Source organism: Erythrolamprus reginae, chromosome 1 (assembly GCF_031021105.1).
Source record: "Erythrolamprus reginae isolate rEryReg1 chromosome 1, rEryReg1.hap1, whole genome shotgun sequence".
Classification (NCBI taxonomy): domain Eukaryota; kingdom Metazoa; phylum Chordata; class Lepidosauria; order Squamata; family Dipsadidae; genus Erythrolamprus; species Erythrolamprus reginae.
The window spans coordinates 21281882-21426060 of record NC_091950.1 but is presented as its reverse complement, the minus strand read 5'-3'; the positions used below and the strand labels follow the sequence as shown (position 1 = coordinate 21426060).

The 144179-nt window shown below is 43.0% G+C and overlaps 3 protein-coding genes across 4 annotated transcripts in view; 1 reads left to right on the top strand and 2 right to left on the bottom strand.

Annotated features, from left to right (window-relative positions):
- CSNK1G2 (casein kinase 1 gamma 2) overlaps positions 1-23381 on the top strand; it is a 166192-nt gene extending 142811 nt beyond the window's left edge. For both annotated transcript variants that reach the window (XM_070747001.1, XM_070747008.1), the window contains 3 exons: positions 3690-3773; positions 15533-15639; positions 21753-23381. In XM_070747001.1, coding sequence (XP_070603102.1) covers positions 3690-3773; positions 15533-15639; positions 21753-21807 — 246 coding nt within the window. In that variant the 3' untranslated portion in view covers positions 21808-23381. The remainder of the gene's footprint in view (positions 1-3689; positions 3774-15532; positions 15640-21752) is intronic.
- A 4523-nt stretch (positions 23382-27904) lies between these two features.
- BTBD2 (BTB domain containing 2) lies at positions 27905-54917 on the bottom strand. Its single transcript, XM_070746851.1, has 9 exons — positions 54091-54917; positions 48712-48831; positions 45981-46137; positions 43671-43776; positions 42019-42216; positions 38805-38997; positions 35851-35938; positions 33565-33711; positions 27905-31407 (listed from the first exon to the last, which is right to left on the bottom strand). Exons 1-9 carry the CDS (start codon positions 54900-54902, stop codon positions 31246-31248), a joined length of 1983 nt encoding a protein of 660 aa, XP_070602952.1. The 5' UTR covers positions 54903-54917; the 3' UTR covers positions 27905-31245.
- Positions 54918-69623: 14706 nt separating this feature from the next.
- MKNK2 (MAPK interacting serine/threonine kinase 2) lies at positions 69624-143819 on the bottom strand. Its single transcript, XM_070746837.1, has 14 exons — positions 143470-143819; positions 141531-141702; positions 122571-122652; positions 113704-113805; positions 107577-107674; positions 97600-97679; positions 96787-96860; positions 96352-96456; positions 92207-92262; positions 91529-91624; positions 78769-78963; positions 76689-76853; positions 74317-74360; positions 69624-70527 (listed from the first exon to the last, which is right to left on the bottom strand). Exons 2-14 carry the CDS (start codon positions 141576-141578, stop codon positions 70275-70277), a joined length of 1398 nt encoding a protein of 465 aa, XP_070602938.1. The 5' UTR covers positions 141579-141702; positions 143470-143819; the 3' UTR covers positions 69624-70274.
- Positions 143820-144179: the final 360 nt, after the last annotated feature.

The window sequence follows — 144179 nt, the reverse complement described above, 5'->3', positions numbered from 1 at the left end:
GGTGGACCAGCCACAACACACATGTGCATTCATCCTTCAGTTGTGCAGGCAGCAAGCGACTGTGGGCATCATAGTTCCCTCTAAGCTGAGCAGTGAGCAATCGCTCACTTAAAAATCATCATCAACTCAGAGTTTTCCAAACCTGCCCAGAAGCCGAGAGGGAAAGAGTGAGAGGGAAGGAGAGAGAGAGGAAGAGAGGAAAAGAGAGAAACAGATAGAAAAAAGAGAGGAAGGAAAAGAGAAAGAAAAAGAATGGGAGTAAGGAAGAGAGAAAGAAAATCAAAATCTAGTTTGAAACTAGCTGAACTATTTAAGTGGCATTTTGATATTGATAGAGTTGCCCTATTATGAGCTCATTGTTATAGACACACAGTACAGTATTTTATTTTGAAATTCTCTGAGGCAAAACAGGGTGGGTTTTTTGTTTGTTTGTTTGTTTGTTTATTTATTTATTCATTTATTTATTTATGTGCCGCCCAGTCCCGAAGGGACTGCCGCTCAGACACTATACTTTTCCGCCCACCATAGTTCCCTCTAAGCTGAGCAGTGAGCAATTGCTCACTTAAAAATCATCATCAACTCGGAGTTTTCCAAACCTGCCCAGAAGCCGAGAGGGAAAGAGTGAGAGGGAAGGAGAGAGAGAGGAAGAGAGAGAAACAGATAGAAAAAAGAGAGGAAGGAAAAGAGAAAGAAAAAGAATGGGAGTAAGGAAGAGAGAAAGAAAATCAAAATCTAGTTTGAAACTAGCTGAACTATTTAAGTGGCATTTTGATATTGATAGAGTTGCCCTATTATGAGCTCACTGTTATAGACACACAGTACAGTATTTTATTTTGAAATTCTTTGAGGCAAAACAGGGTGGGTTTTTTATTTGTTTGTTTGTTTGTTTATTATTTCTTTGCCGCCCAGTCCCGAAGGGACTCCCGCTCAGACACTATACTTTTCTGCCCACCCCAAAAAAAAATTAGAGGGAACACTGATGGGCATGCTCCAGTTTTGTGAGTGGCATGTGCTCCGCAACCAAACAATACAAACCCAGACCTCAACTGAGAATTGCAGAAAAAACAAATCGCTACCAACCTGCTTTCCATTGGAGACCTGTTAAGCGAATCGTTCAGTCTTCAAACTTATCTGGCTTCCCTCATTGACTTTGCTTGCCAGAAGCAGGCTGGGAAAGCTACTAATGGTGATCACAACGTCCCCCAGACAATGAACCTGTCCTTTTTAAAAAAAAATATTTTTTATTAAGTTATATACAGTAATACCTTGTCTTACGCACTTAATTGGTTCCGGGACGAGGTTCGTAAGGTGAAAAGTTTGTAAGACAAAACAATGTTTCCCATAGGAATCAGTGGAAAAGCGATTAATGCGTGCAAGCCCAAAACTCACCCCTTTTGCCAGCCGAAGCACCCGTTTTTGCGTTGCTGGGCTTCCCCTGAGGCTCCCCTCCATGGGAAACCCCACCTCCGGACTTCTGTTGCCAGCAAAGCGCCCGTTTTTGCACTGATGGGATTCCCCTGCTGGGATTCCCCTGCAGCATCGCAAAAACACGGAAGTCTGGAGGTGGGGTTTCCCATGGAGGGGAGCCTCGGGGGAATCCCAGCAGCGCAAAAACTTCGCTGGCAACAGAAGTCCGGAGGTGGGGTTTCCCATCGAGGGGAGCCTTCGGCTGGCAACGGAAGTCCAGAGGCAGGGCATCCCAGCGGTGGCGGCTTGGGTTCGTAAGGTGAAAATAGTTCAGAAGAAGAGGCAAAAAAACCTTAAACCCCAGGTTCGTATCTCAAAAAGTTCGTATGACGAGGGGTTCATAATCACTGTACTTTAAAACAAACAATACAAAAGAAGCAAAACAAAATAAGAACAAAACAACAAAAAACACATAGAAATTATAAAAATATTACATCATTAATTAATATATCAATATTTTACACTTTACCCCATAGGTTTTCTTATGGCTATTCCTATCGACATTTCGATTACTTTGGTTATTTATATTATACGTACTGTCGTTTTGCTTTTTTCCACCTTTCTGTTGTCATTTTCAAAGTAATTCAATTAATACAAATCATATATTCTATTAAATATCATTTAAAAAAAAAAACATTCTTTAGACAAAGTTAGTTTCTTTACTTTTATAGTTATTTCGCTAATGTACTCTAGTTTTGTTTTGTTTTTCTTATTTCTAACCATTCATAAATATGTTCCAAATTTTATAGTATTCCAAGTCTTCTCTGTGGTTCAATTTCATTCAGACAATGCACCGGCAATAAATACATTCCAGTTGCTAAGTGTCCAAATTTCAATCATATGGATGCTGCAATGGTCATAAATGTGAAAAATTGACATAAGTTACTTTTTTAAATGCTGTTGTAAGCTCAAACGAATAATTGGTTGTAATTTGAGGACTACCTGTATTGGGATGTGTGTTTCTTTTAACTATCTTGGGCATTTGATTTTAGAAAGACAGAATAAACAAATGACCTATTTTGGGACATTTGATTCTCTTTTCTGGGGGAGAGAAGCATTTGTTCCTCTAGAACAGTGTTTCCCAACCTTTTTTCAGCCGCGGCACATTATTCACATTTACAAAATCCTGGGGAACGGTGAGCCGGGGAGGGGGGGGCGCTAAACAAAGTTTGGACAAAACCCCCCTCTTTTCCTTCCTTTCGCCCTATTTCTCTCTCTCTCCCTCTTTCTTTCCCCTTCTCTCTCCATCCCTCTTTCTTTCTTCCTTCCTCTCTATTTTGCTCTTTCTCCCTCCTTTCCTCTTTCTTTCTTGCTTTCTCTCTCTCTCTTTCTGTCTCTCTTGCTATCTCTCTTTTATTCTCTCTTTCTCACTCTTGCTTTCTCTCTCTCTCTCTTGCTTTCCTTCTCTCTTTCTCTCTTACTCTCCTCCTTTTTCTCTCTTTCTCTCTCGTGCACCACGCCGGCAACAGAGAGAGAAAGAGAGAGGGAGAGCGGAGAGTGAGTGGAGGGCGGCTTGCCGGTCCGCGGCCCCCTGGATCAGCGTCCCTGTATGGCCCCAGCGCAGACTCCGCCATCGCCTTCGCCTCCGCCTAAGAGGCAGCAGCCACATTCACCCCTTCGCCCTCCCAGGTGTCCATGGAGCTCAGCGCCTGGCCACGCGCCGCCTCCGCCTCCCGGTAGTGCGCCAGACATCTACCTGAGGAACAGGTGGTTGGGCACCACGAAGGGCGGCGCTTGAAGGCCACCATGGCGCCGTTGTTGTCATCACAGCGCAAAGGCAGGCAGTCCCGGATCGCTCACTTCTCCGGCAGCAAGCCGGCTGCCTGGGAAAGCAGCGCGTTTTTTAAACACGCGCTTTTCAAATGCGGTGCTTTCCTGGGCAGCCGACTTTGCTGGCCGGAGAAGGGAGCGATTCAGGACTGCGTGGCTTTGTGCCACTTCAAAAATTTCTGCCGGGGGAGGGGGTTCCTAATGGCTGTGCGGGCACACAGTGGCCGGCGCCCTCCCACTGGGCCCCAAAAGCTCACTTGCCATCACCGCCAGGGAAGCTCCAGCCGGGCCGGGCTTGCGGCACACCTGACCATGCCGCGGCACACTGGGTGGGAAACACTGCTCTAGAAGACCCTTAACATGGGTTAAAGCCCATTTTAAAGCCCAAATGTCTGAATTGGTGGAGATTGTTCTTGAAAACTCTGAATTTTGAACTTTGCCTGTTTTTGCAGCCAACCCCTATTGGCACAATCCAGAGTGACGTACAAGTCCAGCCTCCAAACAGGGAGAAAGCACAGCAGTACATCAAACAGCAGGTAACTAGTCTTTGATTCAATGATCTATTGATCTGTTTCCTAAGGTTGGAATGTGTTTAGGTGAATATAACTAAAATGAGAGTCGCATCATAGCTTTTAATTTGTGCAGCAAAAATGTAAGTCAAGGGTTCCCAATCTTGGCAATTTTAAGACGTGTGGACTTCAACTCCCAGAATTTCCCAGCTAGAAATTATTATTATTATTATTATTATTATTATTATTATTATTATTATTATTATTATTATTATTATTATTATTATTATTTAGATTTGTATGCCGCCCCTCTCCATAGACTCGGGGCGGCTCACAACAGTGATAAAAACGGTACATAATGACAAACCTAATAATTAAAATCTAAAATAGCAATTATACATATAAAAAAATCTAAAAGAAAAACCCCAGTAAATAAAAACATACATATAGTCATGTTGTGCACAGAAACTACATAGGCAAGGGGAAGATGTCTCAGTTCCCCCAAGTTTGATGACAAAGATGGGTTTTGAGGAGTTTACGAAAGGCAAGGGAGGGTGGGGGCAGTCCTAATCTCTGGGGGGAGCTGATTCCAGAGGGTTGGGGCCACCACAGAGAAGGCTGTCCCCCTGGGTCCCGCCAGACGGCATTGTTTAGTCGACGGGACCCGGAGAAGACCAACTCTGTGGGACCTAACTGGTCGCTGGGATTCATGCGGCAGAAGGCGGTCTCGTAGGTATTCTGGTCTGGTGCCATGAAGGGCTTTGTAGGTCATAACCAACACTTTGAATTGTGACCGGAAACTGATCGGCAACCAATGCAGACTGCGGAGTGTTGGTGAAACATGGGCATACTTAGGGAAGCCCATGATTGCTCTCGCAGCTGCATTCTGCACGATCTGGAGTTTCCGAACGCTTTTCAAAGGTAGCCCCATGTAGAGAGCGTTACAGTAGTCGAGCCTCGAGGTGATGAGGGCATGAGTGACTGTGAGCAGTGACTCCCGGTCCAAATAGGGCCGCAACTGGTGCACCAGGCGAACCTGTGCAAACGCCCCCCTCGCCACAGCTGAAAAATGCCAAGCTGGCTGGGGAATTCTGGGAGTTGAAGTCCACACAACTTAAAGTTGCCAAGAATGGGAAGCTCTGGTATAAGGTGCTCTTGACAAGGGAGGCCCAACCTGGAAATGGAGGCTTGGTGCCACCTAGTGGACAGAGCCAGAAATACTTTGTCTCCAGGAAAGTGTGGCTAAAACATGGCTTGATATGAAGACACCTGTTCTTGATCCAAAGCAGGGGTGGGGCTGCTAGCCAGAATGCTAAATTGGGCTTGCCGCCACGGCTCGTGAATGCTAGTGGGGCCAGCACGATTTTGCTTTTGCACCTGTGGAGGTAGCAAAATCGTGCACGGAGCCACAGGTGCGCCCATGTTTCAGTAAAAAAACCTCATCGAAACACCGGCGCACCTGCGGCTTCGTGTGCGATTTTGCTACCTCAGAAGCAAAATCGCACTGGCCCCGCTAGCACTCATGAGCCGCCACGGCGAGCCCAATTTAGCGTTCTGGCTAGCAGCCCACCCCTGATCCGAAGTAATGGTTTTTCATAATGATAATGGTTAGGATAGATGAGTGTTTCCCAACCTTGGCAACTTGAAGATATTTGGACTTCAACTCCCAGAATTCCCCAGCCAGCAAATGCTGGCTGGGGAATTCTGGGAGTTGAAGTCCAGATATCTTCAAGTTGCCAAGTTTGGGAAACACTGGGATAGATGATCCAGTTCTCGATCCTTAGGTTTTGGACTTCAATTTCCACGAGTGAGCCAGTTTGGCGTAGTGGTTAAAGCACCAGGTTAAAAGATTGTGAGTTCAAGTCCAACTGTAGCCATGAAAACCAGTTGGACTAGTCACCCTTTCTGCCCACAGGGTTGTTATTGTGGGGGAAATAGATAGGAAGAAAGACTGCTGCTTTTCTCTATTGATCTAATTGTGTAGCTTTGACTGGCAAATCACAGTAGTAATAATAATAATAATTTAATAATTTATTAGATTTGTATGCCGCCCCTCTCCGCAAACTTGGGGCGGCTCACAACAATAATAATAACAATACGACAATGTAACAAATCTAATATTTAAAAAACATCTAAAAAACCCGTCATTAAAACCATACAAGACAAGCATACCATACATAAAACTATATAAACCTGGGGGAGGTAACAGTGGACTATAGTAACAGTGTCTGAGCCACCATTTTGGAAATACGGAGTTGTCCCCCTCCCTATCAATTCTTCTAGTCCTCAGTGATGGCTCCTATCTAGGAAAATATTAGCAGGACTTGATTATGTCTAAATCCCTTCACAATTGGCTGGTGGGTTAATGGCTTGCTTGTGACAAGTTCCAGCATTTGGAAAACAGCTTCTATGACTTCCAAAGCGCAATAGTGAATCTATAATGAAGGATCCTTACTTGGTTGAGGGGGTTTTTTTCAGCCACTCTGCATCACCAACTCTTTTTCTTGGAGGACCTACTAGGGTGGTCTTCGACATGGTCTCAGAATTAGCACAGTGTGGCTAATAAGCAGAATATAGTTTAACCCACAATTAACCAAATGCTGTTTTAAACTAAAGCTGCTACATTCTCATCCTGGTATTGATTGTATTCTATAGACTTCAACTCCCAAATTTCAGGAATTTGAGGTTGAAAAACACAGGGTTATATTAAAATACACTGCTCAAAAAAATAAAAGGAACACTTAAACAACACACTATGACTCCAAGTTAATCAAACTTCTGTGAAATCAAACTGTCCACTTAGGAAGCAACACTGATTGACAATCAATTCCATTTTGTTGTCAGCACATTCAGCTTTGTACAGAACAAAGTATTCAATAAGAATATTGAGTGTTCCCTTTATTTATTTATTTATTTTGAACAGTATATAATAAAACAACAGGTCTTTTGGCTGTAAATTGAATTGAATTTGTCAAAGCGTTCAACACACTAAGCTAGCTAATCAAGGCAGCTCAAGGCCATCAAATGCTCTGATGTAGATCTATGGTTCATCTGCATTTGGTATTATGCAAAGTTCTGGTCACACTAAGAGAAAATAGCGCGGGATAAAGTTTGCGCGAGAGAAATCCTGGGCTTCCCTAAGTATGCCTCTTCTTGGTGCTGCAGTTGCCTCTTCGTAGGTGCTGCAGAACCGTCTAGTTGGCTTCCGTGGTGAACAAAACGCTGAGGCTTGACCTGACCCAGCAGGTAGTTCCTTAGGCTGTTCTGTGGTTTCTTCTTTTAGAACAGAAATCTGAAGCAAATACAGTGATACCTTGTCTTACAAACTTAATTGGTTCCGGGACGAGGTTCTTAAGGTGAAAAGTTTGTAAGATGAAACATTGTTTCCCATAGGAATCAATGGAAAAGCGATTAATGCGTGCAAGCCCAAAATTCACCAATTTTGCCAGCTGAAGCGCTCATTTTTGCACTGCTGGGATTCCCCTGAGGCTCCCCTCCATGGGAAACACCACTTCCGGACTTCTGTGTTTTTGTGATGCTGCAGGGGAATCCCAGCAGGGGAATCACAGGATTGCAAAAACGAGTGCTTCGCTGACAATGGAAGTCCGGAGGTGGGGTTACTCAGCGAAGGGAGCATCAGTGAAATCGCAGCATCGCAAAAACACCAAAGTCCTCGAAACCCCACCTCCAGACCTCTGAATTTTTGCGATGCTGCGATTTCACTGAGGCTCCCCTCGCTGGGAAACCCCACCTCCGGACTTCCGTTGCCAGCAAAGCACCCATTTTTGTGCTGCTGGGATTCCCCTGCAGCATCACAAAAACACGGAAGTCCGGAGGTGGGGTTTCCCATGGAGGGGAGCCTCAGTGAAATCCCAGCAGCGCAAAAATGGGTGCCTTGCTGGCAACGGAAGTCCGGAGGCGGGGCATCCCAGCGTCAGCAGTGGGTTTGTAAGGTGAAAATAGTTTGTAAGAAGAATCAAAAAAATCTTAAACCCCGGGTTTGCATCTCGAAAAGTTTGTATCACGAGGCGTTTGTAAGACGAGGTATCACTGTATCTTTAAAAAAAAAACCCTAAGGATTTGCGATAAGATAAAAACAGGCATTGTGTAAACACTGAGACTATTTTCCATACTGTGTATCACTCCCTATGTGTGCTGCATGAGAAACGCATAGGTAGAAAATCCTCCCTATCTGGTGACAGTGGTTCCAATTCTGATGGGACCCCCCTTGGATCCTAAAGGGTTTGTGTGTGTTGCTGAAATGACCCTCCTCAACTACACAGCAGCAAAGGGGGGAGGGGGGCTTCTTGCTTTCTACACTTGTGCACTGCGACCACACTGGAAAAAATCTCTCTCCCCCCCAACCCAGGTAGCAGTTGACATAGGTTGTGCAAACGGAGCCATTGTAAATCGAGGGAGGGAGGGAAGGAAGGAAGGAAAGGAAAGAAGGATGGATGGAAGGAAAGGAAGGAAAGGAAGGATGGATGGATGGAAGGAAAGGAAGGAAGGAATGGAAGGAAGGAAAGGAAGGAAGGATGGATGGAAGGGAAGGATGGATGGAAGGAAAGGAAGGAAGAATGGAAGGAAGGATGGATGGATGGAAGGAAAGGAAGGAAGGAAGGAAGAATGGAAGGAAGGAAGGATAGAAAGGAAGGAAGGATGGATGGATGGATGGAAGGAAGGAAGGATGGAAGGAAGGAAAGGAAGGATGGATGGAAGGAAAGGAAGAATGGAAGGAAGGATGGATGGAAGGAAAGGAAGGAAGAATGGAAGGAAGGATGGATGGAAGGAAAGGAAGGAAGGAAGAATGGAAGGAAGGAAAGGAAGGATGGGTGGAAGGGATGGATGGATGGAAGGGAAGGAAGGAAGAATGGAAGGATGGATGGATGGACGGAAAGGAAGGAAGAATGGAAGGAAGGAAGGATAGAAAGGATGGATGGATGGAAGGAAGGAAGGATGGATGGAAGGAAGGAAGGAAGGAAAATAAAGCTGTAATGCTTTTGGACACTGAATATTTATGCAAATGTATTGAGGAACCATAGATTGGAGGAACTGTGGGATATGTCAGCAAATACAACTTACACTGTCAAACTCAAAGAGATTTCGGAGGCTGTAGGGAACGATGATCGGCACTCCCAAAATAAACCGTGCCCATTTACCTGGTAATGCTGATGCCATTTGATGGATGCTCTACTGATTTGCGTTCTAGCTTGTTTCAAATTCTTTCTTTGCTTTTGCATGTTGTTTTTCTCCCCCTTCCTTTCTTTCACCCATGTTCCCCTTCCCTTTGCCCTGAACCCCCCCCCCCCATCTTTTCAGTCTCCCTAACCCCCCCTTTAAAAAAAAAACCAACTATTACTACGATTTCCCCCCTTTGATTCCTGCCTCCGTCATTCGCAGTCACCCGAGGGGACGGAGTTATGGGATCCCCAGGCTGGCCAGCAGCCTGCTGAGGACACTCTAGGAGCCCCCTTGGCGTCCAGCAGGCTTGGGGGATCCGTCCAGGTACACGAGACGGGATGGGGTGGGAGGGTGGGTGGGTGAACCCACCTGCTGCTGTTGCTGTTGGACCCCAGCCCTGCCGTGGAAGTTTCCTGAGCTGTCCTCCCTTCTATGACCCTCTGTATGTCCAGTCATCGTGGCACCGATTTGCTTTTTCAGTCCTGTTTCGATGGCACCGGGACCATCTCGGAAACAACTGAAATGAAAGTTTGTCCTGCTTTGAAATACAGTGTTCCCTCGATTTTCGCGGGTTCGAACTTCACGAATAGCCTATACCACGGTTTTTCAAAAAATATTAATAAAAAAATACTTCGTGGTTTTCCCCCCTATACCACGGTTTTTCCCACCCAATGACGTCATATGTCATCGCCAAACTAATAATTTTTGCAAATAAATAACAAAAATAATTATTATTATTAATAAATAATTATGTTTATAAATATCAGGATCACTAAGTGTCTTATTCAATGGTGAGTACCAGTAATAATGGTGAGTAAATGGTTGTTAAGGGAATGGGAAATGGTAATTTAGGGGTTGAAAGTGTGAAGGGAAGGCTTGTGATACTGTTCATAGCCAAAAATAGTGTATTTACTTCCGCATCTCTACTTCGCGGAAATTCGACTTTCGCGGGTGGTCTCGGAACGCATCCCCCGCGGAAATCAAGGGAACACTGTACACTGCTCTAAAAAATAAAAGGGAACACTGAAATAAAACATCCTAGATCTGAATGAATTGAAATATTCCCATTGATTTCTTCGTTCTGTACAAAGTCGAATGTGCACAACAGCAGGTGAAATTGATTGTCAATCCGTGTTGCTTCCTAAGTGGACAGTTTGATTTCACAGAAGTTTGATTTACTTGGAGTTATGTTGTGTTAAGTGTTCCCTTTATTTTTTGGAGCAGCGTAGTTTACCTTTCTCCGCGTTGTTCATTCTGCTTGGCTCCCCCCAAAAATTCGCGTGAGAAGAAAATTCCTTTCTTCATAACGATTCTTGTAAGAAATCAGGTTTGTTTGGCCTCAGGAGGTGAACTTTCACATTTTTAATGATAGAAGCAAAAAAAATAGGGAGGAGGAGGAAAGAAGCAGGGGGGGGAGAAGCTATCACCCTTAAAGCCCTACATGGTTTAGGGCCAGATTATATACGGAACTGTCTTCTGCCACATACTTTCCAGCGACCGCTAAGGGCCCACAGAGGGTCCCGTTGGCTAGACAATGGCAGCTGGTGGGGCTGCGTGGGAGGGCCTTCTCTGTGGCGGCCCCGGCCCTCTGGAACCAACTTCTCCTGGAGATTTGCATGATCCCCACCCTCCTGGCCTTCTGAAAGGCCGTGAAAATGTGGGTCTGCTAGCAGGCCCGGGGCCGGTGATCTATGCCATCTAGCCCCAGCTGAGTGGATAGAAATATTAGTATTTATTAATATTATTAAAAATATCTTTATTGAATATTTACATATAAAAGAACAAAAACACAGTAACATAACAAGAAAAGTGAAAAGAAGAAGGAAAAAACCACAAAAACATACAAATATACAAAATGCGTATTACTTTTGTATCAGAACTTAAGCATTTAACGATTATGATATTTTATTAAGGAATTTTAAAATAGTTTTTATATTGTTTTTTAATTGTACGCCACCCACAGTCCGCAAGGAGTTGGGGACCATGAATGAATGAATAAACAATTAAATAAATTACATAAACAAACAAACAAACAAACCATTTGGAAATTTAAATAGATAAACACATTTGCAAACTTAAGAAAATGTTAAAACCATATTTGGTAGGTCAAATGTCTGCAAAACCCACTTGTAGAAATTAAGAGAATCTTACTAGCAAAATCTTGTTAATGTAGGCAGGAATAGAAACCATGCTTAAAGCTGAGGTGTGTTCCTGTATTTTTGCTGTGTGATACTATGTGTGTGCGCGCATGCACCACTTCAATGCAAGAGCAGATTCTAGTTCAACCATAAGAGAATCTAGAAAAAAAATGTTTATGTAGAGTCTGCATTCCTGTGTGTTTTTCTGTTCTGCCTGTCGTTGGTCTGTAAGCCCCATCTGCTTTTGGAGGTGCAAAATACAGTGGTACCTCTACTTAAGAACGCCTCTACTTAAGAACTTTTCTAGATAAGAACTGTATGTTCAAGATTTTTTTGCCTCTTCTTAAGAACCTGAGCCCGGAAAACTTTCCCAGGAAATTTGAGAGCGGCACAAAGGCCTGGCCAGTTTCCTGCCATTCCCCCTTTAATCCCGGCCATCTCGGGGTTTTCTGGGCTGCCAAACGAGCCTTTCGGTGGTGCTTAAGGAGACTTTGGCAGTCCAGAGCAAACGAAGCATTTTCCTTTCTCTGGGCGCTTGGAGAGGGAATAAACCTCTGCCAGCGCCCAGAGAAAAGAAACGCTCCCTTCACTCTGGGCAGCGACTGTCCTCCTCCTCTTCCTCCTCCGCCTCCTCCCACCCAAATCCCGAGCTTTTATTTCTTTCCTAAGGGGTTGGCACGCATTATTTGCTTTTACATTGATTCCTATGGGAAAAATTGCTTCTGCCTACAAACCTTTCTACTTAAGAACCTGGTCACGGAACAAATTAAGTTCTTAAGAAGAGGTACCACTGTATCCCCACCAGGACAAGGAAAGAAGCCCAAATTCCTGGATTTGCAGATGTTCATCGCTTTCATTTGGATTTTGTTGAGTTTCATTTGGATTTTGTTGAGCCAAAAATCTTCCATGCTAAGGTCCACGCTAAGAGACTAGATTTCTACAACCTGGCAATCTCATCTGGCTACCGAATTAAAATTTTGTTTTAATCCGATTTGCACTTTGATGTCCAAAGTTTGTTCATAGCAAGGTCTAATGTGTGCTACCTCTGGTAAAGCTTTTCGGCAAACAATACTAACATTTAAATGTTGGGGCAAGAGAGGAAAAAACAGTGGCCAAAATGGTGGGTACAGCTATCCTTCATGTTCATAAACTTGCTTGCCGGGCTGTTCTACCTCCACAAGGACTAGACACATTAAAATAATAACCATTATACAATCGTAATCGTAATAATAATAAGGTAAAGATGACAGAATCAAAATAGTTGATGTAAAAATAACAACAATATTTTACAACGGATGAATTTTGCAAGGTGGGATTCTCATGTGGGCAGCCTTTATATCAGTAGTTCTCAATCTGGGGGTCGGGACCCCTTTGGGGGTTGAACGACCGTTTCACAGGGGTCACTTAAGACTACGGGAAAAGACAAATTTCCCCTGGTGTTAGGAGCTAAAGCTATTATTCTGGCGCCTTGGGGCATATTCTTACAATCCGACCAATCAGCTTAAAGCTCTGTTGGGAGAATTGCTGCTTGACTTATGGTTGGGGGTCACCACAACATTGAGGAACTGTATGAAGGGGTCGCAGCATTAGAAAGGTTGAGAACCACCGCAATATGGTAGATTTAGCTAATTAATAACATCTGTGCTGGATTTCTAGCTCTCGCGGCCAAGTATGTTGCTTAAAGTGCCACTCTGTGTCTTAAAGTGTCTTTTCTGTGCCTTCGTCCATGGTTGCCTCTTCCGCCTTGGCCCCTCTCGAGCTTTCCCATCTGATGCACATCTGTTTACCAGCACCAACCCTTGCTTAGAGCAAGAGTCTAAAACAGTGTTTCCCAACCTTTTTTGAGCCACGGCACATTATTCACATTTACAAAATCCTGGGGAACATTGAGCTCCAGACGTGTTGCTAGACGCCATACATGCTGGCATTGCGCTGGGCATGGGCGTGGGGCTGGAGCCTCCGTCCCGATCCAGCCAGCAGGCAAGTGCCAGCCATGCAATGCCAGCATGTACGGCGTACAGCAACACGTCCAGCCGCCGCCGTCGGTGCCTCTGTCCTGGAGTTCTGGCTCGCAGCCAACCACCCTGCTGCCACCCCACGGCTACTGACCGGTGCCGCTGCTGCCGCCACCCTCCCACCAGGCCCCAAAGCTCACTTGCTGCCGCCGCCAGGGAAGCTCCAGCCGGGCGGGGCGCTGCAGCTGCCGGAAAACTTGGAAGGCGCAAAGAAGGAAGCTCAGCTTCCGGTCTCACAACTTTTTGCTCTTTGCACTCTCAGCAAAAAGTTGCAAGACCAGAAGCTGAGCTTCCTTCTTTGCGGCACACCTGACCATGTCTCGCGGCACACTAGTGTGCCACGGCACACTGGTTGGGAAACACTGGTCTAAAACCTTCATAAGGCAGGAACTGAAACCATAAGTTAAACTGGGCCTGCAATCCCAGTACTGGATGTAACTGGTTTGCATGGGTGCAGCTGTTAAGAAAGACCTTGGTTTGGGCCGGGGGAAAAGGAAGCCTTATTTCTGAATCTGCTGAATATGAAATGACATTGTGCAGGAAACCGGCTTTAGCCCACTAAAACTTTTCAAAAATTAAGGAACTCTCTGTCTGCTTGAGAACGATGCTGAATCTCCATACAAATACAAATGCATTCCTTTACATAAGCACGGGGGTCCTTGACTTATGACTGTAATTGAGTCTGGTAATTAACGATTGTAAGTCATGACGGTTGGAGAGTGGATCAGGATGACCGACCCGGTTTTACATCCCTTGTTTTGCAGCGGTCGTTAACACCATGGTTGTTAAGCAAACTCATTGTTCTCTATGAGCCAGGCTTTTTGCCAATACAGTGGTACCTCTACCTAAGAACGTCTATACTTATGAACTTTTCTAGATAAGAACCGGGTGTTCCAAGATTTTTTTGCCTCTTCTCAAGAACCGTTTTCCACTTACAAAGCCGAGCCTCCGAAACTGTAACCGGAAAAGGCAGAGAGAAGCCTCCGTGGTGCCTCTCTAGGAATCTCCTGGGAGGAAACAGGGGCCGGAAAAGGCAGGGAGAGCCTCCATGGGGCCTCTCCAGGAATCTCCTGGGAGGGAAAAGGGCTGGAAAAGGCGGGGAGAAGCCTCTGTGGGGTCTCTCTAGGAATCTCCTGGGAGGAAACAGGGCCGGAGAAAGCAGGGAGAAGCCTCTATGGGGCCTCTCTAGGAATCTCCTGGGAGGGAAAAGGGCCGGAAAAGGTGGGTAGAAGCCTCCATGGGACCTCTATAGGAATCTCCTGGGAGGAAACAGGGCCTCCACCCTCGCTATGGTTTCCCTAAGCGCATGCATTATTTGCTTTTACATTGATTCCTATGGGAAAAATTGCTTCTTCTTACAAACTTTTCTACTTAAGAACCTGGTCACGGAACGAATTAAGTAAGTAGAGGTACCACTGTAGCAGGAAGTAAATGCTGGTTTCCAATAAAAAATGTTATAAATCACGGCCAGACGAACTGGCCATCAATGCAGGCCATCTACCCAGCGTCCAAATGCAGTCACAGGACAATGGGGAGAAGCTGGCTATCATAACTTCAGAACTGGGTCATTGTTAGCTTTTGAAATGACAGTCATAACTTCGAACAGCCGTTAAGCGAACAGTTGTAAGTCGAGGACTACCTGAATTATTTTCATTTGGGGGAAGGTTTCTGTTGGATGGAATGTCACATCGAAAGGTTAGCCCCCTTTGCTTTGAAAGCTTGGCTGGATGCAAGCAGTGTACGGATATACAGTACAGAGCTACGCAACAGGACTTGACAAGATACCAGAATTTATATTGTGGCAATTTAGGAACCAGCGCAGCGAAATAACAAAGACACTTTTGTAGAAAAATAGTAGTAAACAGTTTTACTCTTCATTCAGCACAAGCAAAATATCTTCAATCTTAGTCTTCTATTTACAGGAACAAAATTTACTCTATCTATATGCAGTAAAGCTTACTTACCCGTAGATACTAAACCAATCCAGATTTCTCCGTATCAACACTACAGCTCTAACTCAATATCTTAACTCAAACTTAAACTGCCCCAGCTAGCCAACTAACAATATCACCACCAACTACAGACGACAGCTAACAGCTAATCATTGTAAAGTTGTTTTGCATTTTATAAGGCTCTGGCCCAATCAGATTGCAGTTTACACCCAATAACGCCCTGGCCCAATCCGATTGCAGTTTACACCTAGGATTGAACTAATCCTTGCCAAGGAAGACCCCCTTTCTTCCTATGGCGGCCACCTTATGGAGCAGAGACAAACTGAAGCTTAAGGAGCAAAGTTTCTGATTTGTACCGTAGTAGCATGAGGCCAGGGTGCCCGGAGGCCTGCTTTGTCTCTCCTGTTCATTTCCCCTCTTTGTGACGTTGCAAAGATGCTAGGCTCTGTCTGAAGCCCTGCCCGATATTCTTGGCTCTTCACCCGCTTGCTCTCTTTCAGGTCATGAGTTCTACCAATGGGGAGTTGAACACGGATGACCCCACTGCCGGCCACTCAAATGCCCCCATCACCGCACCTGCCGAGGTGGAGGTGGCAGACGACACAAAGTGAGTAGCAATGGCACTTAGACTTATATACCGCTTCGCAGTGTTTTACAGTACAGTGGTACCTCGACATACGAGTTTAATTCGTGCCAGACCGGAGCTCATAAGTCGATCAACTCGCATCTCGAGCGAATGTCTTTAGACTTTGCTTCTCGTGCCGAGATAACTGGAAACATGGAATTCTTGCGCCACCTAGTGGACGCTCAGCTCGTATCCCAAATTTGAGCTCGGGTGTCAAACAGAAATTTTGCTCTTATCTCGGCTCGTAACTTGGAATACAGTGATCCCTCGATCATCGCGAGGGTTCCGTTCCAGGACCCCTCGCGATCGATTTGTCGCGAAGTAGCGGTGCGGAAGTAAAAACACCATCTGCGCATGCGCAGATGGTGTTTTTATTTCCACAGCAGCAGCGAGGAGCCGAAGATTGGGTTTCCCCGCCGCCTCGCTGCTGCTGCTTGTCCGCGCGCGTGCCGCCCGCCCCCCGCGCTGTTGCTGGGGCCGCTTCTCAGCTGAGAAGCGGCCCTGGGGTTTCCCCCGCGCGCGCGCGCGTGCTGCCCGCCCCCCGCGCTGTTGCTGGGGCCGCTTCTCAGCTGAGAAGCGGCCCTGGGGTTTCCTCCGCGCGCGCGCGTGCTGCCCGCCCCCCGCGCTGTTGCTGGGGCCGCTTCTCAGCTGAGAAGCGGCCCTGGGGTTTCCTCCGCGCGCGCGCGCGTGCTGCCCGCCCCCCGCGCTGTTGCTGGGGCCGCTTCTCAGCTGAGAAGCGGCCCTGGGGTTTCCTCCGCGCGCGCGCGTGCTGCCCGCCCCCCGCGCTGTTGCTGGGGCCGCTTCTCAGCTGAGAAGCGGCCCTGGGGTTTCCTCCGCGCGCGCGCGTGCTGCCCGCCCCCCGCGCTGTTGCTGGGGCCGCTTCTCAGCTGAGAAGCGGCCCTGGGGTTTCCTCCGCGCGCGCGCGTGCTGCCCGCCCCCCGCGCTGTTGCTGGGGCCGCTTCTCAGCTGAGAAGCGGCCCTGGGGTTTCCTCCGCGCGCGCGCGTGCTGCCCACCCCCCGCGCTGTTGCTGGGGCCGCTTCTCAGCTGAGAAGCGGCCCTGGGGTTTCCCCGCGCGTGTGCCGCCCACCCGCCCACGCCGTTGCTCGCGCCTTACCGGGGCAAGAGGGGGAAGACCCAGGGAAGCCTCTGCCCGGCGGGGAAACTCCACCATCTACGCATGCGTGGAAGGGCACGCATGCGCAGATGGTGGAGTTTACTTCCGGGTTGAAAACTCGCGATATAGCGTTTAGCGAACATCGAGATCGCGAAACTCGAGGGATCACTGTACTCGCATGTGGAGCAGCTCATATCTAGAGGTACTACTGTACTCTCTTTTTATTTTTTTTATTTTTTATTTTTAGAAAAAAAAATTACAATTACAAATACAGAAAGAAAGAAAAAAGACAATACAAAAACACAACACATTAAAAACACATAATAAAATGTAGGCGAGTACAAGACCAGTCTATGTATTCTTCCAAAACTGTGTATATTTTCCTTAGCCCAGTTATAGTTATTGTCAGAAATCAATTTATCTCTTTTAGATAACACAAAAAAATAGAAGCAAAACATATAAGTAACATGGAAAACAAATAATAGTCTAACTTGATAGTTCATAACTTTATCTTATTTGCTCTATTGAGCTTTCATCAGGTATAATTTTTTTACATACTTAAGTGTTCACAATGTACTTAGCGAGATTTTTTCTATTTTAGAATAGAATAGAATAGAATTTTTATTGGCCAGGTGTGATTGGACACACAAGGAATTTGTCTTGGTGCATATGCTCTCAGCGTATATAAAATAAAATATGCATTTGTCAAGAATCATGTGGTACAACACTTAATGATTGTCATAGGGGTCAAATAAGCAATGAGGAAGCAATATTAATAAAAATCTTAGGATATAAGCAACAAGTTACAGTCATACAGTCAACATGGGAGGAAATGGGTGATAGGAATGATGAGAAAAACTAGTAGAATAGAAGGGCAGATTTAGTAGAAAGTCTGACAGTGTTGAGGGAATTATTTGTTCAGTAGAGTGATGGTAGATGTTAGAGTAAATTCCAACAATCATAAAATTGTGATTCTTCTTTGCCTTTGATTTTAAGGGTCAATTTAGACATTTCTGCACATTGAGTAATTTTTTCTAAAACTAACTCTTCTTGTGGGATTTATTCTTTTTTCCACGTTTGGGCAAAAGCTAGTCTTGCCGCAGTGGTGATATGAATAATCAGATAAATGTAATTTTGATTAAACTGTTGGTGAATAATCCTTAATAAGAAGCATTGTGGAGTTTTTTCGAGATTTATCTCTAAAATTTCATCAATCCACGTCCCAATTTTTTTCCAGAAAATCTGGGCTTTTCCACACTGCCACTATGTGTGGTAGTATGATCCGTATTCTTTTTGACACTTCTAGCAAAGGGGTGATGATTTTTTATTGATTTTTGCTAGTTTAGCTGGCGTAATGTACTGTACTCTCTTAAGTGGTTTACAGACTCAGATATTGCCCCCAACAACTTAGGTCAGTGATGGCGAACCTTTTTTTACTCAGGTGCTAAAAGAGCATGCGCGTGTGCTATCACGCGTGTGTGAGTGACCACATTCATAATTCAGTGCCTGGGGAGAGTGAAAACAGCTTCCCCTACGCCCTGGAGCCCCTCTGGAGACCAGAAATGGTCTGTTTCCCAACTTCTCGTGGGCCCAGTAATCTTGTATTTCACCCTCCCCAGGCTCCAAAGGCTTCCCTATGACCGGGGAAGGGTAAAAACACCCTCCCCCATTCTCCCAGAGGCTCTCTGGAAGCCAAAAACGCCCTTCCAAAGCCGCTGTGCGAGTCAAAAATCAGCTGGACAGCACACACATGTACGTTGGAGCTAAGCTAGGGCAACAGCTTGTGTGCCAGCAGATATGGCTCCACGTACCACCAGGGACACCCGTGCCATAGGTTCGCCATCACTGACTTAGGTCCTCATTTCACCCACCTTGGAAGGATGGAAAGCTGAGTCAAATTTAAGCCTGGTGAGATTCGAACTGCCAAATTGCTGGCGGGCAGCAGTTAGCAGAAGTAGCCTGTAGTACTGCACTCTAAGCACTGCGCCACTGTGGCTCATCAGTGACTCGTTCACCTGGCCTAGTTCTGCCAGGACCCTGTGTGGCTCGGATTAAACTCTGTAAAACGGAAGATGATGATGGAGACGAACGGGGCGGATTCCACTTGCCGCCGCTAGCGGTGCACTTCCTGTGGAGCTCTGCAACCCCGGCACCCGCCTACACGTCAGAGCAAGATTTGCTTCCTGTGCATGCAGGAAGAGGAACCTCACAAGAGGACACGCGGGCATGCGAGATTTCGGCAGTTTTTGTTGATATTTTGGCTACCACGCATGCGCGGATGCAAAAAATCGGTGAAAACCCACCAAAATCTCACACGCTCATGCGTCCTCGCGTGAGATTTGGCTTCATGCGCAGGAAGCAAATCTCGCTCCAACACTCACGCCCGCCCGCTGGTCAGCTGGAACTGCCCACGCAGCTCCGTTTGCGCTATCGGAACGGCGCCCCCCCTCACCCTGCGCATGTAACAACCCAATACTGGGAAGGTGTGTCAGGATTTCCTTGGGATTATACACCCAGCTAGAAGCTATCATGGCTCTAATACAGAGTTTCTCAAGCTTGGCAGTTTGAAGATGTGTGGACTTCAACTCCCAGAATTCCCCAGCCAGCGTTGCCTGGCTGGGGAATTCTGGGAGTTGAAGTCCACGCATCTTCAAACCGCCAAGGTTGAGAAACACTGCTCTAATATTTATTTATTTATCTGTTTGTTTGTTTTTTGTTTATTTTTTATTTATTTATTTATTATTTATTTATTATTTATTTATTTATTTTTATTTATTTATTTATTTATTTATTTGTTTATTATTCATTCATTCATTCATTTATTTATTTATTAGATTTGTATGCCGCCCCTCTCCATAGACTCGGGGCGGCTCACAGCAATAACAAAACAACGAATGACATATCTAATATTTAAGTAACTAAAAACCCCTTATTAAAAAAGCAAAGCACACACACAAACATACCATGCATAAATTGTATAGACCTAGGGGGAAGGGGATATCTCAATTCCCCCATGCCTGACGACAGAGGTGGGTTTTAAGGAGCTTGCGAAAGGCAAGGAGGGTGGGGGCAATTCTGATCTCCGGGGGGGGGGAGCTGGTTCCAGAGGGTCGGGGCCGCCACAGAGAAGGCTCTTCCCCTGGGTCCCGCCAGACGACATTGTTTAGTCGACCGGACCCGGAAAAGGCCAACTCTGTGGCACCTAACTGGTCGCTGGGATTCGTGCGGCAGATATAGCAGTTCATGAGCAGAAACAGCCTCACTTCTCCTGCCCATCACTTACTACCTGAAATATTTTGACCTAAAATTGCTCAGGAAACCACATTCTCGGTTACCTGTCAAAAGGTCACTTTCTCCATTATCTCGAGAGGGTCATAGGCTGTCTTTTAATGAGTTGATTAATAACTTGGTTGCAAACTAAGCAAATTGCCCCACTCAATTAGCTGACAAGATATTGGCTTGGACCCCTGTCTGATTTGGGGCTAATTTCCCCTGGTCAGCTAATCCTTTTGTTCTTTGAACTAATGACTTGAGGATTATCGGGATAGAACCGAAGCCCATGAAAAATATAATTACCCAAACCAGAACTATTCCTCCCAGGTATCTTTAAACAAAAAATCCCACAAGAAGATAGATATCTTATTATACAAATATTAACAGCAGCCAGAATTACATATGCCCAGTTTTGGAAAGAAGAAAAAAATCTGCCTTCTGCCGCACGAATTCCAGCGACCGGTTAGGTCCCACAGAGTTGGCCTTCTCCGGATCCCGTCGACTAAACAATGTCGTTGGGCGGGACCCAGGGGAAGAGCCTTCTCTGTGGCGGCCCCGACCCTCTGGAACCAGCTCCCCCCGGAGATTAGAACTGCACCCACCCTCCTTGCCTTTCATAAACTTCTTAAGACCCACCTCTGCCGTCAGGCATGGGGGAACTGAGACATCTCCCCGGGGCCTATACAGTTTATACATGGTATGTTTGTGTGTATGTTTGCTTTTAATAATGGGGTTTTTAGCGTTTTTTAAATTATTAAATTGTTATTGCTGTGAGCCGCCCTGAGTCTACGGAGAAGGGCGGCATACAAATCTAATAAATAATAATAATAATAATAATAATAATAATAATAATAATCCCAAATACATTAGATACTAGTATAAAAATTATGGAATGTGCTGAGATGTCTAAAATTACAATGGAAATTCAAAATAAAAAGGAATCATATTTCTACAAGGTATGGGCCACTCACGCTGCTTCAGTGCAACCCACCTCACACGATCGTTGTGTGTAGTAAACAGGAGGAAGGAATATTAGATGATTTGTCAAGAATCATGATTCTTGACAAATGCATGTTTTCTTTTATGTACACTGAGCATTTGCACCAAAGACAAATTCCTAGTGTGTCCAATCACATTTGGCCAATAAAGAATTCTGTTCTGTTCTATTCCTGTCCTGTTCTATTCTATTCTATTCTATATTCCATTCCATTATTTCTATTCTATTCTATATTCTATTTTATATTACATTCCATTCCACTATTTCTATTCTATTCTTATTCTACATTCCATTCCATTCTATTATTTCTATTCTATTCTATTCTATATTCTATTCTATATTCTATTCTATACAGTATTCTATTCTATATTCTATTCTATATTCCATTCCATTCCACTATTTATATTCTATTCTTATTCTTATTCTATATTCCATTCCATTGCATTATTTCTATTCTATTCTTATTCTATATTCCATTCCATTACATTCCATTATTTCTATTCTATTCTATTCTATTCTGGATACATTTGGCCCCTTATAAAAAGTATAAAACTGTTATAAAAATCAAATAAATCACCTTTTTCAACTTTAAACGTTTTACAAACTGAGAATATCATCTCCTTCCATTTAAATGGGATTTGGCGGCATACAAGTCAATTATTAAATAACAATACAAAGTGATGGTAACGCGGATCTCTTTTCTCCCTTAGGTGCTGCTGTTTCTTTAAGAGGAGGAAGAGGAAAACTATCCAGCGCCACAAGTGAAATATCCCTGTTGGCCGAAGCCAGGATCCTACTAGGACTGCGTTGTTTCCCCCCGCCCTCCTTTGACTTCCTGGCTGAGGATGATGGGTCTTGATGGAATGGGAGGGGGGGCACCGTTCCCCCCACCTGCTCTCCCACTCCAGTTGGGTAGGGACACAGGCGGCTTTGACTGTCTTAGCAGGCACATTGGGGGGGGGGGGGGGTTAGGGGCTCCCCCCCCCCCCCGTGTTATTTTCTTTCCCCTTCTTCCCAAGAGATGCAAGCGGAGGGGTGGGGCAGGCGCTGGCAGAAAAAAAGCACGTTGGACTTCTTGCTCGAGTATCTTCCTCCTCTTCCTCCTGTTCCACAGAGAGAGAGAAAGAAAAAGAAACAAACACAGCATTAATATTTATGCAGTTCTCCTTCCCTTCCGTTTTGTCAGTTCATTTGTCCTCCGACCCCTTTTTTGGAGCTCCTCAAATAGCTTTTGGAACAAAACAAACAAAAATAATGGGAATCAATTCTACTTGTTTACCTTTAGAAGAAGCAAAGAGATGATTCTGAGAACAGCCCTGCACGTATTTCTTCTTCTTCTTCTCTGTCGTTTGTTTCAGTCTCTCTTAAGTTAATTTAAAAATGGTGGGGGGTTTGGCCTTTGGCCCCAGCATCAACCCCAACCTTTCCTATCATGGCGATGCAAATGGTTTTGCTTTTTTTTGGTTCTGCTTTGAGTTTTAAGAATGTCCCCCTTGACCCCTCCACAATGTGTCCCTGATTCTCCCCCCTTTTTTTATAATTTTGTTTATTTTTCCCCAGCCCTGCCAAATTACTCTTTGGTGACCTCCTTTAGGGAAGTTTTGGTCCCCAAACTCCAAATATAACAGGAGAGGCAAAAAAAAAAATGTATCGTGCAGGATAAGGAGGGAGAGGCTGGGGAATAATTTACACACACCCTCATTTCTCAGTGCACTTTTTTTTTTGTAGCAATACCAGCAAGATCTGTGTCTTGAAAAACGATCCGATGTTAGGTATATATATTTTTTAAAAATAAAACGTTGAAATTTTAAGTTCTACCCGCTCCCAGGTGGGAGAGAATTTAAGGGCAAAAAAGTCTTGGATCTCAGGAACGGCAAGCCTGCCAAACTATAAACCCCAAAGCCAACAACCGTGGAGACGAAGGGGACCGTTTTCATGACCAAAGTGAAACCTACATGGACAGGGTCACTAGGTGAGATTGTTCCGTGGTGGTGGCCCTCATAGCACCTGGGTGCGCTTGCCAGTTTGAAATTTAAAAATAGGTGGCAGCAAACTTCTATTCGGGCGGAGAGAAGGAGCCCCACTGACGAAGCCTTGTGCAAGGACAATCCATTCTTGGGGGTCTTTTTGGTCTGTTCTTTCTCAAAAACCCAACGGCCGCTTGCTGTATTCCCATCTGGGTGATATAGGCTTGGAATCGGCGCCTGCAGAACCACCGATGTGACTGTTATTAGTGCGGAGATTTGCAGGCCTGTCGCGCAAAATCATCCAAGCCGAGCCAAAATCTACCTTGCCAGGGAAGTGAGACGGCTTTCGAATAAAGGCCTGCATCCAACTTTCATGCTTTTATCCCTTCGTATTCCGTCACTAGCTTAACACGTCTACCCCGGCCTTAGACATAGTCGTGCCTGGATACACTGCGGCCCGTACGCCTGGATCGAACGTCACACGCGTCTCCCTTCCGAGTCAAAACAAACAAAAACCCAACAACAGCTGGTCTGCGGCCATCAAAGCTACACCTGGCCGAGCTGCTTTCAAGCATTGTGACAATAGCAGTGCAGCTTCGTTACGTCTTTAGATATATTTTTATACCAAGGGAATAAGACAAGTTGGCCCTGTGTTGCTCCGAAAATATTTTGTCTTTCACGCCGTGTGGTAAATTATTTGGCACTTGGAATGTCGGGATGCGGCCTACTAGTGGGAGGGAAATGGCGGCAGCGTTAGTTACTAGGGTTGGGGTGGGTGGGGAGTAAATACTTTGGTCTCTGCTGAACTAAAGAGCACTCTTGGGCTGTGGGGTGGGTTACTGCTACAGACCAAAGGGGTGCCACGTTGACATTCGCCACACACCTCATAGTTTAGTGCTAAATCATGTCTATCGGACTTCATTCACCCCCTCCGGATTATGAGAGGGTTACTGCCTCCTCACCTTATAGCCTTGAAGTTGTTCACTTTTTAGAACTAGATTTAAACCTACCGCCCCCACCACCAACACCCCATGTGGGTTTTAAGGGTTGGAAAACCCCTCCCCCTCCTTTCAGGGTTGTGTAAATCGATAGCAATCCCACAGAGGACTCTGAAGGGAATGGAGTGGGTGCGGATCCTCCCACCCCAACCATTTTATTTCAAAAGCTGGCACTTAAAATTTGTCGTGCTTTTTTCCCGCCCCCCCCCCGAGGTGGATATGAATTTCTTTGCCCTATCCGAATATATGTTGCTTTTTTTCTCTCTTTTGGGTGGCCATTTGAAATAAGATTTTGAAAAATAAAAGCAGGGACTACAACTCAGAACATGATCTCCCTTTATTGATTCTTCAGTTTATAAACTTTGTTAACAGCAGTGCCTCTGCCATGCTAGAATCACAAGGATGCAGGAGGTCCTAGGGAAAATTATCTTGATTTGGGCCACTTCCATTAAAATAGGATTGCTTAGCTATGTGCAGCGTTTGAGTTCGTTTCCCAAACAATGCAAAGAGAAAAACAGAACACAGCCTTAAGCATTGTGCTGGAAAAAAATAAACCCTATATAGTTCCAATCCCAGGAAGGTGTAAAAGAAATTTTAAAAAAATATTAAAATGTTTATGTAAAGAGTGCATGAGTGTGCTTGGACTACCAGTTTTCAATGTGGATTATTCCTTCTTTTTTTTTCTTTTGAATGTGACAAAGTTTTAAGGGATAACACAATTGACAGAAAACAAAAATCGACCGGGGCTTCCAAGCTCTCTGGTTTTATCAGGTGTATGTTTTGGCCCATGTCGTCTGATTTGCATCAAAATTTTGCAGACTTGTGTGGTTGTTTTGTTTTTATAATTATGTAACAAAAAGAAAACGGTGATTTCAAGTCTGAATAGAAACGAGAGTTGTACTGGTGTAGCTCCAAAGCAGAAGAGAGATTGTGGCATTGCAAATTTAGTTACTGCTTTAAAAAAAAAAAGTGTACACAGGTTATGGTGTATAAGTTTCTCTTGAAGCTTCTTTGAAGCCATAGAAGTTAGGGCTTTTTAAAAAAATACAAAATAAAAGCAGAAAAAAAAATCCTGAAAAAACTAAAAATTAAAAAAAAACCTTAAAAAATAAATTCTGCAAAAAATGCTTCCTGGTGTTTTGATTTAAAATAAGAGCTGTTTTTGTCTTCAAGAGCGGAAGTCATTTTTAGTGATGTCTTTTGGAAAAGCAAACTGCTCTGCAGGTAGTCCTCAGGTTACGACTGTAATGGAGCCTGTCAGTCATAAAGTAGGTTTATGTTGGGAGTGAACCGATTTTATGAACTATTTTGTGATGGTCCTTTAAGACAGGGGTCTCCAACTTACAGCTGGCTGGGGAATTCTGGGAGTTGAAGTCCGCCAGGCTTAAAGTGCCCAAGGTTGGAGACCCCTGCTTTAAGAGAACCCCTAAAACACTGCAAACAACTGTAAAGGTGCACTAAGTTGCCGAACGCCTTTATGTGACCAAGAGGTGGAAATGACCATCTGAACTTTATATCTGGGTCATAAATTCCTTCCCCCCCCCCCCTCCACAGGTAGGTCCATTTTAACCTCAAATAATTTCTAAGTAACTGAAAGTCAGTGTCTCCCTAAAATAGTGCAGAGAGAAAGCCTCTAGTCCAGTGATGGCAATCCTTTAGTTCACATGCCACAAAGGGTGTTTGGGGGTGTGTGTTAGCATGTGTGCACATGCCCATCCTCTTCCCTCCCACGAATGTGCACAGGTGTTTCTGAAGCCTGGTAGGTGGGGAAAAAAATCCCCAAATTGACAAACTTAATGAAAGACTTCATGAACTCCATCTGTATAGTCTGTAGGACAGAAGGGAAAGGGGGGACATGAGTAAAACATTTAAATATGTGAAAGGGTTAAATAAGGTTCAGGAGGGAAGTGTTTTTAATAGGAAAGTGAACACAAGAACAAGGGGGCACAATCTGAGGTTAGTTGGGGGAAAGATTAGAAGTAACCTGAGAAAATATTTTACTGAAAGAGTAGTAGATGCTTGCAACAAACTTCCAGCAGACGTGGTTGGTAAATCCACAGTAACTGAATTTAAACATGCCTGGGATAAACATCTATCCATCCGAAGATAAAATACAGGAAATAGTATAAGGGCAAACTAGATGGACCATGAGGTCTTTTTCTGCCATCAATCTTCTATGTTTCTAACTCGGAAGTTTGGAAAACGCACTTCCGGTTTGCCCATTGTGCTGTTTTTTGCACTCCGGAGGGTTCAGGGAAGTTTCCTGAAGTTCCAGAGTGCAAAAAACTGCACAACGGGCAAAACGGAAATGTGCTTTTCCGAACGTCCGGTTTGTTCGTTGGGCAATTTTCTTGCGGGGCTTTAGGGAAGCTTCCTTGAAGCATCAAGGGCGAAACAGCCTTTCCCAAGACCGAAAATCAGTTGTCCAACACGTGGATGCACGCTGGAGCTGCCGCAGTCTCGCATGCCCTCTGATATGGCTCCGCGTGCCACTTGTGACACACGTGCCGTAGGTTTGCCATCACGGCTCTAGTCTCTTGAAGAGTCTTTTTCAACCTCACTGCCTTGTAAGATGGGATGACTCCAAATCCCAGAGTTCCACACCTACCTTAAAGGTACTGAAGAAACTGCTCTCCATTAAAGAGTCATCCAGAAGTCTCTGAGCAAGAGATGAGCATCCTTATCTCCCCCCCAATCCCCCAGCATTAAAAAAACCTCAGTTCCTCTCTCTCCCCTTACCACCCACAAATGTTCAACCCATCCACTCCCCGTATAACTCAAGTATGTTAGTTGGACTCATCCAAATGTTTTGCCCTAAACTCAGCTTAACAAAAGCCAAAATTGCTGCATCCACTTGCTATACGCAAATAAACCCTCTTATTCCCGCAACATGATGGCTTGTATGATGACGACGAATCCTCATTTTGGCTTAGTACACCCTGTTGTTCCAGAACATACCAGCAGCGGTGATGCATCCTTCTGATCGGAGGCTTGTTTACGCCGTTCGTGCCTTTCCTTCCTCAATGAAACTGCAGGGGCATCTGATGCGGTTACCAGTTGTTTCTGCTCCAACGCTCTTGCTGTTCTGTGCTCTAGAACAGTGTTTTTCAACCAGTGTGCCACGGCAGACATGGTCAGGTGTGCCGCGAAGCTCAGCAAGAGGGAGAGAGAGAAAGAAAGCAAGAGAGAGGAGAAAGAAAGCAAAAGAGAAAGGGAGGGAAGGAGGGAGAGAGAAACAGCAAAAAAGAAGGAAGAGAAAGAAAGGGATGGAGAGGAAGGAAAGAGAGAAAGGGAGAGAAATAGAGCGAAAGGGAGAGAGAATTTTTTTGTCCAAACTTTTTTTAGCCCCCCCCATTCCCCCCCGCTCAATGCGCCCCATGATTTTGTATATGTAAAAAATGTGCCGCAGCTCAAAAAAGGTTGAAAATCACTGCTCTAGAACATGTCTATGTGCCAAAAGATGCATCTCTCTTTACCAGCATTCCTTGTCAAAAAATAAGCATCCCGAACTCAAGACTAGGGAAGCACAGCGACTGCCCACAATGACCCCTCCTCTAAAAAGTGGGATTTTTTTCCCTAACTTACAAACTCAAGACAATCTGGGAATCAAAACAAGCTGATGGTTGAGCTTCACAGAACTAGATAAGCACGTGTCTGAATTCCAACCTACTGATCCAAAAATAAATTTCAAGAACAGAAGCAGCTGTTAAATTCAGTGTCTGATTCTTGGTCCATCACACCGATGCTGCCAACAACTGTCACAGCTTTTCTGTTGTGCATGGTGTAGGCCTCATCAGAGGGGGGTATCTCCTGCACATAAACCATGTATTAAATCTGCCATTTAAACTAGCGGGGTGCCCATTCTTCAATGTCATACACTCACACACACACAAATGCTTAAAGACAACTTTGCTGCCTTTATTCACTTGCTATTTACAAACAGGAAGGAGATGGTGAAATGCTGAATAATACAGTTTCTGATACAGTTATTGTATATAGCATTGCATGAGCAGTCAGTTGACACTATTGGAAGTTTGCCTTTGGCATCACCAAGATTAATTTGCAAATGCTAACATTTGCGTCAGGCTCCAAGAACTTCAAATGAACTTTCAGTTGGTGACATTTTAATAAACACCAGATTTTATACAACAGAGATCTACACACACACCCCAAAAGGGATATCAAAGGATGACTGAAGTGCTTTCAGCCATCCAACTTAAAAGTAGCCTGCCGCCAAGTTACAAACTACCTTTAAACTATTTTTAAGGAGCCTTTTTAGAAACATATTCAATGATTATTTTTCATCTACAGAAAAACAGATTAGCGCATTACTGAGAAAACAGTTCTCTGAAAAATGAAGGGTAGCGGAGGAGAAGATATGGGGATGTTGAGCATCCCCGCAGGAAAGCAAGCTATAAAATGTGTGGATATTGAATAAGCCTCTTCATAAAAATCACTGATGTGCGTATTTCCTCTACTGTCTGCTGATGGAGAACTAGTAACTGGAGAATGGTTCCATTCTATATACTGGCCGGGATAGAAATGTACACACTATACAGTGATTAACAATATACAAGGGAGATTCAAAACCAGAACTTGCGTGACGTAAGGCTCAAGGACCTCTGCGGAATAATCTGTATTTCTAGACAAGTAGTTTCAAAGGGAATCGCACCTACTGACAACGGCAAACAAACAAAATATCCAGGTTTTTTCCTGATTAAAGATTTTGTCCCAGCTGAAGGCTTTATGTGGTCAAATACTCTGCTAGAATCAAAGGAAGATGGACTCAATTTTGGTGACCCAAACAAGGTTTTGATGACACGAGGGTAAATTCAAGAGGTCATATTTCAAAGCAGGTTTCCCAAAGTAATGGCCAGATTGCTGGCTGGATAAATGACAGGAAGGTCGGCACCTTAAGGCGACACCAGGTTGGAGAAAGCAAGTCAATGAATTTCCACCGAGAAACAAAATGTACCACAACATATCTGATTATCGTAGAGGATCTGCAGAGATATTTAATATGAGGAACTATTTCTCAGAGAATTGAATTGCTTTCTTGCTTACTCTGGAAAAGGGCCTATATACTGTTTGTGTGAATCGCACCAAATCCTTGACCAAAGCAATCATGGATGTGGACAATTTTGCAGTAACAACGGATAAATGAATTTGTAGATCACTACAGTGGGTTTTAGTTTTACCCTCCTCCCACCAGAATAAAAAGTTGACGCAGTACCCGTCCCATCATAGTTCCTGGATTGGAGGAGGGACGCTTATCTGAATAGCGCCCACAAATACTTTTCGAAGAGTGCTTGCTTCATATTGCAATGTTCCCAAAGTAACAAATGTAGGAAATGCATAGCACACTGACAGCTGTGACTTACCAATAATAGGAAGAGGAACCAAGCACTCGTGAATAAAGCAACACCTGGCCAAGAGTCATAAAAGTCCTTATAGTCAGGGACTGCCACACCCCATTAGTTCACATTATGTTCAAAGCACAGCTGGAGAAGCTGTTCTGCCATACAGCTGGGGTTGCCTACAGCAAAGTCTCCAACCTTGGCAAATTTAAGACTTGTGGATTTCGGCTCCCAGTATTCTTGGAGATTAAGTCCACAAGTCTTAAAGTTGCCACGTTTGGAGACCCCCGGCCTAGAGCCACCCTAAAAGCATCTGACCAATGGGGAACACCCCCCCCCCCAAAAAACCCCCACCATGCTTTTTCTGCCCACCCCATAAGAACCATATCCTAGCTTAAGAATTTGTGGATGTAAAAAGGCATTTTTCCTCCTGAAAGAAATTCCTGAAGTCGCTCTTTTTGAATTAAGATTTCTGCAAAAAAAATGGCTTTAAGAGACAGAGAGTTCTCGCTCCCTGTTTAAGGGGGAAACACACACACACACACACGCATACAAACACAAACTAACCACAGCACCAGCCTGTCACTAGGGTAACAAGAATCAAAAATGCATTGTTAAGTTGCACTATATTATTAGCAGCAGAAGAAACTTTCTGAGGACAAAAGGCCAGAAATTTAGATGCTTCTCTTAATTACAATGATCAAGTACACGTGGTTGCAAACTGCCAAAGACCCGCAATCCGCTGCTGGCTCTTCAACAACTTCACACAAGTAGGAAAACTTGTCTAAAGTAGATCTCAAGGCAGCCTTTCCTGTTATCATCCTCCAAGGGTATCAGCCTCCTAATATATCTGCATTATCCTTACGGAGCAAGGCTGCTTTTATCGTCTGGATATCACTGGGGTCCCAATCTGACCTCATCAGGTCAGTAAAGTAAATTCACACTTTACTTTCCCTTGAAAACCAGCAAACACGTACACGCTGGAGCAATGTTTCTCAAACGCAGCCCCTTTAAGAGGTTTGGGCTTCCAACTCCCAAGTAACAAAAGCTCTTAAAAAGGCCGCGTTTGAGAAACACTGAACTGGAAGGTCAGCCTGTTTTAGCTCTGTTATTTTCTCAGGGTCAAGGATTGTCTCAAAATGCTGCTTGTCATGCAAAAGGCTCACCTCATCGCACCCCGCCTTCAGGCTGTGTACTCAATCACCCCAAAGAGAACAAGTCATTTGCTTGACAACTGGGAAGGAGACAAGAGCAATGGGAACGAAACTCTACAATTCCGCCGATATACCAACCGTCTAAGATGCCTTCACCGCCCATCCCATGCTAAGTCTTCTGCCTGCCTGAATCTCTTTGGTGGGGGTGGGTGGGGTCACTCTCAGAGGTGGGCTGCTAAGCGGGGTGATGTGTGCTTGCCCCCGTGGCTCTGAGTGGTAGCGGAGTCCAAGGCAATTATGCTACCGCACCTGGGCAGGTAGCGAAATCGCGCATAATTGCGTTGGACTCCGCTACCACTCAGAGCCACGGGGGCGAGCACACGTCACCGTTCCACCTTAACAGCCCACCTCTGGTCACTTCTCCTGAGAGTAAGCTTCCCCCCATGAGGATGACTTGGATGTAAAAGCAGCTACATTCAGTGCAAGGAAATCACCCGAGCCAGATTGCCAACATAAAATGGGGGAGATTGCCGGCCTCAATCCAGCAAGGCCGACACGCATCTGGGTGTATAGAGCACGTGCAATCTGGGAGTGCTTGCCCAATCAGAGTCTGCCGACGGGGGAGCCCGTCCAATCGCTGTGACGGAAAGAGCTGGCGGTCTCAAGGTGGAAGGGGAGGGGAGGGAGTGCCGAGCCTGTCCGCTGGCCAATTCCCGGCGGCAACCTGCTATGTGTAGAAAATGATCTCTGGGATCTGTCCGTCTTCCACCGAGGTGCCGTTGTTGTTGCCGGCGGCGTAGCAGAAAGTAAAACAGGTCTTTGTCCCCGTGGTTGGTGACTCGTGGACCACCTTCCGCAATCCTTTGGTTCCATAGTGAGAGTCGGGTCCCTGTAGGAAGCATTGAAAAGCAGTTGTTAAGAGGGGCCGCCTTTCAGTCAGGAGGCTGATCTACTCAGCTGGGACCCTTAAGTCTTATGGACTAGTACAGCAGGCCTGAGCAACCGCCCTCCCTTCCCCCAGTGATCATAGGCAGCAATTTATTTTTAATTACAGTAGTACCTCTACTTACAAATTTAATTCATTCTGTGACCAGGTTCTTAAGTAGAAAAGCAATTTTCCCCATAGGAATCAATGTAAAAGCAAATAATATGTGCAATTGGGGAAACCACAGGGAGGGTAGAGGCCCTGTTTCCTCCCAGGAGATTCTAGAGAGTTCCCACAGAGGTTTCTCCCCGCCTTTTCCAGCCTTGTTTCCTCTCAGGAGGTTCCTAGAGAGGCCCCATGGAGGCTTCTCCCCACATTTTCCAACCCTGTTTCCTCCCAGGAGATTCCTAGAGAGGCCCCACGGAGGCTTCTCCCCTCCTTTTCCAGCCCTGTTTCCTCCCAGGTGATTCCTAGAGAGGTCCCAGAGGCTTCTCCCCACCTTTTCCAGCCCTGTTTCCTCCCAGGTGATTCCTAGAGAGGCCCCAAAGAGGCTTCTCCCCACCTTTTCCAGCCCTGTTTCCTCCCAGGAGATTCCTAGAGAGGCCCCACAGAGGCTTTCCCCCGCCTTTTCCAGCCCTGTTTACTCCCAGGAGATTCCTAGAGAGGCCTCACAGAGGCTCCTCTCTGCCTTTACCGGCCCTGTTTCCTCCCAGGAGATTCCTAGAGCGGTCCCACGGAGGCTTCTCCACGCATTTTCCGCCTGTTTCCTCCCAAGAGATTTCTAGAGAGGCCCCACGGAGGCTTCTCCCCACCTTTTCCAGCCCTGTTTACTCCCAGGAGATTCCTAGAGAGGCCCCACAGACGCTTCTCCCTGCCTTTTCCAGTTACAGTTGAGAAGAGGCAAAAAAATCTTGAACACCTGGTTCTTATCTAGAAAAGTTCGTAAGTAGAGGCATTTGTAGGTAGAGGTACCACTGTATTGCATTTCTGCATTTGCTCTCGGAGTCCAAGATGCCCTCACCCAAGAGTGTACAGGCAGTCCTTGACTTAGGACAATGGAGGCCAAAATTTCCGTTGCTAAGCAAGGGAGTTGTTCAATGTGCTTTTTGCCGCGGTTTATGATCGTTCTTGCCGTGGATGTTAAGTGAATCATTGCAGTTGTTAATTTTACAATTGTGAAGCGAATCTGCCTTCCCCACTGATGGTCACAAAACATGATCAGATGACCCTGGGACATTGTTACCCGTCAACTTCAGATTGTGCAAAATGCAGCTGCAAGAGCAATCATGGGCTTCCCCAAATATGCCCATGTTACACCAACACTCCGCAGTTTGCATTGGTTGCCGATCAGTTTCCGGTCACAATTCAAAGTGTTGGTTATGACCTATAAAGCCCTTCATGGCACCGTACCAGATTATCTCAGGGACCGCCTTCTGCTGCACGAATCCCAGTGACCAGTTAGGTCCCACAGAGTTGGCCTTCTCCGGGTCCCGTCAACCAAACAATGTCGCTTGGCGGGGCCCAGGGGAAGAGCCTTCTCTGTGGCGGCCCCGACCCTCTGGAACCAACTCCCCCCAGAGATTAGAATTGCCCCACCCTCCTTGCCTTTCGTAAGCTGCTTAAAACCCACCTGTGCCGGCAGGCATGGGGGAATTGAGATACACTTTCCCCCTAGGCCTTTACAATTTTATGCATGGTATGTCTGTATGTATGATTGGTTTTTATAATAATGGGTTTTTAACTGTTTTTAGTATTGGATTATTATTATATGCTGTTTTATTACTGTTGTTGATCACGTGATCATAGGGATGCTTGGTAACAGATGTGTGAAAAATGGTCGTAAGTCACTTTTTCAGTGCTGTTGTAACTTAGGTCACTAAATGAATGGCTGTAAACCTTACAAAAATAACCAATCACCCAAGATTTCTGCTTCCACCCTATCACCATCCTGAAGGGCCACCGGAGGAGATTCAGGATTAAAGACAGGGCAAAATAACTCGCAAGTCTCCAAATCAGCCTCCTGAGCTGTTCTTTGCTTTCTCCCCACCAAGCAAAGCAAAGTCAGAAAAGGCTCGAGAGATGCTCTTTCAAGAATATTCCCTCTCCCGAGACTCTGAGCACCTTCAGTGTGGCACAGGCTGTGTAGCTGACGGTGGGCAGGATCTCCACAGGCTCCTTAAACATCACCCGGAAAGTATTGGAGGATCCGTCACAGCTAAATCCAGTGTCGTTCTGGCCCAGGACGGTGTTGCTGTCAGTGTGAATGATCTGAAAAAGTGGAAGGAAAAGAGACAGAAAATGAAAACAAATGTAATTGTTATTTTTTTGGGAACGTATGTTTTTAAAAAAAAAATAAAAAATCTAATATACATTAATGAGAAAAAGCCATAACTTTGCTATAAGAAAAACAGCAATGTTCCTTTCGGATAACAAGGTATGAAGCAGAGATGCTGAACCTACAAAACCTGGGTCAAAGTTGACAAATCACAACTTTTGGGATGGCACACTGATGTACAACAACGCCACTTCACAACTATTTTCAAAAGCATGCGCCATTCTTGCATAGTTTTTAGAGGCTGGGCAGGCTGCATGAGAATGGGTAGGCTTGTTCTGGGGTTCACATACAGAATAACAGAGTTGGAAGGGAACTTGGAGGTCTTAGAAACATAAAAACAAAGAAGACTGACGGCAGAAAAAGCCCTCATGGTCCATCTAGTCTGCCCTTATACTATTTTCTGTATTTTATCTTCGGATGGATATATGTTTATCCCAGGCATGTTTAAATTCAGTTACTGTGGATTTATCTACCATGTCTGCTGTAGGTTTGTTCCAAGGATCTACTACTCTTTCAGTAAAATAATATTTTCTCACGTTGCTTTTGATCTTCACCCCAACTAACTTGAGATTGTGTCCCCTTGTTCTTGTGTTCACTTTCTTATTAAAAACACTTCCCTCCTGGACCTTATTTAACCCTTTAACATATTTAAATGTTTCGATCATGTCACCCCTTTTCCTTCTGTCCTCCAGACTATACAGATTGAGTTCATGAAGTCTTTCCTGATATGTTTTATGCTTAAGACCTTCCACCATTCTTGTAGCCCGTCTTTGGACCCGTTCAATTTTGTCAATATCTTTTTGTAGGTGAGGTCTCCAGAACTGAACACAGTATTCCAAATGTGGTCTCACCAGCACTCTATATAGCGGGATCAAAATCTCCCTCTTCCTGCTTGTTATACCTCTAGCTATGCAGCCAAACATCGTACTTGCTTTCCCTACCGCCTGACTGCACTGCTCACCCATTTTGAGACTGTCAGAAATCACTACCCCTAAATCCTTCTCTTCTGAAGTTTTTGCTAACACAGAACTGCCAATACAATACTCAGATTGAGGATTCCTTTTCCCCAAGTGCATTATTTTACATTTGGAAACATTAAACTGCAGTTTCCATTGCTTTGACCATTTATCTAGTAAAGCTAAATCATTTACCATATTACAGGAATATCAACCCTATTGCACACTTTAGAGTCATCGGCAAATAGGCAAATCTTCCCTAACAAACCTTCCTTCTAGTCCAGTGTTTCCCAACCTTGACAACTTGAAGATATTTGGACTTCAACACCCAAAATCTTCAAGTTGCCAAGGTTGGGAAACACTGTTCTAGTTCAACCCCTTGCTCAGGCAGGAAATCCTATACCATTTCAGACAAATGTTTATCCAACATCTTCTTAAAAACTTCCAATGTTGGAGCATTCACAACTTCTGGAGTCAAGCTGTTCCACTGATCAATTGTTCTAACTATCAGGAAATTTCTCCTCAGTTCTAAATTACTTCTCTCCTTGATTAGTTTCCATCCATTGCTTCTTGTTCTGCCCTCAGATACTTTAGAGAATAGGTTAACTCCCACTTCTTTGTGGCAAGCCTTGAGATATTGGAATGCTGCTATCATGTCTCCCCTGGTCCTTCTTTTCATGAAGCATATGCAGTTCATGCAACCATTCTTTATGTGTTTTAGCCTCCAGTTCCCTAATCATCTTTGTTGCTCTTCTCTGCACTCTTTCTAGAGTCTCAATATCCTTTTTACATCATGGTAACCAAAACTGGATGCAATATTTCAAATATGACCATACCAAGGCATTATAACACTTCACACAATATTGATTCTATTCCTGTGTTAATGCAGCCTGTTAAAACAACACATATAATTGGACTGTTCTAGATAATAAAATGTAAAGAATTGTTCGACTTTTGTTTGAGGATGTGACATGCCAGCAACCAAGTAAGTCATTTTCCAATATTTTGACCCGTGTGTAGCCTGAAAAGTTTGCCATCAATGGAGGAAATGATGCACCAGTACATTCACTTGTGTTGCTTCACAACATGCAAATTCGAATCCAGAAAGTTATCTACCTGTATATTCACTTGGTAATCTGTGGGGCCATGGATCGAGCCGTACAACCCAAATCCAACTATAAATATCCGCTTATTGACAGAGAACCTGCAGAGTTTGCAAAATAATAATAAAAAAAGTTAGACAGTGAAAGTTACACTGTGAAAGAAAAAGAGGCTAATCCAGTTATGAAGTTTTCCCCTCTTTCTTCTTTTGTCCTCTGGGAGACAGCCTTGTTTAGAATACCCAACACTTCCAAAAACAGAGAATTGAAAATAACTTAGCAAGTCAGCAATAGCCCCAATCTAGATCTTCATACCATCGTTTCAAATAAAAATTAATGGGAAGGAAACAAAAGAGGGAACAAACCTTTGAAGTGGTGCCAGATGCTTGTTACTTTATGCATCTGATTACCATTTGCTTTGTTCCCACAAGGACCTAAAGGGAGGCTTTCTTTCACTCCGGTATAGGCAGTAAAGATTAATAAACGGATTAGCATCAATTTCAGGCTGTTCAGCTGCAAGGCAACAGCAGACTATGTGATCTGTTGGCGTTATTGATCCATTTATTGTTATCAGAGTAAAGATCAACATATCACGGGCAGCTTGGGGGGGGGGGCACACTCGCCCTCCTTTAAACTCTCGCACAAAGTATCATGGCACCGGACCAGATTATCTCAGGGACCGCCTTCTGCTGCACGAATCCCAGCGACCAGTTAGGTCCCACAGAGTGGGTCTTCTCCGGGTCCCGTCAACTAAACAATGCCGCTTGGCGGGACCCAGGGGAAGAGCCTTCTCTGTGGCGGCCCTGGCCCTCTGGAACCAACTCCCCCCAGAGATTAGAATTGCTCCCACCCTCCTTGCCTTTCATAAGCTGCTTAAAACCCACCTCTGTCGCCAGGCATGGGGGAATTGAGATACTCTTTCCCCCTAGGCCTTTACAATTTTATGCATGGTATGTCTGTACGTATGTTTGGTTTTATAATAAGGGTTTTTAACTGTTTTAGTATTGGATTATTATTATATGCTGTTTTATTGCTGTTGTTAGCCGCCCCGTGTCTGCGGAAAGGGGCGCCAGACAAATCCAATAAATGAATGAATGAATGAATGAATGAATGAATGAATGAATGAATGAATGAATCATAGAGAGTAGGGATGTCCAACCTTGGCAACTTTAATACTTCAAATCCCAGAATTCTGTCAGCTTGGGAATTCTGGGAGTTTGAAGTCTACAAGCCTTGTCAAGTTGCCAAGATTGAACAACTCCTGGTATAACAGAGGGACATCAACTGAATATAGATGGGAGATTAATTGTATGGGTGGCAGTACCCCTTGGATGGGGGTACACCAGACCCTTTGCACCTATGAATCGGTATTTGTCCCCTTGTTATCCACGTCCCACCCTAGGGTCCAGCTAGCTTCTTTTGTCTTCTTTTGTCTGTCCTACAATGACATTTCCTGTATCTTCGGAGAGGGGAGGCATAATAAATTGAATTGAATTGAAATTGAATTGTTGCTCAAACTATAGAGGTTTCAAAATTTAATTTTTTTAATTGGATTACTTTTGTAATTGGATTACTTTTCTCCTGGTTCTTGCCCATTTCTGTCCCAGCCCCAACTACTTTTTTGAACGCACCATTCAAAAGCAAAACATGGAAATCCTTCCCGAGGCTTCCCCCATCCCTCCCTTTCTATCCCCCCCCCCTTCCACACAGGGTTACTGTCATTTCTGTTGAATGTAATTCAGATATATCCAGACCTGCTTTAAATGACAGGCTTCTGCTAATCAATGCATCAGAGTGGGATAATCGGAAGGTCTTCCAAAGTTTCCCTAAACAGATAGATGAACCAAAAAATTTCCCCACTTGGGAACTCAGTGGTAGCTTGAAATTCTTGGTTTGGAAAGTTTAGAACTGCAGCACTTGTGGTCAGATTTAGGTATTGTTTTTTTTAAATGTACATTTTTACCTACAAATGACTTTGTTTTAATCGTAATATAACATAGAAACATAGAAGACTGACGGCAGAAAAAGACCTCATGATCCATCTAGTCTGCCCTTATACTATTTTCTGTATTTTACCTTAGAATGGATATATGTTTATCCCAGGCATGTTTAAATTCAGTTACTGTGGATTTATCTACCACGTCTGCTGGAAGTTTGTTCCAAGGATCTACTACTCTTTCAGTAAAATAATATTTTCTCATGTTGCTTTTGATCTTTCCCCCAACTAACTTCAGATTGTGTCCCCTTGTTCTTGTGTTCACTTTCCTATTAAAAACACTTCCCTCCTGGACCTTATTTAACCCTTTAACATATTTAAATGTTTCGATCATGTCCCCCCTTTTCCTTCTGTCCTCCAGACTATACAGATTGAGTTCATGAAGTCTTTCCTGATACGTTTTATGCTTAAGACCTTCCACCATTCTTGTAGCCCGTCTTTTAGACCTGTTCAATTTTGTCAATATCTTTTTGTAGGTGAGGTCTCCAGAACTGAACACAGTATTCCAAAGGTGGTCTCACCAGCACTTTATACAGCGGGATCATAACCTCCCTCTTCCTGCTTGTTATACCTCTAGCTATGCAGTCAAGCATCCTACTTGCTTTCCCTACCGCCTGACTGCAACATATGCAAACAAACACTGTAAACTAATGTAAACTGTTTAACTCGGTTGCAGAAAATTAGATTTTGGTAACTGGGTCGTCAAAGTCTGAAATATCTTATCCATTTCTGTTATTCCCAGCTACTAACGTTCACAATTTTAGTCCTAACTTAAAACCTCTGTGGACCTCACCCCATATTTAAGAAGACTCTAAAACAGTGTGTGTAAGTGCACTAAAATGCCTATTTTCCCTGTCACGTTGTAATTTTTTTTGGAATCATTTGAATTTGCGAGTTTTATTTTTTGGAAGAATAAATAGATGAAATACCATGTTTTCAGTACGTGGTCAACAGAGCAGTGCTGGAAGGAATACCTGATCCGGTCGCTGGTCCCACTGTATCCCCAGCGGCTTTCCACCTGCTGGAAACGGTTGATGCTGCACTCTTTCCCTCTCAGGCAGCAGCGAGGGCGGTCGATGAACTCTACCCGGGGCTTGGGGTTGACAGTGAAATGAAGGAACAGGCTAACCACCTCACGGTCAGTGAGGATCCCCGACTGGGCTGGCCCTGCAGAAAGCAGAAGAGTGGTAAGAGGACCATTGGCTTCATTGAGATGCGTTTTTTTCCCCTTGCTTTTCCTCCCAGAAACCAGCTCTCTCTTTAGGATCATGGGGCTACCTTTGAAAAGTGTTCGGAAACTCCAGATCGTGCAGAATGCAGCTGCGAGAGCAGTCATGGGCTTTCCTAAATACGCCCATGTTACACCAACACTCCGCAGTCTGCATTGGTTGCCGATCAGTTTCCGGTCACAATTCAAAGTGCTGGTTATGACCTACAAAGCCCTTCATGGCATCGGACCAGAATATCTCCGGGACCGCCTTCTGCCGCACGAATCCCAGCGACCAGTTAGGTCCCACAGAGTTGGTCTCCTCCGGGTCCCGTCGACTAAACAATGCCCTCTGGCGGGACCCAGGGGGAGAGCCTTCTCTGTGGCGGCCCCGACCCTTTGGAACCAGCTCCCCCCGGAGATTAGAACTGCACCCACCCTCCTTGCCTTTCATAAAGCTCTTCAGACCCATCTCTGCCGTCAGGCATGGGGGAACTGAGACATCTCCCCCGGGCCTATACAGTTTATACATGGTATGTTTGTGTGTATGTTTGCTTTTAATAATGGGGCTTTTAGCATTTTTTAAATTATTAGATTTGTTCTTACATTGTTCTTGTTATTGTTGTGAGCCGCCCCGAGTCTACAGAGAGGGGCGGCATACAAATCTAATTAATTAATTAAATAATTAAATAAATAAATAAATAAATAACCAACCAACCAACTCCCCCCAAATATCAGAGTTGCCCCCACCTTCCTTGCCTTTTGTAAGCTCCTTAAAATCCACCTCTGTCGTCAGGCATGGGGGAATTGAGACTTTTTCTTCCCCCTAGGCTTATAAAATTTATGCATGGTATGTCTGTATGTATGATTGGTTTCTTAAATTGGGGTTTTTAAATTAACTTAAATATTAGATTTGTTTACATTGTATTATTATTGTTGTTAGCCGCCCTGAGTCTACCGAGAGGGGCGGGATACAAATCTGATTAATAAATAAAATAAATAAATCATGCTTACGGGTAGCCTTCGAACTTACTGCAGCAACTGGGATTGGGATTTCCATGGCTAAGCGATGCAGTGTCATAAAGAGTGACTCCATCATTTAACGATGCCAATCCCTGCAGCTTCAGCCACCACTGCGGAGTGAATCCCACCGCTCTTGGCTGAGATTACTTCCTTCCCACAGCCTAAGTTGTAGAAAAGTTACCAAGCCAGCCCCAGGCCTGCAGGCAGGGAAGTGGCTGTGTACCCAAGAGGCATGGCACAGTGCAAGGAAGAGGCGCGAGGCTGTGAAGGGGTGAGGGGGGTCAGGGAGGATGCACAAGGATGCAAAGGAGTTGCAAAATGCACAGAAGGGGTTGGGAGGGTGCTGGGGAGAGCAGGAGAGTAATCCAAATACAGTGATACCTCGTCTTACTAATCCCTCGTCATACAATTTCGAGATACGAACCAGGGGTTCGAGATTTTTTTGCCTCTTCTTACGAACTTTTTTCACCTTACGAACCCGCCGCCGCTGCTGGGATGCCCCACCTCCAGATTTCCATTGCAAGCGAAGCGCCCGTTTTTGTGATCCTGGGATTCCCCTGAGGCTCCCCTCCATGGGAAACCCCACCTCCGGACTCCCGTGTTTTTGTGATGCTGTGATTTTGCTGAGGCTTCCCTCGCTGGGAAACCCCACCTCCGGACTTCCGTTGCCAGCAAAGCGCCCGTTTTTGCGATCCTGGGATTCCCCTACAGCATCGCAAAAACGCTGAAGTCCGGAGGTGGGGTTTCTCATGGAGGGGAGCCTCAGGGGAATCCCACCAGCGCAAAAACGAGTGCTTCGGCTTGAAAAGGGTGAATTTTGGGCTTGCACGCATTAATCAGTTTTCCACTGATTCCTATGCGAAACATTGTTTCGTCTTACGAACTTTTCACCTTACGAACCTCCTCCCGGAACCAATTAAGTTCGTAAGACAAGATATCACTGTACCTTATTTTTGTAATGTAAGACATACCTTTGTCTCCCCTAAAAAAGGCTTTTCCCTTAAGCTTTTCCCCCCAGCCCTAATGAGGTGCTAACAATCTTCCCAGCTTGTAGGATTTTTTTCATTGCTACTCCGAAGAAGTTTTTTTCCAGCCCTAAGTCTTTGCAGGCTTGTTTTCACTGCTACCCCCTCCAAATAGGATTTTTTTTCAGCCCTAACCAGGGGATAAAATAATGTGCTGAAGCTGAAACAGACTAAGGATGCTATCCAGATAGCTTGGTAGGTAGATCCCCCCCCCTATTTTCTTCCCACAAAATTAAGGTCCATCTTATACTTCAGTGTGTCTTATACCCTGAAAAATATGGTATCTGGAGGCTGCTCCAGATACGAGCGACAATCAGATGAATGCAGGGAAATGGATGTTCAGATTTAGTTACGAACACAAGGGCTCATAGAAACATAGAAACATAGAAGACTGACGGCAGAAAAAGACCTCATGGTCCATCTAGTCTGCCCTTATACTATTTCCTGTATTTTATCTTACAATGGATATATGTTTATCCCAGACATGTTTAAATTCAGTTACTGTTGGATAACAGTTGGATACTGTTGGCTCACAGGATAAATTGCATGTGAGACAGAAAGTATGACTTGGCTTCATCTGGGTAACTGTATGTATGTATGTATGAACCAGGCATTCACAATTTGGTTACCATTGTCTCTTTGCCATCTGCCTTCTGGTGCAAAATGCAAGCATGCCCCTATTAGAAGCAAATAGGAATATCTGGTGTGGGTAAGGGGGACATCCCAACTGACCTGTTACCTAAGCTGCCATTATTATTTTATTTTTATTTTTATTTTGGCTGTAAGCAGCTGGCAAGGATGGGGAGTCAGAATCAAAACAAAGGAGCAGAAATATTTTCAAATAAATAAAATTCCCTCGCTGGCACCAAGTTATTAACCCACCGGATCTTTGCCGATGTTAAGCCCCACTTTTGAGAAACGGTCCCCAAATACCTGCAGCAAATTCCTCGATTGTCATCAAGGGGAAGCGAATGAGGGAAAGAGCTTTGCCCAAAGCTTTCCGCTTGTTTTCTGGTATTAGCTGCAACTGTTGCCGCTGGCACTCGGCCTCTGACCACCTGACCACTGCGTTGAAGAGGCGCACCTCTCGGATGCCAAGGTTGTCCCGCTCCAAAACTGCGACCAAGGTGTCTATCAGACAAAGAGAACGGTCACTGCCAACAAGATTCATCATTCACAGCCGTTTTGGGATAAGGATAAACATAGGGGGTTGGGTGGTGTTCTGTCCCGCCCGATCAATTATCAGAAATCAAGACCCAATTAGACTAGAATTCAGAAGAAAGCATAAACCAAGTCTCTTTATCAAGTAAAAAGCTGGAATATAGAGATGAAGGTGAAGCTAGCAGCATTCTAGCCATTGTCAGCACAATTTGGGATGCCAGCCAAAGACAGAGTCGCAAAGATAGAGTCATCTGCAACCTGTAGAAATAAGACAAACTAAACAGGCTAACAGTTTTGCCTAATCTATTCTAATTATACTTGACAGTGGCAGAGACAAGAGCTTAAATAGAGCTTTTTAACAGGCCCAATGTAAGGCCTGCAAACCATCTCTTGGGCCTTGGATCTTCAGACCTGTGACAAATCCTGCTGTAGGAAACTTTGTTTTTTCTTTTTTATTAGATTTGTATGCTGCCCCTCTCCGAAGACTCGGGGCGGCTCACAACAATAATAAAAACAATATTCCAGCGAAAACAAATCTAATATTAAAACTGGGAGGGGGGGCTGGATGGAGCAGGGTGGATATATAGTCATAACATTCCTTTCTCAGGGAGTCAAGGCCACTCTGCACATGGAGGGGTGTCTCCAATGGGGATGGTGCGTTGATTGGACCAGGTGGTGGACATGTGGGTGTGGGGCATGGACTTGGACTTTCTTTTGGGTGGGGAAAACCCAGAAGCTTTGAGATTCAGGTTTCCCCAGTTACGACATCTCTAATAAAATGGAACTCTGAGGAACTTCAAGCCTCGGAGTCTTCTTTCTTTAGGGTGTTACTTGGCACCCCGATGCCAAATTTAAACTGTTTATCTTACAGCTGGGCATACCTTGAGAAGCACATAGAAGGACACCTCTATCAATTCGGTCACCTCAGAGCAGTGCTTCTCAATTAAAGGGGCCAGGCCAGCTTAATCCAGCCGATGTTTTGGAGTCACCGGCCTGGCCCATAAGCGCCACCTCTACCGGGCACTCACGACAAATGGTGTGGAAGGAAGCTTTAGCGTGCCGTTTCAGCTGCAGAGGATGTTCCTCCTTGTCCACCAGCAGGTTTGCCACACCGTTCATGGCTACCGTGGCACCCACCAAGAACAACAAAACCCATGCAGCTGCCTCACCCTGCCCTGCAGCCTTCTCTTCTGGTCTCGGAGCAGTGTGTAACTGGGAAAACACTCTCCATCCGGCAGAATCGATCTAGAGGGGCCACGCATGTTCCCCGGAGTGTCACACACACCCTGGCATTGTTCCACACACACCCTGGGGGTGGGGGGCACTATTTGAGAAGCACTGCCTCAGAGCACAGGAGAAGCACCCAAGCAAAAGAAAACTAGCTCAAACTATTGGAACATCTTTCAATTCTGAGGGAAGCTTACCCAGGTCAATATCAGTGAAGCCTTCCGCATTGATGGCATCCGAGGTGTTTTTATCTATGTTTTCCAGACAAAGGCTGGCCAACTGGGGCTCGTCGAAGAGTCTTGCCTAAGAAATAGCCATCAATCAGTAAGAATAAATGGAAGGAGCACATGGAGGAGTGTGTTAAATTCAGGACTTTTTAAAAAACCCTTCCATTCCTTACTTTGAAGGAGGGTGAAGATTCATAGGTATAAATGCTCTGTATGCACAAAAGGATGGGATAAAAACGTTATACTGTACAAATATAAATTTCTACAAAACTCATATGACGTGATGACCATATGTCATACCTTTATGCATTTGGTATTGGGTTAAATTAGATCTGATAGTATCATGGCATCCAAGCCATGTGGGCTACAGTTCCCTAAGGACTTCACCACTGTGGTTTGCAAATATATTGTTCAAAAAAATAAAGAAAACACAAACAATAGAATGTAACTCCAAGTAAATCAAACTTCTGTGAAATCAAACTGTCCACTTAGGAAGCAACACTGATTGACAATCAATTTCATTTTGTTGTCAGCACATTCAGTTTTGTACAGAACAAAGTATTCAATGAGAATATTTCATTCATTCAGAAGTAGGATGTGTTATTTGAGTGTTCCCTTTATTTTTTGGAGCAGTGTGTATTTGTGGTGGTTTGCAAATATTATTTCAGCCAACTATACACCTTAGGATTGCAAATGTTACCGAGACAATGTGAAACAAATGAAAGGGAAAAAAATCACCAAATGTAGATACATGAAACCATATTTAAATGTTAAAATTATTATTATTACTATTATTATTATTACTATTATTATTATTACTATTATTATTATTATTACTATTATTATTACTATTATTATTACTATTATTACTATTATTATTATTATTATTATTTGTTAGACTTGTATGCCGCCCCTCTCCGGGGACCCGGGGCTACTCAAAACATACAATGCAAACAATAAGTATACAAATCTAATAGTTAAAAATATAGCTAAAACCCCATTAATTTAAAAAACAGTCAATTGACCCCATGTAGAGAGCCCTATGTAAAATCATTAGCATCAGTTCAAAGAACCAAACAAGACATGAAAGTGGGCCCATTCCAAGGTTGAATTTTAATTCTGCCTGAACTACATTCCATGGTTTGTAAAGCAACACCAGAAAAAGTCCTCTCACTTGGATACACACTGCAGCTCCATATGTACTCCAGTGATGCTAGCAAGCACCAAGGCCACCACTAACCTGGTGAATCTGTTTGCTTTCTCCCCCATTTTAAACTTTTAACCAGAAGTCATGAAAATCTCTAGGCTTTACCATGGAGGTTCATAAGGATCTATCTCAGCAGCAGACAAAACCAGATAGCTTTGCAGAGAATTGATCAGAGAAGGTAGGCATCTACAAGTAATCCTTGACTTATGACCATAGTTAGGTCTGGAGCATCTGCCATGAAGTGATGCTATTGTTAAATGAGTCACGTCCAATTTTGCAATCTTTTAAACTGATATTTATTTTATTTATTTTATTTATTTATTAAATTTGTATGCCGCCCCTCTCCGTAGACTCGGGGCGGCTCACAGCAGTGATAGAAACAATGTACAATACAAATCTAATAATACAAAGTTAAAAACCCATAATTTAAAACACATGCACACAACACACCATACATAAATTATATAGGCCTGGGGAAGATATTTCAATTCCCCCATGCCTGACAGCAGAGGTGGGTTTTGAGAAGTTTACGAAAGGCAAGGAGGGGGGGGCAATTCTGATCTCTCGGGGGGAGTTGGTTCCAGAGGGCCGGGGCCGCCACAGAGAAGGCTCTTCCCCTGGGTCCCGCCAAATGACATTGTTTAGTCGATGGGACCCGGAGAAGGCTAACTCTGTGGGACCTTACCGGTCGCTGGGATTCGTGCAGCAGAAGGCAGTCCCGGAGATATTCTAGAGATATTGTTAAGCGAATCACACGGTCATTAAATAAATCTGGCCTCCCTAATGATTTTGCCTGTCAGAATCCCCCAGGGAAGGTCACAAAGGACGATCACACAATCAACTTCATAACTATATGCCAGACAGCAATTTTTAAACATGCGACAATGGGGATGTGGTGACAGTACAAGGACTGGTTGGTTATCAGTTTTTTTCAGTGGTGTGGTAACTTTGAAAAGTTGTTAAACAAATGGTCATAAGTCGAGGACCGCCTGTGGCCAGCATCAGCATCTCAACTCACGCCAAGAACTTTCAACCGAAAAGGCTAGTTCAGAGGCAAAGATGTTCACATGTACCTGGGTTAAAAGCATGAATGCGTTATCTGCTCTGAGATTTTTCTTCAGAAACTCCACACAGTGAGCCTCAAGGGCAGGGACTGCATATTTTTTTGCCGTGTAAAGAGTCGTCATCACCGTCTCTGGCCCAATCTGAACTTCATCCGAATAAAGAAATCTAAGAGGAAAAATGGAGAAGGAAGCAGAGAAAAAAGATTATTGCATTCAAAGTCACATGATTTACTAGAGAAAATACTTCAGAAATATCAGATTATTATTGTCTAATTAAGAGGTGAATTCTCATTGGGTACCAATTCAATAACAGGGCTTTGGATTATTTTTTTTTTAAAAGAAAATACGAGGCTATTCAACTCACCTGTAAGTGCCTGAGGACTAGGAACATCTTTTTAAAATAGGAACTCTTTAGACATAGTATGCTGCCCTGGGCAGCACACTGGCACATGAGGTATCTATTTTTATTTATTACACTTCTGACTTTGATTTGCAGATTTTAAAACAAAGCCAACTTTTGCAGTTGAGATGGTCTAATCCAGCTCTCTGAACATTATTATGGCAAACCTGAAAACCTAAATTTATTATAAAATATCTAAATTTATGTAGTGTCTTTGGGGTTTTTAATACTTAATTCAATATCTATTACATCGTCTGCCTTTCTGACAGGATACATGAGCTCATCAGATCCAGATATAGCAGTTAATTAAATTGCAATACCAGTGCTGATCATAATGGTACAATTTTGAGGATTGTAACTCACAATCTTCTTACCCTTATCTTTACTAAGGACTTATAAACTACACATCAACAGAAACCATGCTTAAAAGACCTCCAGCTTAACAAATAGGAAGTTTTGCCAAGTTTTGAAGGTTAAAAAAATGTGATATCTGGCCTGGAATTAGTAGAAGAAATGAAGAAGTGGAAGGGGCAATCTTTCGATACATTACTCTTGAAATTTTAAGATTCAAGCCCCAACTTCTCAGATACGCATTTTAAAAGCATGCCAGCAAAAAGAAATTAATCAGATCCAGGTTAATAAAGGTGACATATGAAAAATCAGAGAGAGAAGCATAAATATGGGGGCAAGAGGGAGGGAAGGAAATCAGTTTAAAAAGCTCTAAAAATACAAAATTCCCATCTAGGACACTGCATATCATCCTAAACCAGGGGTCAGCAACCTGCAATTCTGGAGCTACATATGGCTCTTTCATCCCTCTGCTGCAGGTCCCTGTCGCTCAAACATGCGTCCCAAATGCCAATGTGTGCGCCGCCATGTGATTTATTAAGTGTTGACCCGTCTTTTTTTTTAGTTCAAAATGTTTTTGTTGCATGCAGAAATAAAAATGTGTTTTCTCTGTAGCAGCTCACATTTCATAAATGCAACACTATAGTTTTTTTATACCTAGCATGAAGGTAAAAAAAATGATATATGCAGTGTTATTTTCATTTTAGATGTCAAAAGAACATAAGAACATAAGAAGAGCCATGCTGAATCAGGCCAAAGCCCATCGAGTTCAGCATTCTGTGTCACACAGTGACCCACCAATTGTCCATGGGGATCTTGAGCAGAAAGAGAAGGCAAGATCCTCCCTTTCCTTTGACCCCCAACAAATGGTACTCAAGGGAATCCTGCCTGCCTCAACCAACTTAGAGGTGGCACATGGACATCCGTTTCAATAACCACCAATACACTTGGCATCCATGAATCTGTCTAATCCTGCCTTGAAGCTATCCAGGCTGACAGCTGTCATGACCCCTTCTGGAAGTGAATTCCATAAACCAAGGACCCTCTGGGTGAAGAAGTATTTCCCTTGATTTGTCCTCACTTGATTTGTCCTCACCTCCCAGCGACCGATTAGGTCCCACAGAGTGGGCCTTCTCCGGGTCCCGTCAACTAAACAATGTCGGTTGGCGGGCCCCAGGGGAAGAGCCTTCTCTGTGGCGGCCCCGACTCTCTGGAACCAACTCCCCCCCAGAGATTAGAACTGCCCCTACTCTCCCTGCCTTTCGTAAACTCCTTAAAACCCACCTTTGTCGTCAGGCATTGGGGAACTGAATCACCTCCCCCGGGCATGTACAATTTATGCATGGTATGTTTGTTTGTGTGTATGTTCGTTTAGTAAATGGGTTTTTTAAAATATTTTAAATTATATTTAGATTTGTTATGAATTGTTGTATCCTGCTGTGAGCCGCCCCGAGTCTGCGGAGAGGGGCGGCATACAAATCTAAATAATAAATAAATAAAATAAATAAACTTTCTTACCTATGAGCTTTAGGGAGGGCCCCCATGTCCTAGTATTGTGTGATAGAGAAAAGATTTTTTCTCTATCCACCTTTTCTATCCCATGCATGATTTTACACACTTCGATCAAGTCACCCCTTAAACGCCGTCTTTCAAGGCTGAAGAGACCAAGGCGTTACAACCTGGAATCATAAGGGAGGGGCTCCATTTCCTTGATCATTCTTCTTGCCCTTTTTTGCACCTTTTCCAATTCCATTATATCCTTCTTGAGGTGTGGTGACCAAAAGGGTTTTGTGGCTTCTGGTGTCCAAATGGATCTTAAGGTTGCTGACCCCTGTCCTAAACCAACTATAAGCTGGACTCCTTTTAACATATGCATTTAAAATAAAAATGATGCTCAGGATAGCATGACACCAACCCTATTGCAGACAGGTTACAATTGGAGTTTGGGGGTATGGAAGGGAGACCAATTTATTTGCATAAAAGCAGGCTTACTTCAGCAAAGCTAAGAAAGCAGCAGGCTCCACATCAGGTAATTCTATCTCCGTGGAGGTTGTAGCCATCCCGCCATTGAACATTGCATCAAAGACCGCGCTGCCCACAGCCAGCACAAACCTGACATATGGAAACACAAACAAAAAAAGCTTCAATTGACTGAATACCATTCTCAGTCTCTCATCTTTTTTTTAATTCCATAATTAAGTACTCCATTTCATCCCCCCCCCCACCCCCAGTTAAGATTTGCATAAATGACACTATTGATGATAATGCTGAAAATTCATTCAATCAGATTCCAGGACATTCTGGCTGAAATAAAAGTGGGTATTTTAACACACAAAGTTATAGCACACAAGGTCTAAATAAAGTGGCTTAGTTTCAATTGTATGCTATGTTGTGAGAATCTCTCTGGGTTCCTTTCTCCAAGGAAAGAAGACGCAAACAGTAGTTGCTTCGGAAGAAGTTTCTCTATTTTATTTGGATCAGAAATAGTACAAAGCTTATTTTCTGGGACAGCTGACAACGGACTGGCATATCAGCGAGGTTTAAATACGTTTTTAGCCTTAGTATAAGTGAAATATGTTCTTATAACTATGAGAAAACTGGAAATATAGCTTTTAATGGTTAGAGGAAATATAGCATTCCCGTTTGCTAAATTCTTTATATCAGCAGAGATATTCCTGGTCAGGTAAGGGTGCTAAATTTCATTTCCTGCCTATCAATGATTTATTGACTTTAAGGAAACACTGTATTTTATAAGTGGAGAAGAGTTCCTCTGACTCCAGATCAGAAGGCGGTTAAAAGGAGAGGGAGGAGACAGTTCAAAGACTTTTTAACTTCTGTCAATAAATGTTTTACAATTGTGTTAAAGTTTACTCTTGTAACGCCTTAACATTAAATCTAGGGCCCTTTATCAGAAAGGTGTTTTGCTATACATATAAAAAACCAAGAACGAAGTATGGAGACAAACATGTTATTGGCCTCATGATGCAAAAATGAGTACAGGGAGTCCTCAGCTTACAACAGTTCACTCAGTGACTGTTCAAAGTTACATCATACGACGCATGGGACGCTTGGCAAATGACTCACATTTATGACGGTCCCGGAGTCACGTAATCACTGTTTACAACCTTCTGATAAGCAAAGTCAATGGGGAAACCAGATTCACTTAGCAACTGTGTTATACTAATTTAACAACTGCAGCGAATCACATTAACAAATTTCTCACTTAGCAGCATAAATTTGAGGCTTAATTGTGGTCGTAAGTTGTATTTAGCCCAAGCCTGATTTAAAAACATTTAATATTCTGGAAGCAATATTACACGGTCATGTAAGTGTTAGTTTTTAATTCTGTATAGCTGTATGCAATTCAGCAGCTTCAAGAAAAATGTCCTGTTTGGTATCTTAACATGCATAGAGAGAACGTTTCATTTTACAATTGCTCCCCTTACTCTTAGCCAGCATCAGCTCCGTTGCGCAAAAGTGTCATGAAATGCACTGGACTCCTGGTCAGGATTTTTGAATTCTATTCTTAAGTAATACAAAGGCTCTATTGAGAAGCAGCAAACAGATATGATTTCAGCGTTATAGCAACGCGTTAATGTGCGTACATGTTTAGGAAATACGTGATGCTGCAAACGGATTGAAATTAATTCATATTGTTATGAGATTTTCACAGAGATAGATGTTAATAAATCATTTCCTGAGTTCAAGTCAGGAACATGTTATTTAACAGTTCTGTGCAAATCAAACAAAAACAATCAGACCACAATGCCACCCCCACCCCCACCCCAGCAGCCAATCGACCTCAGGAAACCCAGCGCCGACTGGCACCAACTATCTTTGTGCTTAATCACTGGCTACAAATGAACAAGCCAGACATAGCCTGTCCCTTAGAATTGTTATGCACCAAGTCCTCCCTGGAGTTTCCAAGTGAACTATCCCTTCCTATTATTTTAAGTCTTGTCCATGGGTGCATTAAGCAAAAAAAAACCCGGCCCACATCCTCTTCAGTTCAGTTGTGATATTGCACAGAAAAATCAGCAACCCCACAACAGCGTATCCCAACTCTGCATTTGAGAATGCCAAGACTTTTATTTGTGAAAGCCAGGCTAAACCGTTAACCCTGCTTTGCCTGACTTCTGAACTCCCCCAAAATCCTATTGTGCACAATCTTCACGTCCTCAACCCAGATCCATCAAGAAGTGCCCCCTCCCATAAAAAACCAGAAAGCAGCTTTTCAAAGCAATTTTTTTTAATCTAGGTGGTATTATCTATACCACCAGGATCCGGCCAAGATGCAATTGACCTTTATCATTTTCTATTGAGTTTTCTAACTGTTTTTATACTGCTTTTATATGTTGTACGCCTCATAGAGTCCAGAAGGAGTGGGACGGCCTATAAGTTTAATAAATTAAATTAAATTTGTCCACAATAAAGTCTACCAAATTCCTTGATTCTCTCCCCCCCCAAAAAATGTGTCTTTCAGTGCCAGCTCCCCTCTTCAACCCCCAACCATCCTACCCCATTCATGTCAGTCTCCCTGTAAGCCCCTTACTCTTTTATCCCAAATCTGCCACCCCTGTTCCTTCCTCCAACTGTATAAATCCAGCATAAGATTGGAGGACAAGAGAAGGAGACTCCTTTTCGCTGGAAGCCTCAAGCAGGAGCAAACTAGCCATCCTTCGGGGATGCTTTAATTTACTACCGGTATTTTTATTTTTTTGCACTGAGCAGGAAGGTGGACTCCATGATCTCAATGGTACCTTTCCATTCTTACAAGTTGTAAGCCACCCTGAGTCTTATGAGAAGGGCAACATAGAAATCAAATGAATAAATAATAAATAAATTCTAGGAATGGTCTCAATTTCACCTCCAAAGATCTAAATCAGTGGTTCTCAATCCTTATTTTTGGCCATGCCCCACCTAAGCATCTCTAAAATCTTGATTCCTCCCCCCCCCAACATATAATTCTTATTATTCAAAAAGTGAATTCCTACTACTAGAAACATAGAAACATAGAAGTCTGACGGCAGAAAAAGACCTCATGGTCCATCTAGTCTGCCCTTATACTATTTTCTGTATTTTATCTTAGGATGGATATATGTTTATCCCAGGCATGTTTAAATTCAGTTACTGTGGATTTATCTACCACATCTGCTGGAAGTTTGTTCCAAGGATCTACTACTCTTTCAGTAAAATAATATTTTCTCATGTTGCTTTTGATCTTTCCCCCAACTAACTTCAGATTGTGTCCCCTTGTTCTTGTGTTCACTTTCCTATTAAAAACACTTCCCTCCTGGACCTTATTTAACCCTTTAACATATTTAAATGTTTCGATCATGTCCCCCCTTTTCCTTCTGTCCTCCAGACTATACAGATTGAGTTCATTAAGTCTTTCCTGATACGTTTTATGCTTAAGACCTTCCACCATTCTTGTAGCCCATCTTTGGACCCGTTCAATTTTGTAAATATCTTTTTGTAGGTGAGGTCTCCAGAACTGAACACAGTATTCCAAATGTGGTCTCACCAGCATTCTATATAGTGGGATCATAATCTCCCTCTTCCTGCTTGTTATACCTCTAGCTATGCAGCCAAGCATCCTACTTGCTTTCCCTACCGCCTGACTGCACTGTTCACCCATTTTGAGACTGTCAGAAATCACTACCCCTAAATCCTTTTCTTTTGAAGTATTTGCCAACACTGAACTGCCAATACAATACTGTACTCAGATTGAGGATTCCTTTTCCCCAAGTGCATTATTTTACATTTGGAAACATTAAACTGCAGTTTCCATTGCTTAGACCATTTATCTAGTAAAGCTAAATCATTTACCATATTACAGACGCCTCCAGGAATACCAACCCTATTGCACACTTTAGAGTCATCGGCAAATAGGCAAACCTTCCCTACCAAACCTTCCCCTATGTCACTCACAAATATATTAAAAAGAATAGGACCCAGAACAGATCCTTGTGGCACACCGCTTGTAACCTGACTCTGCTCAGAATACTCGCCATTAACAATAACACTCTGATGTCTACTACTACTACTAACAACAACAACAACAATAGAGTTGGAAGGTCTTCTAGTCCAACTCCCTGCTTAGGCAGGAAACCCTACACTACTTCAGACCGATGGTTATCCAACCTCTTCTTAAAAACTTCCAGTGTTGGAGCATTCACAAGTTCTGGAGGCAAGCTGTTCCACTGATTAATTGTTCTGTCAGGAAATTTCTCCTTAGTTTTAAGTTTCTTCTCTCCTTGATTAGTTTCCACCCATTGCTTCTTGTTCTACCTTCTGGTGCTTTGGAAAATAGGTTGACTCCTTCTTCTCTGTGGCAACCCCTGAGATATTGGAACACTGCTATCATGTCTCCCCGGTCCTTCTTTCCATTAAACTAGCCATGCCCAGTTCCTGCAACCATTCTTCATGTTTTAGCTTCCAGTCCCCTAATCATCTTTGTTGCTCTTCTCTGCCCTTTTTCTAGAGTCTCAACATCATTTTTGCATCGTGGAGACCAACACTGAATGTAGCATTCCAAGTGTGGCTTCACCCAGACCTTATAAAGTGGTATTAACACTTTGCGTGATCTTGATTCTGTCCCTCTGTTAATGCAGCCTGGAACCGTGTTGGCTTTTTTTTGCCAGCTGCTGCAGTACTAATGTGGAGGAAGCCTAAAAGGCCATTAACTTTGTTTTAAATAAGGTTACAGTTGCCCCCTTTAAAAATCAAATTGTCCCCAAGTGGAAACTGAATATTATAAAGTTTGGGATAAGGTCTATGATTGGTTGAACAGAAGATTAAGGAATAATTGAACAACTAAACATATTATAAAGAAGTAAATAGCTATGCATTTGTAAATAGTAGGAACTATAAGCATATGTTTCTTTGTATGCTGTTTTGTAAAGGTTTCTCTCCGGGAAGGTGGTAGTAGCTCCTATATTTGTTGTATGTTTGTTGTTTTGTCATATGTATGTTAAAATAAATAAAAAATAAAAATCAAATTTTCCCCTTGTGGGGCATGGGCCCCACGTTGGGAACCACTGGCCTAAATTATTGACATGCACACCCCTAAACATCTCCAGGGCCTCCACAGACCTCTCTCCCTTCCCCACATACTGCAGTGAGTCCTCCTGATGGCTACTCCATCCTTCTCTCCAAGGACAAGACCTCCATCTTTTTTATCCTTCTCCTCCTTAAGAGGGGGAGGGCTCTGCACCCTATTTTCCTCCCCCCTTTCCAATTCCCGAGTACCCCCACCCCAAGAAAGAAGACGCGTCTCCCCCATTTCTCTTCGGTCAAACACCCCCACTGTTTCCTCAGAAACAGAGGCCCCCACACCCCACTCCCCCAAAAAAAGCCCCCTTCTCCGACCTGTGGGCGGGGATGCGCTGGGCGCCGGCGCGGCCTTTGCCCACCAAGAAGTGGACGTCGCTGAGCACCTCGTTGTTGAAGAGGAAGGAGAAGCGCTCCTGCACCGTCGGCTTCGTCGCCTGCCAGTTGTAGGCCGTCTCACGCGGCCCGAGCGGTGGCGGCGAAGGCGAAGAGGAGGAGGCCTGGCCCGAAGGTGAAGCAGCGGCCGCTGCCGCCGCAGCCCCGCTGGCCGCCACCGGCAGCGGGTTGTTGCTGTTGCCCCCCCTTCCTCTCGCTCCGTGATTATGCGTAGGCCCGGAGGAGGAGGAGGCCTGAGGCGAAGCAACGGCGAGAGGCGGGGACGGCAGCGCTGCCTGAGGCGGCGAGAGTAGCAGCAGAGGCCCGTCGCCGCTGTTGGAGCAGGGCGGGGGCGGCGCGGCCGCAGGCGAAGCAGGCAGCGGCGGGGGCGGCCCGTTGCCGGCCTGAGGGGGCGATGGCGCCGATGCGTTGGACGAGAGGCCGCCGCAGCCCCCGCCGCTTCCGACGGGCCCGGCTCCGGCCGCCATTTTGCGCGGAGGCGGCTGCCGGGGAGGGGCCGCCTGCAGCAGGAGGAGGGGGCGGCCGCCCGAGCCGCTGGAGAGGACGACGAGGGCGGCGGCCAGGAGGAGGCCCGAGCGAGGCGGCGGCGGCGATGGAGGAGGAGGCGGCGGGGTGGCTGGGGAAGGCGGGCGGCGGCGGCGGCAGCAGCAGCGGCCGCGGCCCATGAGGCGAAGGAGCCCGAGCGGGCAGGGAGGCGGCAGGGTGTGAGGAGAAAGAGGAGGAGGAGCTGCCATGCCTGCCCCGCTATTAATTACGAGGTGGAGGCGAAGGAGAGAGAAGCGCGTCTTTTCCCCCTTGTGATTGATTGTAATGGGCTCTGGATTTTTTATTTTTATGGGATTTATTATTATGACACTGAGGCGTTTCAGGAAAGAAAGGAGGCTTCGAAAAACGCGGCTGGGGAGGGTTTGCGTTTACGAAGAACAGGCGGTGCGGGGAAGGGGTGTCTTGCAGACATCCTGATCCTTTGGAAGTACTGTAGATATTTTGAACTTTTTTTTAAAAAAAATTCAAATTTATAAGCCGCCCTGAGTCCCCCAGGAGAGGGGCGACTTATAAATTGGAAAAAATAAAAATTGAAAAAATAAATTAAAAAGAAAAGGGTGGGAGGCTGTTTGAAATACAAAGGCTTGTCATGACAAGAATTTTTTTCTGATTTTTTTTAAAGGACTCTTCTATCAAAGTGTGTGTGGCTTCAAGCAGGCAAAGGGGGAAAGGGTTTGTTTCATAGATTTAGAAAAGCAGTTAAAATGGTTTTTGAAAAACTGGTGGATTTTGTTGTTAAAAAGATAATTATAAATATCTCATTCTGGAATAAATCAATTCAGGGGGGAAATACATTGTATAGGAATGGCTATTGCACCACCTATTCATTTATAATAGCAATAGCACTTAGACTTTTATACTGCTTCACAGTGCTATACAATACAGAGTCAGCATATGGCCCCCAACAATCTGGGTACAAGGTATCCTATTTCCTATAATAATTCTCAGGTGATGGATACCACACTATAAAAACATTAAATTCGAGCTAAATGAAACGCTAAAGTAGATTTGTAATACTTGTTAATGTGGGTGTGTACCCCGAAGAATAAAGGAAACCCCTCATTAGAAATAAAAATCCTCCCAAAATAAATCCTCCATAAGAATTTGGGGGGGGGGGGATCTTATCTCTCCCTGAATTGCTGATCCCTTGTTGTTAATCTAGAAAACTCCATTTAAAGATAGTGTTTCCAGTCATACAACTAGGCATCCATTCAGAGGAGACATCTTTGAAGATGGATGCCAATAATATAAATAACTAACAGTGGACATAAGCTGATCACACCAAATTAAAAAGACAAAACACCTATGCTCATACTTCCTTTACTCATACTTCTTCTTCTACTACTACTACAATATAAGAATAATAATAATAACAACAACAACAACAACAGAGTTGGAAGGGACCAACTCCTTGCATAGGCAGGAAACCCTACACTACTTCAGACAAATGGTTATCCAACATCATTAAAACTTCCAGTGTTGGGGCATTCACAACTTCTGCAGGCAAGCTGTTACACTGATCAATTGTTCTAACTGTCAGGATTGTCTAACTGTCTTAAGTTGCTTCTCTCCTTGATCAGGTACTTTGGAGAATAGTTTGACTCCCTCTTCTTTGTGGCAACCAATGAGATATTGGAAAGCTGCTATCATGTCACCCCTGGTCCTTATTTTCATTAAACTAGACAAGCCCAGTTCTGCAACTGTTCTTTATATTTTAGCCTCCAGTCCCTTAGTTATTTTTGTTGCTCTTTCTGCATTCTTTCTTAAGTCTCAACATTCTTTTTGCATCTTGCCAACCAAAACTCAATGCACTATTCCAAGTGTGGTGTTACTCCCTTATTCACAGTTTCACCTAGTGAAAAATCACTATGAGTGTTAGTATATAGACAAAATTTTCAATCCTGCAGCAGTTAAAACAAACCTGGATGGGGTAGACCCATCCTCAGCTCCCTAGTGAACTAATCAATAACTGATCAATACAAATTAAATTATTCTTGGTGACACATAAGCAGTTGGCAATCCTGGAGGAAGGTAGCAGAAGGAGTTCTCATGGCAAGCATAGAAATAAGCAGTAGTCTATGATAATTTAGCATAATACCCACTTCATTGAGAGAAAAACAAGGAGTTTAAACAATAGCGCATTCTGTTCAGTGAGAAAACTGAAGCAGGAGCTCTGTGTGTGGCAACTAGTTGGCTACAACTGGAGAAGGCAAAAAAGAGAAAAGGAGAAACTTGCCACAACAAAGAAAACCTGAACATACCAAATTCTGGAGCCGCCTACCCTTTGAACACTAGAGGTAGCTACAGACCAGGGTATAATGTAGAATTGGACTCACTGACTTCCATGTTATAAAGCAGGGGTCCCCAAACTTTTTACACAGGGGGCCAGTTCACTGTCCCTCGGACTGTTGGAGGGCCGGACTATAAAAAAAACCTATGAACAAATCCCACTGCACATACCTTATTTTAAAGTAAAAAGCAAAATGGGAACGTACTATTTAGAGGGGGGGGTAAGAAGTCTGAAATTCATATATGTTTATGTTTTGTTATATGTTCATATATGTTTATGTTTTGTTTTTAATTTTGTTAACATCTGATTGGCTATACAGTACAAGGTTTTCTTGGCTTATAGAAAAATGTATAAAGAAAGGAAGCACTTTGGCATAATGGTTAATAAGTTAGAAATATAATTGGTGTACTTTTTTGAGGAAGGAATTTAATTAAAAGAAAATGAATGTAGCTGGATGACAAAATTAGAAAAAAAACTTTTGCAACTTTTTTGATGATTGATATTAGTTACTAACAAAATACCGCATTTTATTCATAGAAAATTAGATGTGCTCCTGTCACTCACCCGCGGGCCGAATAAATGGCCTCAGCGGGCCGCATGTGGCCCATGGGCCGTAGTTTGGGGACCGCTGTTATAAAGTTTCAGAGTTTGGTCTGACTGAAGAAACCTCACATGGTATTGTCCACACCTTTTCAAGTAGGTCATTCAGAAGTGGGTTCCTCCCGGTTCGGACCAGTTCATCCAAACTGATAGCAAACCGCTGGTGATGTCACAATGATGTCATAGAACTGATTTGGTTGGTGTCAGTGCATGGGCACCACCATTTTAAAAAAATCAGATTTTCTTTTTCAATTTCTTTCCCAGGGTTTTCTGCGCATGTGCAGAAGCTGAGTTTCCAGCACTGCATGAATTTTTGGCTTTGGGGGAAGAACTTTTTTTTGTTTTTGCACTGTGTGGGCATGCGTGCCCACACAGCACAGGAGGAAGCAAACTGGCAGCCACCCACCCTGAGGTCATTCTCAGTTTTTATTTATATGGAATAGTCTTCCCCTGGAGTGGAGACAGACCCCCCCACTCTTTTGGGCTTCTGAAAAGGAGGTAAGACTTGGCTCTGCAGCATCACATGGGAAAGCCTAAGAACTGCAGCCATGAGGCTGGTTAGTCCACTGAAAGCCCTTCCTTTAGGATAGGATAGGATAGAATTCTTTATTGGCCAAGTGTGATTAGACACACAAGGAATTTGTCTTGCTGCAGATGCTCTGAGAGTACATAAAAGAAAAATACATTTGTCAAGAATCATGTGGTACAGCACTTAATGATTGTCATAGGGGTCAAATAAGCAATGAAGAAACAATATTAATAAAAATCTTAGGATACAAGCAACAAGTTACAGTCATACAGTCCTAAGTGGGAGGAAAAGGATGATAGGAATGATGAGAAAAACTAGTAGAAATAGAAGTGCAGATTTAGTAAAAAGTCTGACTGTTGAGGGAATTATTTTTTTAGCAGAGTGATGGCGTTCGGGAAAAAATTGTTCTTGTGTGTAGTTATCTTGGTGTGCGGTGCTCTGTAGCGACATTTTGAGGGTAGGAGTTGAAACAGTTTATGTCCAGGATGCGAGGGGTCAATAAAAACAGTATAACAATGGAACAAATCTAATAATAAAATTATATTTAAAAACCCCCAACAATTTAAAAACCATACAGCACATACATACCAAAAATAAAATATAAGAAAGCCTGGGGGAGATGTCTTAATTCCCCCATGCCTGGCAATATAGGTGGGTCTTGAGTAACTTGCGAAAGACGAGGGTGGGGGCCATTCTAATCTCTGGGGAGAGTTGATTCCAGAGGGCCGGGGCCACCACAGAGAAGGCTCTTCCCCTGGGGCCCGCCAAACGACGGTTTGGTCGACGGGACCCGGAGAAGGCCAACTTTGTGGGACCTTATCAGCCGCTGGGATTCGTGCGGTAGAAGGCGGTTCTGGAGGTATTCTGGTCCAATGCCATGAAAGGCTTTAAAGGTCCTTACCAACACTTTGAATTGTGACCGGAAACCGATTGTCAGCCAGTACAGGCCACGGTGTGTTGTAGAAACGTGGGCAAATCTAGGAAGCCCCACAATAGCTCTCACGGCCGTATTCTGCATGATCTGAAGTTTCCGAACACTTTTCAAAGGTAGCCCCATGTAGAGAGCATTGCAGTAATTGAACCTCGAGGTGATAAAGGCATGAGCGACTGAGCAATGACTCCCTGTCCAAATAGGGCCGCAACTAGTGCACCAGGCGAACCTGGGCAAATGCCCTCGTCGCCACAGCCGAAAGATGGTGTTCCAATGTTAGCTGTGGATCGAGGAGGACGCCCAATTTGCGAACCCTCTCTGAGGGGGTCAATAATTCCCCCCCCCCCAGGGTAATGGACGGACAGATGGAATTGTCCTTGGGAGGCAAAACCCACAGCCACTCCGTCTTGTCTGGATTGAGTTTGAGTTGACACCCATCCAGGCACCGGCACATCACTTCCACTGCTTCGTTGACTGGACATGGGGTGGCGATGTACAACTGGGTATCAGTATTAGCATAAAAAACCCACATAAGTTGATCAGTATTAGCATAAAAACCCACTAAAAGTTTTCCTATGATGCAAAAGAAAGACAAATTAGAATAGTTGCTTGTCTTGTTGGTCTCTACGTCAAATGCAAATACAAAATGCCTGTGTTCTTCTGGAAATAAGCAGACATTTTGCAACTCTATCATTGCTCTGGGTGTGCCACACTGAAGGCAGATAAATGTGAGTTGTGATGTAGCAGAGCTGGTGCCCTTTCATTTTGATTACTTCCATCAAAGTTTGATTTGAGAGAGGATAACCTACCAACCTGGACTGCACATTATACTAAGCCATGATTTGCAACCCAACCTTCAAATAATAAACTAAATCTAAACCAAGCAAACCAAGTTTTGTCATGATGCTTTGTGAATCAAACTTGGATGTAGCTACTCAGCTGTTCTTTCGGGGTCAAATTTATGACTCAGCCCTTAGAAGTTTCTCAAGGCATTTAAATGAATGAGTGTATGGATTATTTTCTGCAGATACCTCAACAAGCTACCGTTACTCAGAAAAGTTCCATGCTGAAGACATTAGTATGCTACCGTTTTGAGTTATGTGGACTCATCGCAACACCTGATAAGTTGCCTTTCTTGTGACTCAGCCTGTCCCCAACAGCTGCTTTATAACTTCCAATTCACGATTAGTTACGGGACCAGCTTCTGCCTCATGTTCCAGCGACTGAGTTGGCCTTCTCTGGGTCCCATTGGCCAAGCAATGCCAGCTGGCGGGATGATGGGGAAGGGCCTTCTCTGTTGTGGCTCCGGTCCTCTGGAACCAACTCCCCCCAGAGGTACCGCTCCCACCCTCCTGGTCTTCCTAGAGGCTTTGAAAATAGACTTATACTGGCAGGCCTGGGGCCATTGAGCAATGTTATACTGCTCCAGCCAGTAGTATGAATGACGGATGGTTGTATGTTTTTTTATATACGTATCATGTTTTAAATTTTGTATTCATTTTATAATATGTATTTTGGGATATTTGTAATTTTTGTAGTTATTTTATTGCTGTATGTCGCCATGAGTCCATCTGGAGAGGGGTGGTTTATAAATTTGATAAATATAATGAGGTACAGATTAATTTGCTTGTAGCTCAAAATGTGTGTAAAAAGGACAAGTTAGTATAGCAAAAATGGGGGGGGGGGAACCCTGTCTTTTTACTTTGATTGACTAATAAAAAAACCATTCAAACTCATTTTTTAAAAGATTTTTTAGATTTTTCTAGTGGCCAATTCCAATGAAAATTGAAATATTGTACTGAATTTAGGGCAGGGAAATAAAGGGTATAAATTGACTGTATATTGTTTAACCATAATTATATAATGGACTTCGCTTACATCTGTCTGTCCATCCATCTGTCTCATTTCCTTACTGGAGAATAAAAGTGTACAGGGTAGGCAATGAATGTTATTTTACACTGGGATCTTTCTACTCTGTTCCATGAAATCTTAAGACTTCTGTGGTATTTTTTTTTTTTTTAAGTTCACTCAAGCACATCTGATTTTTTACTAGAGCTTTGCTTCACAATTAGGCGTCCCAACAATTCCACTACCTGAAAAAGTTTGAAATCTTGATTAACAGAAAACCTGCAGCTCAATTAATTTTGATTAATTGCTGCTATACCACTTGATCACAGACTGGATTTAATCAAATCAGAAGATGCTGCTTAAATAAGGGGCAATAAGTGCTCAAGTTAATAATACACTGGAGTCCTCAATCAAGGGCTGCAAAAACCCACCAGGGAAGAAGTGATGTGCTGGATCAATCTGTTCCACTGAAGGAGAATTATCAATCATGGGATCCTTGCATAGGAAAGCCCTCAAAATGTTTTCACTCCCGTAACTTATTAGATGAAATTTGTTTTAAAAGCAGAGTACAGTGGTACCTCTACCTAAGAACGCCTCTACTTACAAGCTTTTCTAGATAAGAACTGGGTGTTCAAGATTTTTTTGCTTCTCAAGAACCATTTTCCACTTACAAACCTGAGCCTCCGAAAGCGTAATCGGAAAAGGCAGGGAGAAGCCTCCATGGGGCCTCTCTAGGAATCTTCTGGGAGGAAACAGGGCCGGAAAAGGCGGGGGAAAGCCTCTGTGGGGCCTCTCTAGGAATCTCCTCGGAGGAAACAGGGCCTCCACCCTCCCTGTGGTTTCCCCAATTGCAGGCATTATTTGCTTTTACATTGATTCCTATGGGAAAAATTGCTTCTTACAAACTTTTCTACTTAAGAACCTGCTCAATGAATTAAGTTCATAAGTAGAGATACCACTGTGCTTGGAAGATTATTTAGGCCCAAAGCAATCGGGTTTTGAAAGGCGATAACCACAACCTTGAATTGCATCCAATGCAGTTCCTGGACCTGATTTAAATGATGCACAATCGTCAGGCACTGCCCATGTAATGTTGCTCCATTATCCTCACCATTACCTTTGGAACAGCAAAAGCATTCCAAGGTCTCTCATGGTATCAATTCTGATTAAGTGGTTGTCCAAGTTTTAAGCTCCCTGGATATTTTGGTCTTGGTATGCCCATGTTGACTTCATCTTGGCCCTCATCTTAAGTCATGAGTTAGTTAATCATTCCCTAAATGCAGAGCAGCCTTGGTTGACAGGCATACGAAGAATCCTCGAGAAGATAGCGGTGACCTGTTTTCACTGCTAACATCAGATCCAGAGTGTTCTAAATAAAGGGCAAGTAATACTCCTCCCCTTTACAATTTTTACACAGAACTTGCAAAGGATAAAAATCATGACATTATGAATCACATTAATAACCCGTGATTAAATGAACCATGATTTGCTATTTCATGTGCAAAGCATGGCCTGTCTGGCTTAATGAGATTTCATAGACTGCTCAAAAAAAATAAAGGGAACACTCAAATAACCCATCCTAGATCTGAATGAATGAAATATTCTCATTGAATACTTAGTTCTGTACAAAAGTTGAATGCACAAAAGCATGTGAAATTGATTGTCAATCAGTGTTGCTTCCTAAGTGGACAGTTTGATTTCACAGAAGTTTGATTTACTTGGAGTTATATTGTGTTGCTTAAGTGTTCCCTTTATTTTTTTGAGCAGTGTATTAATACATGGTTTACTGAACAAGCCTTGACTCATACAATGCATAATAAAGTGTATCCCTTGATGGCTATGCAGACATATCTGTTTAGTTTTCTTAGCAACAAATGATGGAAACTGCCTTCTACAATGTTTCCCCCTCCAATTTTGTAGTCTACTCATTAGTTTATGCTCTAAATCAGTGTTTCCCAACCTTGGCAACTTGAAGATATTTGGACTTCAATTCTTAGAATTCCCCAGCCAGCAAATGCTGGCTGAGGAATTCTGGGAGTTGAAGTCCAAATATCTTCAAGTTGCCAAGGTTGGGAAACACTGCTCTAAATGCTCACCTGGACAGCAGTTTCTATGCCTACACAGTCAAGCAGGTACTCCCATTTCTGTGTGGCCAACCATGTTCACGCCACTGTGCAAAACCTGCCAATATTTAAATTATTAAATACATACCAGTCCCCCCCAAAAAAGAGACATTAACATGTTTCAATGCATTTATTAAATTCTTACAAAACAGAATACAAAAAATTCTGGCATCAACAAGGTGTTACAAAGGAAAAAGTTCCATCAAGCTGAATCAGTTCACCTGGTACATAATAAAGTGCTTTGTTTTTTTTTTTAGATTTTAAAAGTTTTTTTTTTAATTTGTCATTTTCAAACCAGTCCCTTGCTGAAGGACTCTTGCAATCTACAGTCCTCAGTGGTGCATCAAGGTGACTTTATGTCAGAAAACAAAACCTTTGGCAGTCTTTTATGGTAATCAGAGGAAAACATTTTTCCTGAACTGATTTTTCTCATAAAAGAAAAAAAAAAGAAAAGAAACCAACTTCACAGTAAAATGCTAAATAACCAGTTCTAAACAGACTTAAATTGAGGCGAGGAGGGCATTAAGTCAAAGATGCGTCAAGACATTATTCTCCTGTCCTCATAATATGCAGCTCATTAAAACTCGTGGAGGTACAACGCAAGATGCTTTCCAATAAACGTCTTTACAAAGAAAAATACTGAGGGTGGGGTGGGTGGGATACAAAAGTTTGAAAGTAAGAATTTTGGCAAGAACAGAATAATCTCTGCACCACTAATTGGAAAGTAACACAATGCAAACTATAAGTATATGGGAAGCAATCTTGAGAGAAAATAGATGGTTGAGATGTCAAGGGAGCATTGTTGGAGGCGTTCCTCTCTTATGTCTGTCTCCAGAGGCACGAGCCCATTTCTTCATAAGAACTAGTGACTTTAAACACAGTTTAACTCTTTGGGCTTCCAAATCTAGGGAACGCTGCAGAACACGACAGTGTTTTATGGCTCCCCGGTGGAGAGAAGCTTTATGCCCATTTCACGTAAGTCCCGGGGGTTAATCCAAAGGAGCTCGAAATAGTCTAAATCCCTCCAAAGCATCTCTCATCTCTCCCATCCCTCTAATTCCAACTGAGTGAAAGAAGGAAGAAATCTGAGCACCACCAATTTTGGTCTCACACACACACAAAAAGGAATACAGGGAAGGAGAGAAAGGAAAATCAAGGGGGAGAGAGGGGAAGCTGCTTTTTCCAACCCCGTAGCCTCCAGATGGGTGGAGATTGCAGAGCACCACAAAGATCAAATCCCTCTACGGTGCTAACTAAGTCCTTCTGTATTCAAGTGGGTTCTATTGTCTTCCACCACTTCCATCCTGAAGTCATCACAGAAAATCCAACACTGAAAAGAACCATTTCTAGCTTAGCTGCTGCTTTTCCCCACTAGATTTGGGAAAGAATGCACCTCAAATTCCTAGGCTTTCCCAATCCAATCACCTATGGGTGAAATCTCAGCAGGGGCTATTTCATCAAGTGCAGAAAAGCCACCCGTGTTTTATAGTTATCTCCCACCAGGATGGAATTTGGATGCACTTTTAACATATTTCATTCAAAACCTGAACCGTCGATGCATCTTCATCTTACGAAAATCAACCCCAAACCGAGATAGAATTCCACATTGCAAAGGAAACAAGTTAAGGCAAGTTATGTTATTTTGACAGAAGCCTTAAAAAAAAACCCACCCCACCCCCAGTGCCTACAAACCACAACCACCTATTTCAATGAGCATAGAAACATCATCCTTTCGTAACAAATATAGGACAGAATTCGCTTTTGGATTCACTTGACTCCTTTCGCTCAAGGTTATTCAGACCAGATACACCATCCCAGAGTAAGTTATGATCTTAGCAATGTTTTTTTAATGATATAGCTTTATTTCACCCACCCAACACAATTTATTTGCTTTAAAAATCCCACCAAATAAAAAGCACACTTTCCCAGGGTGTGTGTGTGTGTGTCACAATTCTGACCCACTGCTCTTGCACGTACTAAAAAAATGTGCACCCTGCAGAGAAGGGCTATATGTATGTTAAGATGATCCACACGCAGGAGGGGGATTACAAAAGCTATTATTTGGCGATCTACATGATTTTGTTTTGCAACTTTGCACTAGTCTGTCACACAATTCCAAACACTTCATCAATTATCTAGGATGCTTTTGTTTCTTAAATATCAGGCACGAATGAGAGTCCAAAAGGAAAAAAAAAAGGAATATGAGCAATCCTTCACGTGTTGACATAATAATCCTGAGAAGTATACTTGTTTAAAAAAGATTACACGTTTCAACTAAGAATGCTGGTTTGAAAGTCACTGTCCATTGTTCCCAACCTATCAACATCACAGAGGCCACATTCTGGCCCTTTAAGAATGACATAGGGGGAAATAGGAGGCAAGGGTTTCTTCTCCCAAAGTAGTATCCCCCAAATGGTTGGGGACAATTGTTTTTCAGATGAACCTGCCACACACACTGGCCCTAGGACCAAAGGTTTTGTTGCAGACCAAGTTAAAATGCTCAACTAAATACAGGTACCATTATCACTTCTGGGGAATGGATGCTCTTGAGGAAAAGCAAAGTCAGTGTATAAATCTATTCCTAACTTTTGATAAACTGTTCTTAAAGCTATCTTTCTTTTGAAGGATAGACGTAGCATAGACCAGTGTTTCCCAACCTTGGCAACTTGAAGATATTTGGACTTCAACTCCCAGAATCCCCCAGCCAGCATTCGCTGGCTGGGGAATTCTGGGAGTTGAAGTCCAAATATCTTCAAGTTGCCAAGGTTGGGAAACACTGGCATAGACAACAGCAAAAAAAAAAAAAGCTAGAACGAAGCAAATTATATCCCGTCACACCACTTAAAACCATCTGAATGAGAACGTCCACACTGGAAGCTGCTACCTTTGCTTCTAAATCCCCCCAAAAGGATTAAATATCCGGGCAATTTAGAAGCCATATGCTATAGCTTTCTTGAGCAGAAAGGGCCAACCACGGCTTCTAATTTCCGGCCACAAGATTCATATTTATCATTGATGACAAAATCCAGACCTATGTAGAATTTTGTCCTGAATCGTATGATGAAAGTGTTCTTTGATTTAAAAATAATTTGTTCAGTTGCGTAGCCTGCTCAGCTAACCAGTGTATTCCGCACCTCAGATAGTACCGGCTTCCCACCCCATTCTTTAATGAAAGCACATCTGTTGGAAAAGACCGCCAAGGTCACAACAAGCAAACCATAATACTAAAAGGGAAATCCCATCTGCTTTACCCTCTGTCAAGACAGCAGAGAAAAATATCAAAAAGTAGAAAAGAAAGGAGGCAATGAGTTATTTTACAAGCCTCCACATTTATTTTAAAAAAAAACAACGGAAAAAAAATCAATTATCCTGCATCTGAAGAAGAAGAAAAAAATACTCTCTCAGCAAAACGATTCAAACCTCTTTGCATAGTATTGTTACTTATTTCGAGACAAGCATCGTTCTTAGATCACATACGCCCCAAACGTGCACATCTGGATAGCAGCTGAAGTCACCAGATGTTGTGCTACAACCACTCGAGATGGAGTTGATACACATGGCAAACAATTCTGCTAAAGTCCTGGAGAGGATCCACCTTGATATCACTGGATTTAAAAAAAAAATAAAAAATCCCAAGGCTTAGAAAGGAGATCAAACTGACCTTAAGATAATAAGCAAAATTCTCCCTTGCCACTCACAGCAAACCACACTAAATTAACCACTTCCCTAGCTAGATTTCAACAACAACTTTCACCTCCAGAGTGAAACTAACTGGTTGATCCTCCCCCTTGGGCCTTCTGAAGAAGAGACACTAAACTTGGCAACTTTAAGCCTGGAAGACTTCAAATCCCAGAATTCTGGGAGTTGAACGTCCTCCAGGCTTAAAAGTTGCCAAGGTTGGAGACCCCCTGCTTTGAAGGAAGTCTAACAGACAGTAATCTTTCCCATCCATACTTTCACACTTACAAAGGCAATCCTTCAGCCATCAACCGATCGATCCTACACATACTTGGATGAGCAAATCCAACAGAATTCAGTAGGTGTTGCTCCCAAGTCAGGATGCATAGGGCCGTTTGCCCTGTAGCTTATGCATAAAGGAAGGTAGGCAGAAATACTACGGTTATGGTACTAGATTTGAGCATGGCAAAAGTCATCTGCCCACCCACAGCCTAGTCACAACTGCCACCGTTTTATCAAGGCACCACACACGCAGACATTCAAGAATATTTTCCAATCCGCTATCTTGATGCAATACTGATTTACGTACAAATGTTTTCATCGCCTGGATGTGTGTGCAGTCTTTTCGAGAAATTTTGAGAGCTACGTTTGTCTGAGAGTTGGGGGGGGGGGAAGAATTGAGTCTCCCCCAGTGGACAGACACATAGCCAATAGTCTAAATTTGCAGGTGCATCTGGAAAGCACCATCCTGTTTCATTATATTCCAGCTTTTTAAGACAGGGTTGTCTAATGCTGGGCAACTTTAACAATTTGTGGGCTTCAATTCCCAGAATCTCCTAGCCAGACCTGCTATCTGGGGAATTTTGGGAGTTCAAGAGTCTTTAAAGTTGCCTAGATATTAAGAGGCAGATGTTATGCCTTTTTCCGCGCTTCAGGTCTATTAACATAAAATAACTTCCTCGGAGGCATCTCTCATCCACCATCACTGATCTAAGAAGAACAGGATACTGTCACCCAACCATGAGCTGACCAGTCTCATAATCAAAGATTAATATCAGTACTCAAGGAGACCCTACAGAAATGCTCTCAGGTCGGCTACACTAAGCATCAACTGAGCAACATCCATCATCCAATAGTTTGGCTCTGGCCATTGAATTTCCCAGAATGCCCCTGAGCCTTGCGGCCCCACAATGCAGGCAATTCCCAGAATGCTTAGATGCTAAACACTGGAACACAATGGAGGAAACGACGAGGGCCAAAAAAACAGCAACAGCACAAACTATTGGCAGTGGTCCGACAATCCTTATTTTGATGCTTAAATGCAAGAGGTGGATGACCACTAAACAAATATTATTTTTATTCCTCTTCGCATCCCTCTTGGGAGAAACTTCTACCAGAATTACACCCCAATAGGCTACTTGCTCGCTGTTTCAATTTCAGGCTCTGAAACAGATTTAAAAAAATAAAAATCACGCAATCTTCCAATTCCTTCTCTATATGAGACATCACACACATCCAAGTGTTTCTCTCCCTTCCTTCCTTCCTTCCTTCCTTCCTTCCTTCCTTCCTTCCTTCCTTCCTTCCTTCCAAAAAGCAGGCTTTTGACCATTTTAAGCACAACTAAATGCATCATCCTGAGTTTGATTCATGGTTCTGCCCTCTGCTTCCCCCAGATTCACAAGCTTACAGCAGGTTTAACTTTAAACTAGATTCACTGTTGTTTTCTCACGCAAAACCCACAATTATAGGAACTGTCAGTTCTGCAAAGCAGGGGGCTCCAACCTGGAGGAAGGGGAGGCTAGAGGTTCCCAAATTAATTAGTCCCCGTAGGAAGCAACCATCCCTGAGGAATTCTATCTATATTGGTTCAGAATAAGCGGTAAAGGCTCCAAAGACTCGGAAATATTTTGAAATAATTCCCCCAAGTCACAGTCTGCCTTTGGGATGGGGAGATCAAACAACGCATCACCCTAGTTTAAACTTTTTTTTAAAGTCAGCAAGAGAGGATTGCCATAAACTATTCTGCCACCTTAAGAATTTAATCTACATTTTCAAACTCTGAAGCAATTATACATATCTCCAGGAATATTTTTGCAAAGATTTTTACAGCCCTGCAGAGGATGGTTTAATTATTGTTGACTACCTTCTCTTCAAATTAAGCCTCACCTCTTCCCCCCCCCCCGCCCCCAATAGCTTATATTTCAATGTTTCCCTGCGTTGGCGGTTTGAAGATGTGTGGACTTCAACTCCCAGAATTCCCTAGCCAGCCTTATTGGCTGTGGAATTCTGGGAGTTGAAGTCCACTACGGTCTTCCAAGTTGCCAAGCTTAAGAAAACAATGGCTTAACTCTATGGAAGGTAGTAAAATCTTTCCTTTCTGCTAGAACCTTTTTCACCTTTCTTTTATACTCTCTGTATCAAACAGGGGGGGGGGGGGGGAAACACCATAAGGGATTAGATTCTACTATAGTAGATTCTAAAACATGCTGAAAAAAATATTGGACCCCTCCCATGTTAATAGAATATATCTGGATTGAAACAACATAGAGTTCTTGTGTTATCCACAGCTTGGCCCCTTGAGAGAGAAAAAAAGAACTAACAAAATACAAAATAAGTGCTGTGAACAGTGCCAGGAGGTGGGGAGAAGGAATTTATCCCCACATGTATGGGTTTCCTCTTCCCAACCCACCTCCCCTTCTGTTTATACCCCAGATATAACTACTTTCAGCTTATAGAATCTACACCATTTTAGGGAAGATTCTGCAATCTCCCCTAAATTTTCCCCATACATGAACATTCATACAATCCATGGACTGTAATTGTTTCCTTCCTCCCCCCCTGCCTTTTGTGGGGAGGGGGAGACAAGATAGATCCTCTCCCCACCCACCCTCAAACCATACAGAATCCAAGTAGTAGTTAATGTTTATTTCGGTCGTTTTTAAAAAAAGAGAGAAAAGAAACCACGAGCAAGAACAAAATAAAAATAAATGTAAAAAAAAAAGAAGCAAAACCACTCTCCAAACTTCTTTAAAAAATGCTACGTTTAAAAGTTCAGGCTTGGGGGTGGGATAGACGAGGGAAAGGGGTTCTCCCTCCCTTCTTTTCACAGTACAAGAAGCTGAGAGAAGTGGGGGGGGGGGAGAAGGAAAAAAAAGCCCCCCAGATAAGCTATCCTTCAGTCGGGAGGAAGGGACAACTTTCTTTTTTTTTTAACTTTTTAAGAGGAAAAAAATTACGTGTGTATCAAAATGCACTGGGGAAGAGGGGAAACAAGGGAAGGGAGGAATAGAATTTAAATAGCTTTTTTCAAAAGAGAGAGAGAGAAAGAGAGAAAGAAAGAAAGAAAGAAAGAAACACAAAGGAACAAGAAACAAAACAGCCCGTGTGTGTTGAACAAGATCAAAGACAGAAAAGAATCCTTGGAAACCAGCCAATTTGATCTTGATCTTTTGTTAAGCTATTCAAGCAGACCTTTTTGTCCAAAGAAGAGACACAAAGGGGCGGGGGGGAGGGGTTGTGTGTGAGGGGAAGAAGAATGGACTGGTATAGAAGGAAAGGCAGTCACATGTGATCCCCAACCATGACCAAAGGGGTCACCAGATGCTGGGTGGGGTTCGCTTTCGCCATGCTTGTCTTCTGCCTCCGTTTGGCCAGCTTGGATTCGGAAGGGGGAGAAAGGTGCATAGAGCATGAGGTAGCTTTGATGATGATGGGGTGAGTCTCCTCCGCAGCTTCCTCCTCGTGCTGCATTAACTGGCGGTTGACTGCAATGGCTTCGGCGGCAAACGAGGTCAACTCTTTGGCACTGCTGTTCCTACCAGGGGCAACCACAAGAAAGCAAATTAGGACCGTCTGGATGTCGTATTCCTTGTGTAGGTCAAAGGCCATATGGATGGGCATGCCCAGATATGGCCTGAGCCTGCAGACGAGTGCTTAGTTCACATTACGTTAGCATAAGCTTTGCTCACAGGCTTTGCAATACAGGTAGGCCTGGATTTTTAGCCGTGAGAAAAGTTTGTTTGTTTATTTATAATTTATTTATTAATTTGACTTCTACGCCACCCAATCCCGAAGGACTGAGGGCGGCTTGCAACAATATAAAATACTAACAATAAGAAAGAAGTCAAATATACCGTATATACTCGAATATAAGCCGACCCGAGTATAAGCCGAGGCACCAATTTTTGCCACAAAAACTGGGAAAACGTATTGACCCGAGTATAAGCCGAGGTTAGAAAATGCAGTGGCTACTGGTAACTTATAAAAATGGAAAACAATAAAATTACATTAATTGAGACATGTTTTAGAATATTTATTTTAAAGAAAACCAGTAAACTAGCTCTGTAAATTTAAAAGAGGGTAAACAAATTAACAATATTAACAATAAATTAAAAAGTAAAAAAAGTAGCTCGATCAGGAACAAAGCTAAAACCTAAGAGTTAAAATCCTTCAAAACTGGATTCCTTCTCATCATTAATTGGATTTACATTATTGTTCTGTTTTTATATATGCTGTGAGCCACCCTGAGTCCTTGGAGAGGGATTGCATACAAATCCAATTAAATAAACAAACAAACAAACAAACAAATAAGTGTATCCAAAGAAGAGCTTCAGCATTAGCTGCTGTGAGGTTATCAGCATAGAAAACCAAATAGATAGATAGATAGATAGATAGATAGATAGATAGATAGATAGATAGATAGATAGATATAGATAGAAAGATAGACAGACAGACAGACAGAAAAATAGATAGATAGATAGATAGAAAGAAATAGATATATAGATAGATAGATAGATAGATATAGAAAGATAGATAGACAGACAGACAGATAGAAAAATAGATAGATAGATAGAAATAGATACAGATAGATAGATAGATAGATAGATAGATAGATAGAAATAGATACAGATAGATAGATAGATAGATAGAAAAATAGATAGATAGAAAAATAGATAGATAGAAAGATAGACAGATAGAAAAAGAATTCCTGTCTAGCTCTGCCTCATAACACATTATTAGATCCTATCCAAGCAAGGACAGCAACTACCACAAAATACCATTTTTTAAACAGTTTAAATCCTTTCAAAGGAGGGGGAGGAGAATCTGACAGCAGGGGGCCTTTTTAATCCGACTCACCATTGCAAATGGCTGCCTTCTTTGCTTGAGCTAGGGAGAGGAACTACGGCGTGCGACAGGGGACAAAAGCTGGTGCCTCCTCGCTCTGGCTCAAGCAATGTCGCCCTCGTGTGGTGACTTTGTCAATGACCCGAGTATAAGCCGAGGCTGTGTTTTTCAGCCCATTTTTGGGGCTAAAAAACTCGGCTTATACTCGAGTATATACGGTAGTTATAAAACCATTTAAATTAAAACCCTAATAAAATACTTCACAGAAAGTTCATGTTTTCATGAACTGACAGTGCCATTAAACACGTTGCTTTGCCTAGCTGTCTATCATTATACCTTCAGCATTATCTATGATATTGGCATGTTTATGAATTACAGCATCATGTAAAATGCACATGTGTATTAGCTGCATTAGGTCATAGAGAACAGAGTATTATAAAAAGAAGTGCTGTGTGATATAAGTTTGCTTCCTTTGGTTTTGTTTTGTTTTCCACCAATGAAGTTTGGCTTTTTCACTCCTGCAATTATGATGATGATGATGATGATGATGATTATTATTATTATTATTATTATTATTATTATTATTATTATTATTATGTCATTACAACATAGCAAACGAGATCACTCTGGATTTCGTATTTCATCACCAGTCGGGCGCTTCCCAAGCACCTAGGACTGTGTGATGTAGCAGCGAATTATGTTTGTCGATCCCAGTAAAGCGGCCTTTTGCAATTGACAGATGGAGATTTTGTCAATTCCGATTATTATTATTATTATTATTATTATTATTATTATTATTATTTATTAGATTTGTATGCCGCCCCTCTCCGCAGACCCTGGTCTATTTTGTTAACCTATTCAGTATCCGGACCTCGATCGAGCATATCCCAAACACTTCAATTTTTTATTTTTTTTTTAAAGGGTGGATGCAGAAGAATAACTTTTGGCATTACAGGTAGTCCTTGATTTAATAACAATTCAAAAGAGAGACTCAGGGTCGCTTTTTTAAACTTACAACTGTTGCAACATCCCCCTGATCATAACATCAAAATTCAGACACTGAAATAACCTTTAAGACACCCACAGGACTTGAGCAAAATGGCTCGGTTGAGATCAGCATATGTGGGACTGATTGGGGTAGATTGTAGGGGTGATACTGGGATATAGTTTTATTGTATTTTATTTATCTATACATTAAATTATTGCATTTTGTTTCAATTTCATTTTAAATTGTATCTTATTCCAATTTCATTTTAGTTTGTTATTTTATTTCATTCCATTTTAAACTGTTTTTTATCGGATTTTAAGTAATAATTTGTGTCTGGAACTCTGCACTTTGGGATGGCCCAAGAGCTAATCAATAAAGTAAACCGGCTACTGATTCATATTTATGACCCCATATTTCCTGGAGTTCCTGGCATTACCTTATGCGACCTTCTGACAAGCAAAGTTCACTCAAGTACCGTCTCACTTAACAGTAGAAATGTTGGGCTCAATTGTGCTTGTAAGTCGAACACTGCCTATAACTTATTTTATAGGTTGTTGGCAGAGCAAAACATACCGTATTTTTCGGAATATAAGACGCATCTTTTTCTCCCCTAAAAGAGGCAGACAATTTGGGTGCATCTTATACTTTGAATGTTGCTTTTTTGAAACTTTTTCCCAGCCCTATCGAGGTGCTAATCCCGGCTGGCTGGCTTTTTTCATTGCTACTCCCTCCGAAAAAGGTTGTTTTAAACCCTAACCAGGGTATAAAATAATGTGCTGAAGCTGACCAGACTAAGGACACTGGCCAGATGAATACCTGGTAGGTAGATTTCCCCCCCCCCCTCCTCAAAATTTAGTTGCATTTTATACTCTGAAAAATGTGGTATGTGTGTTTGCAACTGTGATCCCTTTGCTCAGCTCTTGTATTTCTTTCATTTGCTGTTAAATGCATTCTGAATTTTGTTTCAGTGTTTTGCATTGTTAGCCACCCAGTTATTTGCTTGGGGTGGGGGGCATATCAATTTTCTAAGTACATAAATTCATTGAAGGATGGCTGTGATAACAGCAGAACTGCCTACGTTTTCTGGCGTGCCTTTCCATCTTTTCATTGCTATTCCCTACCACCTATTATTAAGCTGAAGTTCTACACACCTTAAAATTACCATGGAAATAGTGATAATTATACACACGTTATACTGGTTTATGACCGAAAGGCTGATAATGCATTCAAGATTAGAATGCTGTTGCTTTCCATGTAGTTAGTTGCTGAATAAAAACAAATTCCCAAGTGACAAGAAACATTATTATTATTATTATTATTATTATTATTATTATTATTATTATTATTATTATTATTATTAATTAGATTTGTATGCCGCCCCTCTCCGTAGACTTATATGTGGCTCTAATTCTCTGCAGACGTTAAGAAAGATTTGAGTTTATATCTCAACATTCTTATTTATTAACGCTATTTCTGTAATGCTTCACTCACCTTTGTAGGATGATTGGAGTGGGGAGCGTGTTATCAGGAGCACACTAGAAGCAAAAAAAAAGGTGTCACCATTATAATCACTGCTTACAACTCCTTGTAGCCCCCTTCCTCCTCCATGCCCTTTTAAAGTTACACCTTCTCTGCCTTTATCCATGACAATATTACAGTTCCATTTAAATAAGTGCAATGGAGATATGTCAGCCCTATTCAAATATAGGTTCCTCTTGTAGCTAGGTATTTCTAAATAAACAGTGGAGATTCATTACTGGAGATACACTCTGGACACTGACAGAACACTCACTTTACAAAAAAAAGAGTACATGTTTGGGACTTCCAAATCTGAAAGGAAGTGTCTCTCTACCTCGGAAACTTCTAAGATATGTGCCCTCATCACCTCGAGGCTCGACTACTGCAATGCTCTCTACATATATATTAAGGGGTTTTAAGTTAGTTTTTAGTATTGGATTTTTACTGTACATTGTTCATGACTGTTGTTAGCCGCCCCGAGTTTTCGGAGAGGGGCGGCATATAAATCCAATAAATGAAATGAAATGAAAATGGGGCTACCTTTGAAAAGTGTTTGGAAACTTCAGATCGTGCAGAATGCAGCTGCAAGAGCAATCATGTGCTTTCCTAAGTATGCCCATGTTACTCCAACACACCGCAGTCTGCATTGGTTGCCGATCAGTTTCCGGTCACAATTCAAAGTGTTCGTTATGACCTATAAAGCCCTTCATGGCACCGGACCAGGATATCTGCGAAACCGCCTTCTGCCGCACGAATTACAGCGACCGGTTAGGTCCCATATAGTTGGCCTTCTCCAGGTCCTGTCGACTAAACAATGCTGCTTGGCGGGACCCAGGGGAAGAGCCTTCTCTGTGGCGGCTCCGACCCTCTGGAATCAACTCCCCCCAGAGATTAGGACTGCCCCCTCCCTCCTTGCCTTTCGTAAACTCCTTAAAACCCACCTCTGTCGTCAGGCTTGGGGGAACTGAGACATCCCCCCCCCTTGCCTATGTAACTTTGTGCATGATATGACTGTGTGTATGTATTTTATATATTAGTGGGTTTTTTTCCTTTTTAGACTTTTTAATGTAAAACTGTTATTTTAGATTTTAATTATTAGATTTGTTACCATGTATTGTTTTTATCACTGTTGTGAGCCGCCCCGAGTCTACGGAGAGGGGCGGCATACAAATCTAATAAATAATATGTGGATTTCAATTCATGGCCGCCTGGAGAATTCTGGGAATTGAAGTCCACATACCTCAAAGTTGCCAAGGCTGAGAAACACTGCTGAAAGTTTAGGTTGCATTTCAATCAAGCCTGATGACTAGAGATTTCATGGATAATCCTCACCAGGGTTTTGGCTACAATCAATGTCATTTTTTTAAAAAAACTTTGGCATCTTAATTTACATTAATACTGAATATTCTCGCTTGGCGGCATTCAGTTGAGAGGCTGTATTTTTTTCTTTTTGTTATTATGTTGCACGAAATATCAAATGGGTTACATATACATGTGACTTTAGAGTAAAATTTAGGATTGTTAATGTTGATAGGAGTTATATTAATTGGGTTTGGAACAAATCTAAAAATTCGGGATTATATACTACAAGAGGGAGATGAAAAAGGTTTGAAATTTGTTTGTTTGTATTTGTTTTTTAGTTTTTAATAATAGATAGGTCATACAGGGGCTTTTAGTTTTTAGAAAAACATATTGAGAGAGAAAGGAGGCACTATGACTTAGTGTTTAACTTGTTAGGAATATTGTTCGTAATAAACATTTCAATGAATATCAATGGTGAAATTTAATTAGAGGATAATTGATTTAGCTGGATGACAAAATTAGAGAGTTTGGGGTGAGGAAAAAATGATTTATACCGAAATTAAATAGGTATGAACTAAGAATTTTTTGTGATTATACATGACTTACTAACACAATATTGCACTTTATTGTATTGTATGGATGTATGTATGTGTAGAGGGGGGGAAATTACCCCAAAAAGACAAATACAGAAAGAGAAAGAGAAAGATAGATGAGATATAGAAATAAATAGAAATAAATGAGATAAATGGAAATAGATGATAGACAGACAGACAGATATATGAGAGATAGATGAGGGAGATAGAACTAGAGAGATGATGGAGGGAGGGGTGGGACAGAGGAAGGAAGGAAGGAATAAAGAAAGGAAGGAAGGAAGGAGAAAGGAAGGAAGGAAGGAAGGAAGGAAGGAAGGAAGGAAGGAAATCAAGATAGATAGATAACCATCCTGTCAGACAAATAGTCCTTCATCCCAGATAAGCAGAAAGGCAAACAACACAATCTCCTATCCATCTTTTGTCCACCTCAGCCAAAGATACAGTACTCACCCCTTGTACCCAGGGATGCTTGAGGACTTCGGCCGCGCTCAGACGTTTTTTGGCATCTCTTACAAGAAGCTTTGAAATGAGGTCTTTAGCTTCAAAAGAGATGTGAGCCCAGTCCTTGTCTGGGAATTCGTATTTCCCCTCCTGGATGCTTTCAAACAGCATATTCTGCAAGAAGAGAAATTTATGTTACAAAAAGAAGCCAGCACATCTAAAAACAGTTGTTGTTGTTTTTTTAAAAAAGTACAGGACCCAATAATGACAGTTCTTAAAAAAGAGGGAGGATTAGGGGTGAAATCCAGCAGGTCCTGGAGAACCAGTAGCGGAAATTTTGAGTACCATATTTTTCAGAGTATAATCTCTTTCCTCCCTAAAAGAGGCTGAAAATCTGGGTGCATCTTATACTCTGAATGTAGCTTCTCTCTCTCTCTCTCCCCCACCCCAGCCCTAACTAGCTGCTAGCGATCTTCCCAGCTCTTACCTTGCAGGCTCTTTCATTGTTTCTCTCTGCAAAGAATGTTTTCCAAGCCCTAAGTCTTGGCAGGGTTTTTCCCCCCATTGCTCTAACTTGCTCCAAATGTTTCTTTCCAGCCCTAACCAGGTGCTAACAATGTTCCCAGCTCTTATCAGCTTGCAAACACTTTCATTGTTTCTCTCTGCAAAGAATGTTTTCCAAGCCCTAAGTCTTTGCAGGGTTTTTTCCATTGCTCTACTTGCTGCGAATATTTCTTTCCAGGGGCTAAGCTTGCAAGCTCTTTCATTGTTACTCTCTGGGAATCAAGTTTTTTAAAGCCCTAACCAGGGGATAAAATAATGTGCTGAAGCTGACCAAACTAAAGACGCTAGCCTGACCAATATCTAGTAAGCAGATTCTTTTCCCTATTTTTCTTCCCAAAAACTAAAGTGCGTCTTATACTCTAAAAAATACAATACAGTGGTCCCTCGATCACCGCGAGGGTTCCGTTCCAGGACCCCAAGCAATGATCGATTTTTCACGAAGTAGCGGTGCGGAAGTAAAAACACCATCTGCGCATGCGCAGATGGTGTTTTTACTTCCACCGCAGCAGCGAGGAGCTGAAGATTGGGGTTTCCCCGCCGCCTCGCTGCTGCTGCTTGTCCGCGCGCGCGCCGCCCGCCCTTCGGCCGCCCACCCCGTTGCTCTCGCTGCTTCCCAGCTGGGAAGCGGACCCCGCGCGCGCGCCGCCCGGCCTTCCCCCGCCCACCCCGTTGCTCTCATTGCTTCCTAGCTGGGAAGCGGACCCCGCGCGCGCGCCGCCCGGCCTTCCCCCGCCCACCCCGTTGCTCTCATTGCTTCCCAGCTGGGAAGCGGACCCCGCGCGCGCGCCGCCCGGCCTTCCCCCGCCCACCCCGTTGCTCTCATTGCTTCCCAGCTGGGAAGCAGACCCCGCGCGCGCCCACCCCGTTGCTCTTATCGCTTCCCAGCTGGGAAGCGGACCCCAGCTGGGGAAACTCCACCATCTACGCATGCGTGGCCATAGGAAAAAAAGGGCACGCATGCGCAGATGGTGGAGTTTACTTCCGGGTTGAAAACTCGCGATATAGCCCTTTCGCGATGCTCGAGGACGCGAAACTCGAGGGATCACTGTAGTTCGAAGAATCTGCAAATACCACCTCTGGCTGGCAGCCCCAGAGTGGAGCGAGAATGGGGATTTTGCAGCATCCTTAACCCTGCCATACCCACCACCCCACACCCACAGAACTGGTAGTAAAAGAAATTTGGATTCCACTACTTAGGAGACGTCAATGGAGCTTAGAAACATAGAAACATAGAAGTCTGACGGCAGAAAAAGACCTCATGGTCCATCTAGTCTGCCCTTATACTATTTTCTGTATTTTATCTTAGGATGGATATATGTTTATCCCAGGCATGTTTAAATTCAGTTACTGTGGATTTACTAACCACGTCTGCTGGAAGTTTGTTCCAGGCATCTACTACTCTTTCAGTAAAATAATATTTTCTCATGTTGCTTTTGATCTTTCCCCCAACTAACTTCAGATTGCCTTGCTGTTTAGGACTTTGCACCGCTGGCAAAGAGGAAGTGCGCCATCTGGGTATGATCACCTGGCAAGCAGGGCACGCTTCACCACGGTCCCAGCCGCAGTCAGTCCCACAGTGACCAACGAAAGGGGGGTAACCGCTCAACATGATGTACAGAATGACTCCCAAGCTCCATAAATCGCAGCGCTTGTCGTAGATGGACGCTTCTTCACTGAAGGCCTCCACTACTTCCGGAGCCATGTATTCTGCTGAACCACACTGGGGAAAGAGAGACAAAATTCGTTAATAGCCACCAGTTTAAAGAGCTCGATTCAGAAGCAGTTACGGTGGTACCTCTACTTATGAAACTAATTCATTCTGTGACAAGGTTCTGAAGTAGAAAAGTTTGCAAGAAGAAGCAATTTTTCCCATAGGAATCAACGTAAAAGCAAATAATGCGTGCGACTGGGGAAACCACAGGAAAGGTGGAGGCCCTGTTTCTTCCCAGGAGATTCCTAGAGATGCCTCATGGAGGCTTCTCCCCGCCTTTTCCGGCCCTGTTTCTTCCCAGGAGATTCCTAGAGAGGCCCCACAGAGGCTTCCTCCCTGCCTTTTCCGTCTATCGTTTACAGAGGCTCCAATTTGTAGGTGGAAAATGGTGCTTGAGAAGAGGCAAAAAAATCTTGAACACCCAGGTCTTATCTAGAAAAGTTCGTAAGTAGAGGCGTTCTTAGGTAGAGGTATCACTGTATTTTTTCAGATGTGTGTGGGTGTGTGGGGGGTTAAATGCAATGGTTTTGTCTGCGGTTAAAACTACAGAGAAGCCTAATCAAGAAAAATGATTATCTACAGGACCGTCTTCTGCCTCATGTATCCCAGCGGCCGGTCAGGTCCCACAAGTCGGCCTTCTCCAGGTCCCGTCAGCTAGACAATGTCGCCTGGCGGGGGGCCTAGGGGAAGAGCCTTCTCTGTGACGGCCCCAGTCCTAGGGAATCAACTCCCTCCAGAGATTCGTACTGCCCCCACCCGTCCCACAGTTTTAAAGACCCACCTTTGCTGACTAAGTTTAACATCTAGCCCCAGCCGATGAATGAATTTATAGGTATGATTGGGAGAATGTGAGCGACTGGTTTTAAGAAATTGGGGGTTTAGGATGCTTTTAGATTTAGATTTCTAGATATTGTATTTTTTTCTTGATGTCAGCTGCCCTGAGTCTGAGGAGAAGGGCGGCATAGAAACATAGAAGACTGACGGTAGAAAAAGACCTCATGATCCATCTAGTCTGCCCTTATACTATTTCCTGTATTTTATCTTAGGATGGATATATGTTTAGCCCAGGCATGTTTAAATTCAGTGACTGAGGATTTACCAACCACGTCTGCTGGAAGTTTGTTCCAAGGATCTATTACTCTTTCAGTGAAATAATATTTTCTCATGTTGTTTTTGATCTTCACCCCAACTAACTTGAGATTGTGTCCCCTTGTTCTTGTGTTCACTTTCCTATTAAAAACACTTCCCCCCTGAACCTTATTTAACCCTTTGAAATATTTAAATGTTTCGGTCATGTCCCCCCTTTCCCTTCTGTGCTCCAGACTATACAGATTGAGTTCACGAAGTCTTTCCTGATACGTTTTATGCTTAAGACCTTCCACCATTCTTGTAGCCCGTCTTTGGACCCGTTCAATTTTGTCAATATCTTTTTGTAGGTGAGGTCTCCAGAACTGAACACAGTATTCCAAATGTGGTCTCACCAGCGCTCTGTATAGCGGGATCACAATCTCCCTCTTCCTGCTTGTTATACCTCTAGCTATGCAGCCAAGCATCCTACTTGCTTTCCCTACCGCCTGACTGCACTGTTCACCCATTTTGAGACAGTCAGAAATCACTACCCCTAAATCCTTCTCTTCTGACGTTTTTGCTAACACAGAACTGCCAATCCCATCACTACACCTACCTACATGTCTCAGAATCTTGGGAATAATCTGAGCCCTCAATATGGAAGCCAAGAAAGATCAAAGAACCCAAATTCAAATTCCCTGCAAGGAAATGCATTCTTTCCCCAAGATGTCTACCCAAGCCATAGAAACATACTAGCTTGATTCACGTGGTATGTTTATCCTAAAACCCGGCTTAACCAATTAAAATTGCTATTTTTACACAAAATCCTGTGCTACGCACAAAGTCTGCTTCATTTACTATGCAATGTTAACTGCCGAGATCCATAAGGAAGTAAATGGCAAACTATCCAATCTCACTGTAATCAGTGCAGTATGACGCAAACCACGCAGGCTATTTTCAATGCAGAAAATTGAGTGCAATTCAATGCAGAAAATTCAAATACACATCTTTCACATATAGCGTTTTGTTTTTGAATCGGCAAGTCCAGTTGCTAATTCTCAAACGATTGTCGTCCCAATCCAGCATTTCCCAAAACATTAATACTAATCTATAAATTTACCTTATTCTAATCTATCAATGTTGTTGTTGTTGTTGTTGTTGTTGTTGTTATTATTATTATTTATTAGATTTGTATAGAAACATAGAAACATAGAAGATTGACGGCAGAAAAAGACCTCATGGTCCATCTAGTCTGCCTTTATACTATTTCCTGTATTTTATCTTACAATAGATCTATGTTTATCCCAGGCATGTTTAAATTCAGTTACTGTGTATTTACCAACGTCTGCTGCCACAGAGAAGGCTCTTCCCCCGGGTCCCACTAAATGACATTGTTTAGTTGACGGGACCCGGAGGAGACCAACTCTGTGAGACCTAACCGGTCGCTGGGATTCGTGCGGCAGAAGGCGGTCTCGCAGATACCCTGGTCCGGTGCCATGCATACAGAGAACAAGACAAAGATTCTTTTGGCTTTCATACTAGAGGCAACACACAGGTAACACTGATTTTGTATAGGTAGTCCTCGGTTTAACAACAGTTCCTTTAGTGACCGGTTCAAAGTTACAAGACCACTGGGAAAAGTGACTTCTGACCATTGTTCACACTAACTCCAACACTCCGCAGTCTGCATTGGTTGCCGATCAGTTTCCGGTCACAATTCAAAGTGTTGGTTATGACCTATAAAGCCCTTCATGGCATCGGGCCAGAATATCTCCGGGACTGCCTTCTGCGGCACAAATCCCAGCGACCGATTAGGTCCCACAGAGTTGGCCTTCTCCGGGTCCCGTCGACTAAACAATGTCGTCTGGTGGGATCCAGGGGAAGAACCTTCTCTGTGGTGGCTCCGACCCTCTGGAACCAGCTCCCCCCACAGATTAGGATTGCCCCCACCCTCCTTGCCTTTCGGAAACTCCTTAAGACCCACCTCTGCCATCAGGCATGAGGGAATTGAAACATCTCCCCCTTGCCCATGTAGTTTTTGTGTATGATTCGATTGTGTGCTTGTTTTTTATATATTGGGGCTCTTTTGCATTTTTTTAAACTTAAAACTGTAATTTAGATTGCGAAATATTAGATTTGTTACTATGTTTTGTTTACCATTGTTGTGAGCCGCCCCGAGTCTACGGAGATGGGCGGCATATAAATCCAATAAATCTAATCTAATCTAATCTAACAACTATTGCTGTAGCCCTATGGGTAATGTGATAAAATTTGGCAACTGACCCATATTTATGACGGTTGCAATGTCCTGGGGTGAATTGATCCCCTTCAGAGCTCTTCTGACAACTGAAATCAAGATTCACTTAGCAATCGTGTCCCTAACTTAATAACTGCAGTGATTCACTTAACAACGGTGGCAAGCAAGGTCATAAAACGGAGCAAAACTGAACAAACGTTTCACGTAGCAACAGAGATATTCAATCTCAATTGTGGTCATAATAGCACTTTGACTTGACAATAGCACTTAAGACTTTAAGTGCTTTAACAGCCGTCTTTAAGCGGTTTACAGAATCAGCATATATTGCCCCCAACAGGCTGAGTCAACCTTGAGCCTGGTGAGTCGAGAACTACCTATAAATGGGTTTTGTGGTGCTCTCTCATCTCCTAAAAATAAGGTAGGAGCATTGCAACACTGGTAATGTTCCAAATAGGATCGGATGCTATTTTCCCAGACCCAACTCACACTCAATGGTTATTGTTCTGCCGGGCTCTATGGTATGAGTCTCCCGAAAATTTAACGGTAAAAATTTCAGACACACACACACACTTGAAAGTTCAAAAACAATGTTCTTTATCACAAAATTCAAAAGAAACAAAGCACCCTTTTTGTATTGCAAAGAGCACTCGTCCCAAAACAACCTTGTAGGCCGTACAATCCCCTTAATCAGTCCTTAAGTACTTAGCTAGCAGCTGTGAAAAAAAAGTCACAGCCCTCCTTCTTCCACGAAGTTAGACACACACACTTTGCTCTGCTTTGGTTTTAAAATCGTGAAAAATCAACAAAGTCCAGAAACAGCAAGGCACGGTCCACAACGATCAGATAATCTTCCACAATGGCCAAGCCAGCACGCTGCTATTTATATCAGCAGCTCTAATTGCTGGAGCCCCACCCAAACCCAGGTGGCCTCTCTTATCTCCTGTAATATTTCCTCAATTGGTCTCTTCGATGCGTAATTCTGCACCTGCGTGGGTCTAACACTTCCTCATCCGAATCGACCGAAGATAATGGAGATTGGCTTCCTGGGCTGTGAGCCAAGCCCCCCTCTTCCAAGTCACCCCCACCTTCTTCTTCGTCTGAGGAAACTTCACTCCCTGACTCTGTCAGCAATAAAACAGGCCTATGACATGTTGATGTTTCCCCTGCATCCACCTCCACATTCCTTGGGGCAGGAGCTGTGCCAGAGCCAACCACAACAGTTATACAAAACTTTGGGCCAGGGATCCCCAAATAAGACTTCTGGACTTCAACTCCCAGAAGTCTTTAAGTTGCCAGGTTTGAAGACCTGTAATTTGCACTATTGCTTGTCTCATCTTAGATCCTAGAACAGTGATGGCAAACCTTTTTTCCCTCGGGTGCTGAAAAAATATGCCCACACCCATAATTCAATGCCTTGGGAGGGGAAAGACTTCATGAACTCAATCTGTATAGTCTGGAGGACAGAAGAAAAAGGGGGGACATGTTCAAAACATTTAAATATGTTAAAGGGTTAAATAAGGTCCAGGAGGGAAGTGTTTTTAATAGGAAAGTGAACACAAGAACAAGGGGACACAATCTGAAGTTAGTTGGGGGAAAGATCAAAAGCAACGTGAGAAAATATTATTTTACTGAAAGATCCTTGGAACAAACTTCCAGCAGACGTGGTTGGTAAATCCACAGTCACTGAATTTAAACATGCCTAGGATAAACATATATCCATCCTAAGATAAAATACAGAAAATTGTATAAGGGCAGACTAGATGGACCACGAGGTCTTTTTCTGCTGTCAGTCTTCTATGTTTCTATGTTTTCCCCACCTTCTGGAGGCCAGAAATGGCCTGTTTCCCAACTTCTGGTGGACCCAGTAGGCTTGTGTTTCACCTTCCCCAGGTTCCAAAAGCTTCCCTGGAGCTGTGGAAGAGTAAAAATGCCCTCCCCCATCCCTCTGGAGGCTCTCAGGAAGCCAAAAACATCCTCCCAGCCCCTCTGTGGAAACCAATAATCAGCTGGCCAGTATATTGGAGCTGAGCTAGGGCAACAGCTTGTGTACTAGCAGATATGGCTTTGTGTGCCACCTGTGGCATAGGTTCACCATCAATGTTCTAGCAAGAGTTCTCATGGAAACAGGATGCTTCAGTTCATTATTAATTCTTCTGTCTTTGTCTTAATTTTTTGGCCAAGCTTATTAAAGGGTTGGAATGGGCCTTTGGGAGAGCACATAAAATAAAAAAATACAGTAATACCTCGTCTTACGAACTTAATTGGGTCCCGGAGGAGGAAGAACGCCGAGAAGCCCCCCGGCTGTTTCAAAAGGCGACAGCCGGGCGGTGGGGCTTCTCGGTGGCCTCCCGAAGGCCGAACCCGGAAGTTTGGCAAAAGTTCGGGTTTGGCGTTCGGGTTTGGGAGGACGCAGAGAAGCCCCACGTCTGTTTCAAAACGCGAAAGCCGGGTGGCGGGGCTTCTCGGCGGCCACCCGAACCCGAACTTTTGCCGAACGTCCGGGTTCAGCATTCGGGCGGCGGGTTCGTAAGACGGAAAAAGTTCGGGAGAAGAGGCAAAAAATTTCCGAACCCCGGGTTCGTATCTTGGATTGTTCATATGGCGAGGGGTTCGTATCACGAGGTACCACTGTATGTGTCTTTCAGCTGCTCCTTATACCAGGGGTAGGCAATGTTGGTTCCTCTATGACATGTGGACTTCAACCCCCAGAATTCCTGAGCTAGCATGACTGGCTCAGATATTCTGGGAGTTGAAGTCCACCAGTCATAGAAGAGTCAACTTTGCCTACCCATGGCTCTATACCGATGCTAGACGTATCCTACCGATTGCTGTGACTCTGTTTATTTTTCAGAGTGGTGTGACTGGGAGAGCTTAGGGCTGCGCTAAACCTTGATCTAGGCAGCAGAAGGGGAAAAATCCAGGAACACATGTGATTTCCCCAGCGGGATTGCATCACCTCCCAGAGGACTCCAAAGGCTGCCAACAAATTCTAGTTTGGAAGACGACACATGGGGAACAGTGGTTAAATATGTAATTGGAGAGTAATCATCTCTGATGTAATTTGAAGCATAAAAGAAATGTAGTCAAAGGTAGTTTTAAATCCTCGTTCCACCAATCCTCTGGGAGAATGTGGCTTCTACCACACAGTTGGTGAAATTTGCACTCCCTGTTGCTGTTGGTAGAGAATAATACAGGTAGTCCTCAATTTACGACCACAAGCAAGCCCAAAATATCTGTTGCTAAGTGACTCATTTGTTAAGTGAGTTATGCTTCATTTATTTATTAATTGGACTTTTATGCTGCCCCTGCCCAAAAACCCGGGGTGGCTCACAACATATAATAAAACAATACATAACATTTCGGGTCCAATTAATTAAATATATAATCTAAAACTAAAAACCCTAAAAAACCAGTCATTCCCATTCAATCAGTTACTCTCAGTCCATTCATCAGCCAGGGGACAAGAATCTAATGGCCCCATTTCTGGCAACATAAGTGAGTCTTGAGACTCTTGCGGAAGGCAAGGAGGATGGGGGCAATGTGGATCTCCAGGGGGAGCTGATTTCCTGTATTTTATCTTAGGATGGATATATGTTTATCCCAGGAATGTTTAAATTCAGTTGCTATGGATTTACCAACCATGTCTGCTGGAAGTTTGTTCCAAGGATCTACTACTCTTTCAGTAAAATAATATTTTCTCATGTTGCTTTTGATCTTTCCCCCAACTAACTTCAGATTGTGCCCCCTTGTCCTTGGGTTCCCTTTCCTATTAAAAACACTCCTCTCCTGAACTTTATTTAAGCCTTTAACATATTTAAATATTTCGATCATGTCCCCCCTTTCCCTTCTGTCCTCCAGACTATCCAGTTTGAGTTCATACTATTCAGTCTTTCCTGATAGGTTTTATTCTTAAGACCTTCCATCATTTTTGTAGTCTGTCTTTGGACCCGTTCAATTTTATCCATATCTTTCTATAGGTGAGATCTCCAGAACTGAGCTCAGTATTCCAAATGTGGTCTCACCAGCGCTCTATACAGCTCTATTCCTCAAAGCTCCAATTTATTTCTGGAGCTATTCTGGCACCTACACAGGGAAACCTGAATCTGAGCTTCTCACTCAGTTGAAAGTTCACATCCCTTGTCCCCCACCCACAATTTGTCATGCCGTCCAGTCAGATTGTGCCAGCGTGGCAAGTCGTTTCCTCATTTCCGGCCCCGATAGTTGCATCTGTTCCCTCCCTCCCAAGTTCAAGTCTTCTATAGATAGTATGGCAAGCAGTTAATTTATCACCAACTTCTGCAGCGGTTTGACACTACATCTGTTTATGGGCAGGTTCAGAAAGCTGTCTGTATAAATGATAAAAGCTCATCTAAACTTGGATCACCTGCAGACTTCACAAGGGAGGATTTTTATTTAAAAAAAAAAATTCACCATCAACATACAGAGAGGTTAAGACAACTTTGCAAACTTTTAAGACTTGTGGACTTCAACTCCCAGAATTCCCTAGCCAGCATATGTTTCTGGAAGTTGAAAGTTTGCAAGTCTTAGAAATTGCCAAGGCTGGATGCCCTGCTTTAGGGACTCCCCCACCCATAAGGAGATAACACATTTATTTATTTAGATCTACCCTGTAATGAGACACGAGAGCAAGGAAGGGCACGTAATGGGGAGCAGGATACCTAGGCGTGGTTTCCTGTTATTTTTTCTGTCCGTGAGGAGAGGCGAAATTTCAGAATTTGGAACTGATAAGCATTTGAGCCAACAAATGTATGTTTGGTTTTTATATTAATGGGTTTTTAATCGTTTTTAGTATTGGATTATTATTGTACGCTGTCTTATTATTGCTGTTAGCCGCCCCCGAGTCTACGGAGAGGGGCGGCATACAAATCCAATAAATAAATAAATAATTTAAATTTAAATTTTAAAAAATTAATTAATTAATTAATTCCAGGCATGTGCCTAACGAGAATCAAAGGGGACAGACGGGCATTCTAGAACAAGGAAAGAAAATGCACTCTTCACATGCTCAAGGGAATCCTTTCACAATTCCACCGCAAAGAGCCCCAAAAGTGAAGCAAGCCCTCTCTGTTTCCTTCCCATTACGCAACTCATAGTCCACCTCCTCTCTGTGAGATTAAAAAATAAATAAATCAATGCTGGAGATAATAGCAGCCGCCCAGGAGCTGGAGTTCATTCTATCTCTCACACACACACAGAAACACAAACACACACACCGAGGGCACCTAGTTCACCCATGGCCGCCTCCCCCCTGTGTCCCTGAATGCAGCTGGATTGAGCCAGCAGGTGTAAGTCACTTGCTTGCACCAAGGTTACATCAGCTGCCCAATTCCGTCCCTCCCTTTTCAAAAGCAGGAAAAAAAAAAAACAAACCCCATGATTGCATCTAAGCAGGACAAGGCAGGGCAGGGCAGACAGCTAGAACCTGCTCGGCCAGCACACCGCCCTGTGGGAGCCAGGCCGGCAATGCTGGGGCTGAGCTGCAGCCTTGTCTTGTGTTCAACTTCCCACCTAAGCAGTGCAACATGTGAGAGAACTCTACGTATCCTTTAACCCTGCAGGCCTCTTCAGAGGAGGGGTCTCCGACCGTGGCCACTTTAAGCCTGGCGGACTTCAACTCCCAGAATTCCCCAGCCGGCAAAGTAGAAGATTCCATAAATCCTAGACCAGGGGTCTCCAACCTTGGCCACTTTACACCGGGTGGACTTCAACTCCCAGCATTCCCCAGCCAGCAAAGTAGAAGATTCCATAAATCCTAGACCAGGGGTCTCCAACCTTGGCCACTTTAAGCCTGGCGGACTTCAACTCCCAGAATTCCCCAGCCAGCAAATAGAAGATTCCATAAATCTTATACCAGGGGTCTCCAACCTTGGCCAATTTACACCGGGTGGACTTCAACTCCCAGCAATCCCCAGCCAGCAAAGTAGAAGATTCCATAAATCCTAGACCAGGAGTCACCAACCTTGGCCAATTTACACCGGGTGGACTTCAACTCCCAGCATTCCCCAGCCAGCAAAGTAGAAGATTCCATAAATCCTAGACCAGGGGTCTCCAACCTTGGCCACTTTAAGCCTGGCGGACTTCAACTCCCAGAATTCCCCAGCCAGCAAATAGAAGATTCCATAAATCTTATACCAGGGGTCTCCAACTTTGGCCACTTTAAGCCTGGCGGACTTCAACTCCCAGCATTCTCCAGCCAGCAAAGCAGAAGATTCCATAAATCCTAGACCAGCGGTCTCCAACCTTGGCCACTTTAAGCCTGGCGGACTTCAACTCCCAGCATTCCCCAGCCAGAAAAGTAGAAGATTCCATAAATCCTAGACCAGGAGTCTCCAACCTTGGCCAATTTACATCGGGCGGACTTCAACTGGACTGCCAAAGCCTCCTTATACATCACCAAAAGGCTCCTCTGGCAGCCCAGATGGTCGGGATTAAAGGGGGAATGGCAGGAAACTGGCCAGGCCTTCGTGCCGCTCTCAAATTTCCTGGGAAATTTTACCCGTCTCAGGTTTTTAAGGAGAAAATGGTTCTTAAGTAGAGGCAAAAAAATCTTGAACACCCGGTTCTTATCTAGAAAAGTTCTTAAGTAGAGGCATTCTTAAGTAGAGGTACCACTGTACCTCTTAGCCATAGAGGAGGAGGAGAATAAAGAAAGGAAGAAAACCACTTCCTTTGAGTAATATAGAAAAAAACCACCATATCTCCATCTTTTCCTTGCTCCTCCCATCACCCCATAGGCAAGCCTCTGCTGACCCACTTTAGCAAGCTTTTTGACTCCCACATCTATGTGGGGGGAGAGAGGACAGGATGAGGGAGATGGAGGGAGGCAAGGAAGAATCTCATTAAGTCTGGCCTTGGCTAAGGGTGGACATCCTCTACATCAGTGTTTCCCAACCTTGGCAACTTGAAGTTATTTGGACTTCAACTCCCAGAAGTCCCCAGCCAGCATTGGGAAACACTGCTCTACATCACAGGCAAGAGAGAATTATCAGCCTTAGCACTGAAAGAAGTCCCAGATAGAACCAGCCAGCAGTGTTCAGAAAAGATGGGATGTGTGTTTGTGTGATTGCGTGTGTGCGTTTAAAAGCATTTCTACGCAAACTTCCAGAAACAAAAATCGGTCAAGGGAAACTAGGACAGAGTATTGCAGCTCGATCCACCGGAGGCGGGATATTTTATGCACTGCTCAAAAAAATAAAGGGAACACTTAAACAACACACTTTAACTCCAAGTTAATCAAACTTCTGTGAAATCAAACTGTCCACTTAGGAAGCAACACTGATTGACAATCAATTTCACATGCTGTTGTGCATATTCCCGAGTCTGCGGAGAGGGGAGGCATACAAATCCAATAAATAATAATAATAATAATAATAATAATAATAATAATAATAATAATAATAATAATAATAATATTCAACTTTGTACAGAACAAAGTATTCAAAGAAAATATTTCATTCATTCAAATCTAGGATCTGTTCTTTGAGTGTTCCCTTTATTATTATTTTTTGAGCAGTATAGTTTGTGATCTGAGGACGATAGGGGCACGGTTTGTTCTCACATTCACAAGCACCATCTTGCCTTTTTTGACCTCCCCTGCAGGCAACCTATGCCGCAGGTGGCATTCACACACACCCATTTCAGATGAGGATGCTGAAAAGGTTGCTAAGAGAAGAGATGCTATGGGGAAGGCGGTACACAAAGAAGCCAGCGCTGTCCGAAAACGTCCGTGGTCATGTGACCTGCATGACTGAACGCCAAAGGCGCTTGGAATGCTGTTACCTGCCATTTTTGCTGTCCCGATGCCCCCACCCCCCACCCCCGTGAGCTCTTGGATGCTGGGGAATGGCAAAAATGCCAGGTTGTTTTTTTTTCAAAAAACAGTCTTTCTTTGCAAAAATGGGGTGGGCAAAGGGTCTGGGGAGCCTGCAGAGAGCTCCTGGGGGCAGGCAAAAATGGCTCCATTTTTGTGAAAAATATGAATAAAAAATGAATCGTTTTTCACAAAAAGGGGTGCACTTTTGCCATCCCCCAGCACCCAGGAGCTCCCTGCAGGCTTCCCATATCCTTTTCCCACCCAATTTTTGCAAAAAAAAAACCGGGTGAAAAACAATCTATTTTTTGCAAAAATGGGGCTGGTTTTGCCTTCTAATTACCCCATCTAACATGACTGGAGGAGGAATTCTGGAGGTTGAAGTCCACTAGTCTTAAAACTGTCAGGTTTGAAGTTTGTAAAAAAGTGTACATGGTTGTAAAAATATTCTGCTACATTCAATAATATATTACTACACTATTTTGTTCAGAATACAGTGGTACCTCTACCTAAGAATGCCTCTACTTAAGAACTTTTCTAGATAAAAAGGAGGTGTTCCAAGATTTTTTTGCCTCTTCTTAAGAACCATTTTCTACTTAAGAACCCGAGCCCGGAAAAATTTCCAAGGAAATTTGAGAGCAGCACGAAGGCCCGCCTGTTTCTCTCTCTGGCGCAGTGTATGGGAGGCAGCCTTGCGCCGGGTGTATGTGAGATGCGTGCTCCTTTTTTTAAGCCTTAAAAGTTTTGGATTTTTTTTATTCCCTTCCCCTCGCCTTCTTCCTTCGGCAGCGACTGTCCTCCTCCTCTTCTTCCTCCTCGCACCCAAATTCTAGCTTTTATTTCTTTCCTTTTCCCCCCCCAATATATTTTATTAATTTTCTTAAAATAGACAAAACTGACAAACATACATTTAACATAGAAGTGGGGTTGTAACTTCCCCGCTTATTCTAGAAGTAAAATTTCAATACAGAAAAAAGAATACATTCAAAAATGCTTAAAATCAGCTTATTACTTTACATAGTAAATCTTCATAAACTAATTCTAACATAACTCTTAAATCATATCTCTACTAATACAATTGTCTTATTTTTATTTTTTATTTTTTTACTTTTAATATTTCTTCTTGTTTTTCCATATATACACTTTGTTCCATATCTCATAAAATTCTGTTTCTTCTCGATCTTTTTATTTCTTTCCTAATGGGTTTGCATGCATTATTTGCTTTTACATTGATTCCTATGGGAAAAATTGCTTCTACTTACAAACTTTTCTACTTAAGAACCTGGTCACGGAACGAATTAAGTACTCAAGTAGAGGGACCACCGTACTTTTTTCCTTCTTTTCCACTTCTAAAATCTAGGTGCATCTCATACAGCGAAAAAATACAGTACGTTTCTCCTTGGGGAGGGGCCACTTACCGGAGTGAGAAGCTCTGGGGTGGAGATGGGAGAACAATCACTATTCAACTTGATCCCACTTCCTAAATCGAAATCACAGATTTTCACCGGGGACACCTGGTGTTGGAGACAAATAGAAACATAGAAGACTGACGGCAGAAAAAGACCTCATGGTCCATCTAGTCTGCCCTTATACTATTTCCTATATTTTATCTTACAATGGATATATGTTTATCCCAGGCATGTTTAAATTCAGTTACTGTGGATTTACCAACCACGTCTGCTGGAAGTTTGTTACAAGGATCTACTCCTCTTTCAGTGAAATAATATTTTCTCACGTTGCTTTTGATCTTTTCCCCAACTAACTTCAGATTGTGTCCCCTTGTTCTTGTCTTCACAAGAACAAGGGGGGGGGAGAGGAGAGGGGGGGGCAAAGGGGGAGAATGAGGGTGGGGGGAAGGTCATCTCTTTTGGAAGAAAACCCCAGGCTAATTAGAATTTAACATTCTGTCATAAATCCAATCCCTGTTTATTAAACAGTTCATATCTTTATACTTCTATCAGCCCACTTATCAGACAGATCCTGCATCAGCAAGTGTTTTCAACCTCCCTATCTTGCAGCACACGTGAATATCCACCCCCCCTTGCCCCCCCTAAGAGACCGGGAATTAACCAAGGAGCAATTAAACTACTGCTCACCTGATTTGAACTCTCACAGAGAATATTTTCTGGTTTTAAATCTCTATGTGCTATTCCTGTAATAAAAGAAAGAAAGAAGCTTAGCGTTAGCAGTTAATGCTTTCTGCTTTTGACTGGAAGAACACGACGGAGCAGCTGCCGGAGTGGAAAAGACAACGGAAAAGTTGATCCAAGTTGTGTCATCTGATCACGTTGAAAGAAGCCGCAAGTCCATCTAACCAAGCATCAAACCATGGTCAGCACAAACACCCTTAACACCGAAGAAGCCAGAAGGGTCTTAAGTTCATGGCATTATTTTATTATAAAGGTTTTTAAATTGTATTTTTAAAAAATTGGATTTGTACACTGTTTATGTTGTTGTGATCTGCCCCAAGTTGTTGTTGTGGTTGTTGTTGTTGTTGTTGTTATTATTATTATTATTATTATTATTATTATTACAATGAGGTCTTTTTCTGCCGTCAATCTTCTATGTTTCTATATATGTTCGGAAACCTCAGATCGTGCAGAATACAGCTGCGAGAGCAATAATGGGCTTTCCCAAATATGCCCACCAACACTCCGCAGTCTGCATTGGTTGCCGATCAGTTTCCGGTCACAATTCAAAGTGTTGGTTATGACCTATAAAGCCCTTCATGGCACCGGACCAGATTATCTCAGGGACCGCCTTCTGCTGCACGAATCCCAGCGACCAGTTAGGTCCCACAGAGTGGGTCTTCTCCGGGTCCCGTCAACTAAACAATGCCGCTTGGCGGGACCCAGGAGAAGAGCCTACTCTGTGGCGGCCCCGGCCCTCTGGAACCAACTCCCCCCAGAGATTAGAATTGCCCCCACCCTCCTTGCCTTTCGTAAGCTACTTAAAACCCACCTCTGCCGCCAGGCATGGGGGAATTGAGATACTCTTTCCCCCCTAGGTCTTTACAATTTTATGCATGGTATGTCTGTATGTCTGTTTGGTTTTTATATTAATGGGTTTTTAAACGTTTTTATTATTGGATTATTATTGTACGCTGTCTTATTATTGCTGTTAGCCGCCCCAAGTCTCCGGAGAGGGACGGCATACAAATCCAATAAATAAATAATAAATAAATTATGCACTATTTATTGAATACGTAATAGTTTTTTTATTGTCCTTCCTTATCTAGTACCGCACCATGATCCTTAATTACTTTTAAAATAGGAAATAATTAAATACTATGTTTTTACCCATAAACGCTTTCATCATTTTAATAACTATCTAGAACTGAACTTTTATAGCAATTAAAATACATTGAGCTACTTGCCTAGTCTGTTATCATACTGAACCTCGTGAGTTTAATACAAAACCTTCAAATGTTACTGTGCTCCTCAAAAAATAATGCTGTCCATCATTTGTCCTTTTTGTGGCTATTCAGATAATGTGACTTAATCAACTGAAAAAGAGTCCAAGCACCTATTTGAAAACTTATCCTGGTTGGTAAGCCACCCAGTCACATGACCTTTAAGCCACCCCTGGAACCGCCTGCTACCGCATGAATCCCAGCAACCGATAAGGTCCCACAGAGTTGGCCTTCTCCGGATCCCGTCGACTAAACAATGTCGTTTGGCGGGCCCCAGGGGAAGAGCCTTCTCTGTGGTGGCCCCGGCCCTCTGAAACCAACTCCCCCCGGAGATTAGAACTGCCCCCACCCTCCCTGTCTTTCGTAAACTACTCAAGACTCATTTATACCGCCAGGCATGGGGGAGTTGAAATAGCTCTTCCCCCTAGGCCATTACAAGTTATGCATGGTATGTTTGTGTGTATGTTTGGTTTTATAATAGGGGTTTTTAGTTGTTGTTTTTTTTAAATTGGATTGTACATGTTGCGTTTATTATTGTTGTTAGCCGCCCCGAGTCTGCGGAGAGGGGCGGCCTACAAATCCAATAAATAATAATAATAATAATTATTATTATTATTATTATTATTATTGTCAAGCCACTCCCACCCGGTCACATGGCTGCCAAGCCACTCCCACCCAGTCACATGATCATCAAGCCACACCCACAAAACAAGCCATGGCCACAGTGTGGCGGTAAAAAAATTGGCAGCCCATCATCACTGGTCCTATCCCTGGTTTTACTCTAGATCCTTTTCAGAAAGCTACTTGGGAAGCAAAGAGTGTATTTAATTAAAAGCTCCCCCAATTGTCTCCTCCTCTCATGGAACTGAATACTCCCACAAACAGTTCTCTCCAGAGCATAAATGGTTCTTTTATTAGTTTAGGTCAGTAGCCCTCAACCTTTGCCGGTCTGGGGGAGGAGAGGGTAGAGGGGAACCAGGTCAAATGAGTGATAGGCGGGTACACATAGCTCTACCCATGCAAGTGAGAAAGGGAGATTTTGTGGCACGGTTTATATTTATTTATTTATTATTTGGATTTTTAGGCCAACCTTCTCCAGGAGATTCAGGACAGCTTACAGCAGAAAAAGAATACTAAATTGACAATTATAAAATTCAACCCCATTTGGAAATCCAAACATTTAAAACCTAATCTTAAAAAACCCAAAACATTAAAGCCATTCAACCAACTTAATTGATCGGATTTGATTGGATTGGATTTGTATGCCGCCCCTCTCCGTAGACTCGGGGCGGCTAACAACAGTAGTAAACAGCATATGACAATCCAATATTAAAACAGTTAAAAACCCTTATTGTAAAACCAAACATACAGACATACCATGCATAAAATTGTAAAGGCCTAGGGGGAAAGAGTATCTCAGTTCCCCCATGCCTGGCGGCAGAGGTGGGTTTTAAGAAGCTTACGAAAGGCAAGGAGGGTGAGAGCAATTCTAATCTCTGGGGGGAGTTGGTTCCAGAGGGCCGGGGCCACCACAGAGAAGGCTCTTCCCCTGGGTCCCGCCAAGCATCATCACAGTCATACTATTCGGTTGGAGCAGAGTGTCAGCGCTCAATGGTCCCAAGCCTGCCGGCAGAGGTGTACTTTTAAAACTTTTCGAAAGACTGTGAGGGTGGGGGCAGTGCGAATCTCTGGGGATAATTGGTTCCACAGGACCGTAGGCGCCACGGAGAAGGCCCTTCCCTTAGGCCTCACCAGGCAACATTGCTTGATTGACGGGACCTGGAGAAGGCCGACTCTGGGATCTGACTGGCCACTGGGATACATGAGGGATGTTCCAAGCATCTACTCCTCTTTCGGTAAAGTAATATTTTCTCGCATTGCTTCTGATCTTTCTCCCAAGTAACCTCAGATTGTGCCCCCTTGTTGTTGTGTTCACTTTCCTATTAAAAACACTTCTCCCCTGAAGCTTATTTAACTCTTTAACATATTTAAATGTTTCGATCATGTTCCCCCTTTCCCTTCTGTCCTCCAGACTATACAGATGGAGTTCATTAAGTCTTTCCTGATATGTTTTATGCTTAAGACCTTCCACCATTTTTATCCATCCAAAGTTTAGATACCCTTGACTTAGTGGGTTGCTGAGAGACTTAATTTCCACCATGCACTGCTTTGGAATAAAAAACCAAGATACAGTGATACCTCGTATTACAAACCCCTCGTCATACAAACTTTTCGAGATACAAACCCGGGTTTAAGATTTTTTCCCCTCTTCTTACAAACTATTTTCACCTTACAAACCCACCGCCGCTGCTGGGATGCCCCGCCTCTGGACTTCCATTCATTGCCAGCAAAGTGCCCGTTTTTGCGCTGCTGGGATTCCCCTGAGGCTCCCCTCCATGGGAAACCCCACCTCTGGACTTCCCTGTCTTTGTGATGTTGCAGGGGAATCCCAGCAGCGCAAAAATGTGCGCTTCACTGGCAATGGAAGTCCAGAGGTGGGGTTTCCCAGCGAGGGGAGCCTCAGTGAAATTGCAGCATTGCAAAAACACAGAGGTCCAGAGGTAGGGTTTTGAGGACTTCGGCGTTTTTGCGATGCTGCAATTTTACTGAGGCTCCCTTCGCTGGGAAACCCCACCTCCGGGCTCATTTTTGCAATGCTGGGATTCTCCTGCTGGGACTTGCACGCATTAATCGCTTTTCCATTGATTCCTATGGGAAACATTGTTTCGTCTTACAAACTTTTCACCTTAAGAACCTCATCCCGGAACCAATTAAGTTTGTAAGACAAGGTATCACTGTACTTTGCCCCCAGCATTCATTTTTACCCACCTTTATTGTGCAAGAAATTAAGGGCACTGGCTATGTCGTGCACCACCATGCTGGCTTCCAGCTCATTGAAATGGCGTCGACGGTGGATATGAGTTAAGATGGAGCCTGAAAAGATACATTGAAAAGCCCAATTAAGTCATGGACCAAGAGCTGAGGCTTAGAGATGCAGATCGGGTGTATCTAAATTCTGCCATTTTAAGACCTGTGGACTTCAACTCCCAGAATTCCCCAGCCAATATGGCTGGCTGGGGAATTCTGGGAGTTGAAGTCCACAGGTCTTTAAATGGTCAAGGCTGGATCCCACCCACACCCCGATATAGATTATATATGTACAATTTATGGAGTTTCCCTCGTTACTTAAATGAGACAAAAAAATGGGGCTTTAAAACTGAGATCTCTCTCTCACCGACAAATTTCATTTAACCAGCGACTCACCTCCTCTCATCTTTTCAAACACGAGGTAGAACCGGTCCTCTTCTTCGAAAAACTCGATCAGCTCCAGGATATTCCTGAAGGGAAGACAGAGAAGGGCAGGACAATAATACTGGTCAATATAAAAAAATAATCAGCAAAGGTAATATGTCTGTTTTATGGAGTTTGCCAATTCCAAAAATAAGCTTAGTTTTGCTCTATCACATAAAGTTTCTGATTTTATTATTTTATTATTACATTATTTCTAAATTTTTAATGTATGTGGTAATTACTGTTTTCTTAATGTCGCCATTATTATTATTATTATTATTATTATTTATAGCACTTTTTAACAGAGCCAGAGTCTTTGGAGAGGGGCGGCATACAAATCTAATAAATTATTATTATTATTATTATTATTATTATTATTATTATTATTATTATTATTATTGCCCCCACAATCCGGGTCCTCATTTTACCCGCTTCAGAAGGCTAAGTCAGTGATGAGATTTGAACCGCTGACCTGCAGATCTAGCAATCAGCTTTAGTGGCCTGCAGTACTGCACTCTACCCGGTGTGCCACCCCGGCTCTTAACAATTAACAAATGTCTCACTTAGCAGCAGAAATGTTGGGTTCCATTATGGTTATATGTTGAGGACCACTTGAGTATTGCAGTCAGCGTTAATAAAACCAGGATACAATCTAGGTACAGCCGCCCCGGGTCTTTGGAGAGGGGCAGCATACAAATCTAATAAATTATTATTATTATTATTAATTACTATTATTATTACTACAGCAAAAACCAAGCTTAAAATTGGCTCGCATCTGCCCAGTACCTGTGTCCTTGGCACTGATACAGCATTTCCACTTCTCGAAATACCCGATTTCGGATGTGTCCAAGACGCTTCTCAATTATCTTTCAAAGGAAAAAAAAAGATAACAAGGGAAAGGCTACAGTTACAACAACATCAAGCCAAAGCAAATATTCCAAGCGGGTCTGTTGCATGCAAAACTTTGCTTCCTTCGAGCAATAAAGCAGGGGGGAGAGGACCGACCCCTGAGGCACCCCACAAGGGAGAGACCTAGAGGTCGACCTCTGACCCCCCACTAACACCGACTGGAGAAGTAGGAGGAGAACCACTGAAGAACAGTGCCTCGCACTCCCGTCAACTAAACAATGTCGTTTGGCGGGGCCCCAGGGGAAGAGCCTTCTCTGTGGCGGCCCCGGCCCTCTGGAACCAACTCCCCCGGAGATTAGAACTGCCCCCACCCTCCCTGTCTTTCATAAACTACTCAAGACTCACTTATGCCGCCAGGCATGGGGGAGTTAAGATATTCCTTCCCCCTAGGACATTACAAGTTATGCATGGTATGTTTGTGTGTATGTTTGGTTTATAATAATGGTTTTTTGTTGTTTTATTAATTGGATTGTTACATGCTGTTTTTTATCATTGTTGTTAGCCGCCCTGAGTCTACAGAGAGGCGGCATACAAATCCAATAAATAAGTAAGTAAATAAGTAAGTAAATAGGTAGGTAGGTAGGTAGGTAGGTAGGTAAGTAAGTAAGTAAGTAAGTAAGTAAGTAAGTAAGTAAGTAAGTAAGTAAGTAAGTAAGTAAGTAAGTAAGTAAGTAAGTAAATAAATAAAATGAGCAATGATTTTTGACACCAAGCACAAGGCTTTTCAAACTTGGGTCCCCCTCCAACTGCTCTTGAATAATCCCTGGAGGGGAGGGCTGATCTGAAGTCATAATCCGTAGGGAGGGGGTGGAATCAGCTATTATGCTGTTATGATCTTGTGTAAAACATGAGCAAAGTACAACAGGCTCCGGAGATAATGTTCATGGAAGTATTTACAAGATAGCGTTGAAGCCAACCCAAGCTCCAATCTCATTCATATCTGGAACTCCAGAACAGGGGGTTCTCTCCAACCTTGGCCACTTTTAAGACTTGTGGACTTCAATTCCCAGAATACCTCAGCTGCCTGGCTGAAGAATTCTGGGAGTTGAAGTCCACAAGTCTTTAAAAATGGCCACGGTTTGTTCTAGAAAATTGCAGAAGCCAATTCTACAAAACAGGAGTGTTTCATATGCAAAGACAAATGGGCTGTTTTCTTTATTCAATTCTACACTCAATGAAGAAATGGCCTTTTTTTTTCAACTGGTAATTTTAAAAACTCAAACTTGTCTACTTAAGATACACAGCTGATTTTTTTTTTTGCAAAAAAGAATTTCCTAGCACCTTTAACAGAGAAGGGGGGGTTGAACCATCCCCCAGTCTCTCCTGATTTCTCTCCTTGCAATTCTCATGCCCTCTTTTTCTTCCCACCCCCTGCCTCCTCCTCAATTCCTCCCCCTTACTGCCCCCACCTCCCCTTCCTAATCCCTTTAGCTTCTTTGCAATCTGTACAACAAATTGGGCCTTTTGACTCAGAGTAGCAAACTTCCACCTGTGAAGCTGCATTCAAAAAGTTTGGGGAAGCAGACATGCATCTGGCAAGACTCTGCACACACACACACACCAGCCTTGCACAATAACCACAACAGTAACCTCAGTGTTCTCCAGCTGTTCTCTGAGCAGCTGGTCTCTTTCTTTCTTTTTTCTTTCTTTCTTTTTCTTTCCTTCCCTTCTTTTTTCTCCCTCCCTTCCTTCTTCCTATTCTTTCCTTTCTTTATTTGCTGTTTTCTTCCTTCCTTCTTTCTTTTCTTCCTTCCTTCCCCTTTCTTCCCTTCTTTTCTTTCTTTCTCTTTTCTCTTTCTTTCCTTTCCTTCTTTTCTCCCTCCCTTCTTCCCATTCTTTCCTTTATTTGCTGTTTCCTTCCTTCCTTCTTTTTCTTCCTTCCTTCCCATTTTTTCCTTTCTTTTTTCTTCCCTTCTTTCTTTCTCTTTTCTCTTTTTCTTTCTTTCCTTCCCTTCTTTTCTCCCTCCCTTCCTTCTTCCTATACTTTCCTTTCTTTATTTGCTATTTCGTTCCTTCCCCCTTCTTTCCTTTCTTTCTTTTCTTCCCTTCTTTCTTTCTTTCCTTTCCTTTCTTTCTTTTCTCTTTCTTTCCTTCCTTCCCTTCTTTTCCCCCTCCCTTCCTTCTTCCCATTCTTTCCTTTATTTACTGTTTCCTTCCTTCCTTTTCTTCCCTTCTTTTCTTTCTTTCTCGTTTCTTTTTCTTTCTCTTTCCTTCCTTCCCTTCTCTTTTCTCCCTCCCTTCCTTCTTCCTTTCTTCCATTCTCTTTCCTTTCATTTTCTTTATTTTCTGTTTCCTTCCTTCCCTTCTTTCCTTCCTTCTTTCTGTTTTTCTTCCTTCCCTTTCCTCTCATTTTTTCCTTCCTTTCTTTCTTATTTTCTTTTTCTCTTTCTTTCCTTCCTTCCCTTCTTTTCCCCCTCCCTTCCTTCTTCTCATTCTTTCCTTTATTTACTGTTTCCTTCCTTCCTTTTCTTCCCTTTTCTTTCTTTCTCGTTTCTTTTTCTTTCTCTTTCCTTCCTTCCCTTCTCTTTTCTCCCTCCCTTCCTTCTTCCTTTCTTCCATTCTCTTTCCTTTCGTTTTCTTTATTTTCTGTTTCCTTCCTTCCCTTCTTTCCTTCCTTCTTTCTGTTTTTCTTCCTTCCCTTTCCTCTTATTTTTTCCTTCCTTCCTTCCTTTCTTATTTTCTTTTTCTCTTTCTTTCCCTTCTCTTTCCTCCCTCCCCTCCCTTCTTCCTTTCTTCCATTCTTTCTTTTCATTTTATTTATTTATTATTTATTTATTATTTATTTATTACTTAGATTTGTATGCCGCCCCTCTCCAAAGACTCGGGGCGGCTCACAACATGTAAAAACAAATCATAAGCAATCAGACAAATTTAAAATATTTAAATATTTTAAAAACCCCATATGCTAACAGTCATACACACAGACATACCATGCATAAATTAAACGTGCCCAGGGGGAGATGTTTCAGTTCCCCCATGCCTGACGGCAAAGGTGGGTTTTAAGGAGTTTACGGAAGGCAGGAAGAGTAGGGGCAGTTCTAATCTCCGGGGGGAGTTGGTTCCAGAGGGCCGGGGCCGCCACAGAGAAGGCTCTTCCCCTGGGGCCCGCCAACCGACATTGTTTAGTTGACGGGACCCGGAGAAGGCCCACTCTGTGGGACCTAATCGGTCGCTGGGATTCGTGCGGCAGGAGGCGGTCTCGGAGATATTCTGGTCCGATGCCATGAAGGGCTTTAAAGGTCATAACCAACACTTTGAATTGTGACCGGAAATTGATCGGCAACCAATGCAGACTGCGGAGTGATGGTGAAACATGGGCATACCTAGGTAGGCCCATGACTGCTCTCGCAGCTGCATTTTGCACGATCTGAAGTTTCCGAACACTTTTCAAAGGTAGCCCCATGTAGAGAGCATTACAGTAGTCGAACCTCGAGGTGATGAGGGCATGAGTGACTGTGAGCAATGAGTCCCGGTCCAGATAGGGCCGCAACTGGTGCACCAGGCGAACCTGGGCAAACGCCCCCCTCGCCACAGCTGAAAGATGTTGTTCTAATGTGAGCTGTGGATCGAGGAGGACGCCCAAGTTGCGGACCCTCTCTGAGGGGGTCAATAATTCCCCCCCCAGGGTGATGGACGGACAGATGGGATTGTCCTTGGGAGGCAGAACCCACAGCCACTCCGTCTTATCCGGGTTGAGCTTGAGTCTGTTGACACCCATCCAGGCCCCAACAGCCTCCAGGCACCGGCACATCACTTCCACCGCTTCGTTGACTGGGCATGGGGTGGAGATGTAAAGCTGGGTATCATCCGCATATTGATGATACCTCACCCCATGTCCTTGGATGATCTCGCCCAGCGGTTTCATGTAGATGTTGAATAGCAGGGGGGAGAGGACCGACCCCTGAGGCACCCCACAAGGGAGAAACCTAGGAGTCGACCTCTGGCCCCCCACTAACACCGACTGCGACCGGCCAGAGAGGTAGGAGGAGAACCACTGAAGGACAGTGCCTCCCACTCCCAACCCCTCCAGCCGGTGCAGAAGGATACCATGGTCGATGGTATCGAAAGCCGCTGAGAGGTCAAGGAGCACCAGGACAGAGGATAAACCCCTGTCCCGGGCCCGCCAGAGATCATCCATCAACGCGACCAAAGCGGTTTCCGTGCTGTAACCGGCCCTGAAACCCGACTGCTGGGGACCTAGATAATCGGCTTCTTCCAAGGACCGCTGGAGCTGGAGTGCCACCACCTTCTCGACAACCTTCCCCATAAAGGGAAGGTTGGAGACTGGATGATAGTTGTTAAGTACGGCTGGGTCCAGGGAGGGCTTCTTGAGGAGGGGGCGCACAAGCGCTTCTTTATAGAGTGATGGAAAAACTCCCCTCCCCAAGGAAGCGTTGGTAATCTCCTGGGCCCAGCTCCGTGTCACCTCCCTGCTGGCCGAAACCAACCAGGAGGGACACGGATCCAGTAAACAGGTGGCGGAACTCACAGCTCCAATGGCCTTGTCCACTTCATCAGGTGTCACCAGATCAAACTCTTCCCAGACAATTTCCTGTTCCCTCCCTTCCCTTCTTCCTCCTTTCCTTTCTTCTTTCTTTCCTTTTTTCCCTTCCTTTTCCCTTTCCTTTCCTTTCTTCCCTTCTTTCTTCATTTCCTTCTTCTTTTCTTCTTTCTCCCCCCCCACAAAAAGGATTTATTTTTCCACCAGCCTACGTAGCCCTTTGCAACGGCAACAATGTGCAAATGCCCGAGTACGAAACTCAAAGAGCAGAAGGGTGGAGAATGGATTATTTATGCCCCCCACCCACCCCACTTCTCTGTTCCCCAAGTTGCCACTTTGCAGCCAGGGGACGAATGAAAGAGCTGTTGTTTCTCACCCGTCTGCCAATTATTTTTTTTTTTAAAAACCCCACACTCCCCAGAGAGGGTGGGGAGGACAACACAGTGTGCAGAAGCAGCAGCTGCCTTCTCCTCCCTCTGCTCTGGGAGGTTTTCAACATCACCACCCTTTCTGGCTTCTCTTTCCACCATCAGATTTATAACGGTCCTCTTTCTCCCTTCCCCGAAGCCATGGCATCTGCGCAACACACACAAACACACAAACCCACGATCTGGTGCCAGGTTCTCCCTGTCCCATTTTTAGATAATCTGCGTCACTGTTCCTGCCCTAATTCAAGCTGGCAGGAGGGGGATTTTTTGGGGAGGGGGGGAGGCTCAGGGAGGAGGAACAATTGGGTTTGGAAAGAGAAAAAGGTCAAGCTGGGAGAGGCAGCTGGGAGAGACGCCTCTCTCGAGTGAGATTTTAAACAGAAAACTAAATTTCAAGCCTTTTAAATAAGAGAGCTGACGCAGAGGAATTACAGGGGAATTGGGGGGGGTTGTTGTTGCTTGCTTGCTTGGTTTATTTTTTTAATCAAGTTACTTATTGACCCAGCAATTGTTTTAAAGAGATTTATTTATTCTGAATTATAATTTATTCAAAATTATTATAATTAGAATAGAATAGAATTTTATTGGCCAAGTCTTCGGAGAGGGGCGGCATACAAATCTAATGAATTATTATTATTATTATTATTATTATTATTATTATTATTAAGTGTGATTGGACACACAAGGAATTTGTCTTTGGTGCCTATGCTCTCAGCGTACATAAAGGAAAAAGATACATTTGTCAAGAATCATATGGTACAACAAATAAGCAATGAAGAAACAATCAATATTAATAAAAATCTTATTTTATAATTAATAATAAATAAATAAATAAATAAGTAAGTAAGTAAGTAAATCAATCAATCAATCATTCATTCATTCATTCATTCATTACAAACATAGAAGATTGACGGCAGAAAAAGACCTCATGGTCCATCTAGTCTGCCCTTATACTATTTCCTGTATTTTATCTTAGGGTGGATATATGTTTATCCCAGGCATGTTTAAATTCTGTTACTGTGGATTTACCAACCACGTCTGCTGGAAGTTTGTTCCAAACATCTATTCCTCTTTCAGTCAAATAATATTTTCTCATGTTGCTTCTGATCTTTCCCCCAACTCAACTCAGATTGGGCCCCCTTGTTCTTGGGTTCGCTTTCCTATTAAAAACACTTCCCTCCTGAACCTTATTTAACCCTTTAACCCATTTAAATGTTTTGATCATGTCCCCCCTTTCCCTTCTGTGCTCCAGACCAGTGTTTCCCAACCTTGGCAACTTGAAGATATTTGGACTTCAATTCCCAGAATTCCACAGCCAGCGAATGCTGGCTGGGGAATTCTGGGAGTTGAAGTCCAGGTATCTTCAAGTTGCCAAGGTTGGGAAACACTGCTCCAGACTATACAGATTTAGTTCATGAAGTCTTTCCTGATACGTTTTATGCTTAAGACCTTCCACCATTTTTGTAGCCTGTCTTTGGACCCGTCTAGTTTTATCAATATCTTTTTGTAGATGAGGTCTCCAACCAATTAATAGTTTAATAGCTCCTCCTTTCCCACCTACTCAAACATTCATTTCTTGTAGCCATCCTTTGCCATACAGTACAGGATTTGTAGCTTAAGCCCTTCTGGAAGATGCTAGTTTGGAGACAGGGGCCAAGGTTCTATACAGTGTTCCCTCGATTTTCGCGGGGGATGCGTTCCGAGACCACCCGCAAAAGTCGAATTTCCACGAAGTAGAGATGCGGAAATAAATACACTATTTTTGGCTATGGACAGTATCACAAGCCTTCCCTTCACACTTTAAACCCCTAAATTACAATTTCCTATTTCCTTAGAAACCATTTAGATTATTACTCACCATGTTTATTTATTAAAGTTTATTAAAAGGCGAACGAAAGTTTGGCAATGACATATGACGTCATCAGGCAGGAAAAACCGTGGTATAGGGGGGAAAACAGCGAAGTATTTTTTTAAATTAATATTTTTGAAAAAACGTGGTATAGACTTTTCGCGAAGTTCGATCCCGCGAAAATCGAGGGAACACTGTAAATGTATTTGTTTTATTGATTAAATTTATCTGCCGCTCATCTCGTTTTAAAGTGACTCCGGGAGACAAAATAGAATTAAATAAACTGCCAGCTTTAGACCCCAAAAGTTTCTGCCATCATTCTCTTGTGTTGTTAGTCTGGCACCAACCGTGACATCCTGTTTGTTCGCCATTTGTAATTGACTAAATACAGCTATTCATTTAAGAATTGAAAAGCAGGCTTGATCTTATGTTAATATCTTAGGCAGAAGAGTCATAGGACAGTTTTTCCCAAGCAAGTTTTTTTAAAAAAAGAAATGGAGGGGCAGAGGAATAGGGAGGGCTAGACAATCTTAATCATTTTTCTCAAAGGCCAAGAAGACAGACGTCCTATTTATTTTAGGCAGCAGCATGACTTTCAAAAGAATCTCAAAAGAGAAGAGCTGTTTCATTCTTAATAATCATGCAGTTATGTGGCTGGCGTGTTATTATTAGAGGAACTAATCAGCTGATATGTATAAGTATACATCCCCTGCACGCAAATTACATCTGCATCTGCCTAATGCTTGAACAGCTTCAATAAATAAAATAAATAATAAATATACTCTGGAAGGAATAATCATCCCTTATTTTCCAGACCATAGAATAAATATCCCCATGCCTTGGCAATGACAATTAGCTACATTTCCAACAGATGGTGGTAATTATTGAAAAGAAACTAACTCTACACTTTTTTCTTTTTTTTTAAAGGCTATTTCTGAAAGTAAGTGGCTAGCCTTCCGGGAGAATGCACTAACTTTCTATTTGCAAAGAATGTTTTTCAACATTCAGCTAAGCATGGCAAGCTGACTTTCACTTCACACTTGCAGACAATACCGGAAACCTTTTTACAGCTTTGTTCAAGCAACCCTGGGCTTCCAAACATTTAAAGGAACTTGTGTATAGTTCTGTCTTCATTGTTTCCCACTCAGATGGGATATGCCCCATGTATATTTTCTAAGGTTGCTTTGATATCTGAAGGGCTGGTATTCAAACTTCTGGAAGCAAGCTGTTCATTGTTTTAATTGTCAAGAAATTTCTCCTTAGTTCTAAATTGCTCCTCTATCCATTGCTTCTTGCTCTACCCTCAGGTGCTTTGGAGAATAGCTTCACTCCCTCTTCTTTTTGGCTATTACTACTACTACTACTACTACTACTACTACTATTATTATTATTATTATTATTATTATTATTATTATAATATTATTATTATTATGTCAATGCAACACAGCAAACGAGATCACTATGCTGGATTTCGTATTTCATCACCAGTTGGCCGCTTCCCAAGCACCTAGGACTGCGTGATGTAGCAGCGAATTATTTATTATTATTATTATTATTATTATTATTTATTTATTTATTTATTTATTTATTTGATTGATTTGTATGCCGCCCCTCTCCGCAGACTCGGGGCGGCTAACAACAATGATAAAAAACAACATGTAACAATCCAATTTAATAAAACAACTAAAAACCCTTATTATAAAAACCAAACATACACACAAACATACCCCACATAACTTGTAATGGCCTAGGGGAAGGAATATCCTAACTCCCCCATGCCTGGCGACATGTTTGCCGATCCCAGTAAAGCGGCCTTTTGCAATTGACAGATTATTATTATTATTATTATTATTATTATTATTATTATTAATAATAATAATAATTAGATTTGTATGCCGCCCCTCTCCGGAGACTCGGAGCGGCTCACAACAACAAAATACAGTACAAATCTAATGATTAAAAAAACAGTTTAAAACCCATTAATATAAAAAAAACCAGTCATACATCCCAAACAAACCATATATAAAATGGAACGGCGCAGGGCAATCAATTTCCCCATGCCTGACATCAGAGGTGAGATTTAAGGAGTTTGCGAAAGGCAAGGAGGGTGGGGGCAGTCCTGATCTCCGGTTGGGTGGGGGAAATTGATTCCAGAGGGTCAGGGCCACCACAGAGAAGGCTCTTCCCCTGGGTCCTGCCAAACGGCATTGTTTTGTCGACGGGAGCCAGAGAAGACCAACTCTGTGGGATCTAATCGGTCGCTGGGATTCGTGCGGCAGAAGGCGGTCCCGCAGATATTGGAAGAGATATTAGAAGACTGTTATCATGTCACCCCTAGTCCTTTTCACTAAACTAGACATACCCATTCCCTGCAACCATTCTTCATATGTTTTAGCCTCCAGTCCCCTAATCATCATTGCTGCTCCTCTCTGCACTCTTTCTAGAATCTCAACATCCTTTTTACATCGTGGCGACCAAAACTGAATGCAGTATTCCAAGTGTGGCCTTTGATTAAAGCCTTTGTGCACATTTTTGCTTGCGTCAGCCAAAGCCTCCAAAACAAGCAGTAGATGTGATAGAGATGTAAGCAGACTGGAACTGGGGTTTTATTTACAAAGCGGGATTAAGGATAAGAACCCGAGTTTACCAAGATCAAAGCAAATTGCCTAGCGTTTGGTAGCTAGTTAAGAATCCCAGCTCTAGTCTTCAATCAAAATTAACTTTTCTGCAAAGCCTGCCAGAGGCTTTGTTGCACATCAGCATTTTCCTCAAACAGTTTGGGGTAGATTAGAGGGGACAGGAAGAACCACTAAAACCAAAAAAAGGAATCTTGGTGTTGTCCAATCCTCAAGAAACTTTCCCCAATGCCCGAGAACTACAAAGCATTTCTCAGAAACATGTCTGCTGACAATAACGCACCAGGAATTCTCTTGCCGCAGATCAAAATTCAGATAATTGTCCCCTCCATGGATAGATTTCAGCTCAACACATTTGGCTTCAGTGTTTGAGAAACAACAGGCTTTATTTCCCAGAATCCCCTTTCCTTAGAAAAGCCACCATAACCAAGGATTCATACCTTCACAGCGTACTCCTTGTTAGTAATGAGGTTAACACAGGCCTGGACTTTTGCATGTGCTCCTTCTCCGAGGACCTCTTCTTGGAGCTGGTAAACATCTGAATGTGAGCAGAAGAGAGAGAAGGGAAGGGAGAGAGAGCATATTCCAAAATCAGACTTTTCACAGAGTGTTCATAGAAACATAGAAGATTGACGGCAGAAAAAGACCTCATGGTCCATCTAGTCTGCCCTTATACTATTTTCTGTATTTTATCTTAGAATGGTCATAGGGGTCAAATAAGCAATGAAGAAACAATCAATATTAATAAAAATCTTATTTTATAATTAACAATAACAATAATTAATTAATTAATTAATTAATTGATTAATTAATTTATTACAAACATAGAAGATGGATGGCAGAAAAAGACCTCCTGGTCCATCTAGTCTGCCCTTATACTATTTTCTGTATTTTATCTTAGGATGGATATATGTTTATCCCAGGCAGGTTTAAATTCAGTTACTGTGGATTTACCAACCACGTCTGCTGGAAGTTTGTTCCAAGAATCTACTACTCTTTCAGTAAAATAATATTTTCTCAGGTTGCTTCTGATCTTTCCCCCAACTAACTTCAGATTGTGCCCCCTTGTTCTTGTGTTCACCTTCCTATTAAAAACACTTCCCTCCTGCACCTTATTTAACCCTTTAACATATTTAAATGTTTCGATCATGTCCCCACTTTTCCTTCTATCCTCCAGACCAGTGTTTCCCAACCTTGGCATCTTGAAGCTATTTGGACTTCAACTCCCAGAATTCCCCAGCCAGCATTCGCTGATTGGGGAATTCTGGGAATTGAAGTCCAGATATCTTCAAGTTGCCAAGGTTGGGAAACACTGCTCCAGACTATACAGATGGAGTTCATTAAGTCTTTCCTGATACGTTTTATGCTTAAGTCCTTCCACCATTCTTGTAGCCTGTCATTGGACCCGTTCAATTTTGTTCAGACAGCACATCCACTGACCTGGGAAGGGAAACCCACAAAAGGCCGAAAATGCAAAGATAACCATTCCAGAGTTCACCCATATCTAAGTTCTTCCAGTTTCCAGTTTTGTTTCAACAGATGTAGCTTCACTGAACAGTTTGTAAACACTAATGGGATCACAGTCAACAAATCTAACCCCATAGCTCCCTGCAAGAATCCTCCTCCTCCACCAATTACAGTAAGCCCTCACCTATCGCTGGTGTTACATTCCAGACCCGGCCGCGATAGGTGAAATCCGCGATGGGGAATTTATCGACTGATAGTACTTATTTAAGTATTTATATTGTAATTGTTTGGTAAGTTTTCATTGTTTTACGTGTTTATAAACCCTTCCCACACAGTATTTATTTTAGATACAGTATTTAAATACAGTATTTACAATTTTAGATATATTTTTTTTGAAAAACCTGCCGATCGAGTTCCCCGGGCTGTTTAAATCTGCCGATCGACTTCCTCAGAAACCCGCGAACCAGCGAAAATCCGCAAATGATTTTTCTCATTAATATTTCTTGAAAACCCACTATGAAGTGAAGCCGCAGTAGGTGAAGCGCGATATAGCGAGGGACTTCTGTACACCAATATACAGTTTATGCATGGTATGGTTGTGTGTATGTTTGCTTTTAATAATGGGTTTTTTTTAGTGTTTTTTAAATTATTAGATTTGTTGTACATTGTTTTGTTGTTGCTGTGAGCCGCCCCGAGTCTACGGAGAGGGCTGGCATACAAATCAAATCAAATCAAATCAAATCAAACCAAACCAAACCAAACCAAACCAAACCAAACCAAACCAAACCAAACCAAACCAACAAACAAACAAACAAACAAATTATTCTCCGAATGTATAAACAATGATGGCAGAAGCCAACCAAGTCCACTCATCCTTCCTGTGAGCAGGCAAGCTCTAGACATAGACTGTCTACGGCTTACACAGCACGTTGTTTGTGTCTGCTTTGGTGCAAAATTTAAAAGCAGTGTACACTGAAGATAACCACACCTAATAAAGAAACCTCATACCACTTATTCTCATATCATTTTCTAGTTTATACGTTGAGGGCAGTAGCAACCTGCCTTGTTGCATGTCTATTTTAGATACCTTGTCATAAACTAATCTACACATGCTTGAGATACAACTAGGCACCAGTTGCATCGGCAACAAAATATGCCAAAGCTAAGAAATATAAAAATATAAAAATGACAAGTTTACAAGTAGTCTTTCTTTAGCAAACTTTCAGTTACAACCATGATAAAAAAACAGAAATTTTTTTAATGACCAATCTTCACATTTATGACCTCTGTAAGCAAAGGAAAGCCAAATTAAGGTCATAAGCACAATTGTGGTTTCACTTAGTGACCGCTGTGTTTGACAACCAGGTTGCTGGTCCCAACAAGCACAACTAAATAAGGACTCACTAAAAATAAGGACTCACTGTGTTGCATCTTTTGTGATTCAGAAACCGTGTCATGATGAAGCGAATAAGGTTGAACAATATTTTGTACAAATACAAAGGTTAGTTGCTGAAGGTAGCAAGATAGGAGAAAAATATGGTGTGACAATCAGTAGGATGCTTAGACAATGACTCAACATCAAGGAAGGAGTTAAGACAAAGGAGTGCCGTGTCCCTTTACTTATTTAATGTCTTTATGTACAAGTACTTGTGATCTTAAGGCGTTAATTCGGTGGGGATATTATGTTGTTTGAGAACGTTTCCTGAAAATCCCAAAGGTGCTTTTTTCAAGAGGCAACTCGACTTTCTGGTCTTGTTTTTTACAGTTTGCGTTGGAAGGGTCTTCTGTGGGTCTTCTAGTCCAACCTCCTGTTGCTGCACGAGACCTTATACCATCCCAGACAGTCTCATCTTGAAGGTCTCCAGTATTGGGGTGTTTACAACCTCCGCAGGCAGGCCATTCCACCGGTTGATCGCTCTCACTATCAGAAAGTTCTTCCTTATTTCTAGGTTGAATCTCTCCTTGCGTCAACTTCCATCTGTTGCTCCTTGTCTGGCCCTCTGGTGCTTTGGAAAACAGTGTGACCCCCTCCTCACCGTGGCTGCCCCTCAAATATTTGTAGACTGCTATCATGTCTCCCCTGGACTTCCTCTTCGCTAGACTACCCATGCCCAGTTCCTGCAAACTTTCCTCGTAGTTTCTGGTCTCTTTATCATTCTGGTTGCCCTCTTTTGTACTTTTTCCAGAGTTTCAATGTCTTTTTTGTAGTGTGGAGCCCAAAATTGAATGCAGTACTTTAGGAGTGGTATGACTAGGGCAATGGTGGCGAACCTACGGCACAGGTGCCACAGGTGGCACGCAGAGCCATATCTGCTGGCACAAGAGCTGTTGCCTTAGCTCAGCTCAAATGTGCATGTGTGTGCTGGCTAGCTGATTTTTGGCTTGCACAGAGACCCTGAGAGGACATATTTGGCTCCCAGAGAGCCTACGGGGGGATGGGAGAGGGTGTTTTTAGCCTCCCCCAGCTCCAGGGAAACCTTTGGAGCCTGGGGAGGGTGAAACACGAGCCTACTGGGCCCAACAAAATTTGGGAAACAGGCCGTTTCCAGCTTAGAAGGCATTCGGGGGTGGGGGAAGTTGTTTTCGCCCTCCACAGGCATTGAATTAGGGTGTGAGCACTTGCGCATATGCAATAGTGTGCAATCGAAGGCAAAGGTTTGCCATCAATGGACTAGGGTATTAGAGTGGTATTAGTACCTCCTTAAGTCCTAGATTGTATCCCTCTGTTGATTCAGCTCAAGATTACGTTGGCTTTTTTTCTTTGAAGTCGTATTGCTTTTCATCTAAGAAGCTTCTTCAGCTCACAAACCAAAAGAACATAAGAACTTAAGAACATAAGAAGAGCTATGCTGAATCAGGCCAAAGCCCATCGAGTCCAGCATTCTGTGTCACACAGTGGCCCACCAATTGTCCATGGGGATCTTGAGCAGAAAGAGAAGGCAAGACCCCCCCCTTTCCCCTGACTCCCAACAAATGGTACTCAAGGGAATCCTGCCTGCCTCAACCAACCTAGAGGCAGCACATGGACATCCGTTTCAATAACCACCGATACACTTGGCATCCATGAATCTGTCTAATCCTGCCTTGAATCTATCCAGGCTGACAGCTGTCACGACCTCTTCTGGAAGTGAATTCCATAAACTGGGTGGAGAAATATTTCCCTTGATTTGTCCTCACTTTCTTACCTATGAGCTTTAGGGAGTGCCCCCTTGTCCTAGTATTGTGTGATAGAGAAAATAATTTTTCAACGTAATCTTGATTTTTTTTCTCTATCCATCTTTTCTATCCCATGCATGATTTTATGACACTTCGATCAAGTCAACCCCTTAAACGCTGTCTTTCAAGGCTGAAGAGACCAAGGCGTTGCAACCTGGTTTCATAAGGGAGGGGCTCCAGTTCCTTGATCATTCTTGTTGCCCTTTTCTGCACCTTTTCCAGTTCCATTATATCCTTCTTGAGGTGCGGTGACCAGAACTGTACACAGTACTCCAAGTGTGGTCCCACCATCGATTTGTACAGAGGCAATACAGCACTTGCCGACTTATTTTCGATTCCTGAAGAGCCAGATACAGATCATGGCTGGGTTCATTTTGTCACATGAAAGTAAGATACGTCAGGAGAAGCATGAAAATAAACTAAACCTGGCGAGAACGGGTGGTCATGGATGTGTTCCATAACACAACTGAGAAAGGGTCAAGGATGAGTAAATTCCAAATTAACTGGACTGAATACAAAAGGGAATGACCCCTGGAAAGGACATTGACATCACAGAGACAACAAAAGGGAACTCAATTGCAAAAACAAATACCCAACGAAAGACCAAAAGGGCTGAAAAAGAAAGAGGAAAAATTGAGAAAATTGTGGCCAATTGGATCTAGTAAATAGATCTTGGGATACGCTAATTTTTACTCATATTTTATTTTATTTTATTTATTTTATTGATTGATTGATTGATTGATTGGATTTGTATGCCACCCCTCTCCGTGGACTCAGGGCGGCTAACAACAGTGATAAAACATGTGACAATCCAATAGTAAAACAATTAAAAACCCTTATTATAAAATCAAACATACATACAAAACATACCATGCATAAATTGTAAAGGCCTAAGGGGGAAAGAATATCAATTCCCCCATGCCTGATGGCAGAGGTGGGTTTTAAGAAGCTTACGAAAGGCGAGGAGGGTGGGGGCAATTCTAATCTCTGGGGGGAGTTGGTTCCAGAGGGCCAGGGCCGCCACAGAGAAGGCTCTTCCCCTGGGGCCCACCAAACAACATTGTTTAGTTGACGGGACCCGGAGAAGGCCAACTCTGTGGGACCTAACTGGTCACTGGGATTCGTGCAGCAGAAGGCGGTCCCTGAGATAATCTGGTCCGGTGCCACGAAGGGCTTTATAGGTCATAACCAAAACTTTGAATTGTGACCGGAAACTGATCGGCAACCAATGCAGACTGCGGAATGTTGGTGAGACATGGGCATATTTCCTTTTCTAAATTCCCTGACTTTAATTTCTTCTCTTTTTTTGTACTTTGCATTATCTTGTTTACTCCAAAAGGGAACAGTGTGATGGGTATTTATATAACCAGATATAGAAAGCAGAAACACTATCTGGTCTGCCAGCAAACTGATGAACGAACACGTCCAGTGAAAACGAGAGAAGACCCAAAAGGATTTTCCCAGTTAGCTTATTGGAAACAAGTTAAACCAGTTCTTGTTATTTCTTGTTCTTCTCAGTTCTTTGGGTTGAATTTTACATTAACCCAATTTTTTTCCCCTCTGGCTTGTAAACAGATTTCATTATTTTGCCAGTTGTCAGTTCCTCCTTTAAGTTTCTTTTTTTCCTGTGTGTTTTTGTTTCTGAACCATTTTGGAAATTAGTAAATAAATATGAACTTCCTCTTTGACTACAGGAATCAATAAATATGAACTTCCTCTTTTACTACCAGGAATCAAGACGATGCCCTTGTGGATCTGCGATGTCAATATTGAAGCTTAAACTAAAATATTTTCTCACAAGAAGAGGTTTAGAGGCATCTGAGTCTTTCCCTTTCCTGGAAACTTAACAATATGGACTAGCGCCTTGGCGGTGTTGCGCCTCACCTTCAAACCTCCCTGAAAAGCTATCCGTGGCTCTGCAGCGTTTTTTCTTCTTGTTTCTTTTCTTGGCATTGGGGATGTCGATGGGCTGACTTGAAGGCATATCTGTCAAGAAATATCATGTTTTAAAAGAAAGAATAAAAGAGGCCTTGCAATAAAGACAACATTCGAACCTAGAAGCAATTAACACGCCACAATTACAGGCAAGCCTGATCTTGAAGACAAGCTTGCATTTTTTGCCCATAAACTAGGACACGGGGAGGGGCTTATTTCTCAGGCTGGCGTTTCTTAGATTTGCAGAAGGGAGAACCCCTGTGAGTGCGGCCTTAGCATCATTTGCAAAGGTCTTAATTCAACCGCATGTCCAAAGCTTATAGATGTCATGTTTCATCAGCATTCCCCACTGAGCCAAAGGGAAGTCCATCTGAATCAGATTAGATGGCCATAGAAACATAGAAGACTGACGGCAGAAGAAGACCTCATGGTCCATCTAGTCTGCCCTTATACTATTTTTGTATTTTATCTTAGGATGGATATATGTTTATCCCAGGCACGTTTAAATTCAGTTACTGTGGATTTACCAACCACGTCTGCTGGAAGTTTGTTCCAAGGATCTACTCCTCTTTCAGTAAAATAATATTTTCTCATGAATTGGTGCTAGACTTATGGTTGGAGCTCACCACAACATGAGGAACCGTATTAAGGGATCGCAGCAATAGAAAAGTTGAGAACCACTGCACTAAACAAACAAGTCAAGGATTATCTGTAGACAGATGTCAGCCCATTTTCCGGGGGGGGGGGGGGGCGCTCCGAAGCAACCTGGTAACTGTGAACATACACAATGCTCCAATTTCTCTGCAACTGATTACAGAAAATTCACTTTGAAATGCAAAAAAAAAACCCAGGAAGGAGGCCCCAGTTGTTGTGGGAGGGGGGGCACGGATTTTTGTAATTCATGTTTGTATTTTATTATTTATTTATTTATTTATTTGTTTATTTATTTATCAGATTTGTATGCCGCCCCTCTCCGCAGACTTGGGGTGGCTAACAGCAATAATAATACAATGTAAACAAATCTAATATTTAAGTTAATTTAAAACCCCAATTTAGAAACCAATCATACATACTGATATACCATGCATAAATTTTGTAAGCCTAGGGGGAGGGAAAGTCTCAATTCCCCCATGCCTGACGACAGAGGTGGGTTTTAAGGAGCTTACAAAAGGCAAGGAGGATGGGGGCAACTCTGATATCTGGGGGGAGCTGATTTCAGAGGGTCGGGGCCACCACAGAGAAGGCTCTTCCCCTGGGTCCCGCCAAACCACATTGCTTAGTTGACGGGACCCGGAGAAGGCCAACTCTGTGGGACCTAACTGGTCGCTGGGATTCGTGCGGCAGAAGGCAGTCCTGGAGATATTCTGGTCCGGTGCCATGAAGGGCTTTATAGGTCATAACCAATACTTTGAATTGTGACCGGAAACTGATCCTCAACCAATGCAGACTGCAGAGTGTTGGTGTAACATGGGCGTATTTAGGAAAGTCCATGATAGCTCTCGCAGCTGCATTTTGTTCACCACACAAGCTTTGGGTGGCACTATGAATGTGACAAATGCCTAAATTCATTCCTAAACAAGCCTTCATTGTAGGCCTGGCCATTATATAGCAATAGCATTTAGACTTATATACTGCTTCACAGTGCTTTTCAGCCCTCTCTAAGCGGTTTACAGAGAGCAAGCATATTGCCCCCAACAATCTGGGTCCTCATTTTACTGACCTTGGAAGGATGGGAGGTTGAGTCAACCTTGAATCTACTGAGATTCGGTCTGCCAAACTTCTGGCAGCTGGTGATCAGCAGAAGTAATTTGCGGCACTGCACTCTAATCACTGCACCGCGGAAGCTCTTTGGCCTTGTGGACTGGCTATTTGACTGCCCCTATCCGGCCCCGCATGCGTTGCTTTTATTTTAAAGACAGCTGGGGTTTTTTTAATTTTAAATTTTCAATACTTAAGAATGCCTTTACTTAAGAACTTTTCTAGCTAAGATTTTTTTTGCCTCTTCTTAACAACCATTTTCTACTTAAAAACCCGAGCCCGGGAAAATTTCCCAGGAAATTTGATAGCGGCTTGAAGGCCCGGCCAGTTTCCTGCCATTCCCCCTTTAATCCCTGCCATCTCAGGCTTTTCTGGGCTGCCAGAGGAGCCTTTCGGTGGCGCTTAAGGAGGCTTTGGCAGTCCAGAGTGAACGAAGCATTTTCCTTTCTCTGGGCGCTTGAGAGGGAAGAAATTACTGCCAGCGCCCAGAGAAAATAGGCGTTGATTGCTTACCTGAACGCCTCTTCTCGTACGGTGAGCGGGTACAGCAGTCACATGGGTTGCTCATGTCCAATCCGGTGGAACTGAGCCTAGTATTAAAAAAGCTTGCCGGATCCGCCCCTTCCCCAGAATTCGCGAATCCATAGACTAGGCTCAGTTGTGAAGCTCTGTAGTGTTCAACTCTCATTGTTAGAGGAAGAAAGGTATAGAAAGGTAAAGAAGACACATACAAGGGCGGGAAGTGACTGCTGTACCCGCTCACCGTACGAGAAGAGGCGTTCAGGTAAGCAATCAACGCCTATTCTCCGTACTGAAGGAGCGGGTCCAGCAGTCACATGGGACATACCCAATAGATGGTCCCTAGGGTGGGATTAGCTTGCTATCGTGAGAGATAACGGATTGGAGTACCCTTCTGCCGAAGGCAGCGTCCGCTGAAGCATAAGAATCAATTTTGTAGTGCCTGATGAAGGAATTTGGCGAGGCCCAAGTGGCTGCTTTGCAGACCTCCTCCAACGGGGCTTGAGTCGCCCAAGCGGCCGAGGTGGCTGCGCTCCTGGTGGAATGCGCAGTGATGTTCCTTGGAACTGAGAGGGAGGCCGACTCATAGGCCTTAGATATAGTCCCTCTGATCCACCGGCCTATTACTGTTGAAGACACTTTGGCCCCCATGACTCTGGGATGATAGGCTACAAAAAGTGCTTCTGACCTCCGAAAGGGTCCTGTGCGTTGGATATATATTCTCAGCGCTCTGGTGAGATCCAGGGTGTGCCATCTAATTGCCAAGGGATGGTCTCGTTGGAGGCAGAAGGAAGGTAGGACAATATCCTGAGATCTGTGGAACATGGAACTGACCTTGGGTAAGAAGGTGGGGTCCAGTCGCAAGACTACCTTGTCCTGATGGAATTGACAAAGGTCCTGCCTGATTGAGAGGGCAGCCAGCTCCGAAATGCGTCGGGCAGAGGTAATAGCCACCAGGAAGGCTACCTTAAAGGATAGGTACCTGAGGGACGCCGAATTTAGGGGTTCGTATGGTGCCTGCGTGAGGGAATGGAGAACCCGTGGCAAATCCCAGGATGGATACCTGTGGACCTTGGAAGGTCTGAGGTTGGCTATGCCCTTGAGGAATTCCTGAACCTCAGGGAGGGATCGGAGAGGCTGTCTGCGGGGACCCCCTAGGACAGATGAAATGGCTGCCAGATGACGCCGGAGGGTGCTGGTGGAAAGTCCTTTATGGAAGCCTTGCATAAGGAAGGAAATAATTCTGTGTATGGGGATGCACAGAGGGGAGAGACCTTCCTGTAGACACCACTGGTGAAACTTGGACCACGTGTGGTCGTAGATTCGATTGGTCGAGCCCCTTCTGGCCTTTAAAATGACCTCCACTGAATCGGGGTCATGCCCACGCAGTTCTAAATCTCTCCTGATAACAGCCAAGCGGTGAGGTGGAACCACTCCGGGTCTGGATGGAAAGAGGCCCCCTGCCGCAGCATATCCCCCGAAGCGGGGAGTCGCCAAGGGTCCTGGACGGACAGCTGTTGGAGATCCGCGAACCAGGGCCGGCGGGGCCAATGAGGGGCGATTAGGATTACTCGGGCCCTCTCTGTGAGGACCTTGTGAATCACGTCCGGGAGGATTGGAATCGGAGGAAATGCGTAGAGTAGGCCTGGAGGCCATGGACTCCGGAGGGCATTGATTGCTTCCGCTCCCGGGGATGGAAATCTGGAATAGAAGCGAGGGAGTTGGGCGTTCGCATTGGTCGCGAAGAGATCCAGAACTGGTAGGCCGAATCTGAGGGTGATTTGATGGAACAGGTCTTGATGGAGGTTCCACTCTCCTGGGTCTATCGTTGCTCGGGATAGCCAATCCGCCTGGGCGTTGAGACTCCCCGAGATGTGATCGGCTAGGAGCGACTGGAGATGTTTTTCCGCCCAAAGACCCAACTTGAGGGCCTCCCTCATGAGAGCCTTGGATCTCGTGCCCCCCTGTCTGCAGATATGGCTTTTTGTGGCAATGTTGTCGGTGAGAATGAGAACGTGCCGGTTGGGAATGCGAGGAGAGAAATGCTTCAGAGCCAGGGAAACGGCTCTTAACTCTAGCCAATTGATTGGCCTGGAAGCTTCCTCCGGGGACCACGTGCCCTGGGCTATCATCCCCTGGGCGTGGGCGCCCCATCCCGATAGACTGGCATCTGTGGTGATGACAAATTGATCCGGGCACCTGAACGGGGATCCTCTGTCCATGGCCGGAGACTTCCACCACTTGAAGGATCTGCGAACACTCAGTGGGATGACGATGCGTCGATTTGAGTTGCTGTGCCCCGATCTCTGAAAGGGCAACAGAAGCCACTGGAGTTCCCTAGCATGAAGGCGAGCCCAAGGAATGATGCCTATGCATGACACCATCTTCCCCAAAAGGGAAGATAGAGTAACTATGGATACTGAAGGCTTAGATAAAACGTTAGAAATTAATTCCACTATACTGAGTTTTCTCTCGGGAGAGAGAAAAACCTGGGAAGATTTTGAATCAATAATGGATCCCAGGTGAGGAATGGAAGTGGAAGGTTGGAGGTGACTTTTGTCAAAGTTGATGGAAAACCCATGGTCCTGAAGGACTGACATGGTAACAGAAAGGTCTGATTTCACTCTCTCTAGGGAGTTCCCATGAATTAAAATATCATCAAGATAACATAAAATGTGGATGGGAGACGCCCGGATATAGGCCGCCAGGGACCCCAAGAGCTTTGTAAAGACCCGAGGGGCCGAGGAAAGGCCAAATGGCATCGCCCTATACTGGAAATGCCTGCCTTGAAAGGAAAAACGTAAAAATTTTCTGTGGCATTTGGCTATAGGAATGTGAAGGTAGGCCTCAGTGAGGTCTAAGGAGACCATGAAATCTCCCGAGTGAATGGCGGCCAAAATAGAAGACAAGGAGTGCATCTTAAACTTTCTATATTTGATGAATAGGTTTAGTTTCTTTAAATCCAAAATGGCTCTCCAACCTCCGGAGGACTTTGGAACCATAAATAGGATGGAGTAAAACCCCTGGCCCTTCTGACCGGAAGGGACCGGTTGAATGGCTCTAATGGACAATAGATGAGAAATGGCCTCCTCCATACGGTTACAATCTGAGGATGACCTGGGAGAAGGGCAGGAAATAAAACGTTTAGGGGGAGGAGAAATAAATTCTAAAAGAAGGCCTGTTTGAACAGTGTCAATGACCCAAGGGTCCTTGGAGGTGAGACGCCAATTTGAAGCGAAATGAGCTAGGCGACCCCCTATGGGAATGGAGGAAAGATTACCATCTAGGTTTTTTTGAAGCCCTGTTAGAGGAAGCTCCCCTTTGGAAGCGAAAACCTCTACCCCTGGAGTTCCTACCTTGGGAACGAAAGCGGGGGGAATACTGACCTGGAGATCTCTGATAGGAAGCCGCTTGGTCTTGCTGGCGCCCTGGGCGACGAAAGGACTGCGTTTTGGTAACCTTTTTCGTGGTTGGACCCAAAACCTTCTTCTTGTCCGTGGTCTCCGTGAGGAGTGGATCCAGAAGATCACCGAAGAGAAGGTCGCGCTTTAAGGGGCCCTGGGATAACTGCCACTTTTGGCGAACTCCCGCTTGCCAAGGGCGAATCCATAGGAGTCTTCTTGCCGTTGTAGAAGCTGCAATAGACTTAGCAGAAAATCTAGTAGATTGCAAGGTGGCATCAGCCACGTACTGGGCAGCTGCAAAGACTTTGTTGAAGTCTTGTTGACCTCTCAAGTCATCTGGAGGAATGTGCTGTTGAAGTTGGCGAAGCCACAGCAGCATGGCTCTGGAGAAGAAGGAGGCTGCTGCAGAACTTTTAATGGCCCAGGAATCAGCGGAGAATCCTCTTTTGAGCATTTGCTCGATGCGCTTGTCCTCTGGACGGAGGACTTCCTCCGCCTCGCCTGGCACAGCCGCTGCCGAGTGAAGAATTTTGACAGGTTCATCTGGTTTGGGAAAAGATAGAAGCTCTTCATAGGAAGAGGAGAGTTTATACAACTTTCTGTCCTTGGTAGAGGGATTAAGGCCAGAGGCTGGAAAATCCCACTGTTTGAGTAAGGCATCTTTAAACAATTTAGGCATAGGAATTACCTCGTTATCCTCCTGTTCCTCTGTGAAGTAAGGTAAATTCTCCTCCGGGGGATCAGTGGAAGTGGAGGCTTGTTTCTCCTGGGCTGCTAATCCCGTAGAAATTCTAGCTTTGAGGAGGAGAGATTTGAATAGTTGAGAAGGGAAAATAGTAATTGGAGGAGGGACCTTTATTTGGGATTCCTCATCCTCTGATAAGCCCTGGAAAGGGTCTTCATCCTCCTCTACATCCTCATATTCATCCTGGGAGGATTCTGAATCATCCTGAATAGGAGCTCTGACCGCTGGGGAAGAACCCAAGGGGCGGGAGGAACGAGAAGGAGGAAGAGGTAAAGGAAGCTCATTGATGGAGGAGAGTTTGGCATCAATGGCTTTGGACAACACAGCAAAAATAGATTGGAACTCAGGAGGTAAAGTGGAAATATCAGCAGAAATGGCAGAAGAATTCCTAAAGGCCTGGGAGGATCCTGGCTGGGGGGAATCTTCAATAATATCTGGTTCCTCTGGACCTATGCCCCATAGGTTAGGTTGGGGTCTGTCTAGGTTTGGCTCATCCAGAGATAACACAGGGACCCCAGAAGGAGGCAGACTAGAGGCCTCTGGTGGGTCTTGACTACTGATTACTTGGGCCTGCACTTTCAAACGTTTTGCTGATTTGTCATGAATTTTTTGTAGGGCTAGGTCCCTTCTCTTCTCAGCCCTGGTGACCTTGGTCGAGGGACGGGCCCCTGGAGAAGAGGAGGAAGAGGCCTGGGGGATACTAGTAATCTCATCGCCTGTAGGCCTGGCCTCTCTGGGACCTTTAGTTGTGCCTCTCTTGGGAAAAGTAGCCATAGTCTGACAATTAACAGAAGACAAGGCTGAGCCAATAACTAAATTATAAGGAGAAGATTTCAAGGACTTCCCAAGAGGAATGGATCCTGCTTCGAGGCCTCGAAGCTGCTGAGACGTGAGGACAATCTGGGCAAACCCAGAGTTCGTGCCCCCAAATCCAGCGGGGCCAGCCTCCCTAAACTTTGCAATTAAGTAAAACCAAGGCACTCTGGTTGGAGGCTTAGCCGGTGGAGAATTTAGCCTGGGACCCCCAAGGCCCGCTCCCGGATCCACGCGGTGGACTGAGGCCTACGCGGCTGGCAGAAGGCCAACACGAGAGGCCTAGATTTTTTAAAAAAGGGCGCGAAGGCCTTCGCGCCGAAAAAATCGCTCCGTAGAATTTCTTAAGGGAAAAGCGATCGACTAAGTCCAGGAGACTAGAAGGCGTCTCACTCCGCAGGAGGTATTTTATAAGCCCTTAAATATTTGTATACAATAATAAAACAATAATTCAATGATAAATACTTGCACCAGAACCTCCAGGCCAAGGGATTAGAAGAATCCACAAGCGGCCGCAGGAATCGTAACCGGCAAAACCGCCGGGGGAAAACGAAACCGCAACTTCTCCCAAGGAAAAAAGCCGAGCCGCTTTATTTCTTTTTTTCTTTTAAACGGCTGGCGCAATTAGTGCAAGTAATTGAATAAAGACAATAAATCTTACTACTTTTTTGAAGGAAAGGTCGAAGGGAAGGTGTTAGAATGTTGAACGAGCATTCACAATACAACCGCAGGATATGCGAACTGAGCGAATTCTGGGGAAGGGGCGGATCCGGCAAGCTTTTTTAATACTAGGCTCAGTTCCACCGGATTGGACATGAGCAACCCATGTGACTGCTGGACCCGCTCCTTCAGTACGGAGAAAAAACGCTCCCTTCGCTCTGGGCAGCGACTGTCCTCCTCCTCCTCTTCTTCCTCCTCCTCTTCCCACCCAAATCCCGAGCTTTTATTTCTTTCCTAATGGGTTTGCAAGCATTATTTGCTTTTACATGGATTCCTGTGGGAAAAATTGCTTCTACTTACGTTTCAAGTTTTATTGGATTTATATGCCGCCCCTCTCCAAAAACTCGGGGCGGCTAACAACAATCATGAACAATATACAATAAAATCCAATACTAAAAGCAAATTAAAACCCCTTAATATATAAAAACCAAACATACATACAAACATACCATGTATACAGTTGTAGGGGGAGAAGAAGTCTTAATTCCCCCATGCCTGGCGGCAGAGGTGGGTTTTAAGTAGCTTACGAAAGGCAAGGAGGGTGGGGGCAATTCTAATCTCCGGGGGGAGTTGGTTCCAGAGGGCCGGGGCCACCACAGAGAAGGCTCTTCTCCTGGGTCCCACCAAACTTTTCTACTTAAGAACCTGGTTATGGAACAAATTAAGTTCTTAAGTAGAGGTACCACTGTACTTGTATTTGCGTCTACGTGTCTATGAACGATCACAAACCTCCTGATTCAGTCCTGCCCAAGAGTCGCAGTTTCTCACGTGCTTCCCTGGGGAAAATAAAACTGCCCCCTTCTCCTTCACCACCCTGTCCCTCCCACTGCTTTCTCAAAGGCAAAAATGGAGCTCACCGGGCCGAGAGGAACATTCAAAATTGAAGACAGATTCCAGGTGAGTGGCCTGAGAGAATTCCAGGTCGAAAGGATTCTGGCCCTGATGAGATGGAAAGAAAAGAAAAAAGGTGATTTAAATATTGGGCAGTTTAAAAATAATAATAATCAGTTGAAATAGTGTTAGAAAAATCAGGATTTTCTTTCTACAACCAGCTGGATCAAAAGCAGTTGTTGAAAAAAAAAGAGGCAAACGTCGCTGCTGTCAATCCCAGTTAGGATTTTTCAAAGCTGTCAAGGATGTCCCCTCTTGACAATTCTGGCTTTTACTGAACTTGACACTAAACAGTCGCTTGGTATGAACGTCTAATAAGGACCTGCAGCAGATCCCTGTGTATTTAAGGATACCCTACCCCCACCAAAAATAATATTTCTTCTGACAAGCATGCATAGGCCAGGCTGCTATTATGTATATTTAAATCCTTTCTCACTGCAGGATGAAGCAAATACTTTCATTTCTTGTGTGTGTAAATCATTTTGCATATTTTTTTAGCATTTAGAAATATAGAAACAGAAGATTGACAGCAGAAAAAGACCTCATGGTCCATCTAGTCTGCCCTTATACTATTTTCTGTATTTTATCTTAGGGTGGATTTATGTTTATCCCAGGCATGTTTAAATTCAGTTACTGTGGATTTACCAACCATGTCTGCTGAAAGTTTGTTCCAAGCATCTACTACTCTTTCAGTAAAATATTTTTTTCTCAAGTTGCTTCTGATCTTTCCCCCAACTAACTTCAGATTGTGTCCCCTTGTTCTTGGGTTCACTTTCCTATTAAAAACACTTCCCTCCTGAACCTTATTTAACCCTTTAACATATCATATCCCACCTTGATCGAAACATTTAAATATGTTAAAAGGTTAAATTTAGCATTTAGACTTACATACTGCTTCACTGTGCTTTACAGCTCTCTCTAAGAGTAAGCATATTGCCCCCAACAATCTGGGTCCTCATTTTACCAACCTTGGAAGGATGGAAGGCTGAGTCAACCTTGAGCCTGCTGAGATTCAATCTACCAAATTGCTGGCAGCTGCTAATCAGCAGATATACCTTGCAGTACTGCACTCTAACCACTGCACCACTGAGGGTCTTTTTATAAACTTAACATCACCTAGGGAAGCCCTTTTCTAGTGGGACTCTACAAATGGGAAAAGGAGGAGAAGAGCTTGTTCCATGATGGGATCCCGTTTGCAGAGGGCCCAAAGGTTTTTTGAAATTCTGTTACAAATTTCTTAAGTTTTTCTAGTCATATTAATTGGATTCCAGATGTATTGTTATTTTTTTATACATATGTTGTGAGCCACCCCAGTCTCGGCGAGGGGCGGCATACAAATCAAGTCAAGTGAAGTCAAATCAATCAATAAATGATAGATAGATCGATAGATCGATAGGATAGATAGGATAGATGACAGATAGGTAGATAGATAGATAGATAGATAGATAGATAGATAGATAGATAGATAGATAGATAGATAGATAGATAGATAGATAGATAGATAGGATAGATAGGATAGATAACCCTAACCCTGATAGATAGATAGATAGATAGATAGATAGATAGATAGATAGATAGACAGACAGACAGACAGACAGACAGACAGAGATAGGATAGATAAGATAGATAGATAGATAGATAGATAGATAGATAGATAGATAGATAGATAGACAGACAGATAGGATAGATAAGATAGATAGATAGATAGATAGATAGATAGATAGATAGATAGATAGATAGGATAGATAGGATAGATAGGATAGATAACCCTAACCCTAACCCTGATAGATAGATAGATAGATAGATAGATAGATAGATAGATAGATAGATAGATAGATAGACAGACAGATAGATAGATAGGATAGATAAGATAGATAGATAGATAGATAGATAGATAGATAGATAGATAGATAGATAGATAGATAGATAGATAGATAGGATAGATAGGATAGATAGGATAGATAACCCTAACCCTAACCCTGATAGATAGATAGATAGATAGATAGATAGATAGATAGATAGATAGATAGATAGATAGACAGACAGACAGACAGATAGGATAGATAAGATAGATAGATAGATAGATAGATAGATAGATAGATAGATAGATAGATAGATAGATAGATAGGATAGATAGGATAGATAACCCTAACCCTAACCCTGATAGATAGATAGATAGATAGATAGATAGATAGATAGATAGATAGATAGATAGACAGACAGATAGATAGATAGGATAGATAAGATAGATAGATAGATAGATAGATAGATAGGATAGATAGGATAGATAGGATAGATAACCCTAACCCTAACCCTGATAGATAGATAGATAGATAGATAGATAGATAGATAGATAGATAGATAGATAGATAGATAGATGAATAAACAAACAAACAAACCCAGGGAGACTCAATCAATAAACCAGTTAGCATCAGTTCGGTGCCAAGTGAAGATTTTTCTATTTTTTCAGGCTTTTTTAATTGGTTTTCAATAGTATTTTGATCATTTTTTCTATGTCCAATGTGCTGCCGATTCGTTTTCACAGGTAGTTCTCAATTTAATGGCCACAATGGAAGGCAAAATTTCCACTGCTAAGCAAGGCTGTGCTAATTGAGTTGTATCTTCCTGTTACGACCACAGCTGTTAAGTAGATAGGTGCAATAGTTAAATGAGATTATTATGCGAAGGTTACAAATGGTGATCGTATGACCCCGGGAAAGGTTGCAACTGTCATATTTACAAGCCAGTTGCCAAGAGCTTGAATTTTGATCATGTGACTGTGATTAACAACTGCTACAGCTGTCACTCTGAAAAATGGCTGTAAGTCACTTTTTTCAGTGCCACTGTAACCATCTAATAGTGACTAAGCCAACGGTTGTAAGTCAAGGACTACCTCTATAATGTTTTTATTTTACATTTTTATTTTTTTTACAGTACCTGCTTTTTTAAAAACTCAATTATAAATTGAGTTAATATAATTATAATTGAGTTTAATAAATTGAATCATAAATGAGCGACAGAGTTTGAGTTACCGGGCGGTTTAAAAGCTAGAAATAAGTAAGAAGCAATATTATAAAAGGACATTCTTGTGGACTACTGACATAATAATAATAACAACAACAACAAAAACAACAGAGTTGGAAGGGACCTTGGAGGTCTTCTAGTCCAACCCTCTTCTTAGACAGGAAACCCTACACTACTTCAGACAGATGGTCATCCAACATCTGCTTAAAAACTTCCAGGGTTGGAGCATTCACATCACAACTTCTGGAGGCAAGCTGCTCCACTGATCAACCGTTCTGACTGTCAGGAAATTTCTCCTTAGTTCTCAGTTGCTTCTCTTCTCGTTTAGTTTCCACCCATTGCTTCTTGTTCTACCCCCAGGTGCTTTGGAGAATAGGTTGACCACAAGTTGGGGGCTGGATCTGCAGAGCTGAAATATGCTCGTTCTTTCTTAGATTGGGAACCTAGGCATATACAAACTAGGTTCAAACGTGACTAAGAAAGAAATACAACAAGAAAGGGCCATTCCCAAGATCACTAGGAAGGAGGAGAAGCTATGAAGGCAGAACAAACCAAAGGCTTGTCTAACAAGCTGGAACATCTTCCTGCCAGCTTCCCAGAGCCATCTCAAAATGAACACCAAGGAGAATAGATAAGCTTTAAGGAAGTTTCCCAGGTGTGTCTAAGGCCACTATCAAACATCAGGTGGTTCATTTGGGGGAAGGCGGTTGGTGTTTGCTACACCCAAAACTCAACCTTTCTCCACCTGGCACTTTTCAGGTGTGCCGTGATTGTAATCCTTGGAATTCTGATTGAGAATTTAGCTGGAGAACCTCCAGAAGGAGGAAGAGCATCCCACCTGTACATTCCAAAGAAGCAGGTGGTAGAGTCTCTCTCCATCTGGTTTTTTTTACATATTTATACAGTGGTACTTCTACTTATGAATTTAATTTGTTCCATAACCAGGTTCTTAAGTAGAAAAGCTTGTAAGAAGAAGCAATTTTCCCCATAGGAATCAATGTAAAAGCAAATAATGCGTGCGATTGGGGAAACCACAGGAAAGGTGGAAGCCCTGTTTCCTCTGAGGAGATTCCTAGAGAGGCTCCACGGAAGCTTCTCCCTGCTTTTTCCGGCCCTATTTTCTCCCAGGAGATTCCTAAAGCCCCACGGAGGCTTCTCCCTGCCTTCTCCGGCCCTGTTTCCTCCCAGGATATTCCTAGAGAAGCCCCACAGAGGCTTCTCCCTGCCTTCTCCAGCCCTGTTTCCTCCCAGGAGATTCCTAGAGAAGCCCCATGGAGGCTTCTCCCTGCTTTTTCCAGCCCTGTTTCCTCCCAGGAGATTCCTAGAGAAGCCCCATGGAGGCTTCTTCCCGCCTTTTCCGGCCCTGTTTCCTCCCAGGCGATTCCTAAAGCCCCATGGAGGCTTTTCCCTGCCTTTTCCGGTTACAGTTTCGGAGGTTCGGGTTTGTAAGTGGAAAATAGTTCTTGAGAAGAGGCAAAAAAATCTTGAACACCCGGTTCTTATCTAGAAAAGTTCATAATTAGAGGCGTTCTTAGATAGAGGTACCACTATATTTATTCATATATCAAATGGATATGGCTCCCCATTGCAGAAAAAGTGGACTCTAGGTGGCATAAAAACAATTAACATAGTGCAGTTTTTTCCACTTGAAGATGTGGTGGACTTCAACTCCCAGATTTCTCAGGCTGGATGAGGAATTCTGGGAGCTCAAATCCACACATCTTCACATTTAAGTTTGAGAAACATTGCCTTAAGTTCAGTGTTTCTCTAATAGAGGGGTGGGCCCCCGGGAGGTGTGCAAAATGATGCCAGGGGGGACCACATGTGATCCTGGAGAACATGTGATCCCTCTCCATTGATTCCCCAGGATGGGGTTTTCCCAGTTGCACGCTGCTCCGAACCCGGAAGAGAAGGTGGCCAGGGAGGGCGGGGCAGCTGCCTGGGTTCTTCTTTTCTCAGCTGGCGCCATGGTAGCCATGAATGGCGGGGAGAACCTGCTGCTGGACAAGGAGAAGCATCCTCTAACCAAAAACAGGCTCCACTAATATATTAAGGGGTTTTCACTTGCTTTTAGTATTGGATTTTATTGTATATTTTCATGATTGTTGTTAGCCGCCCCGAGTTTTCGGAGAGGGGCGGCATATAAATCCAATAAAACTTAAACTTAAACTAAGTTCAGTGTGACTTACTCCCCAGAAAAGGGGGGACATGATCGAAACATTTAAATATGTTAAAGGGTTAAATAAGGTCCAGGAGGGAAGTGCTTTTAATAGGAAAGTGAACACAAGAACAAGGGGACACAATCTGAAGTTAGTTGGGGGAAAGATCAAAAGCAACATGAGAAAATATTATTTGACTGAAAGAATAGTAGATCCTTGGAACAAACTTCCAGCAGACGTGGTAGATAAATCCAGTCACTGAATTTAAACATGCCTGGGATAAACATATATCCATCCTAAGATAAAATACAGAAAATAGTATAAGGGCAGACTAGATGGACCATGAGGTCTTTTTCTGCCGTCAGACTTCTATGTTTCTATGTAAGTGGGCAGAGCAGCCTTCCCCAGCCAATAGTTTGCTTGCAGCTTATAATAAGTAAAATAATAAATATTAACACTAAAATTCCACTGGGGAAGTTGGGGGGTGCACGAAATGTTTACTTCTTCCTAGGGGGAGCGTAACAGTAAATAATTGAGAAGCATTGCCTTAATTGCCACAGCACACTAGTTATCATTTCTGAGAGCAACAAGGGGGAAAAAACAGTCTTACCTAGCTACATTTTTGCATGGAAGGGTTTTTTATGACATAGAGCTAACCCTTGATCAACATTTCCAAAAGGGAAAAAAAGAGATAGTAATTATTATTATTATTACTTTTGTGAGAAAGTAATAAACTATAAAAATGTGACCCTGCAAGAAACCCTAACACGTTCCAGAGGGTAGTATTTTATTGCATTACATAGCTAGTGCATGGAATTTGACAACTAGACAATTTAAAGTGACAATTTATAACTAACAAGCTGATGTTGCAATATTGGGAAGATAAATGTATGAATAAATTCATTCATTTAATGGGTTGATGAGCTGATGACATTTGCTATAAGTGGATTGTTTACAGATGTAGATTTTGTACAGATAAGTATAAGGGAATATGGGATTCATTTATAAACACAATAGTCATATAGTGCATTTAAAAACACACACCTTTGAATGTTTGTATTATAATAGAATTATAACTATTTACTATCCCAATAACATATTTTTCTCTGCATCTTGGTATTTTTTTCAACATTGTTTGAAGCTCTTGTATATTTTTAACAATGTATATATTTTGGTGATTTGTTCCATTTGTTTGTTCTTTTTCTAAAAGCAAAAAATAAATATACATATACAGGTATAAAAATAAATATACAGGTATTTCTCGACTTATGGTGGGTGACCACAACTGAGCCCAAAATGTATGTTGTTAAGTGAGAAATTTCTTAAGTGGATTTTGCCACCCTAAGTTACCACCATTCTTGCTACAGATACGTGAATCTCAGTTATTGCTAGAGTTGATAAGAGAAGGACCAGGGGAGACATGATAGCAGTGTTCCAATATTTGAGGAGCTGCCACAGAGAGGAGGGGGGTCAGGCTGTTTTCCAAGGCACCAGAAGGCCAGACAAGGAATAATAGGTGGAAGCTGACCAAGGAGAGATTCAACCTGGAAATAAGGAGAAACTTTCTGACCGTGAGAACGATCAATTAATGGAAGAGCTTGCCTGCGAAGGTTGTGTGAGAGGTCCAACACTTGGGACTTTCAAAGGGAGATTGGACTGCCATTTGCCCAGAATAGTGTAGGGACACCTGCTAGAATGGGGGATTGGACTAGATGACCTACAAGGTCCCTTCCAACTCTAATAATCTGAATCACTGCAGGTGTTAAATTAGTAACACAGCTGTTAAATGAATATGGCTTTCCCATTGACTTTGTTTGTCAGAAGGTCACAAAAGGTGATTACATGACTCCAGGAGACTGCAACCACTGTAAATACGAACCAGTTGCAAGCATCTAAATTTTGATGACCTGTATCATGGGGATGCTGCAACAGTCAGTAAGTGTGACAAATGGTCGTAAGTCACTTTTTTCAGCATTGTTCTAACTGCAGAAAAAAACAAATTGCTGCCAACCTGCCTTCCAATTGAGGACCTGTATACTGCACAAATCAAAAAGAGGAAGCTCAGGAAGCTCAAACTGCCCAAGGAGCTGCTGATACAGTTCTACAGAGGAACCATTGAATCTGTCATCTGCATCCCTATAACTGTCTGGTTTGGTGCTGCAACCCAACAGGACCGACACAGACTTCAGAGGAGAATCAGAACTGCAGAAAAAGCAATTGCTGCCAACCTGCCTTCCCTTGAGGACCTGTATACTGCACGAGTCAAAAAGAGGGTGGTGAAAATATTTACTGACCCCTCGCATCCTGGACATCAACTGTTTCAACTCCTACCCTCAAAACGTTGCTACGGAGCACTGCACACCAAGACAACTAGACACAAGAACAGTTTTTCCCCGAATGCCATCACTCTACTAAACAAATAATTCCCTCAACACTGTCAGACTTTCTACTAAATCTGCACTTCTATTTCTACTAGTTTTTTCTCATCATTCCTATCACCCTTTTCCTCCCACCTAGGACTGTATGTCTGTTACTTGTTGCTTGTATCCTAAGATTTTTATTAATATTGATTGTTTCTTCATTGCTTATTTGACCCCTATGACAATCATTAAGTGTTGTACATGATTCTTGACAAATCTATATTTTCTTTTATGTGCACTGAGAGCATCTGCACCAAGACAAATTCCTTGTGTGTCCAATCACACTTGGCCAAAAAAGAATTGTATTGTATTGTATTGTATTGTATTGTATTGTATTCTATTCTATTAAATGGTCACTGAACAGTTGTAAGTCAAGGATTACATGTATTAAAAACAGAATTGTACTCCAGTCATTAGCAAACATCTTGTTAATTTTGTCAATAAAAGGGACTCATTGCTTTGTCGAAAACAATTCTGTAAATCACCCAATCATATCTTCATTACAGCCTCAAATACAGGTAATAAGAGTTAATGAGCTGACAGGAGAACTAGCCAGGTTTTAAGAAATTTCATATACTGTTACCCAATGTTCAATAAAACTGAAAAAGGACACACTAACCTTATCCTACTGATTTCACTACTGATTGAAAAAAAATCTATACAAAAAGTTGTGGAAGTGCGTAGGAACAAGTATGGCACTGCCAGTTCAGTAAGATTTCCTGTCAATAAATAAACGTATTAACTCACAACCTGCACACGAACATTCTTACAAAATCTGCTGAGGTGAGGCATAATAAATGCGTAGAAAAATAAATAAATAAAAACTCTGAACTTCACGCTAATAGGTTTGTCAATGAGGACACTTAACAATATCAGAGAGACCAGACTTGGCAATTATTGCTTCATTATTTAGAAATTTCATATTGCTTTCACAGCACAACACACAAACACACACACAAGATGTGCAACGGCAATATGCCAGGAAAAAAGCTGACCAGAAAAGTTCACAAATCCCATAACACTTTGTTTGGAGATTAAAATAATTACAGCGTTCCCTCGATTTTCGGGGGGGGGGGGGTGCGTTCCGAGACCGCCCGCGAAAGTTGAATTTCCGCGAAGTAGAGATGCGGAAGTAAATACGCTATTTTTGGCTATGAACATATCACAAGCCTTCCCTTAACACTTTCAACCCCTAAATTGCAATTTCCCATTCCCTTAGCAACCATTTAGATTATTACTCACCATGTTTATTTATTAAAGTTTATTTAAAAAAATTTTTAATTAAAGGCAGACGAAAGTTTGGCGATGACACATGACGTCATCGGGCAGGAAAAACCGTGGTATAGGGGGAAAACCCGCCAAGTATTTTTTAATTAATATTTTTGAAAAACTGTGGTATACTGTATAGACTTTTCGCAAAGTTCGACCCCGCGAAAATCGAGGGAACACTATATTACAGAAAATAGAAACCCAAGACAAGTACCAGGAAGGGAACTGTTAAAAGCCTATGTGAAAAATAATATAAAATTAGGGGGGGCGGGACTCTTGCCCTGTCTTATGGGAGATACAGGGAGAAAGCAGCAGCAAGATTCAGGAGTGAATAAGGCGACAACGTTTGGGCCAGGGGGTGTGGTATGGAGTACACTGTGTCCTTGGGTAATCCCCGTGCAAAATTGCATGTCACAATTGCAGTGCTGGCTTGATGGCTTCTTACCGCTTTTTAAATCAGTTTGCACAGCTGCTCTAAAGCAGGGGAATCCAATATTAGTAACTTTTAAGATATGTGGGCTTCAACTCCCAGAATTCTCTGGCTGGGGAATTCTGGGACTTGAAGTCCACAGGTCTTAGAAACATAGAAGACTGACGGCAGAAAAAGACCTCATGGTCCATCTCGTCTGCCCTTATACTATTTCCTGTATTTTTATCTTACAATGGATATATGTTTATCCCAGGCATGTTTAAATTCAGTTACTGTGGATTTACCAACCATGTCTGCTGGAAGTTTGTTCCAAGGATCTACTACTCTTTCAGTAAAATAATATTTTCTCATGTTGCTTTTGATCTTTCCCCCAACTAACTTCAGATTGTGTCCCCTTGTTCTTGTGTTCACTTTCCTATTAAAAACACTTCCCTCCTGAACCTTATTTAACCCTTTAACATATTTAAATGTTTCGATCATGTCCCCACTTTCCCTTCTGTCCTCCAAACTATACAGATTGAGTTCTTGAAGTTGCTAAGGTTGGTCACCCTGCTTCAAATGTTGAAACCTTCTCAGCCATTGAACTGCAATGGGAGGGAGGGGGTTGTACATATTTTTTTTATTTTTTTCTCCACCTTAAAAAACATACCTAAATAAAAAACCCATCAATGCCTAACAATATACATATAACATTTTCTAATCTTAAACATTTAACAAAGCATCCTAAAATTCTATTTTCATTTCATCCATCGTAACTCTATCACAACTAAGCTAAAAAGAATCATAAAATTTTTATATTGAAAATAATATAAATCTTAAACTACTTTAAATTTGTTTTACAACAATGCTGCCACCGTTTTCTCTTTTTGTCATCCGGGTTTCTACCATCCAAATTTCTAATTCTTTTACGTTGCTTTCAAAATAATTATTTATTTAAACTATTTTTATTTTCAATCCATTCATAACATTTCCCACAAATTTTATAAAATTCCAAATCTTCTTTATCTTTAATTTTCAATGTAAGTCTATTCGTTTCAGCACAGTCCATACTCTTCCTTAACACATCTGCAATTGTGAGGCTTTGCTTAGCCTTATGGTACAGGCTCAGGACACCACTGGGGACTTACTTTTATGTATGTATGTATGTATGTATGTATGTATGTATGTATGTATGTATGTAACCTATTTTTTCTGACAATAAAATGAAGGGAGACTACAAAAAAGATACTGATAAAATTGAACAGGTCCAAAGAGAGGCAAAAATGGTGGAAGGTCTTAAGCATAAAACTTATCAGGAAAGACTTAATGAACTCAATCTGTATAGTCTGGAGGACAGAAGGGAAAGGGGGGACAAGATCAAAACATTTAAATATGTTAACCTTTAAATATGTTAAAGGTTTAAATCAGGTTCAGGAGGGAAGTGTTTTTAATAGGAAAGTGAGCAACAAGAACAAGGGGGCACAATCTGAGGTTAGTTGTGGGAAAGATCAGAAGCAATGCCAGAAAATATTATTTTACTGAAAGAGCAGTAGATGCTTGGAACAAACTTCCAGCAGACGTGGTTGGTTAAATCCACAGTCCACTGAATTCAAACATGCCTGGGGTAAACATATATCCATCCTAAGATAAAATACAGGAAATAGTATAAGGGCAGACTAGATGGTTTGATTGGATTGTGCGATTATTTTATTATAAGGGTTTTTAAATTGTATTTTTTTAAAAATTGGATTTGTACACTGTTTATGTTGTTGTGATCCACCCCGAGTCTTTGGAGAGGAGCGGCATACAAATCTAATAGATGATGATGATGATGATGATGATGATGATGATGATTGTTGTTATTATTATTATTATTATTATTATTATTATTATTATTATTATTATTATTATTTTCTTTCTGCGCCAGCTCAGGAAGCTCAAACTGCCCAAGGAGCTGCTGATACAGTTCTACAGAGGAATCATTGAGTCTGTCATCTGCACCTCTATAACTGTCTGGTTTGGTGCTGCAACCAAACAGGACTGACACAGACTTCAGAGGAGAATCAGAACTGCAGAAAAAACAATTGCTGCCAGCCTGCCTTCCATTGAGGACCTGTATACTGCACGAGTCAAAAAGAGGGCGAGGAAAATATTTACTGACCCCTCACATCCTGGACACAAATTGTTTCAACTCCTACCCTCAAAACGTCGCTATAGAGCACTGCACACCAAGACAACTAGACACAACAACAGTTTTTTTCTGAACGCCATCACTCTACTAAACAAATAATTCCCTCAACACTGTCAGACTTTCTACTAAATCTGCACTTCTATTCTACTAGTTTTTCTCATCATTCCTTTCACCCATTTCCTCCCATGTTGACTGTATGACTGTAACTTGTTGCTTATATCCTAAGATTTTTATTAATATTGCTTCCTCATTGCTTATTTGACCCCTATGACAATCATTAAGTGTTGTACCACATGATTCTTGACAAAAGTATATTTTATTTTATGTACGCTGAAAGCACATGCACCAAGACAAATTCCTTGTGTGCCCAATCACACTTGGCCCATAAAAAATTCTATTACTATTATTATTATTATTATTATTATTATTATTATTATTATTATTATTATTATTACAATGAGGTCTTTTTCTGCCGTCAATCTTCTATGTTTCTATATATTATTTTTTTAACAAAAGGTCCATCAAGGTTACTCCTTTTCTGAGACTTGCTGTTCTCTGGGGATCCCACTGGTTCAGAAAAAAATATTTCTAGATGTTTTTTCCTCCTCCTTTCCTGACATTCACTTTCTTTCTCCTGTAGGAAAAGCTGCAGAAGGCAAAGGGTGCTTACATAACACACTAGCTCCACCTATCCACCTACCCCCTTCCCAGGGCCTCGCTGGCATCCAAACCACAAGGTACAACAGAAGTTACATCAACCACAAGCAGCAAAAAAAAAGTGTGGACACTCACAGGGAAGCAAACTGCAGCATCAGGACAGACACACACACAAATGTAATCACATCCATTCAGGCTCTCCCAGCCCCCCCCCCCCAACCCTCCCAGTCTTTTCCGTCCAGCTGCTCTCAACACACTCACAAAACAAGAACTTTACAACCACACCGCCGTTTGGTTCCATGCCAGGAAGCTGTGCTGTTTAAACAGAAACCGACTGCACCCAACTGGAATTTTGCAGCGAAATTCCCCCAACTCCTGAAAGCAAAGACGCAGACATCTACCAATGTACCTCTCTACCTTTGATTGGCGCTTTAAAGAGAGAGAGAGAAAAGGCCACACAACAGTGCTAAATTAAGGTTAGGCAGTAAAAACAGGTTGGTTAATACCCACAAGGCAACTGGAGCAATTATAGACCTGATGGAAAAACACCAGCGAGCCATTCAAGTTAGTGTCCAAAATGTTCAAGCGCAGCCAACCCAAACCACATTTCCCCGACCGGAGTGAAGGGAAACGGGTATTACATAACGCAGATTTAATTTAGCAAAAGGGACATCAAGAGAACTAGCCCAATTCAGCAAAGACTTTGGAGAGAGGAGGGAAAATGCAAAAACTGTGTGTTCGGTGAATATCCCCAAAACTGCAAGGGGAAAAAAAACCAATAGATTTGGTTCTTCCGAATCTCGATTCCAATTCTCAATTTCATTTTCTACCTATTTTTTTTAACTGGGGATCTGAAAATAAATGTTCATTGTCCTTTTCCCACTAGGAATTCCAGACATCATAGCTAACTCTGCAACTCCTGCCCCCTTTTCTCAATACAGTGTTCCCTCGATTTTCGCGGGTTTGAACTTCGCGGATAGCCTATACCATGGTTTTTCAAAAAATATTAATTTAAAAATACTTCGCGGGTTTTTTCCTATACCACGTTTTTTTCCATCCGATGACATCATATGTCATCGCCAAACTAATAATTTTTGCAAATAAATAATAAAAATAATAATTATTGTTAATAAATAATTATGTTTATAAATATCAGGATCACTTAAGTGTCTTATTCAATGGTGAGTACCAGTAATAATGGTGAGTAAATGGTTTTTAATGGAATGGGAAATGGTAATTTAGGGGTTTAAAGTGTTAAGGGAAGGCTTGTGATACTGTTCATAGCCAAAAATGGTGTATTTACTTCCGCATCTCTACTTCGCGGAAATTCAACTTTCGCGGGCGGTCTCGGAACGCATCCCCCGTGAAAATCGAGGGAACACTGTATCCCCAAAACTGCAAGGGGGGAAAACCCCAATAGATTTGGTTCTTCTGAATCTCGATTCCAATTCTCAATTTCATTTTCTGCCTATTTTTTTTAACTGGGGATCTGAAAATAAATCTTCATTGTCCCTTTCCCACTAGGAATTCCAGACATCATAGCTAACTCTGCAACTCCTGCCCCCTTTTCTCAATACTTCTAGCTAGTGCTGTTGTTTTTGACTAGGAGCAAAGATTGCAAATCCTCATTCAACCATATTTCCAAGTCTTCAGCCTTACTTAAGCTTTGGCTAGGTCCTCATGGTTTATACTGGCTGAATAAGCCACAACTGTTGGATGTTACTGTTGTGGTTAGCTCTGGCCCTGCTCCTGCCCCAAGGACTGTGGATGTGGGGGAGACATCCACATGCTGCAGGCCTGTTTTGCCCCCCACCCCACCCCGGTGGAATCTGCTGATGAAGGCTCCTCTGACCAAGAAGACATGAGTGACAGGGAGGAGGAGAATGTGGCAGACAGCTCAGAAGGAGATCAATTATCTAGCTCCTCCTTGGATTCGGAACAAGAGTTAATGATACAGCCACGCATGAGGAGAGTGATGCATAGGCAGCAACAACTGAGAGATTATTATCAAAGAAAATGAGGCCACCTGTGGTTGGGTGGAGCTGTGGTAATTAGTGAGGCTGCTATAAATAGCAGCCTGTGGGTTTGGCCATTGTGGAGGATTATCTGATCGTTGTGTTTCCTGACTGCTTTACTGACTTTGACTTTTTGTGTGATTTTTCCCAGCTTTGAAACTAAACCAGAGCAAAGTGTGTTTCACTTTGTGAAAGAAGAAGGACTGTGAATTACCTCACAGCTGCAAGCTAAGTATCACAGAACTGATAAGGGACTTGTACAAATTACCAGTTTGTTTGGAGAGGAGTGCTCTTTGCTATACCAAAAGAGGGCTTGGTTTAAGTGAATTTTCAGTATGAAGAACATTGTTTTGAATTTTCAAACGTGTGTGTGTGTGTGTGAAATTTGTGAATTTTTGGGAGGATTCTACCAGAGAGCCCGACAGAACAGTTACTATATAATAAGCTACCTCCCAACAAATTCAGTTCACACTTAGTGTAGAAAGGAACTTGTTCTTTGTCTCTCAAATCTCTCTGTAGAGCACCTCACAAGGTTTGTCGTCAGAGTAAAAAGGCAGGCTTCGTGGAAGAAACTACAAAGAGAGAATTTCTTGGGAAAATTCACAAGCCCTCCCTAAGCAAAAGAGTTTGAACCCTAACTACCGGTAGCAGGCTAGGATCTTGAAATTTAATGCCCGGGCATAATTGCTAGATTACTTAAGTACTAACAAAATCTAAAATGGCCTACTCAATGAAATCTTAATCTAAAACATAGTTTAACCATCTCAGCCAAATTTAACATACATGGAATTCCCTGACCATTTAAAAGTTAAGGTTGGGAAATTCTGATCTATGAGGAAGCAAATTTCGGGAGTATCCACAAAACCACTGCAAACATCATTTGGAGAACCTGGGATGAAGGGGACTTATCCTATTGTTGCATCACAATTATCAGATGGAACTAAATACAGTATCTCTATATCCTCCACCTATAGTTATAATCTATAGTTATTCCCTCGATTTTCGCGGGGGATGCGTTCCGAGACCACCCGCGAAAGTTGAATTTCCACGGAGTAGAGATGCGGAAGTAAATACAACATTTTTGGCTATGCACAGTAACACAAGCCATCTCTTAACACTTTCAACCCCTAAATTACCATTTCCCATTCACTTAACAACCATTTACTCACCATTATTACTGGTATTCACCATTGAATTAGACACTTAGTGATCCTGATATTTATAAACATAATTATTTATTAACAATAATTCTTTTTTTGTTATTTATTTACAAAAATTATTAGTTTGGCAATGACGTATGATGTCATCGGGCGGGAAAAACCGTGGTATAGGGGGGGAAAACCCGCAAAGTATTTTTTTATTAATATTGTTTTGAAAAACTGTGGTGTAGGCTATTCGCGAAGTTTGAACTCGCGAAAATCGAAGGAACACTGTAGTAGTAAACCAGGATACTGTATATATTGCATAATATATACAGTAAACCAGGATGGTCTCTTACTGCATGCCTACATAGAATAGAATAGAATAGAATTTTATTGGCCAAGTGTCATTGGACACACAAGGAATTTGTCTTCATCATTTGGACTTTAGGAAGATTTGTGCAATTTTCAAAGGCTGCCCCCATGCTTGATTCTTGTCAGTCACTGGTTGTTCAGAAGTGCTGCATCAGGACTAGCAACTTGACTTTGAAATCATGGGGAGGGAAGGGAATCAGGTGGGAGCTATTTAAGCCATTTGTGCCAGCTTGCCAACAAATGCCCCAAATCGAATACAATAGAATTCTTTATTGGCTAAGTATGACTGGGCTCACAAGGAATTTGTCTCTAGAGCATAGGTTCTCAGTGTACATACAAGCAGACAAGCGATAAATCATAATATGCAATAATTATAAATCATAAGACACAACATTCAGTGATACAAAGGCATTGCAAGTGCAATGAGGCATTTTCTGAGTCCAGCCTGTGTGATGAAGACAAAGCCCATCTTTCAAGAAGGACAAACCCAACTTAAGCCACAGAAGCTTCTATTAAATGAAAAGTAGAGACCGGCCCAACCACCCTACCTCAGGGCCAGCCCTCAAATGATGCCAGCCAGGACGCCAACATCCCATAATTAGGAGCAGCCAGACAAAGATGAACATGGGCTGACAGGAAAGAGGAGAAGTCCTCGTAGGCCGAACCCCGTGCTTTAAAGCAGAGTGCTGACTGGCATCCCTGCGGGGTAGAATTCGTAAGCAGGACAGGTTTTTTAAACTCGCTGGGAGGCTCTCTCAGGCTCAGTTACTCCACCTGCACAATGGGAACAAGGCAGCTTAGCTGGGAGAGACAGGCGGGCCAGCCCACAATTGCACTATTGCCATCTCTATTCTTCCAAAAAGGCCACCAGGCACAAACCACGCACATCATATACCTATAAATCACCTTGAATTTCTACCTGGCAGTCTAGGAGCACAAAACAAATGCAGATTATTTTCACACATCACTTTACAGATTGATGGAACCTCTCTTTCATATCCCCCAAGAAAGGGCCTTCAATCTACATTTTTCACACCCTATTGTTGTTGCTGTTGTTTTTTTCAGCCATACAGCTTTGGTATATCCCCGAATCTTCAGGCATGTTCGGACATGTCAGCAATAGCTTTCTTTACATCACTCAAAAGAACTAGAAGCTTAGCTTTCCATTTGGGGGACAAAGAGTTACTCCAATCCAGTGTTACTCCAAGGGGGGGGGGAGGGAGAAGTAAAAGATTATTTGTAAAATGAATAAGAAAAGTTTGAACAATTGCAAACTTTCATTGTTTTTTTAAAAAGCAGGTGAGTTTGCTGTCATTGTAAACATGCCTCTTGGGTCTCTTTTCTCTGCAAAATCAGAGATTGCAATAGGGACATTAGAGCTAGAATTGCAGATCACAACCTAGGACTACACTTAGGTCAAGCTTCTTCAAAAGCAAGACAAAGCAAGGATATATCCTCTTTAAAATCCAAGCCAGGTTTTTTTCTTGTGGAGCCCCAAAAAGGCACACTGAAATTCATTGCTATGGAAAAGTATAAATTAAACTGACTGGAAAGCAAAATTATAATCTCTAAACACCCATTATGTTGAGATAACATACCAAACATAGCAGCTGTGTTCACACAATTAACTACACTGTATTAACTACACATGGCTGAATTCACGTTAATTTTTTAACCCACATCAGGGTTTGCAAACCTAATTGCTAATAAGCAAATCACACTATATCTTAGTTGAATGTGTGAATTCAATCTGTGAGAGCAACATCCTAAACATATTTTCTTCTTCTATGTAATATATACAACAAGCTTTTATTTGTTTTTAAAACTTCCAACTTGCTTTCTCAACGCTGTTGTTCCTTAACTTTCTCTATTCTTGCCCCTCCCCACAAACATATTTCTTGTTTAAATAAAATATTAACTACTTGGAAGTCAGGAGTCACTGAGTTTAACAAGTAACAGCTTTTGATACAGCAAATTGAACTTCGGTTTGGAAATCATGATTAGCAGCACCAAACTGGTCTTATACACAGTTAAGCAAACTAGAAATTAGTCTGATGTAAACAATGCCATTCAAAATTGAAACACTCCTTGATAGAGGCCAAACAGGAAATTCTGAACATTAAGGTCTAAAATGGAGTTGGAAGATTAGAAAAATTGTGTTTCTGAAAATTAGCAGCTTGAAAATATGTGGACTTCAACTCCCAGAATTCCTTTGCTAGCATCACACAACACTGAGAAATTCTGGGATAGACACTGCTATGAAAATAATATATTGCAACACTTTTGGCACCAGGTATTTGCAAAATATCCATAATCTGGTTTTACAACACACACATAAACACGGAGACTACAGGTAGTTCTTGACTTACAACAGTTCATTTAGATGATTTTTCAAAGTTACAACAGCAGGGAAAAAAGTGATTTATGATCATTTTCACATTTATGACCTTTGCAGCATCCCCTTGATCAATTTAAAATTCCTATTTCCCACAGCTGCAGCTGTGATTAACCAATGGGGAAGCCAGATTAATTCAACAAATGTGTTACCAATTGCAACGTTCACTTAACTGTAGCAAGACCGGTTATAAAATGGGGCAAAACTCACTTAACAAATGTTTCACCTGGCAACATACATTTTGGGTTCCACTGTGGTTGTAAATTGAGGGCCATATTCCACAATTCAGTAGTACTACAAATATACTACTTCAAAGTACTTTGTACAAAACCGAGAAACCTTGAGTACCAACAACACTGAATACTGGGAAGGAGACCATTAAATATATTGCATAAAACCTGCAAAAGTCTCAACAGAAGCAGCCTATTCAGGAGTCAACAAAATACGTTACAACAGGATGGAGAGGGAAATACAGTATCAGATTTGGAAAAAACAGATCACTTGCAACACTTGGTGCCAAAGACTGCAGAAACACCTGTAAACCTGTTGTAAATATTTTAGGAATTATTATGTATTCCTAAGGGACAGCTACGGCACTTTGTCAGAGATTAACTCTTGGGAATGACTCACGGAACTTGCAAGCATGATCAACAAAACTTCAGTTTCTTCCCCACTTCCTCTCTTTATTGACAACAGCTAGATATTCTCCCTACAATTCAGAACCACTGCCATTTGCTAGACAGAAAGCTAAACCCCACCAGGGGCTCATTTTTTTACAACCAAAAGCAAAGTAGCAAAGATTTTAAAGCATGAAAAGAAATTCATCTGATTTTTATATCATTTTTTAAAAACATGAAATTAATCACACCATACCTTAAAAGAACGATGGAAGCCTTTAAGCTCGGTTTTCTTCTGCACCATCTTGAGATTTTACAAATGCAGGAATATTCCAAATAAGAGAATGGGAGGAAAAATAGTAAAAGAAACAAGGGAGGGAGGAGAGAAAAATTTGGATGAAGCTAGTCCGGATTGGTTGAAAGAGACCCTGGAAGAGAGGAAGGAGGGAGGGGGGGGAAACAGACAAATGTCAGGATTCGTAGAATAATTTTTGGCTGGATTAAATAGCTGGTAAAAAAGAATAATCAGGCTAACCAAAACATGACAATGAAACATATTAAAGTCTATAAACACCCAGAGTAAAAAGAAGGCAACTCAGAAAAAGGCACACACACCCCTTTCAAGAAAATGAATTGTCCTCCTCCCAAGAAACACAGTCACAACCCTGCTCTTTCCTATGGGGGGGAATTACAATGGAAGCTGTACAGATGTTTCCCAATAGGAATCAACACTTTAAAAAGAACCATTTTTTTTTTAAAAAAAAGATCCTTGCATCCTTTTAGGGGGCCAAATATTGAAACATTCTTCCCTAACAGGAGGCATCCAAATCCACCCCCTCCAAAAGAAAACATGTTTCCTCTGATCTGTTCAACCCATGGCCCCCCCTCCCTTTTTTTTAACACAGTAAAGTAGATGTAAGGGGGTGTGAGTAGACTGCAGCAGGTTTTTGTATTCCTTTGTGTAGCAATGCACCCAATGGGAGATTTATTTATTTATTTGTGTTCCTTTGGTAGATCTGCAAGCATTATGTATTACTGTATTGCCAGCAAAATTTAGACGTCAGGGTTTCAGGGGGGGGGAGAGAAGAGAGGGGCATCCTAAAAGAAGGGGCGTGTAGAATACACACCCCTCTTTTTTCCTCTTCCTTATTTACAAAATGACTGATAGAAAATACATCCACCGATTTTTGCAAAATAACTACTAAAAAAAAAAACAGATCCCAAAGACTACATAGGACCAAATATGTAGCATGTTCTGGAAAAGGAGAAATCGGGGGGGGACTGGGGGGGGGTTAGTCGCTTCAATAACACACCCCTTTCCCCCGTATTATCAGCAATAGGTCGATCTCTTTAAACTGAGACCCCTCACCCTTTATTTCCAATGAGAGTGGGCTTTTTTTTTGTTGCAATGGTGCATTTTCTTTTAAATCCAAGTAATCCCCCCCCCCACCTCCACCGCGCATCTATCCTAAATGGAAGGGGGCGTGATCGCTCTTTTTCTATTATATACTTAAGGGAAGGGGGAGCCAAAATACCCGGCATGATATCGGGAACTAAAGGGGGGGGAACGCTTAAGCTCCCCCCCATCTCAACAAAACCAATTTCCCCCCCTATCTATGAATCTCGTAGGAGAGCGAAAGGAAGCCGAGTGGTACTCCATTGCAAAAAGACCTTCATTATTCCGCCAGGAAATGATGGGGAAGGGGGGGAAACTTCTCGGTGTTAAATAATTGGGGGGGGGCACTAAACTGTTTCTACCCCCCTCACCAGCCCCGCCTCCATTCCACATTGCAAAAGCCCGTTTGCAAAAAAAACCCCCTCAAAACGCATCGAGAAGCCCCCAGAGCCCTTTCGTTGCTTTGCAAAAAAAAAAAATTGCTACGAAATTTGCAACCGCATAAGAGGAGGGGGGGAGAAAGAGAAAGAGTTGCAAGATAGATAGGTCGAGTTTTGCTTTTCGAGTGGTGGGGGGGGGTCGGCAAGACACCCATCCTCGCCCTTCCCCGTGCAAAAAATATATCTCATGCATGCAGCTTTGTTTTGTTTTTTTAAGCCGCGCAGTTGCTTTTTTTTTGCAAAAAAAAAAAAAAGGATTTTGCAAGGGTGCAGAATTTTTGCATCGCTTCTGTGTCTCTCTCTCTCTCGGCCCCCCTTTCGCGCGCCCCCCCCCATCCACACCCCCCCAGCTTGCCTACCGAGCTCGGGCCCCGCAGCGCTGGCGCCACTGCTGATGGAAAGGCACCCAGCCCGCCTCTGGCGGCTCGAAGACACGGGAAGGGAGGTTCCGCGGTGGGGGCGCTTCGAGCTCGGCTTTATATATAGGCAGCCAAGGGGAGGGCCGGGCGGGCGCTTGCATCAGCTGAGCCCGCTCGCCTAGTCAGCCGAGCCAGGCGGGCAAGGCGGAGCCTGCCGCGGAACTCGTGCAACGCCTCCGCTTCTCTTCCTCCTCTTCCTCTCGTGCTGGGGGGGAGGGAAGAGAAAAACGGAGACAAAGGCCTTCCGAGCATGTGCAGAGTGACTTCGCCCCAGCCTGCGCAATTCCCCCAGCGCAGAGAAAATGGAGCGGCCTTAAATAGAGGCGATTAACGTTCAAGCAGGCGCAGAGCCTGTTCAGCCTGAAGGGGAGGGAGGGGGAGGGGGAGGGATAGTAGATCTCGAGCATGTGCAGAATACTTTTTTTTTTAAAAAACTTTTTATTTATAAACACAACACACAAAAACAAAGACATTTAAAAACATTGGACATTTGTGTAGCAAATCTGTGTTACATTTCTCACTGTGCTCATAATCTATTACACAACTATTTTACATATTTATTGTAGACTGTCCTATACATTGATCTTGTTTATATATCTAATCTTATATTTATTTTCCTTTAATTCATTTGTCACCAAGAAAAATCTCTT

Bases quoted from the DNA above. Each gene is read 5' to 3' on its own strand.
- BTBD2 (XM_070746851.1), bottom strand. From the start codon at position 54,902: ATGGCAGCTCCTCCTCCTCTTTCTCCTCACACCCTGCCGCCTCCCTGC. The intron at 48,832-54,090 runs GTCGGAGAAGGG...TCCATATGTCAG, and splicing joins CAGCGCATCCCCGCCCACAG to GTTTGTGCTGGCTGTGGGCA. The intron at 38,998-42,018 runs GTATTTGGGGAC...TGCTTTCTGCAG, and splicing joins AATCGAGGAATTTGCTGCAG to GGCCAGCCCAGTCGGGGATC.
- MKNK2 (XM_070746837.1), bottom strand. From the start codon at position 141,578: ATGGTGCAGAAGAAAACCGAGCTTAAAGGCTTCCATCGTTCTTTTAAG. The intron at 107,675-113,703 runs GTGAGGCGCAAC...GCTCACATTCAG, and splicing joins CTTTTCAGGGAGGTTTGAAG to ATGTTTACCAGCTCCAAGAA. The intron at 96,861-97,599 runs GTACTGGGCAGA...TCTTCCCTTCAG, and splicing joins TATCAGTGCCAAGGACACAG to GAATATCCTGGAGCTGATCG.